Below are 143,503 nucleotides of genomic sequence, written 5' to 3'. Positions count from 1 at the left end.
ACACACACACACACACACACACACACACACACACACACACACACACAGTGTTAGCATTAGACCACCAGCAGCAAACGTTTTGGAACAGATGATTGTGATAGTAATCAGTCAACATCTGGGCTCAATTACCTCGAGGAGCTTTCCATCCTCTGGTCAGGATCCTGATTTTCTCCCTCATCATTTACTTGACCTCCTTTTTTCTCTCTCTCTCTCTCTCTCTCTCTCTCTCTCTCTCTCTCTCTCTCTCTCTCTTTCAGATGCACACACTCTTGCACTGATTTGTGGTCTTTTCATCTCCTCTTGCCTTAAAGGCTGCCCCTTTGGGCTCTCACTGCTATAGTTCTTTCCACATGTAAACAGCAGCTCAGGGGGGCCTGCAAACACATGCCCTGTTGTTAATGCCAGAAGCTAGTGGAGTGTGTGTGCGTGTGTGTGTGTGTGTGTGTTTGTGTTTGTTTGAATGACACAGACAAAAAGAAAAAAGGTGGCCGACGGTACCTGACAATGTATTCTGTGTTTGAATTTCTTCACACAGGTCGACTCCATCAACAGCCTGCTCAAAGGATCGGTGATGACCAAGGCCTGTGAGGAGACCAAGCACTTTTACTCTGATCACAGCCAACCAGGTTTGTTGTTTTGTGTGTGAGTGAACGTGAGTGGTGAGAGGGTGCGTTGACACTATTACGCGACAGATACGCACGCGCTCACACGATCTTTTTTTTTTTTTTTACGTGAGCAGAGTTCCGACAAACGGAAGATTGGACGGTTCGCTGTCGCTACATCATCCACAAGAACATCCAGGAGGACCCTTGGAATCTGCCCAACTCTATCAAAACCCTGGTGGAGAGCCTGCAGCGGTTTGTGGACGGTAAGCGGAAACCCGTCCGCACACCTGCATGCACCTGCACCTTGGTGCAATCCAAGTCATCTTGTTTTCCTTCTGTCCCCACAGATGGAAAGAACCAGCTCCTCCTGGCCCTGCTCAAGTGCACAGGTAGAGTAACATGTCAGCGTTACAGATAGAGACAACTTCAAAGTTGGAGCAAGGCGCCAGTTTCTAATCAAGCCAGATAAAAACCCAGCTCTAACGTTTCCTGTAAAATGACCGGAAGAGCTGTCAAGACGAAGCCGTGCAATCACTCGGCAGAATTCAGGCTCAAACCACGGGGAACGTCTCATAACTGGAGAGTTTCAAATGATTACAACAGTTTAGAGCACTTTGCAAGTGAGATTATCCGTCCTATGAAAATAGTTCTACATTAGGGCATCTGCAGGTCCTTGAGACGTCATCAAAAGGTTGTTCAATTAAAACTGTAATATAGAACATAATAATACCCATATTCATGTATGTTTTGATTTCATCAAAGAAGATAAGGCAGATGTTAAATCCATAAAGTTTCCAGTCTGTTTAGCGCTGTTTTTTTATTTCCATATCTGGCACCTTTCAAGGTTATATTGTGCGTTTGTACAAGGATGAGGGCTTGGTGTCAGAGCACATGATGCTCCAGTCACTTTGAGCAGTGCACAGCTCAACTATAGGCAGATGGTGCTAGTTAATGGGTGATACTCTCTCGGGGGATGCAGGCTAATGGAATAAAGTACTTCTCCCGGAGCAACTCCAGGACACGTGTAACGAGCAAGGTGGAAGGTTGGGATGCCTTAAGCCACTTCTGCCCACTGGTCATCCCCTATAATCTCATCCTTTGTTGTTGCCCCCCCCCCCTCCTCCGCCCAGACACGTCTCTACAGCTGCGACGTGATGTGATCTTCTGCCAGGCGGCAACGGGCGCCCTGTGCACGCTGGCCGAGCAGCTGTTGGCGGCGCTGCGGTCACGGTTCAACAACGCCGGCGAGTACCAGGAGGACGGCAAGGAGACCAGCCGCAAGTGGATGGAGCAAATATCCGCCATCGGCGTGCTGCTGCACTTCCAGTCCACGCTGTCGCTACACCTGGTGAGCACAGATGTTCGGTTTTCTCTTGACAAGAAGTTGCAAACTGATTTAGTGATGTCGTTGTAGGTTTTGTGATGTTCTCATAAGTCAAAGGCATTTTAGCTGTCCTCTACTGCATGGCTGCTCACCATCGCAACTCTTTTCCCGCTGCGACTGAGCTTTCATTCTCTCTCTCTTCCTCTGGCAGAAAGAGGAGCGGACCATGCTGGAGGACACCAAGGCGGCCCTGTTGGACTTGGACAAAGTCACTGTGTTCTTCAGGCAACTGGAGGATGAGTGTCTAGTTGCAAGTAAGCGACTCCATCAAGAAAGACTGACTCTGCCTATTCAAACCACACCGCTGCTAATGAGCAGCTGTATGGTTCGACCAACTCTGAATAAAGTTCCATTGTGTGGATGTATGGTAGGCATTGAGGGTTGAAATTGACATTTTATCGCTGCAGATTTCGTTTTCTTTCAGTGGAACGCCACTGAATGGGGAGCTAACACAACACTATAATGACTCCATGAATCATCTTCAACAAGGGCACAGCATGCGGCCTCCTAAAGTCCTCGTTGTCCTTGTATTAAAGATGAGACGGCCCCTTCTCGACAGGCTTTGAGGGGGAATTGTTCAAACTAGAGTGCTGCCCTGAGACACATGAAATACCGACACATATGGAAGCACCCACAGATGTGCACAAGTGGTACTTTAACTCATGTGTAATAGTCCGCTGCATGAAAATGGCAAAACGGATTTTGCGGTTTGCATTGCTTCCATCCCACCAAACCGCTCAAGGTCGGAGCATTTGTTTCAGAGCAAGCACGTGAATAGAAGAGTGAAATGCAGTCGTTTCAACTGAGAATGCACCGCAAGTTGTTCAAAGGGGTCTTTGTGAGCCGTGACGTGACCTGCGCGCTTCGTGCCTTTTTAATACCCTCCGTATCTGTATTCACCAAAAGTGCTCACCGGCCACCAGGAGCCTTAAAGCCAGCAGATACAAAAGGACGACCGCATCCTGAATCGGTTCTCCTTTCAGCTGCCTCAATGTGGCCGGCAGAGATTTGCCGCTCAAAGGAAAAGCCCAACGTGCACTTCCCATTTTGGGAGGCAGGGCGACGGATGAAGCAGGGGATTTGGTATTCTGGGATCACACTCTGCAGCAGAAAGTATTTAGTGTACACATGGCTATGTGTATATTTTGCACGAACCTGCAAACCAATGCGTGCGCATGCTGCCTAGGTCATTCATACTGCAAACTACATAAGTAGAGATATGCACAGTGCTCAGGACCAACCTCCTACACTTTAATGTAAAAAACAAACAAACAAACAGTTTTTTAACCCAACAGCTACGCTGAAGTTGCATTAAATGCTCACAAAGCTGCTGTGCAGGCAGATGGTTTGTGGCGGCAGCCTCCATTGGACAGTATTGATTTGCTAATAGCATCTTCAGCAAGCAGGGAGCTATCGGTGGGGCAGAATTGTGTGAGCACCACAGAGTCTGAGGCATCGCGGCCAATTCCACAGGATTACGGCTTGATGGGTTCTCCAGCAAAGAGCGCTCGCCCTAGAGGTCGCTCAGTAAAGGTCGTCTTTTCCATTTCCTCAGAACAGCTCATGTGCCACAGTCAGAAACCGCTGTAAATTATACATTAGTGCTACTCGTGTATTGTTTGTAGAATCAGGAAAGGTTACCACTTTGCTTATGAGGGATCCAGCAATGACAAATTAGTTTGAACTACAAAAGGAGGAGAAAGATTGAACAAATGCGCCAGACAAACATCGAAATTGTACATATGTCATTGTCTTACATGATAGGGAACAACCTCTGTCCTTTTGTCCTGCTGCTTTTAAGAATACAAAAAAAAACATCCCAGAAGCTGATGCATTAAAAACAGACGTAACAATACGTGTCGTGCAGATTTTTTCAAAATGTCTAACATACGGGGTAATAACCGATATTTAAATGGACTTGTGTCATATTTTTTTGGGTTTCCATTACCGTGCACTCTGTGGCAGTGTCAAAGCCAAATTAAGGCAATGCTGGAGACGCAGGGAGTTTAACATTTAACTGTGGCAGGGCGGAGTTTCTGATACTACTGCTTGGATTGGGGTTTGACAAAGTTTTACGGCTTTTTTTTTTTTTTTTTTACAGATTAACAAGTGAACAGCCCAAATGATAACAGTGCGGTCCTGTTGATGTTCTGTGTCTTTGCATTGCAGACACACCGGTGTGTTACCAGGTGGAGGGCAGCCGCCAGGCCCTGAGGGTCACTCTGTACTTGGACAGCTGTCACTTCAGCGAGCTGCCCACCCGGCTGCAAAATGGAGGCAGCCTCAAACTGCAGACCGTCCTCTTCACCAGGGGTAAGACTGTGACAGAGGAACTGGACTAAAGGGTGGAGACTAAGAAGTGCAACACTACACAACAGGGACAAGTGGGCCTGGCTGTCATTACAACAACATTTTTGTTTCAGCAAGAACCTAAACACAAATCCTGTATCAAAAGGTAGTTGAAATCCGGCATTATCAAATAGTAAAATAGAAAAACAAGGGTCTGCGTCATGCTCATCCCACTGTTTGGGTCAACGGGGCCAAATCCTGGGAGGGCAGTATTGACCACGGAGAAAAACACTTCTGCACCCTAGACATTGAATTGTACAATTTAAAAAACACTCTCGGAGCATTATGCAGCTTCTGCATAACCGGCACATTTCCTGAAAGCTCGACATGTGTTTATTGAGTTAGATTGGAGCCTTTTATTGGCCGTTGAAGACGCACCACCCTTTGAGTTCTGCTCTACTGCCGTGCGCCTTCCAGCAGCGTGCCTGTCTGCCAAATAGCCATTACATTTCCATAGACAAGCGCCAGTTGGAACATCAACCCAGTGACGGAGCTCATCTCGCTCTATCAGTTCAACAGGAACCAAGTGCAGCAGCAGGGCCTCAGTATAGATCTGTGGTTGAACATTGCCACCTACTGGAAAATGGTCTTTGCTGCAGGTTGGGAAGAGAGGGGAGGGGGGAGCGCTACGATAATGCAGGTGCTGAAGTTTCTGTGAGTGCGTGGCCACATCTCTGAGCCCCACATGTCCTCCTATGAATTGAAAATCCTCTTTCAGTCTAGAGATGTAAGGCATTCAAAAATGTTTCAAAATGTGGTTTCGCAGGCTGGTTGGATAGAAAGGATTATTAGAGTCAACATTAAAATGATGTCCGTGTCGGTGGAAGTTTGTGAGGTTCTTGAAGATGCCAGGGGGTTGAAGTCGGAGTGCATGGAAACGCGTAAACTCGTGCTCGTGTGTGTTGACCTAACTCCTTCTGCCTTTTTCCTGCAGCACTGGAGCGTCCAGAGGGAGTGTCCCAGCAGGACTCCTCAGCCATGGAGGAGTTCCAGCAGCGCACCAACGCTGTCTCACTGGAGAAGGTCAAGGCCTACTACCGCAGGCTCAGGTGAGCCATGCTACACTGCATCGCAGCCCTCACTAGCGCTCGGGATATATTTCACCTCAAAGGGAGAGTCGACCCTGTGGTGTTGCATAAGCAAGCAGAAAAGCAGCTACGACTGCTGTTTGAACTAGTTTGAAGGTCTAGAATTGTTCAAGGTGAGAGCTGAATCATTCGGCTGGACGCTCATGTTGTAACGTCAGCATGTGTGGTATTGCTGCAACATGCCTATTTGTTATGGTTTATTAATATGGCTGTGATGTTTTCTGTGTGCTTTAATTCCCTGGAAATTACTCACGCAACATGAATAACTAATATGTACTGTAATATTCGCAAGATGCTAGATGACTCAGCTCTCACACAGAGTGAGTCAGAGGAGAAAAATCTGTCGATCTCCGAACAAGACGCAACTAGATACGTTTCTTTTTTCCCCAACAGGGCTTTCTATTTGGAGAAGTCCAATCTCCCGACGGACTCAAACACCACAGCGATGAAGATAGACCAGGTAAATATACACTTATTCTGTTACATGTCCCATGTATTGCCTTTGTTGTCTTTGTCGCAGTTTCCGTGGTCTTTCGTCTCGTGACTTGTATCCTGTTCTTGTAACATGAGTCCATTTTTTTATATAACGTTGTGACTGAATATAAATGCAAGCACAGATACTGGGCCTTGAAGTTAGAGACCTGCAACCAAGCATTTCAAAAGTAAGATGTACTGGAGTCCTGTTTCCTCCACTGGAACGCCTCCACCACCCTCCCCTATTAACTCCAACTAACCTCAACACTTCAACATTATAGAGCCGCATCCCTTTGAACCTCAGAGATGATTAGATTAAAATGCAAATCCTAGTGTCCCACAACTGACTGTAGCTGAACTAGATTCCAGTGATTAAAACTGAATAGAGCATAGTTTCAATGTCTAGAGCCTCATTCTCAGGTTTTCATTGTCTTTCAAAAAAATGTCTCCAAAGAGTTGAATCTGTTTGGGTTGTTTTGAATGGTTTTCCTGATATTTCTGCCTCTGCACCGTCTTAGCAAGTCAGTTACTCTATTTAGTCTTGTATTGAATATTGAAATCTATCAATTGGTGGGAGATCATGTCACTTACTTGTAATGCAGATCAACCTTTTCTTAATTTTTAAATATTTTGAATCCAATTTGTTCTAATTTAAAGGGACAGTTAATCCCCAAACTCATATTAACAAAATCCGCAGATCTTGTTTGCAGCAGTGTCATGTTTCATATATGGTAGAAAGAAAGTAGTCCCTCCGTGGAACTGCTCACAACAAGGTCTTTGGATTATCTAAAGTACCATGTCAGGACTTCTGGAAAGAGACGTTGCTGTTTTTGCCGTCAATGAGTGTCCTGTTGTCCCGTAATCTGGGAGAGAAGGCTCTACAGTTGATATTTCACACCAAAACGATCTGATATATAGCACTACAGATAATATATCATATATATATATATATATATATATATATTGTGGTAAACTGTCCCTTTAATTGACATTTCTGTGTTATTCATCAGGATTAACATATTACAAACAAGTTGGTTTTATGGTTGTTGTTCTGATATACAGATTAAAAAAACCCAAGAGTGTGCTCAATGACTTGTTCAGATGGGTATCTTTGCCACTGTAACTCCTTGTTTGCGGTCCACTAAACCACTGACCCTCATTCTCCTTCTCACAGCTGCTGCGACCCCTCAACACACTGGACGACCTTTGTCGACTGATGCAGTCCTACGTCAACGTGCGCCAGAGCGCTCAGGGCCACCCGTCTGGTGTCAGCGTGCTGTGTGTGTCCTCCGAGCTGTGTAACCGCCTGGGCGCATGCCACATCACCATGTGCGGCACAGGCATGCAGAGGTTAGCCTGGCGCCACGCCGACATCATTGTACCGCTCGTGTGGTGCCACCAGGCTGTCGGATGCAGTAAAGATTAACACAGCTGACCCTCCTCACCTATTTTTGTTCTTCATAGATGTACCCTAAATGTGACACTGGAGCAGGCGATGATCTTAGCCAGGAACCACGGCCTCATGCCGCGCTGCATCATGCAGACCATGGATATAATGCGCAAACAGGTAACGATCAGGGGCGGTTGATGCTTCCTACTAAATTGTGGGCATTTTTCACCCATGTTTTGTTCATCAGAAATTACTTTAGTAAGAACTATGACAAGTAATACATTTGAAATCCGTTTTACAATAATAGAAAGTGAGTTTTGTTCTGATATTGAAAGTACCGCTGTAATGTGTGACAGTACAATTTACTTTGAAATATTAATTTGATCAACTTTACTCTCTTACTTTAGTGATAATTAGGTATAGCAATATTGTTAATACACAAATTTACTAAAAGTTGAGAATTCATAAGATTCATTTACCCAGCCCCACTCCATGTTGATCAAATTTAGATTTGTTAAAATCGTATTCAATAATAATCTGAGTTATTTCTACACATCGTAGGCTTTTGGAAGCTAAACCATTCAGTGTATTATGGTCATTGTAGAGCTCATAGCAAAATGTTTCCTTTTTTTCTATTTTACCAGGGAGCAAGAGTTGAGCTCTCTGCTAAAAATCTCAAGGTCATGGACCAGATGCCTCCATCATTCCCAAGGTACTGTATGAAACCACTTCCAGGCACCTCTTCCAATGCCATCAGTACGCGACGTGGTCCTGAGACAAGGCGGATTCTCCTCATTTCATGTTTTTTCTTTTACAACAGGCTCTTCAAGCTCTGTTTGCCACCTTCGGATGGAGATTTCTAAGGAAGCCCGTCACTTCAGAGAAGACATCAGAGAACGTCTGAACGTGAAAGAGGAACATATGATGAGGGATGACAATAACAGAAGTCTCGCCGCTTTCTTTTCCAAGAGACACTCCCAATGGATTAACCCTTGCCCCTCTCCCCAACTGCCCCAGTTACACAGGGATCATTCCACCATGGATACCACTAGTGCAAAGTACGGGCTAAAGAAGACTGTACAAATGATTAATGACAGCTACTAGGGAGCACCGACTGTAAGACTGATGCGGTCTGAATCTTCAGACTAGTCATGTACTGTTTTACTGGGAAGCCACCCAGATAGAAGTAGCATTGCTCTGTCTGTCTGTCTGTCTGTCCGTCTGTATGTCTTCACAAGGCCGACAACTGGTGCAAAAATGCTCACGCCCCAAGTGAAAGCGCGAGGCCAGTTTGCGGCCTCACACAGAAGACCCCAACCGTGATGGCGCTCCTCACCAAGCTGTTACTATTAACTGGATTAACCAACCAAACTACCTGTAGCTGGCTGTCATCCTAAACGCAGACGCTATCCGCTTTACCTCGGACTGCAACTCAAGAGAGCAACCTCTGTCTCTCCGTTTGGGCCGGCGTTCCCCAGGGCTCGATGTTTGGACCCTGTGTGAAGTAAAAAATACTCCAATAGCCTCGTATTCATGTACGTAGCTGGCTGAACAGATGCAGGAAGACTAGACAGAGGGATGAAAGTAGGGATTGAGGGACAGATGAAAAGAGGGATGATAGAGGGGGTTGGGAGGCTGCTCTTTCTTCAGCCCTTTGCATGTTGTTACTGTGCAATTACTGTAGGTTTAGTGTGAGTACTGTATTACTGCACTATATGAAGGATAGTTATTTATTGTGTCCGGAAGGAGCATTTTTATCCCTTACTTCTACTATATCAGGTATTAAAGAATCTAAAAGCATTCCAGCCTACGTATTGAACAGTATTTAAAGGACCAATGGCATGCCTTTTTTCTTTTGTTTTTAATAGACGTATCTGCTTGTGTATTTTATTTATATGGACTTTGATCACGTCAGGAAGTGTTATTTGGATCTTCAGGGAGAGCAAATGAGGGAAGATGAACAGAAGCTAGCTAATCAGAATCAGGACAAAGGAAGCCGAAGCGAAACCACACAAGGCTGCTCGTCGATAGGCGGCCAAGTCAACAGGTTGTTAAATTATTAATATATTAATTCAAATGTACGAGTTTGAAGGATTTGCCTTCTGTTCGCTAAGACATTTTAATATTTTTTTAATTGGTTTTTACGTTTGTCTTGGATCTGTTGTACTCACTGTGGCTGTGGAAACAAGCACAATAACTAGTCCATTCAAGTTGCAGTGTCAGCGAAACGTACTGTAAACAGTTCTTTAACGACGCAAACAAAGGGATCGTTTCAGGGCGGAAACACGGTAACATTGTTTTAATGAAGATTTTAATTTCTTGTACATACCAACTCTAACAACGTCAGAGGAAAAGAGACAAAAAGAGATAGGATACGTCCGAGTAACTTAAATTTGATTATTTTTATGAAGATAGTATATAAAACATTTTGTATTCATGCCCGTGCATTGGAAGAGAAGCGGCTTCTCTTTGCCGAGCGTAACCTCACTGACAACTTGTTTTGTTTTTGACTGTTATAAAGTGCTGACGAGCATTTCATGAATCTGTCTCGACATGCTGCACTCATTAGGCAGATCACTTTCGCCCCTTTTTAAAAAAAAATAATTTGTTTTATTTATTTGAAAGCAGTCTAGTTTCAAGTGAGCATGTTAAAAACTCCACATCCCTCAGCACTAGCACGGCTCATCCCTCTTTTGGCACATACGACTCAGCGGATGTTTGCATGATCATCTATCGCCCTTATTAAATTCACTCTTAATGTGAGCAGTTTGCATTAGTCAACATCATCAGGTTTTAATTCTGTCACCAGTAAAAAAAACAAAAAAAACAGAAGTATCTAATGACTGCAGCATGTTGGTAAGCCGGACAAACAAATATGTCACTGATTACACATTTATTTACATTATTCTAACGTTGTTTGTTTGTATATACCTTATTTGCAATTTGATGTTGCTTGAAAATAACTGTACAAAGGATCTTTGTTGAGTCTTTCTAAGATGATCATTGTAAATGCAATCTTAACAAGCTAGTAAATAAAATGTTCACAGTGTGATGGTGTGTTTATTTCCTTCTTCGGCAGCAAAGTGGCCGACCAAACAGAGAGGACGTGTGTCCATACGAAGGGCTTTCCTGCTCTTGCCAACCACAGAATGCAAACCTTATAACGAACATGGCTTGTCATAGTTTTAGGGGTCCATTACATTGAGGAACCAGTATGAATATTGCATATGCATGCATCATCATTTTAATTTTTTTTTTAAAGAAACAAGACACCTTCATTTTCCAAAAACGAATAATCAATGTGTGAGTGTCTTATAACAGACCAGATGTCACAGCATTAGAAGAAGGCTGTTTGCAAGTGTCAGTTTAACTTTGCATCTTCTGGATTGCTGATGACCAACGTGATTAGACTGTGGAGTGAAATAAAAAACAATAATCCTTTGCATTTCCCCTGCATGCCGTGTCTGTCATACGGCCGGAAAGGGAATAAGGTAAAAGCAGCTGCCGTGCAGTTTTCGCCTGGTTATCGCAATTGGTTTTCCACGGGCTGGGTAGGGTAGGAGTGGGGGGGGGATCATCCGACCATCAGACCGCATTCGCCACACCAGCGCACACACACACACCAGCACACACACACACGCACACGCACACACACACCAGCACACTCCCCTCTCAGCACCGGTGATGCATCCCCGCGGCGGCAAGGACACGGGCAACTCCTCGTAAGAGTCCTCTCGACTTTAGGATGGTGCAGAAGTCTCTGAACGGCGGGGTCTACCCAACCCAAGCCGAGGAGAAGAAGCACCGGGTCGGCTTTGTCGGACTGGACCCCGGCGCCCCGGAGTCCGGGAGGGATGCGGCGCTCCTCATTGCGGGCTCGGAGAGCACCAAGCGGAGCAGCATCCTCTGCAGACCGAGGTCCAGCATCTCCGCCGGGAGACCCAGACCGTCGAAGAAAAACGCCAGCTATCGGAAACTGCAGCATTTCCTGTACAACGCGCTCGAGAGACCGCGGGGATGGGCGTTCATCTACCACGCTTACGTGTAAGTGGACGGTCTGGCTAAGCATGTTGATTTTTGGCACCGTGGCCCTTTGGGTTTGGGATTTTCTTTTTTTTTTTTTTGGTTGGGGTGGGGGTCTGCTGTGGCGTTATGCGGGGGTATGTGCCTCGTTTTGCGCTGGTGATGCTCAGATGGCGCACTAAAGGGTTAAGCGTTGTCATGCTGCTTCATACAGATGAAAGAAGATAGGTGTGTGTGTGTGTGTGGGGGGGGGGGGGGGGGTCACTTCACCTGCAGAAGTCCCACTTCAACTCTGAGTGTCTTGCAACTCGTGTTCGTGTCATGTTGGCGACAGGAACCCGTCACGCGGCGGGACGGGGTTCCCGTGTGTTGCGGCAGCGAGTCAGGGTTTCAGCACCGCGGGCCTGTGGACAGCTCCGTGCCGAGTCAGTGCTTCCGCTCATTAACGTTGCAGCCCGGCTCTGGGAGGAGGAGGAGGAGGAGGAGGAGGAGGAGGAGGAGGATGAGAGGGGGGTTCAGGGTACTACAGCCCAGAAAGCTGCGTGTCTGTGAGCTGCTTGGAGTTTGAACATGATCGCTTTGACTCCAGCAATGCTGTCATGAATAATGTAGGTCGGTGACCTCTGGTGAGGTCACCTGGTGAGGTCAGCATGTGGAATGTTTTGAGAAAACTAGCCACATGTTACACATTAAAAAAAGGGGGTATTGTGGCACATTTTGTGATGAACTTCCATAAAGTTTAGGGAAAAAAGACGACCAAACCGAGATATCCACACTTGGACCTGATCTCTTTCAAACTCTATGTCTAAAAATACTGGTAGATAAACACATTTTTTAAGGTTAAAGATGCAGTTCGTTAGCCTCCAAATGTCCTGCTCTCTTCTCCAAAAGAAAAAAAATTGCAATTATTGGTTGGTATTTGCCTTTCAGCCATGCCTGAATCCTTCCTACGGTGATGGTGCGCGCTTGTTAGTGAGAGGCGGAAACGCCACAGCAGTAAGGTTTTCACTGTGCACAGCATATCGACCCCCTATGAGACACACGCACACACGCACACGCACACAGACACACACAGACACAGGCCCAGTACTTTTGAAACATTAACTGAATACTATAACAGCCTGCTAAAACTCCTCCTTTACCCTTCTTGTTTTGATCTTCACTTACCAAGGTGGCTCTGAGAGGTAGTGCTGACTTCATGGCTGACAGCAGTGATTTTCTTTTCTTGGTTATTACAGCATTTAGAGCCAAATTACACCAAGCAGCCCAGGGTAGAACAAGGTCGATAGCATGGTGTGCTGCTTGAATCAGAATCCTATGAAAAGCGTGTTGCGTGTTAGTGTACAACTCGGCCCTTTCCATGCAAAGTTCCCCCTCTGCCATCCAGCTCTCAGGAGAGCATCTGCCTCCATTACGTCTGTTCTGTACATTATTCATAGCCACCGCACTTCATTTAACTTCCAGCCAGCTGATTTATAAAACTATCATGTGCCGACTTCAACAGATATCTCTCCCCTTCCTCATTTGTTCTTCAGCTTTTCTCTGCTCCAGAAAACAACGCCACACCGCTGGCGGCAAGCCTTTCTGTTCGACCGCCGGGTTTCCTTCTGAAATGTTAGGCAGGTGTTTTGTCCCTCGGGCCTGTAGTGCAACATGTGAAAGATCAATGTGTGGAACATGAGCGCCTACATCAAGACTGCTCCCTGTTACGCCGCCTCTCGTCCGTCTCTTTCTCCCTCGACACATCTGGCTGTGTGAGACCAAGGCCTCCCTTACACCTCTTGGGTTCTGTCTCTGCTCCAACATCAGTTAAAGGGGAGAAACTTAGTGGTCCAGAGTCATGGATATTCCTCCAGGAATCACACATATTGTTAAATACAGCATGCTGTGACTGCGTTTGACCTTTCAGAAAGGGGACAGGTGAGGGGGAAAGAAAAGCTTTCTTACAGCAAAGGTTTCATCCAATAGCCTGCTGTCAAATAGTTGTGTGTCTCTGGTCTTTGTTCACACAAATTCTGCGAGGAGGGACAATTTGATAGCTTGCACAAAATAAAAAAAGCCTTTAATTTCCTAGGTTCCTGTCTCCAGCTACAGCTCAGCCCCCTGTACGGATCCATCCAAGAGTCGAACACAGAGAGTTATCTTCTCTAATGTGACTTCACCAGGAGCCTCATTACTGTGTGTCCTCTTGCAGGAAGAACCGGAGGAAATTGAAAGGCCTCCGCAGCTGTGGGATGACAAAAACGTGTCAGTTCTGCACCAAAAGACGAGGAACCACTGGAAAAGACGGCAAAGAGACTCGGGCAAACGATCGATCGGTTGAAAAACCACATGAATGTTCTGTCAAACTTTCCTAAAGTGATTCAGAGGGACCGAACGGGGACACGTTCCAGTTATTCACTATTCTGCTGAGCTGGCCGGCTGAAGATAAACTGGCAAGGGACAGCAGACCGATGCTGGCTGCCAAGCCGCCGAGATGTGATTGTGTGGTCTCTTTTTTTCGGAGAAGAGGTGCTGATGGGAGGTGGACGTTTGAATGCAGAGTCCTGTAGTTGGATTACGGCTAGAAACCGATTGTAATCCCACTGTTGTTTTGATGAAAAGCCCCAGAAAACTCTTTGGATATTTTGATATTTAATACGGTTGTCCCCTCGTGAGGTTGACACATGAATGCACCCTCGCTCACTCTGACACACTGAAGGCCTTTGCTGCTGCAGCCTCACTCGGCCTGCTGTTTGTTGTCGTGAAGGAAAATCCTAATTGAAGTCTGACTCTGACTTTGACTCTTTTCTACATGTGCGCTACTGGTACGCTATGTTTTATCATCACTCTGTTGATTGAGGCTGTGATAAACCCTCGGTGCCTGACCTAGCCAGACAAAGTTAGCGAGCACATACACACAAACCAAGCGCTAAAAGGAGTATGACCTGGACCAAGCGCTAATGTTGCTCCATATCTGCTAAACGTGCTGATAGGCCAGTTTAAGTTCACCTTTAAGGTGATATTATATTGGATGTCTTCGCTCTCGTATCCGCTCTCCCAAGTGACAAAAAAAAGATGACAATAAAAATGAAAATGGCCAATAACATTCCAAATCTACCATTTTAAAGTCTTGACTAGCATGAAATGAAAGGAGGGATCCCCCTCGCGCCCCCAAACCCCTCCATAGTTTTATTTAAAATATGTATGTACCGTATCTGAATCCTAACTCAACATGACAACACAAGGTACTCCTGTGGCACATAAAGGAACACGATGATGGCAGAAAGCTAGCTCACTGTCGTGTCAGTATCTAGACGAGTGCCCCAGAAAGTCATCGGCACCCTCAAACATCCCATGAGGCGCCCGCCGGGTGGACGCCGCAGTGCGAGCACATGGCACTATTGGCACCACATCCCGGCGAAAGAGCCCCCCGTTCCTCATTCGCGCTTCTCTAGTTCGTCGCAGTCTCACTTTAGCGTGACGAGTGTGTCTGGATAGGCAATGTAGAGCTGAGGGGGAGAATCAATGTTTCTCTATCTGCAGCCGAGGAAGAAATGCAGCTTTTCTGCACCCAACAACAGCACCGCTCCTCTTGATTGATCACGTTCTCAGTGATGTCGTCTGGACCTCTGGCAGCACGTGTGTGTGTGTGTGTGTGTGTGTGTGGTGTCTGAATGTTACCTTATTAGTAGTTGAGACATCTATATGTTGAATCAGAAACAACTGTTTATTCTATTATTGGGGCAATAGAACGAAAACCTCTGGTGTTAGTAAAGTGGAAAATAACAAGTCTGAAATGTAACGGTATTAGTTCATTTCAAGTCGGTCAGTTCTTGTAATCTTGTTGACCTTGGAGACAAACATCTCTTTTCCGCGTCAAGATGAAACCCTGCAATTGAAACCTTTTTCTCGATGGCATTCGGGCAACAGAATCCTACACATACAAGTACTGCAGCATTTTAACTACCATTTTAAATGATAAACAACACACTGATGCATTTGAATCAAACGCACTACTGTCTGTAACACTTTGAACACCTTGTAATGTTTGTATACAGACTGCTGTGAAGCACTAATCCAGCTCAGTACATTACTCGTATTAAATAGAAAGGCTTCAGGACAAATATGTACCGCCGTTTTTACAACGAATGATGAGTTTATTTCCCTCTTTCTGTCCTGACGAGACCTCATGCATACGTGTCCCATCTTAGTGTATGCAGAGAGAGAGAGAGAGAGAGAGAGAGGGAGAGAGAGAGAGAGAGGGAGAGAGAGAGAGATGTAGAAGCTAATTGTTCGACTGCTCCGGGTTCTGCCCCCCTCCTTCACCAGTAAGTGTCCTCATTACTGGTACTGATGAGCTTGGCAAGGGCGGGTCGGGAAAGTTGCATAAACCGATGTCCAATTAGACTTTCAGCAAGCCAGCTTCTTTGTCCATAACATTTTCTTCGTGTGGTGACATGTTTAAGGGATGAAAGAGATCTGCAGACGGACAACAAGAGATAACTATCACTGTCGAATCCATGAATTCAAACCAAGAAGTCCTGTTTTACGGATGTGTTTCCAGTGTCGCTGTACATAAGAACCATGTCGGTCTCCAGATGGTGAAATGACAAGTTGGATGTGACAGGTCAAAGGGCTTTCAGTGAGAAGATGTGCAGACTGGGCACACGTCACTTGCACCGTCAATTGATCACCAAAACGGGTGCTCCTGAGAACCAGAGAGGAATATTCGCCAGGAACATCCTTCCTGGCGAATATAGAGGATATATACAGTACATGCCAACTGGTACAAGAGCCCCCTGTCAGGAAAAGAATGCAACTCTGAGTGACCTTGACAGGAGAAAACTAAACCTTGCCTTGCATAATTTAATCTGACAAAATCTTTACTGACTGTAATTCCAATATACCAGAGAAGATTTTCAACAAGTTTACATATGAAACCAACGAGCTGCAGACTGTCCTAAAAGCTGAAGAGCTCACTTTTACCAAGCAAGCACTGACCACTGAGGTCACTGAGGATGTTAAAAAAAAAAAAAACACCCTATAGAAGTCAAAGATAATGACCTGGATGGAGTGTGCTTGGCTTTTTGTTGTCTTTCTGATGAAGAATGATACGAACATGATAAAGAATGAGCTCGTCCGTGCACCTGCTACACATACCATTGATCCCCATCGCTTCATCCTGGTTGGCTGACAGCCAGCGGGCCGCTGCCAAGAGTTTGATAACAGAAACTGCGGCAGCAGAAGAAAGGGAAATGAGATGAGCTGCAGTTCTGGTAAAATACATTTTTAAAAAAACAGGTATCGCAGCAAAGGAATTCAGAGGATTGATGAGGGTCCTTGATGAGGAGGATGGATGAGAGCTTGATGAAGCATGAAGGATCATAAAAGCTTATGATGAACTTGCCTGTCGGGGTAGATCATGTGAAAAATGGCCATATTTATTCTGAAGTTACACCCAAGACTTGAGGACTTTGTGTTGAAAGCGTCCTCGGCAGGGAGGGTCCAGAGGGGAGTCGCCCAGTAGACTAGACCAAGATTACATGCAGCAATGCATCTGGTGTCTTTGTTAGAGAAAAACACGTCTGCTGAACATATCACGCCCAATTCATTAAAGCTGAATCACAGTCTAGATTTCTGCCGTCTGGGAAGGCTTCAAGTCAGAAGTGCCAACCGTGAGGATCTTACTAGAACTTACATTAAGGTTTGCAATGATTTGATGAAAAAGGCCACGTGTGATCCTCGCTGTGAACGCTCGGACAATAGGAAGATGGCGCAGAGAATAATTGTTCTTTACCATAAAGCATGAGCTTGTCCGTCCCTCCTACGCTTCTGAAGCTGCACAGATCAAACAGTCTGATTATTAAAAATGGATGAAATGGGAGCGTAATGGGAAGGTGCCATTGGAATTGACAAACATCCAACTGTGCAGTTCCCCTCAACTCCACGGGGGCCTTCACCTCTTTTTTGTCTTAATGTTTTTTTTCTTTCAGGGAGGAAGACTCTCTGCATTCATCAGCTTTGCTTCAAAGCAGGCAGACAACGTTTATTTCTCAGGGAGTTGGGTGGAGACCAAAATGGAGCCAAGCTAGCGGCACGAGCTGCAAAAGTCGCTAAATCTAGCAAAGAAAGTCCCCAAATCTGTCACACTGACGGCTCATTCTGGATGTTTTTTTTGCTGGAGCACTTGATTTATTGATTTCTGTCGGGATGTAAAGAGAATTTCAGGAACTGTAACAACAAATGTTTTTGAAGAGGATTGCCGAGCCTGGTTTTAAATAAACCGGATTATCTCGCTCGTCTCATACTGTAAACTGGCAAAATGTCGTCACTCTGGTGTAGTGTGTGAGTTAATGTGCGACACCTCGTCCTGTGCTCGGGATGAGAATCTCGCTGACAGTATCTCTCCTGTGATCAATGTTAGTTGCCTCTTTTAACATCCGGCGTTGTCCCAGTATTGGGTTTCACCAGGCGCTCATGCCCTTGGATTCTCTCCAGAAAGACCCTCAGGTCTTCCTCTTCAAATCACGTGTTATGTTGCATCCAGTAGAGTCAGCCTGTCCTCTGGAGGCGTGGCTGCAGATTCAGTTTTTCTTCCAAATTGCAGTCTACTTTAAACCATCCGCCATCCCTTTTCTCTTTAATGAAAAACATCTCTAAAGAAAGGACTGTTTCATTGATCTATGAACATATTTCAACCTGAGATGTTTGGTCTACTGTTCCAGTCTTAACACTTTAATTCATTCGGACTGTAGGAGGTCAATACGTGTGCGTTGCTGCAGTGAGGAGCTGTACAGAGTGACACAGCTCGTGAATACTCTCATTCTGCCGGATAAGAACCGTCTCTCAGCCGATGGTACTTCTTTACTTCTTCCCTCACTCGGTGGTCGGACTTCCTGCACTCCATTAAAAAACAAATTAGATATTTTCAATTGGTTCAAGAAAATCAGAGTCGTGCTGAACACGCGCCTCATGCCGCCTGCTCCCCTGCCTCCATTTCTTCTTTCAGGACTTTTTTTTTCTTCTTCCTCTTCTCTTTTTACTCACCCCAACTGAGCCGCAGCTGTTTCTGCAGTTTGTCTTATTTCCACTAATGAAGGCGCCGCCCAGGTTCTGCGGCTCCCAATTATTCATTCAGTCCCCACCCGTACACCCTCTTAAGCTTGAGAAATGGATTAGCAGATTGGCAATCGCTCTTCATGGTATTTTACCGCATGCATCGCCACAGCTGGATATTAAATCTAATAGAAATACCGCACAGCGTTGGTCCAGCTCTAATGGCTTCTAGCAATGCGCATCTCGAATTTTGCTTGTTTTCCCACTGCTTGTTTTTTAAACCAATGAAGTATCCCTAAAAAATAGCTGTTGATGGAGGTCTGTGGTTCATCCAGATGGACTGGAATGACATAACGCCGATTTGGTTATTCATATATTTTGTATTGTTGCATTCGTAGAACAATAAAGTTGAAGTTGGTTGTGTTTGCGGAAATGCCCAACGAGCCGAAAGCACATGATGGCGTGGCCTAAACTGGCAAGAGCGTTGCAGTTATACCTATACGCTTCTCCAGTCTGCTTCCCTGATGAAGGGGAAACAGGATCAGACCAATGTAGTCAGTGACATATACCTTGGAATAAAATATATCTCCATATATATTTAACAAAAACTGTTTTGGTTCTCCTGTCTCTTCCAGCTTCCTCCTGGTCTTCTCCTGTCTTATACTTTCAGTGTTTGCCACCATCAGAGAGTTCAAAAATAGCTCTGAGAGTGCCTTGTACATCCTGGTAGGTACAATTTAATTTGCTGTAAATCGACACTGCGCATTCGACGTTCCCGTCACGGGGTTAACTCACCGATTCACCTTTGTCCCACAGGAAATTGTGACCATCGTGGTGTTTGGGGTGGAGTACATTGTGAGGATATGGGCTGCTGGCTGCTGCTGTCGGTACAGAGGATGGAGAGGGAGGCTAAAATTTGCCAGAAAGCCTTTCTGTGTCATAGGTAAGAAAAAGCGGGAGGGCGTGAGTCACTTTTCTCGCCTTGCTTCCCTCTCTCTAAAGAACATACCTGTTTTTCACATTCAAATGCTGCAGGGCTTGAAGACGTGAAAAGCACCTTTGTGATGCTTTCTTGTGATTTTCAGGGTTAAAAAATTGAGTGAGAAGTTCGCAGCCGTAGGAGACTCAATTGAAATCTGACACTTCAGAGTGCTTGAAACAACGTTCGCACTCAGCAAAGTGTAGTTAATTCCATCTGATTTGATCAACCATGTCTGACTTCGCCTGCTTCCCGGCGAGCGTGGAGCTCTACGATTGTGTTCTCGCTCTCTTGCTCTCCCCAGACATCATGGTGCTGATCGCCTCGGTGTCCGTGCTGGCCGCCGGATCCCAGGGCAACGTGTTTGCCACCTCGGCCATCAGGAGTCTGAGATTCCTGCAGATCCTGCGCATGCTGCGCATGGACCGCCGCGGAGGCACCTGGAAGCTGCTGGGATCCGTAGTGTACGCCCACAGCAAGGTGCATCTTGCAATGTTTTATTTTTGAGGGGTTTTAGGAAGGGATGAAACACCTTCCTCAATTGTTTAGATCAGAGGTTGAAAACCACTGCCAATGTGCACTGCCGTCAAAATAACTACACTGAATCTTTAGCAGGCGCAGGTTTAAAAAAAGGAAAATTCAGTATTGAATTATCACAAGGTTGGAACTACAATCCTACTTATCCTTTACTGTCTCCACATTGATTTATGTCCACTTCCAGCATCTTCTCAGCAGAATAATTAAAATGTTCTTTGCCCAGAAAAATAAAAGTCCTAATACTGTGTGGCAGCCTGTGTGTTGGCTGAGAGGCGCCCATTCCTCCGCCAACGGAAAGGATGTTTGGTGGCATAAAAAAGATGGGCTGCCATGTGAAGACACACTTTAAACCATGGGAGTTCAAAGTAAAAGTGCTTTATTGTGTACTGTGCTACTTCAGGGGCAAACAGCTTCCAGCGTCTCTTCGGAAAAAAAAAACTCTCATATTTCTTTGCAGTTTCATTTTAATGAGCTTGGAAATAGAATTATGTGTGTGCACTAATAAGCTTTGGATAATGTGGAGCTGTGTGTTTGTGTGTGCTGTGGTGGGAGGGAGAGGCAGAGAGGTCGGCTGAGCAGCATGTGTTGAGGGAAATAAAGACGTTCATGAAGTACTTGTTTTGCCACAGAGGGCACGCGACTCATATAATCATGTCCGATATTATTACAGAGAAGCCATTTCTCTTTGCAAACCAATTTACCGGGGTTATATCACCACTTTGCAAGGCATCATAGATGACACTTTATTACTTTGGATTCCCTGATGTTCATTGTATTGCTTTTCCCTGTAGGAGCTCATCACGGCGTGGTACATAGGCTTCCTGTGTCTCATCCTGGCTTCATTTCTGGTCTACTCTGTGGAAAAGGAGTCCAATGAGGAGTTTGAGACCTATGCTGATGCTCTTTGGTGGGGACTGGTAAGACTTACCCCGAAATTAAAACAAGAGTCCAAAGTATTCATATTGTAGTAAAAGAGAAACCATTGTGTGATGTTATGTTACTTGTTTTATTTCCAGTTTGCTTCCACAAAATCTGTGCATGTACCACACCACTTGAATAACGGGATTCCTTTATTTACTTCAGATCACTCTCACCACCATTGGTTATGGTGATAAGGTGCCCAAGACCTGGAATGGACGCTTGCTGGCAGCCACATTCAGCATGATCGGGGTGGCCTTCTTTGCTCTTCCCGCTGTGAGTATGCAGGGATCGTCAGGGGGGCTTGAGCCCAGTGTTGCCCGTATAAAAGTGGGTCTTCTTTTGTGTTAATTAAGTCTCAATCAATCGTGGTATAAAGCACACACTGATGTGGTCCTGCTGCTCTGCAGAAAGAGTCCAATCACATTAATAGCGTCACGTTTCTCCGTGAAAGATCAACCAGATTGTGTCCTGTAGTGTAGTGGGCATGTCGTGTATTGAAGTGGGTGTGTTGTGCAGTGAAGTGGATTTTTTCACAAATCCACTACATGCATTATAATGATTTGTCCCTGTTAGATTATTTTCTCATTGCACAGCTTCCTCTCTTGCTCGGCCTTCAGCGTGCTGCGTGGCGGCTGAGGATCTGGTCACATTTCACCTCTGTTCCTCTGGTAGACCAGCAGCTTAAACGACATGGAGAGGCCTCCTAGTGGCACGAGCTGCGCGCCGTGCTTGAACAGCTGATTAACTCAGACCGAAGCGCAAGTAGAAAATCCACGGCCCGTCACTGGTGGCCCAGTGTAGCGGGCATGTTGTGGGTGTATTGTGTATGGTGATGACTTTGTCATGTAGGGTGTGTGGTGAAGTCTAGTGGGTGTTTAGTGGGTGTGTGCTGTATTGCGATGAGTGTGTTGTGTGGTGTAGTGGGCGTGTCATATACTGTAGTGGAGTGGGTGTGTCAAGTAGTGTAGTATAGTGTAGAGAGTGTGTAGTGTAGTAGGTGTGTCATGTGGTGTAGTGTAGTGGGCTCATGGGGCGTGCAGTGTAGTGGGCGTGTGGTGTAATGCAGTGGATCTGCTGCTGAGTATCCACAGCTTACTGCACTGCCACCAAGTGGCAGCCCCTCAAAAAGAAAACAATGAATGATGCATTAAAGTGTATTTATTATTATATCAAACAATTGAAGCAGTGAAGAAGGAAGATTAAGTTATTACATGTATGTGTGGTCTTTGGTCCTCAAAAGCTGCCTCAGTGAACCAGGACAATAGAGCTCTGCACCTGGAGCACCTAAACACAATGCAGCCATTGTAATGCTATAAGTTACACCTTTGCTCTTCTTGCAATTAAATGTCTGCTGTGATATAATGGAAAAAGTTGTGCAGCACTTTATATGATAATGTGCATCCAAGCCACCTAATAACTTTTCAGTCTTTTATGATTCCACTCTATAGCCAACCGAAAGCACTCAGCCAGTCTGTTGCATTTCATTCCTCCTCTCTGGTACTTGGACTGTCGAAATAAGCTAAAAGCTTTTTCTGAATCCACAAAAAACTCACACTTTCCCCTTTTCATTTGAAGATTTGAAGATGTTAGACTCAGCAGTAGGCTTTGAGTGAGCAGCTCAGACCTGTTCAGTCGATCACACACCTGAAACAGAAAAGTCGATCGTTGTATCGGCGCTCTGTAAACGGGCAACGGGTTTTTGCCACTTTCGCCAGCATTTGCTGCCACATTTCCACTGCCCTGAAGGCTCTGCAGACCTGTGGAAATCTGTGATATTACATAGGTCTGTTTGTAGGATTTGCTCGCTGCTCTCTGCTCTGGAAGAGCTCCACAAGATGTTGAGGCAGTTGTTGCAATTCCAACTCCTGGCCAGCAGAGGTCAGCAAATGTTACTGATCTCTGAATCTGCACAGGGCATCCTGGGGTCCGGCTTTGCCCTCAAAGTCCAGGAGCAACACAGGCAGAAACACTTTGAGAAGAGGCGTAACCCTGCAGCAGGCCTCATCCAGGTATGTATGTGTGTGTGTGTGTGTGTGTGTGTGTGTGTGTGTGTGTGTGTGTGTGTGTGTGTGTGTGTGTGTGTGTGTGTGTGTGTGTGTGTGTGTGTGTGTGTATATATTCTGTCTTCGGATTTATGCTTTGTACTGTTTTGTACTGTTTTGTATTTCTCCATCCAGGCTATGTGGAGGTTTTATGCCACCAACCTTTCCCGCACAGATCTACTGTACACTTGGGATTTCTACGAGCAGACTGTAGCTGTCCCAATGTACAGGTGCGCCATCAAACTCTCCGCTTAGGGCCGTGCACGATTTACCCATTCGATAAATGCAACTGTTTTCCCATATCACATTCTGCCATCTCTCCTAGAAATGGGAAGCCGAGTAGAAACCCTGCAGGGCGTCCTCGTCTCATTGCATTGCAAACTCCCTCGTTGAATCAGATGCTACTGTCTGTCTGAAGAATCACACGCTGGTGTTGCTTTTCCCTTTCTGCTTTCATAAGGGTCATTTTACAGTGGATGAGGCGGGCGTATTGGCAGGGACACCGGCGGCTCTTTAAAATGCTCTTCAAAAGCTTCCAGCGGCTACTTTGTAAAATCAAGCAGACATTCATCAGTCCAACTGTTTGAATCAGCAAATAAGCTGCCCGCTCTTGACTTTCATTGGCGCAGATTTTTGCCTTTTCGATGCAACTGTCCTATCTATATCCTATGTCCTATCTATACAAAGCAACTGTCCTATGAATATAGGAAGGTTGCTTTGTGATTTATAGTTGTAACGCATCGCCTGGAAGTAGAACACTCGTCTTCCTCATCTTGGAACGGCTTCATGTCCGGTTTCATTCCAGTAGTAATTTGAGGGGAAAAGTGATGACCAGCAGAATAGATGACTGCCAAACTAAATGGAATTAGCTTTCAAGTGCCTGGCGGCACACTCTGACCTTCCAACACTGACTTGGTGAAAGTGACTTGACAGAAATGCTGTTTGTCTTTTTCCAGACTTATTCCACCCCTGAATCAGCTGGACCTGCTGAGGAATCTGAAGGGCAAGTCATTCAGGTATTAACATGACGCAGGCAAAACGGATGATGCTGATAATGATGATGATCTCATGAGGATGATGATGATGATGATGATCTCATGAGGATGCGTTTGGGATGCTCGTAGTTGGAGATAATAAATGTTACAAGTGAAGCAAAAATCTCAGAATAGAAAAGACAGATTTTAAAAAAAAGAAACATCGTTTGAAATCCATACCAAAGCTACACTAATCAATATGGTCCCAATTATTAGGACGTTATAATAACATTAAGACTTGAATTTGGAGGGGACAAAAATATTTCAAAGCTAATTAACAGTTGCTTTCTGCTGCCCCCAAGTGGCCAAAAAAGAAAAAAAAATATGATCCCAATTATTAACAGGCAATAATAATGGCACTAAGTCACAGTGAAACTGGTGAAAGACCGAAATATCTAAAAGATAATCAACAGCTTGTTTCTACTGCCCCCAAATGGCCAAAAAGGTTATTGCAGGTTCAAATAGGTTTTTGTTACATACACATCCATATCTATCGAGTTAAGTCCCCTTTTTGGATTACATCATTGCTTTGCCTCCTCCCGGATATTATTTGAATTTGCAGCACAGCACAGCTTTTACCATCCAGCTGCATGACTCAGCATCGAGCATCTTGGGAGCTCGACAACGCGTTGATTACGACAATACAGTGTAACAACATGGCCGACTGGCACGGTGTCACAGCTGGTGTCCTCTCTCCTCACAGGAAGGACTCTCAAATGGAGATCTCACCCAGGTCTGTGATCTGATCGGTTCTCATCTCTCTTCACCTCCCCGTTGGCTTCTCTTCAAATCTGCTCTTAGCTGCTGCTGAGGCACTCTTCTTGGAGGAGTGTGTGTGTGTGTCTGTGTGTGTGTGTGTGTGTGTGTGTGTGAGAAGCACCTCCTTCAAGAACGGTCATGCTGCATTTGCTCACATGGTGCTCACAGAGCAGCTGACGTTGGCCTCCCACCCGCTCCCTGAAGCCTCCGCCCAGTGATCTGCTCTGTGACGCTCTAGCTTCCAGCACCACCTCGGGGGGGGGCGAAGCGATTCGGAACACTTAACGAGCTTCGCTTGATTTGGATCACATTGTTTTTTCGAGCCAAAGAAACGGGTGTAATTCTCGACAATGTGGCTTTGTGACCCATTTGCATATTTTCGTTTCCATTTATTTTTCAACAAAACTTCATGAGAAAAATACTAGTGGGCACTTCAAATCATTTCACCTCATTTATGATATGCGCCTGGTTGCAAATTAATGAAAGTGTAACTTGCATCACAATATGGCACACACTGCTGTTTTGTGACTGTATCCACTGCTACTTTATCTGTTTGTGTCTCCTCTACTGCCCGCCACTCCAGTAGTGAACATGCACACAAAGACAGACTTTGCGGGTGCTGTCCGAGAACTATTAGGTATAGTGTGCACTGCAAGTCTGTGTGTGTCCTTTCCTTCCTACCTCTGTTCCTCTCCCTCATTAATTAAACACAAGGAAAGGTAGAGGAATCCCAGGGAAAGGAGGTGTTTTGAATCGTATCTCACTTAGTGAACAAAAGATTCTGACATGGCTTTATATGTAGTGCAGTTGTGTCGATGATGTCGACACGAAAGCGCTAATTTACTCACATCTTTGACGTTTCTCTCTGGAAAATAGATATACATCCTTGTTTATCGCCCTGTCACAGTCGATTTATGGTTTCAGTTTAGTAATGACTCCATGCTGTTGATTTGCTTGCTGCCTTTTTCCTTTGTTTCCTTCCTAATCAGCACTTCTGTTCAGCAGGCGAGGTGCATACCGCCGAATGCGCTTCCTTTGACCGATTCCCGCGTATCATTACGATGGTGAATTACATTGCACGATTTGTGTTCATTTTTTTTTTGCATACAGTCTCTTCCTTTTTGAGGCGCGCGCTGTCACTCTGCTTCCCGTGCATGCTTGCTCGTAGCTCCCTGCTGCTTGCCCGACCCACCGAATGCTCCACTAAGTTGGTATGTGGCCGTGGCTCCTTCTGCTGTAGGACATTGCCCTTTTTGAGTTTCCGCTGAGGTAAGACTCACTATCACACCAATGCTGAATTCGTCAAATTCCCAAGATTACTCTCGGCAACACAGCAGTAGGATGAAGGCATTTAGTTACAGATAGCTGTGTGCCTACATTTAAATGTAGAAAAAAACACAACTAAATTGATTACATTTCCCCCCCCCTTCAAGCCGGAAGGCCAGCCTGAAGGACAAGGTGTTCCCCAGTCCCTCCAAGGCTCCCATGGCCAAGGTGAAAGTCCATTCCCCGGGGCCGGAGGACGGGGCCGAGGCGAGTCCCAGCAAAGTCGCCAAGAGCTGGAGCTTCAGCGAGAAGAATCGACCGCCAAAGCACTCCTTCAGGTCCAGGGGCAGCGCCTCGCGGCAAAACTCTGAGGGTGAGGGAGCGCCACACAGTGCAGCAGAAAGAGTGCGAAAGACAGTACCGCGACGTCTTGTCTTCGGAATAGCGGTTTTCCAAACAGTCGCAGTCCAATGAGTGATCTACTTGATGAATAATTGCATTCACGTCAAGGTGGAAAGTCTCCCAGACAGCATTCGATCCTTCCCGAAACACTTTAAACACTTTGCAACTGTTTAAAGGAATAGCTCTGCATTTTCTCTGGGGGAAAGCGGATAGATAGAGCTCTCCAGCTGTGTGTTTTTAGAAGGCGGAGTGTATGGCACTTAATTGATTTGCAATTAAGCCTATCTTATCTCATTGTGCCAACTGTTGCTATATGCCGTGATTCCTCCAGTATGCATTCAAACATACGAGGAAGGCGCGCCAAAGCCCACGTTCCAACATTGTGCCGGGGAGACAGAGGTCCGTTGGTCACCGGACAGCAACACCCAGATGTTGGTGTCCAGCCATCACTCGTTGCTCGACAGCCCAACCGCATCCGCATGTCATCCAGGGCCACCGCGTCGCCGTCGATAAACAGACATCTCTACGTCGCCGTTTCTTGGCCTTTTTATCAAACTACTTGAACCGATTCTCATTGGTTGTTGTTTCTGTTCTTCCGCTTCATGGCATGTTAAAGTGCAGGAGGGAGACTTTAGCCTGAAGAGTTGTCAGACAAGTCTCCATGACCTGTCTTCACTTAGACTGCGACGCACTCTGTGAAGCCCACAGCTGTGCATTCTTGAACATGCGTTCCACACTTTACAATCTGTGCAGGTTGGTATGTGTACATGTCGGAGCAGAGAGAGACCGGCCTTTTCAAACATGAACCAGAAATCATTCCGTGTCCTTCACTTGTTCCATGTTTGGAATCGATTTGTCTGCCATGGTCATCCTGTTACACTCCATAACAAATCTTTCCCCATGTCTCTCCTCTCTCCTCTCTCTTCGCAGCAATTGAAGGTTTAATAAGTAAGACATTGGGATATTGTCTTGGTTGGCTTTTATGGGGGAAATACTCAAAATAAAAAGTCAGCTACACCGGTCTGAGAAGCCTGCATGTTGAAATCTGCTGGGATTTGTTCACTTGACATGAACCTTTTGTAACTTAGATGTTCCTACTCAACGATGACTGAAGACTGAAGCATGATACTAGCTGAGAACGAGCATGTATGAATATTAGGATTCCCAATAAAGATGATGATAGTATTTATCTACATTGATGTCAGGCTGAGTCGACTGTGGGTTCAAGTCAAGTGGTGCCGAGATAATCCCAAAATTGACCAAGAGACCAAAATGCCCCAAAGGCCCGCTTTATGTTGCATGAAGAGACCTCTCACTTTCCCTGCCAGAAACTCTTCCAATTTCTATTAGACGGCGATTAGGCCTTGACTCCTTTTGCCTGTATGCAATACGTTTCAAAATCCATAGATTACAACGCTAATCTAGACTGTAATTGGTGGTGGGAAGCGAGCACTTGTCATTAAAGGGTTCGGTAAAGCTTTTCCCATCAGCACTATCCTTCAATTCTGCACCAAGTTCTTTTATTTTTTCTTTCTCCGTTGTTCCGCAAAGCCTGCTCACCACACTCACAAACTAACTGGCTAACTGGCTTGAAACCAACTTGGTAATTGAATTTTGCACCTCTGTAAAGCTAAAAGCAACAGCTCCTGCTTTGCTTCTGCTGCGGACGCTGGGCGTGTGGAAGCAGATTTAATATGCTCTAAGAGTGCTCTTGTCTTTGCTCTATAGAGGCGAGCCTCCCAGGAGAGGAAATAGGCGATGATAAGAGCTGCCACTGTGAGTTCCTCACTCAAGAACTACCACCAGGCCTGAGGGTGTCAATAAGGGCAATCTGGTAAGAGTTCATTTTCTCACCCAGTTTGAATGGTTCTGCAATGTTTACTTTGGGACTTATGCTTTGCGGTCATGCCTATCATCAATGGTGCATACTTTATTAGCTGTTGTAGTGTACCAGGATAGCTTTGCATTTTTTCTTCTGTTTTGACCATCATTCGTCCGAAATAATAACATTGTTCTTAAGTTTACTGGTGAGATCTGGGAACGTGGTGACATCGCTCAAAAGAATGATGGGGCAAGAAGTCAAGACAATCAAACAGCTTTATAATTAAAGTCCAGGGCAGGTCAACTTATCCGGAAGAGACAATTCAAGTAATTGATCAAACACTCAGTTTGATGTTCTGGTTCAACTTCGACCTTGTAACTCTCACTTTTTGTTTCCACTCAAATGAAGTTGGACTTTGTTGTTGTGTTTGGTCCCATGTACCATTTTTATAACCGACAGAGAGAATGACCAGATTTATGACAACAAGTCGGAGCGTGACGGTTCATTCTTGACCTTTGACAAAGCAGTTTGACAAAATAATCTTAACTCCGGGTCCACTGACTTTTTCCTGAACACTCGATCGTATCAAACATGCTTAGGGGGTGGAGTTTTCTTAGTTGCTGTGGGGTGGCTTGTGAATGTATAGGAGATAATCTGCTGCTGAAGACCGTGAGATGTGGTGGAAAGCTCTGGAAAAAGCTCTGGGCCTGAGGTTGAGATCATTTAGTAAAACTGTCAAAGTCATAATAAATCATGCCATAAAAAAAGAACAGTTTTCCGCATTGACTGTTTCAAATTGTTATGAGAAGCCTTTTTGACATGTCGCAGTAGGAAAAGGTATAAATAAAAAGATAGGAATGAAAGCTGAATCCCATTTAGCCGCTTCAGTTTGAAGGTTGCGGTGCACGTGCATGCTGGTTTGTGTCTTACTGGGACACCTGGTCATTCGTTTTATTCGTAACGCCTGTGCTCCCTCATGCCTAAAACAACAATGTGTCCTCCCTCAGCATCATGAAGTTTCTGGTGTCAAAGCGGAGGTTCAAAGAGAGCCTGCGGCCTTATGACGTCATGGATGTGATCGAGCAGTACTCGGCAGGTCACCTGGACATGCTGTCTCGCATCAAGAACCTGCAGTCCAGGCAAGTGAGCGTTGGCTATCCGGTCCATTGCAGTTTAAATCTGACCCGCGCTCGTTTCCAGGTCGTCTCAGAGTGAACAGCAGCCCCGTTCCCCGTGAGTCTAAATGTCAGGCTGGACATGGAGGACGCTTCTTCAGCTCATTCGTTTCCGTTCCACAATCAGTTTGAACTCGGTGTAACAGCAAAGATGTGATTCAGTAATTCTGTGTTTTCGCTGGATACAAACATGTCGTGACACACAAGTCATTGATTCGCCTGTTCCATTTTGTCCAACGACATGTGTTGTATTCAGATCCCGGTGTTGTGTGTGTGTGTGTGTAACATTTCTTTATTCACTCCTTCAGCTTGGTCACAAAATCATTTTAGATCCAACATTGATGTATAATCGTATTGTTTGAGCCTCCCGCGGGTTAGCTCCTCACATTTTGATCCCTCTGAAGGTCTAACCTGTAGAATGAATATATTCCAACAGTGAAATACATGCACTCTTCACCCGACGAAGCAAGTCAGACTCACCGTTTGTCTTGTGTTTGTGGAATATATTGACACGTGTTCTCCATAGCCGATGTGATTCCCGACGTTGCTTCACTTTGCATTGCGCTCATATCGTCTCTGTGTGCCTTGCCAGGATAGATATGATTGTGGGGCCCCCTCCCCCTTCAACACCTCGCCATAAGAAGTCCACTGAAGGCCCTAGGTTAGGTTAATAGACTGCACCCCTAGAATGACCTTTTTAACAGCATTATTCTCTTTACACCACAGCCCAAATATTGGAGCAGTTACATGCTACCTTATTATTTTGATCGACAGAACCCCTTTTGAGTTCAAGCCACTGGACCTGTCTCATTTAGCCAGATGACACATGCTGAGATACAGTTTCACATTTTCATACGAAACAGCATCAAGACAGGAGTGCAAGATTCGGAGGATGTTGCGCAGCCGCTTTAGCTGTTATGTCACGTTAGCTCAAATGCTGTCAAAGGAAAGGCCGACAACAACAAAAAAAGGCGAGGCATCCCGCCGCTTTCCTGAGCCATGTCACGTGGCCCCACTCAACAGGGGTTTGACAGCACTAGATGCTTGCTCTCACATTGGAGAGACAGAAGGACAGCTCCCCCAGCAGGATGCAATGGAAATGAAGCATGAAGCGCAACAAAAGCATGCCAAGTGATGCATTTTGGCCCAGAGACCAAATATCCCCCCTCTGGTCACTTCTTTGTCTCATTAAAGACCGCCTGATCTCATGATGCATGCATCCACACCGTCAACCTGAAATCGTTACTTTCTCACGGAAACGTAGGCCGCCATTCATTCATTCATTCATTCCAAACATACTTGTGCCTTGATGAGTATCGTCGACATGCTTCCTTTCTCTAATTTTCATGAAGCGGTATTTCACCATCATTCGTGGCATCATGAACTTCTTCAGTTGAAACACATGTGGCAGAACGCAGTGTTTGTTTTTAATCTCAGATCTACATTTTCTCTAAATGCTAGAGTTGACCAGATAGTTGGTAAAGGTCCTAAAGCCGAGGGAGAAACTTCCGATGACCCGAGCATGATGGGACGTCTGGTCAAAGTGGAAAAGCAGGTATGAAAGTTTCCTCAATGGGTATCCAACCGCAGCACGGGTCGGGCCACATTTTGGGAACACTGTTTCTACAACGTGTGTGTTTTTCTTTCTCCCTGCAGGTGATCTGCATGGACAGGAAACTGGATTTCCTGGTCAACGTGTATGTGCAGCGCATGCGCATCCCTCGTTCCGAAACCGAGGCCTTTTTCAACTCCAAGGAGCCGTATCCGGCCCCGCCTTACCACAGCCCGGAGGAGTGCAAGCTGGAGACGGAGGGCGAGGAGGAGGTGAAGGAGGAGAAGGAGTTGCAGACGTGCTCGGCGGCAGCTGTTCCATTCTCGGACGGGTCTGTGGAGACGAAAGATCCTTTGCTGGGTCGGTACGTGTCCAGATCGGTGGGCACCCCCTCTGGCAGCCACAGCCGCCCCTCTACCTCCTGGCAGCACCAGCGGCAGCACCCGCTCAGCCAGCCCGCCTGGAACAGCAGCGTGGCCAACACCCCCTCGCCGGTCGGCTGCAGCGGCGATCACTCGCCCACCCTGTTCCGCCTCCCGCCGCCGCCTGCTCCGGTCCACGACCGGCCCTCCTCCGGCACTGGCGTCAGCGGCAGAGAGAGCGGCTCCCGGAGCAGGAGGCGCCACAGGAGACGTCAGCAGGACACTGCCGCCGTGGAGAGCGACACGTCCCTCTCCATCCCGTCTGTCGACCACGAGGAGCTGGAGCGCTCCTTCAGCGGCTTCAGCATCTCCCAGGCCAAGGAGGACTTCTTTGGGCCCTCTTTCTTCGCGGGCTCTGGACCCGGACCAGGGATTGAGGCCGCAGCCGGACCTTCACTCTGTGCCAGGGTCAGACCCTTCATAGCAGAGGGGGAATCAGACACAGACTCTGACCTCTACGCTCCCTCACCTCTGTCCTTCACCGGGGAGGTGCCATGTGCAGACCGGGCATGGCCAGGACTAAAGTAGGCCACCGGGAGACCAATCAGGAGCCCACTGACCAACTGTTGCTGCTGACGACGCTATTACAGGCTATTTTAGGTTAAGTGAAAGGGTTTATTACGGAGGATGGTAAAAATATGTACTTATACGAACAAAAGAGTCGTCCTTTATAACTTTTTTGTTTTGTTTGTGGTCCAACACTTCACATGCAATGCTTTATTACAGTTGCGTTGCCTTCCATCGAGAACTTGGTTAATCAAAAAAATAGCTGTTTAGGGACGTTTCTTTCTCACTTGGGGGACATCTACTGTATGTTGTGTGTACTTGTTGTAAAAGGTGCGTGAAAGTACAGATGTGTGATAGTGATTCACGACACTTTTTCATTTGGCGCTGAACTTAAACGGGGACACAGAGCTGAATGAAACATAAGGGAGAAAATCACTTTCTTTCATGAATAGCGAGAGCATTTCAGGACTAACTCTGTTTCACCGACCACTTCAACTTTAAAAATAAAGTAGGAGTTAGGGAGGCAAGAACGTTTCAGTCTCACGACACACAGTTAGGATAGTGTCTTGATATAACTTCTATATGAATGACTTAAGGTGTTTCTAAAACCTTAGCTATGATAATCAATTAGATTCTTGCAGAGAGAAAAAAGAAGTAATATGCTTGCTTTTCAGCATCGTTAATTCAGCCTGGTGTTCACAAAGTATTGCAGATACTTCCCCGTCAATGAACCAGTGAACCTGCTGCATGGCATGTTAAATGGTTGATTTAATGGACCGCGTTATAAGCTGGCCACAAAACCAAAAAGACGAAAAGTCAACCGACAAATTCCACGAGTGTTTCTCTTCTATACAAACAAACAAAGAGGTGAACGCAACATGAAAATGTGTGTGCATGCCCAGTTTCAAGCTTTTTTTAATGGGGCTTCAATTGAGTTCCAATTATGTATATGCTGCCCGAGCTTGCTAACTTAAACATTTTTTTCAGGGCAAATATGCCCACAAATTATGTCCACGCAAGGCAGATGTTTAATGCCACATATGGAAACAAAAATGGACATCAACTCCTATATTTTATATTGTTATTGCACAACATGCAGTTGTTGGCCTGAGTAAATCTAATGGGACACTTGGTACTCGGACCTGAAGGTATGGTCTGTTAGAGTCTCTGCTGCTGTGTCCGTCCTGCACTAAATGAGGGAAACGCAATAAAAAGCAAGCAGGGCAATCTAGAACCAACATCATCACGGCCTTATTTTTCACACCACCATCCATTTTTTTGTAAGTTAATAAACAAACGTTGTAAAACATTTCATAAAAATAGTGCAAATGCATTGCCAAGTGTTATAGCGGAGGCTCTGTGGCTTGAGGGCAGTTCAGTTTTAACCACTGATAATGCTAAAAGCATGGGATTGGGACATCTCAAGCATGATCAGTTCTTGTTACATTAAAACTAACCTGAGTCGTAGCAAATTGGACATTCTTCAACATTTTAACACTTGCACTGAAAACATCATTTCGTAGAGACTGTTTTCAAACAAGATACACAATCCATGTATTTGTTCTTTTCAGAAAAGAAGAAACCAAACTGCTGGCATGTTTTCTACAACCCAAAGAAAGGAACTGTAGGGTTTTACACGATACAGTAGCTCTTAGTTCAACACTATCATGCAACTGCACCGTTTTCTTCTTCAGTAATAAAACTTTGTACACCACTGAACATCATCTCGTTGGTCTCTGTCAATGCAGCAATACAGGGACATGTTGCTGAAGTGTGTCAGCCGTGTGGTGTAACAGTGGCAACGTATCAGTAGATGGCAATCAAGAGCTTCAGAGTGGGTTCTGATCCCAGTGAAACATATTGGAGAACAGCTGAGGAAAAAGATGGATGATAGACAGATCCGTTAGATGGATGGGCAGAGATAGACAGGTTAATGGATAGATAGATAGATAGATGGATGATGGATAAATGAATAGATGGATGGACCGAGAGACAGAGATAGATACAGAGATGGACGGATGGATGGATGGAGATGGATAGATAGATGATGAACAGAGATAGATAGATAAAAAGATAGAAATATGGATAAAGATGGATGGATAGATAGATGGATAAATGATAACCCAAATGCTGTGCTTATTAATGATTTATAACAAATCTACAGTGTAACTGAGCTACAATGCATTAATAAAGGATCCATTAATCATTAATAACACCATTACAACGTTTAATTCCTTTATAAAGGATATCTGTCAGAAAGTGGCACCTGGAATAGCTTACACACAAGACAACCTGACAGCAGGGCTGTGCTCCCCTTCAGACACAGCAGCGTTAGCGGTGCAACGGGCAATAAGGCCGCGCTCCCACTGCGTCCCGAAGGGGTTGCATGGGCTTGAGGTCAGGGCTCTGTGCAGGCCAGACATGTTCCTAAAAAAACATTTATATTCTTTTTGAAGGGGCCAGGCCCAAAATGTTAGGTGCACAAATGCATGTGGTTTGTCTGTCCAGATACATTTGGCCATTGAGGGTAGATAAAGCCACGGCAACGCTCTACTGCGTGAACGTCAGCGAAAAAAAAGGCTGATTTATTCATTGCTATCGCCTGACAGATTTTATTTAACAAGCTATTTAACAACAATTGGCTAATGCCAGTGAAACAGCGACGATGCGTTTCCACGCCACACGCTCAGTCTTGGGTCAGCCAATTTGTTAAGTGTTGTGAGGCCAAGATTTTAGTTTGAAAGGGTGATACAAATAGGAATTGATTGGCTCATTAATAAAAGTCAGATGATGGCGACACAGCACCTAAGGCGTATTTACTCTCTGCAGCACCTGCAGGGAATTTCAGATGGCTTGACCATCCGAAACACAGACCAGAGGACAAACAACCAGCAGGGGCAAGCATGCAAAATCTATATGGCAGGGAATACGTGAATATATATATGGATACATATATATACACACAGTGAGGATGCACACAGTTTTGACTTGAAAAGATTCACTACCAATTTAAATTCCTCAGGGTTGTCATTTTTATTTTATTTTTTATTTTTGCATCATATGACATTCATTCAAAGACGAGAGATTGAAGTTTTAACAGTGTATGATTCGATAGAGGTGGGTCATTGACCATTTGCTGATGAATGATAAGACCCAACAATCAATGAAACCATTAGCTACCCGGCTTTTACGGGGAACCTGTCGAGAGCGAGAGGCCAAAAACAGATGACTGTATGCGTTGGGACGACATGTTTCACCACAGAGTGCCCCAACATAAGGATGCAGCCTTTTTGGGCATCCCCGACTTCAATACTCCCTTTCCTTTCCAACTTCTCACGAGAACATAGGGACACTGAAACAGTTGTGCCACAAATGTAAAAAAAAAAAAAATCTAAAAATAAACTCACTTAATGTTTCTTTAGATGAGCTCAACTGCAAAGTCGCATGTTGCCACAGACGACTCTCCACATTTCCAGCAGAGAGGCACGAACCACTCTGTGTCCTTGACACCAGTTGTGTTTGTGTTCAGGTCTGCTGGTCTCTATGTAAACATTGTGTTTGTGTATAGTGTTACAAGTTAACATCCACGAAACGCCATCAATGTCCACCAAAGGCAGACACAGACACAGGTGACCTTCCTTTGTCCCTCCGGAACACACACAAACGAACACACAACCACACACACAGACACACACACACACACACAGAAAAGCAAGAGGACTGGAATTAAGGGTTGTATGAATGCTATTGGCGAACATATATATCACAATTTAGGGGCATTACTTTGGCCGCGGCATCACAGGCAAAAGGCATTGGAAGATGACAAGGACGATCTGTGTTGCTGTACTGCTGCTTAACCGCAAATGGTCGGCAGAGCGACCCAATGGAAAAGTGTGGCTCTGATATTACAGTATGTTGTATGATGATATTAATGTGTGACAGTATAAATTAATAATCGCATTTAGGACAGACGTGAAGAAAGAGGAATGTATTACTACTACTCTCATCATGTGTGGAGCTGTAACTAAAACGGGATGTGATTCTGTGTGGACGGTTATTAAAACAAATGACAATATTTTTGTTCTGGGTCAACAACATAACAAAAGGGGGAAAAAGTAAGGAATCCATATATTGGTTCCTGGACCTCGGACTAAACCTAATTGACTCCACCGAGCATATCATTAATCATCAGACAATTACAGAATGGGATTGATCTTCATTCCCTCAAGGCTGTTGCCAGAAGCAGGTCTAGTCATCGTCCATCAGATCGGAGGAATTGTATTAATATAGATATGACTTGACTAATTAGCATGATATTAGTTATTAGACGGATAAAATCTCAAATAGGTAACTTGCCTGTGAACACATTTTGAGATAATCGCAGGGTATGATGGATATTCTTATTATTATGTCAATGTGTTGGAGGGCACCGTGCACAGTACATCAGTTTAAAAAATGACTTAATCATCACTTAACGTCAAAGGTTACGCTTGTACGATCATGAGATAATACCTGCAATATATTACATGTCATTTAAAATCCCAAATCTGCTTAATATCTTTGCCAGACTTCACCATTGGTTTTAAACTCGTCTTCAAATACCTCACTGTTGACAATACAGGTGATAATGATGATGATGATGATGATGATGATGATGATGATGATGATGATGATCAACATAAACATATATTTACTAAACCTTTAAACTTGCAGTGATGCTTTTCTGGCCCAACTAGCAGTGCAGAATGAGCTGTAAGAGCAACACTAACTTGGGAATGAGCGCATATCTGTTGCATGAGAGTGAAAAACTCTGTTCTACTGACGGCATTTTAATAATATTTGGAAATGTTGAGAGAGGAGAGCTAAAGCACGTACCATATGCATCAGTTATGTCGAGAAATAAATACCAAAAACTGCAATAAGTAAGTATACGTTTGGTGTTTGCACATTGATGTCATTTTTGTGGCATACCAGCTTCAAGTGTCTGCAGCGGTATTCACAACAGCCGGGCTGCGTCTGGAAGCGATCAATGTTACTGGAGGGACACAAAGAAAAGGAAGGTGATGGAAATTGAAGTAGACTTAGTGAATAAATAGTCCCTGACCTGCGTACAGCACATTTCTTTTGAAGACAGGAAATTAAAAGGACCCCTTTAACTTTCAGCAGAGAAGTTTACAGGAAAAGAAAACCTCACCTGTGATCAATGGGGAAGCAACATCTTTCATGCAGTTAGTTTGTGGTAATAGCTTCTAACTTTTATAATGGGAACAAATTAAAAGGCAGTTAAAGCAGACTCGCTGAACTCTCTTCTTAAAATATAAAAAAGAATATATGAATATATATTGTATTTAGTTGTAATTGGCCACAGTGGATCTACTTACCTTCCCTTTTAAACTGGTCCAAAGTGAATTGTCACATGTTGCGGTCCACATTCAAAAAGGGCAGATGCATGCTGGGTCTCGATGACACATGGTCTTGACTTGGTCAAGGTTTAGCTGGTCACTACAACACTGGCTTACAGTTAATGTCTTTACTTTTAAGGTTATGTTGTACAAGGTACATTTGACTAAACTAGTCATTACCTTTTTTTTTTTAAAGATTGAAAACCTCAAATTGAAGTTGACAGATCTTCATTTCATAGTTTTAGCGTGATCATGTTTGATGCCAATCATGATTACCTTGTAATTTCATGAACGCTCCACATGAATTAAAGATTGGTCAGGGATATTGAATTGGATAATGGATAACACACCGGTACTGTATCTCATCAGCAAGTCTTCTTACTGCTCTGTGGTGTTGACGTTGTTTTGGAGCAAGCTGAATGCTGGGAAATACTTGGGTCATTTGTTTCTAGGGCCCATAATTCTTTGAGAATCCAGGATTTACTTCACCACAACTTAAAATAATACGTCGGTGGTTATGTGTTAGGTTTGAGCATTGCATATATTACCACAATTTAACTCAAAATACAACAGGACTCATACTTCCAATTTTACTGCAATATAAGAATCCCACTCGCTTGTTTTATGTAATGAATGGAGATATAACAGAAGTTAGAGAAACAATGGGAAGAGTTCTGTTGCTGAGTCTATTAAGGTCGCACAATGTAGCTCAATAAATCCTTTCCAGAAAAATGAAGGAAACATAATTGAACTCCAGGCAAACAAACATAATTAAACTCCTCGCAGACAAAGAAACAATGCCGCTCAAGCACAATAACAGAGAAAAGTTCTCAGCTTATCCCATGTTTATACGAGGAACTTAAATTATAATTGTTCATGGCAAACTTCAGCTCACATCGTCATGCTGCAGATGGAGGAAATAAGCCACAAGACGACTGGAGCTAAAACGACTACCCCACTGAAAAACAGAGTCGGGAGAAGGATGACCTCGACAGGTAGATATAGCTCTTTCTGGCCGATACAGCAAATTCCCAGTATGTGAATATTTACAGAATCTAGAAAATAGTACTTCTGCTAATACATAGCACTTTTGGTGTTGCTGATTACGTTGCTGTCAGTGTAGCTGCTCTTCCATTCATTAGGATGCAGTGGGAGTAGCAGGGCTGGTCTCACAGAGCCTTGAGGAGAAAATCTTACTGGTGATCTTTCCCATGAGTGACTGGTACTACCTGATGGCAACTGCCAAAGGAAGCTAATCGGGGTGTTGGGTATCTCTGATCTTAAACGCTTAATTATACTCAAGTTATAACCCATGAAAGGCATTAGGAAATGCTTCAATAATAACAATGATGGATTCTTGAACTAAGAAAGGGGTCATCGAATGCATAGAGCTTTGGTGACAGGGGATGCCCGGACCCCCAAAGAGACGACACTTGTCATATGGCCTTGGTCTCACCTTAGGAGTTTTAATGATCTCACCTTGTGGAAATGGACAGAAAGAAATGGAGAGAGGAGAATATAAGAGGGAAAAACAGTCTGTTGGCTTTACGGCGAATGACTTGAAGGCGAACGCTCGGTCTCGTACTTCCCATGTTTGACTGGAAATAATTCAATAATTTATTGACACCTTGGTTATTACCGTGACAATATGCCAGCTCTAATTAACAATTTGGCAGAAGAGTCTGAATGTGTGGTGACCTGGCCCCGTGATTAGAAAGGGATGCTGGAGAGAGGCATGATTGTCGCATTTTGAGTTGTAGTTTCACAGAAGTTAAAACAAGCGGCAAAGCTCATGAAGCGCTCTCTCCTCCCTCCCCCCAAAAAAGATGGGCTGTATAGAATTTGTGATTGTTGTCAGCAGAAAGTCTCTTTAGCTTCCGTCGCAAACTAAAAATCTTTTTCGTCTGTACCTTGAATAAGGAAAGTAGCAACATCGTAGCACTTTAGTAGCACTTAAATGTCACTTACTGATAGCACTTTGTAGTTTAACTTTATTGAAGAATTTTTACTTTGTTGATTCTTGCTGTTCTGAGTTTGTACTTATGGTTGAATTCACTTATTGTAAGTCACTTTGGATAAAAGCCTTAGCTAAATGCAATGTAATGTAATGTCTGAATGGAACCAGTGAGGTCTGAAGTAAAAAATAGAAGTTCTAGGAAGGAAGTGGAGGTTCTTTATCGCTTTTCTATGGAGGTGGGGGAAGTTGAAGGTCGGAGAGAACTAGTCAGCTGAAGACAATTGGGCCACTGAGATAAAGGTAAGTGAATGAAGCTCCAAGTGGGATTACGCTTGGGCATGTGAGCGGAAGCTCACGACAGAATAATGTGGACAAAAAGTCCAATTGAAGGTCTTTGAACAATTTTGTCCTTTTCCAGTGGAAATAAAGTGTGAGTAACACCGCTGTGGAGGTGCCATGAAGGTTTCTGGTGATAAGGTGTGTTCACACAGAAATAAATGGTCTGGAAATGCCAGCTAGCTAGCTAGCAAACCTCGCAGCAGGCACTAGCTAGTGTAACCGAGGGTTTAGCTTGCGCCTATACTGTGTGATAATAAGAAAATAACAATGCGATGCTTTGTTCGTTCAGCCAAGCTGGCAACTTCTTTATTCTCGTCTTTTTCTCCCCCCCGAAAACGTTTCTCCGCACCTCTCCTATGTTTTTTCTTTTCAGAATAAAAGCCATACAACATACACTCGAACACTGCTTTCTAGAAGGCGGCTCAAATACACAATACAAAAGCTTACAGTAGCTGTAGCTGTTTGTGGAGCATCTCAAGTCCCAGAAATGTTGAAGCCAATGTTTACAAATGACGTGGTTGATCTCACGCCTCAAAAACTTTCAAGAAGGGAATAGACTATGGAAATAGCATACTGAAATTGTATTTATTTACTTAGCTTGGGTTTATTAGAGCAAATAAATAAATATAATTATAAATTGACCAGGTATATACATAGTTAGATAAATGTGTGAATAAATTAATACACAAATGAATTAAAAGTCTGAATATCTTAAATACACTCGATTAAAAAAACAAAAAAAGTGGCGATATGCAATCGGCTCAAAGTGGTCGTTTAAGACACGTCCGACAATCTTGCCAAAAACTAAATTAAATTCACCAAGCTGTCTGCCCGCTGAATGACAACAATGTCAGTGAGTGAGGAGTCGGCAGACAGTCAATGTCTGTGTACAACAGGCAAAAAAGGTGTTTTGAGACAGTGTAAGTCAGCAAAGCCACAAGACGTCTTTGAGCATGCAGCCATAACCGGACACCCAACTTATTATGCAGTTTGCTGCTGCAAAAGAGAGAGATAAGCCGTGGACAGACAAAGAGGTGCACACTCACTCACAGGCGCATGAGCACAAACACACGCAAGTGATTTTTGGATTCTCCGAGTGGAGAAAGTCATTTTTTGTAGTCATGCTGTCTAAGTGGATAGAGTCAGCACCCTTTTAGTATGTGTGTAAAGGAAGGCACTGATGATAGAGGTGAAGAAGATGAGTGTTGTGTGTTTTTAAGGGAAGCAAATTAATACGGCCGTGTTGAGGAGACCCATCTGTCCTGCTTGTTCTTCAAATCTGACAGACGGTGCTGTTCTGAGTGAGCAACTTGTCATAAATGAATGCAGATGGCATTGCGGCTTTTAGTCAAGGAGACTTGTTGTCATCGAGGGGAACGAATGGAAGCCACTGTCATGACAAATTGGCATGTCAGTGATTTGAGCTGAGAGTTCATGGGTTAAAGTGGTCATTTCAGCTGAATGAATGGGACGTAAAGGTGTGAGCTCATTGCTTAACCTGTGTTAAAGCCTGCAAGATCTCGATCTTAAAGGACACAGGGCCGAGATGCTCAATACCGAGGATGCAAGCGTTGTCTCATTCGGATGCAAACATTAAATGGCGGTCTTGATGTGTATCTGCTGTAGACCGACGTGACCAACCATGCACTCTACACAGATATAACTCTACAAACTGGCTGTGTCATTTGTGCAGATCATGATTCTAATTTATTTGATTGCACAGTTACTTTAAAAATAATTAATAGTTCATACTCAATGCTCCACTAACAAGCATTTTTTTAAAGGCATTCATCTGCACCTCGCTGCCTTCGTCAGCAAATGTAATTTTCCCATGTTGCATAGGTCTGGATCCCTTGATCCTCTAATAACAGTATTTGTCCTGTAAGCGTGGTTCAGAGTTGTAAAGGGCTACTCCAGCAATTGTTTCATTGCATTTTTTTGAGTCACTCCCACTTCAACCTGATGACATCACCAGGGCTTTCAGGACTTTGGAAAGTTTGCTGTGTAGATGGTATTTTAAGGGGAATCAAGTGTAGCTGACCTTTTTTTTCTGACTGTGCTCAACCTCTGTGGAAGTGGACAGACCTCTGGTCTAATGAGGCCCAGGCTGGCGCGAGCTCCTGTGCACGTCATCATCATCAAAATATTGATCCTGCCCTTCTACGTTTTTAATGATTGACTTAGAGCTACCATTTAGTCTTTTACCATTTGTCATGCCGGCCTTTTACCATCAACTATTTTCCCATAAGTTCTAAGTAATGAGTGACTTCTGCAACTTCTTGACTTCTGTCTAGGTGTCATTTCTGACAGGTGACCAGTAATTCAAACAGTAATAGCTTCAAAGGGAACCTTCCTGTCACAAACTCAGCCAGCAGTGTTGAAAAAAAGTGGACACTGAATCCCGACAGTCCACTGTGTTGTCAACCCCTCTGTGTTTAGAGCAGGCTTGTCATGTTGAGGCTATAGGCTATATTCTGCCACATGTCACGATCATTTCAGTATAGTGGTGGAGAGGTGTCTTTTGGAAATCCTACGGTACAGGATGTACATATCATATCATTTATATATATATATATATATATACACTGTGTCTAGGATAAACTAGTTTGTTGGCATCATTTTTCAATACCCAATTAAATAGAATTACACAATAGTGTTTGTTTGCATGATCTGAAAGGTAATAGCTGGCGTAGCGTCCGTCACCTTTTCAAGGTCTGGACTCCGTCCAGTGGAGCTGTTTCAAACTTTTGGCTCACATTCAAAACTGAGAGGAATACTTTGCCACGTTTAGTAGGTGTAGGTAGCATAAAAGGTTATGCTATACACACGGATGAAGATGGATATCTGTGAAGTATGATTCCAAATGTCATGATGGCATGTGGGATGCTCGGAAATATTTAAATTGGCAAATTAATGTTTTTAAGCCTCTTTACGATTTCCTCTAGACGTTACAGTCATCACTTTTGAGTTGAAAATGATTTATGACCGTCTGACAAAACAAGTGAGATGTACTCTGACCTCTGATGCATTAGAGTTATTTGGGAGAGCTGAGTTACTGTAATTTTTAATCTTGAGGTTTAAAATGGGGTGAGATGCACGACTGTATATTCATGGCAATTTGTCTTCCCGGAAAGTCTATGTACTTGAAAAGCCCTAATGCGTTCGATGGACTCCTAAGAAATTGCTGTGTTGCTGAAACGTCTTCTCACTAGCCTGTCTGGACACTCACAGGTGGACTTTCAGTGAAAGCAGAAAATGAGCTAAAATACACAACTTCACAGCCATTTAAAATTGATCAACGTCAAAATAGCTGAATTGCATATTGTACAAAACACATTTCCACATATCAGTTCTTAAATATAATCTAAAACAAATAAGGCATTCTTTGACTTTGTGAACAACAGCACATTGTACCAGACAAATGGTGGCAGTGCTGTGAAGTGAGCCTCGAACCACAGTGGGTGGTGCACAACGACACGATGGGGATCCCCAGGAAGTCTTGTCAGGCTCTGCAACACAATTATCGCTCATCCATCTTTAATATCTCATCCATCTTCTCCATCTCCACTGACGGAGCCGTACTCACCTCGTAATTATTATCACAGCTGGCGTTCAAAAGGTGGAATTGGATCTTCGGCCCTCCCCTAAAAAAATACTCATATGTACCAAAAAAACAAAAAAAAAGGAAAGAGCGAACATGTTTAAGAATTGTTTGAAGTCCATAGGCATTAAAAGTTGTTTAAAAATCTGGCACACCTCATTTCAGTCTGTAATGATCAAAATGTTGTAGCTTATTTCATTTTTAGAGAACACTCTTTACCTCGCCTGCCTTTTGAGGTCTCCTGCATCATCCAAAATGTTTTATTTTACTAAAACATTGTCACATAGTTATACATTTAGCTAGTAAGCCAAACAATTCATCAACGCTGAGCTGTGTCAGACATGCATTGATATGAATCCCACTGCTTCTCTTGGCCAGCCAGTCAATGCCCAACCTTGTCAATGCCTAAAATTGCCTATGCCATAATCAGATATGTAGGACATAAGTGTGAAAAGGGCTGAAATATTTAAGCACAGTAAAAGTGAGATAATACCTGAAATATATTACATGTCATTCAAAATCCCAAATCTGCGAAATATCTTTGCGAGACCTCACCATTGGTTTTCAGTGCGAGCATACAGTTTGAGCAGAAATCAAAGCGCTAGCTTGTGTCTGAGTGTGAGGAGGTTTTAAGGGATAACCTTCCAAAATCTGAATTGAATTTCTCTCAATTCTCTCGAGTCACACTCTCAAACTGACAGACCAAACTCTTGAATAAAGATGGACTAAAAAGCTCAATAACAGCTGTGAGGAGAGCAGTTCACAACCACTGGTGATCACATCTCACCTCCCCACTCCATATGCAAATAAACACATACTTTAGGAGGACAAAATCATGACTGCTGTGTTGACTGCATGGCAGATTGCCTCCTGAGTTACCACAAAACTGGTTACTGACAAGAAAAGGCTATTTATAAAAATAAATAAAAAGGGAGTTTGGCGCAGTACTCACAACACATTTACTGAGTATTACGTGTCTTTCTGTCTTTCAATGGAGTCCTATTGTTATTAAATCATGTCGAGATATCATGATACACAATTACATCATCAGAATTGATAAGAATAAGCACTACAAACTAAAAGTTTTCTGAAAATCGGAATTGATAAGAATTCTGCTTACGGCAATGCCCTGAAGTTAAATCAAACTATTGTCTTAAGCTCGTAACTCTTTAATTGTGGGCACGCAAACTATTATGTTCATTCCCAACTATAGTTCTTATCCAAATGAGTACATTCTTTGTATTTTTTGTTTGTCATGTATCTAATTCACATTGGGGTTTATTAAATAAGGCTGTACCATGTGGCTATATTGACTATTTCAATATTGAATGACCAGAAAACATGTTATATTTTAATGTACCGGTATATGTTATTAATATATGAAATAACCCATATCGGAAAAGAAGATTTCGGCGACAGCGCTCAGCCCTAGTGTTTTTTTTAACCTCACAGGGAAAGAAATGAAGGTTTGGAATAAATACTCTCAGCCAGAAATGCTATATGCAACACTTCATGTGTATTTCCATAATCCATTAAAAAAAAATTACAATCATGAATGCTCAAAGCTACATGCACATTTAACAATATAAACAGGATAATGTGGCCCAGGTCACATTCCTGTGCACACTGCGAAAAAAAAAGAGTATTTGTAGAGATTCCTCACGAGACTCTGTTTACCTGCAGGTTTCTAAATCAATTGGTTTCTTCGTCGGCACACCAACGATTAAGCTTTAGTCATAAGCCTTTGAACCAGAATGTAAGATTGGTTAGTCGCCGCCCTATCGGAGTAAGACAAGCGTAAAACACTTGTTCTGTCTATTTGCAGGCGTTGAAACAACTTCCATTCATTTGAAAGTGCCACTGGATAAGAGCCTGAAGGCATGAGTGCCCAAGACTCATCAAATGAATCAACAAGTGCATTTAAAGAACTAACTGCATCTCAAAGTGACTTTGCATGAAAACAGACTGGTTGGCCAAAGCTAATTGTCAGTAGCATAACACATTTATCTTTCACAGATAAAGAAGCCAGGATGGGTCAAAATTGTTGAAAGCACTTGCTTGTCCTGCATTTGTCTCTCTCTCTCTCTCTCACACACACACACACACACACACACACACACACACACACACACACACACACACACACACGCACACGCATACACGCTGGATGTAAATGGACTGGACATCAGGGGAACAGCATTAGCCACTCAAGCTGCTCTTAAGTATTCTTCATTTAATGAAAGCTATCACAATGGGTCTCTTTAAACCAACCATTCTGTAAGTGAAAGACTACAGATTATTAAAAGGTAAGCTACCAATAGCACTTTGGTTCACGTTGTTATAATAAGTTTGTTTTGTGCGGAAACGGATATGACACTATATTAAACCTAATATTTAATATTGAAACAAATCATGTTTCTTTTTCATTATCATTATCAAAAGAAATGCATTAAAAATAAAAATCTGCAATATAACAACCGTGATGCCAATTACAAGAAAAACAATTTTCTTTTCTATTTTTGTCTGTTAATCTGCCAATCCAAAGGCCTACAGGAAAACATCACCAAAGCAAAAGAATCATTCATGCTGTGGTGCCAAATGTAATTTATTTAGTTAGATGTTGACTTCAAAATGATGTGTCGAGATGGTATTTAATGTGTCCTTTCTAAGTGGTTCGATAATGCAGCCAATCTTAATGCCGATGCGCTGGGACTATTCCTCATAACGTTCTGATGATATACGTGCTTCAGAAGATTCTTTAGAAAAGCATCGCTCTCCTGCAAATTGAACTGCATGTGTCGAGTAAAACATAGTTTCTTTGCAATAATAAACAAATCAAATAAAAGCTTTAAAAAAACATTTTCCCAGATGTGCATAAAATATGAGAGAAATAATGAAAACAAAGTGTGGGATTTTTTTCCTTCTTTTTTCCTTCAAATTATTCATTGAGCAGCAAGTCCACTAACATCTAACATATAACACCAGCAGCAGCATCCTCTGAACTAACCTTGGCTTGTTTGAATCAATGGGCGGGAGCAATGTGTTTTTCCAGAGGAATTTATTCTGATAAATAAAATATAACCATGATACAAACACCCCCCCCCCCAAAAAAAAAATAGAGAGTGTCTCCAATGTTTCCTATAGAGACCGTGGGAAGGAATATCCAAGACGCCAGACAATGGACCGTCACCCTGCACTTAGTGTAGTGCAGCGGTTGTCCGTCACTGCGACATTGGAAATGGGGTCAGGTTCCGCTGAATTTGCACCTTGCAACATTTCAACATGTTTTACCAATCAAAACCCCATACCTGCGGGCATATCTGCAATGTTCAATTGGCCGGCAGTGGCAAAGTGTGATCATACCACCATTTGCTCATGACTTAAAGCAGTTGGCTGGGAGATGTTTTAAAACTCAACTAAATGAATAGTAAGTGGATTGAAGTTGTAAAGTCAAAGACATTTCCTCTGCTTGATAAGTACAGCACGTGTTTGGGGAAGAACAGCTGAAGCTTTAGTTGATCTGGCTCAGAGTTCTTGGAAAGACCTGATGAAGGCAGTGGAGTGAAGCCAGGATGAGGCTATAACACTGCAGAGGGGCCATTACGAACGGATATAAATACTTCTGCTTTAGGACAAGGTCGGACAGCACATTGTAGTGCTGAACCTGTAACTGCAAGCTTGTCATGGTGCGTGTCTGGCCAGAGACCATTGTCAATGGGACAGTGTGTAGGACTTGGTGACATCTAGCGTGGTTGCAGATTGAAACCAACTGATTACCTCAACCAGAAGTGACACCAGAGGGTGGAGCTTAGCACAAATGAACGTACCAAAATGTAAGAATTTACTTTCATTAACTGAAAAACACTGAAATAGTTCGAAATTGTAAAACGGAAAACACGGACAACTCCCAGAGACTGGACAACGCGGTGGTAGCGACCTGTCACTCACAAGGCAACCACGCCCCAAAAGCATACCCTTTGTGGTCTATTTTACTCTAAATGGGACCATATATATGATCCATAATGAACATCATGCTGCATTGAATAAGACTTCAAATTAGCGAATGAGCCCATAATTCAATGCCATTATCCAAACTGATTATTCTATTTAGGATCTCGGGGCTCTGGAGCTGACATTGGGATGAAATGAGGTTCACAATGGACAGTGCGCCAGTTTATCGCAGATCACACATAGAGACAGACAACCATTCACGCTCACAGGTCACCAATTAACCCTAAATTGCATGTATTTGGACTGTGGGAGGAAGCCGAAGAGAACCCATGGTGCCACAGGGGGACTTTGCAAGCTCCACACAGAAGGACCAGTCGGGATCGGGGACCCCCGCCCCCCTTGCTATGAGGCCATAGAGTAGCCACTGCACTCCGGTGCAGCCCTGAATCCATAATCTCATCTTTAAAACGCTTACTGAGGTAATCAAGTGAGAAGTAGGTTCATCTTTTCATAGACTTGTATATAATTGGACGTCTTGGAGTTGGCCTCTGCTCTTTCTCTCTCCTAGAGCCTGATTATGAAGAATCTGAGTTTAAGGCACTTCTGCATTGACTTCACTTTTCAGAACCGGAGTTTGCTGTCTGTGAAGGACAAACAGCCTTCATGAATGTGCAGCATAGCTGCAATGAAAACAGTCTTTTTATGACTCAGCCTTACTCCCAAATGCAGGTATGCGTCACCAGTCCACCTCATGAAAATAATTGCTAGAGTTTTCCCAAATACCAACCATACGCTTTACACTACATTGTCATATATTGAGATATTCACCCCGGTGAAGTATGCAAATAACAATTCAAAGCATGCTTTAAATGTGACTGTTTTTGATTGTGGTTGTTTGTTTTTGATGTAAAAAGTTAGAACTTTTGCTTTCCAACACAATATACAAGAAGTGGGTGTTGGCAGCTGTCAGAAACATCAATAGAGGACACACACACACACACACACACACTCACACACACACACACACACACACACACACACACACACACACACACACACAAACACACTCACACATGCACACAAACTCCCTTGACCCTCCTTGTACTGAAGAGAAGACAGCAGGTGGATTTGGGGAGACAGATTGAGATGGATAGTGCCCCAAAGTGAGGCATGTGGTGGAAGAAAAGGAGAGCGAGAGATTGGGGAGCAAGAAGTTGTGGAAAACCTTTGAGATAAAAGTGGAAAGCCAAAAGGTATAGACAGAAAAGAGCAACAGCAGGTCACCCTCCCACCGATACCTTTAAACACATCACGCAACACATACACTTTCTATAGATTTTGAGTCTCTTTAGCTTTATTCATTGTTTCAGAAGGTGTCTGTATTAGAGCTAGCGAGTCGAGAGATATTAAAGCATTTTTAAATGTCTTACCAGTACAGTCAGTAATCAGTGTTCAAGGCCTCTCTGAAGAGCTTTTGTCTGAATTAAATACTTCCAACAGACTATTGACTGAGGGTTGGTGACTAACGGCTCACATGCACAATGCAGGGGGAAACAAACCCTAATGCTAATACACCTTCAGCAGCTTCTCAAGAGCGCAGAGAAGCCTCAAATGATGACGAGGCTGTGTGCGCACTTTGCCTGAACTTCCAATGCCGTCCTCAACCGTTGAATAAAGTGGATGTGGAAACTGCTGACAACAAGCCCCGCGGCTGTTGACACTCCAAAAAGCTCAGCAGCGCAAATGACTTCCTTGTCAATCTTGGAGGAGCCTTGGTGCCTGGAGTCAAACAGCCCCCCTCGCCCCCCTCCATTATTACAGAAGACGGGAAAATGAGATGGGCTCCATTATGCTCATTGTTGCTGCAGCTGATGGGCACCAACTTGAGCTACATGTCTTGTAATAGGAGCACTGCTGAATATTCTGATGTTTCAGTGGGGCGGGAGGAGAGGTTGTGATGGGGCGACAATCTAATATTACCATTGCACTAAGGAGGCCCCGGGCCGTCATAATATTAGAGTTTTACCACGCTATTCAAAAATTGGAAAACAAATAATAGTAATGCAATCAGTGATATACATCTTTAACTTAGTTTATAGCTCATTTTCACTCTTTTTGTGGGAAATCCATTGCAAAATACGAGTGTAGAAAGTCTGTAACCATAACTAAAATGTTCTAAGAGGTGCTGGATTATTGACATGATATAATATTAGGAATATTATAATAAAGCGTCATATAAAAATGTCCTTTTGAAATGTCACGGTTATCGATAAAACCAGTGCACTCAAACCCCAACACTATACTGTTCTGGCCCCAGGGCTCCTGGCCCTTTTGGTTGTGTTGTTAATGTGCTTTTATTTTGACACGCACTATGAACAGGAAAAGAAAGTTAGCAACATGTGGTAGTTTTAAGGAGATGGGCCGTGTCTACTACCGAACACCTTACGAAGTAGACTGCAACACTGTGTACTACAATACAGTGCACAAAATATCTGTAGTGCACTCTGTCGCTGATAAGCGCTGTATCAAATGGAACACTTACGTTAACCAATTGGCGGAAGTGACGGACGCAAATCCGTTCGCCGCACCTGCGAAACTAAAACAAAATGGACGCACTTCTTGCCCTATTTTTGTCCCTTGTGTTCCCCTTTCTCCAACCCATGTGGAAACTGCGACACCTCCACAATCGCGGCAGGAGGATATCAATAAGTTAATGAAAAGCTTGCGGAAAGGGCTCCTCCTCTTCCGTTAGGTAGCCAAGATGGCGCCCATTCAGTGCGAGTAGTGTCCATCGCTTTACACTGAATTTTTGGACCGTTTGCAGTGCGCCATCCGGGTACTTTCAGTGCACTGAATTCTGCTGGTTTTGTCAGTGTGGCGGCTTAAGCGCTGAAAGTCAGTGCTCGAAGTGCGCAAGTGTTCGGTAGTAGACACGACCAAGGTCTCAGAAAATCATCTGCTGAAAGCATAGTCTGTAAGTTTTTGTTTAAGCACAGACTACAGAATAGTATTTTAGTAATATCGTCTTCTTAAGTATATTTGTAAGGTTCATTTTGTATCTGTAGCCTCGGAGCGCTTTACAATATGTACACATAACATCCCTGTCCCAGGGCCTCACGTAGGATTAGAACAAACGGCACTAAAAAAATAGAAAAAAACATTTCTATGAAGAAAAAGTAAGAAACCTTCAGGAGAGCTACAGAGGAGGATTTCTCTGCCCGGATGGACAGAAGCAATAGCTTAACAAAGTTACAGCGCATTCAATGAATATGACAGAAATTGTTCATATAATGAGTAGTATGCATTGACCATGATCCAGATAAGCATCATCCATGAAGCAGATGGAGGTAGAGAGGAGGTGCATCAGCAGGGCCCTGGAAGGAAGCAGGAGGCAGAAGGTAGGAGGTAGGAGACCGGATCTACTTCAGACTGTCACGATCCATGGAAAGCACAGAGGCTCCCGGGAACCAGTAGAGTTAGTGATGTGCATTGAAGAGACCTTAATTCATCCAGGAGGAGAGAGAGAAGAGGAGAGAGGAGCTCAGTGTATCCTAAGATCCCCCAGCAGACTCGGCCTATAGCAGCATTGGAGCTGGACCAGAGCAAACCTGAGCCAGCCCTAACTATAATGCTATCGAAGAGGAAAGTTTTAAGTCTACCCTCTGGGTCCACAGAAGATGAGCATGATAACTGAAGACTCTGGCTCCCATCCGACTTTTTAAGAGTAGCCCGGCATTCAGTAAGCACAGCTCTCTAGTGGGGGAATATGGTACTGAAGGATCTTAAATGTGATTCGTGATCTTACAGGAGTGATGTGATCTCTCCTACTCTCTTGTTCTTTCCCGACAGCAGCCCTCTCGTACAAAATGGGCTCAGGGGGGCCGGAAGATCGGCAGTTCAATCCCCGGCTACTCCAGTCCGTGTGTCGAAGTGGGCAAGACACTGACGAATGTGTTTGTGAGCGTGTGTGAACGTAAGCTAGAGTTGAGCAGGTTGGCACGTCTGTGAATGTTGACATGCAATGTACGACCCTGTGAGTGGGGAGGAGGCGACACAAGACGGTATATATTAATGCATGCGCATTTGCCATCGGGATGTGCACGGTGAAATGTTACCTTTTACTAATGATGTCATTGATGGATCACCATGTGGAGCAAAAATCACGCGTGGCTCGATGGGAAGCCCAGCGGGCTGGGTAATGGGGGATCAGAGGCTAACAGTCACGCAAGTCAGACGGGCACGTTGTGTGCCTTCAAGTTGACTCGTGATGGATGATGGAGCCATATTGCAACATGCTTGAGATGTTCAGGATCCCGCCGTCGCCACGCGGACCGCTCACTTCGGCCCGAGATAAATTACTCTTAATATGCATTGGAGATTTCCCTCTAATTCACTTGACATTTTAGAGACGTCTCGTTAATTCCGGTCTGTCTCCTATGAATCACATTTACATGCGACGGGTCGCGCGGTACCAATTTACACTCGGGAGAAATGTTCAGTGCAAGGTGTGAGTTTCATATGGTGAAGCTTAAAGGAAGGACGTCTCGGTGTGCACAATGATGTGAAAATAAATCCTCACGATCATCATTTAGAGTGCGTTCACCACACTACGATCAATTTATCTGCAGTCACTTCTTATTTACTATGCTGCTTGATAATCTATGACATTGTCCTTTAATATTCCCAGAAGGCATTAGGCCTATTGTTGTTGAGATCCGACTCTCTTGGACCATGAAGAGGTAAAAAGTTGAATATGTTGCCTTGCTTATTATTATAATTACAACAAGAACAACATATTTGCAACAGGCTCAACTTGTTCCATAGACATTATAAAATCAGAAATGTCTGGCATTTACCAGTGCTATATGTATATAGAAGGTGTGATAATATGCAAGATTCATGTTAATATCGGCGGATGAAGATGATTCAATTCTCACCGGGTTGTTTCCATGGGAGCGTTCAACACATCTCACGGTCGTTGTCGATGTTGGCAGTTGACCTCATTAGTTCGAGATATCTTTGTTCAATTAGTGTACATCAGCGTGAAGAAGACGTTCTCAAAAAGGCAATCACAGAACAGACTAAGGGAACGTGACTGTGCCGTCTGCCTGACATTAGTCGACAAGGCATTTCCACTGTAGTTTGTATGTGCCAAATACATACAAAAATACATATTAATAATTTAATTTCCTACCACATCTTTGTGCCCTTACACTCTCCCAGAGGAGCCTCCTCAGCTGTTTCACTGATATGCTGCTGACACGCCGGGGACTTCACACCGTACTCCCCCGCACACAACACTATCCTCTAAAACACATCCTCCAGATACGGAGCGTTCTGCCACCGCGCCATTGAGACGGTGCGTGGATGTCCATCATTGCTATTTACTGCGTGGACGTCATTGGAAGTTGTTTTATGGCCATATGGAAGACTAATGTTAGTTGTTATTGCATTATAAGGCAATAGAGACACATGGGAGAAATGTGTGTGCCTGCTTCACACACAGTCTTCTCCTGCGCTGGTAAATGACCGATTACATACAGCCTTTTGTTACAGCAATTTTTTTTCTCGCCTTTCTATTGAAGAAACACGCTGTTTCACCTGTGTAAACTTCTTCTCACCATTATTACTATTGTAGCTTTCAAGTGTCACTTGTACGTCTCCATGGGGTTAAGACGTTAAGTAAGAGTTGCAGATGAAGGCACTGGGTTCAGAGTTAAAGGCTCATCAGCTCTGCAGTAGGCGGATGAGAATGCACTGCAGCCCACCTTTGCAACACCAAACAATGGTGGCACACTTACAGTTGCCTCTTATTTCCCAATTGTAATTATGTCGTGCCCCAAGCACTCACATGCTCATTATGATGCAAACGTGTGTCATATAAAGCAATATTGCATCGTTGAAAGATTATCCTCCCTCCAGTGCCGCACTGATACCTCAGAGAGCAACACTGTCGCCTACAAAATGAAGTTCCCCATACAACTAATCTGCATTCTCAATTGCATTTTGGAAGGAAATGTAGTTTCCTCCCGTATTACTCTCGCAGTTTTAAACACATAATTATCATACACTATTATGTTAACAAAAAACATTGGTGTGTTATTTCAAACACAAATATGTCAGTGTTGACATTTGGTTGCACACGGGACACAAACAGCGGTCCCCTGGGTGAAAGTTCCGTGTTTCTTTCTCCCACCCAATCACCTGCCTGACTATGATGAGAAACATATTCGTGATCCATAAAAAAGGAGGGTCATTTCCAGAAGGCCAGGCTGCACAGTCAGGAAGAGTGAATAGAGATATTAAAATTGTTTTACAATAGACGAGAAAACCAACAATGTTGCTGAATTATTCTCCGAAGTCCGAAGCTTTCTCTTTCCCCGCCTGTGTGCAGTCCATCAGACGTTATTAGCACATATGTGCACTTGCATGGAGAATACTGATTCAGCAGTGGCAACAGAGGATTAGGGATCGTATCTTTTGTGTATAGTAATTAAACTGTAATTGAATTTCGCTGCGCCCGCTGTGTACGAAGAGATTTTACTGTATTAGCTTAAACCTCAGGTGGCCTTTGTGTTAATTAAGTCCAACGTGGATATTGCATAATCTCCAGGAACCCACCAAAAGCCTTAGTTCCAATTACAAGTCAATGAGGCAACACGTCAACTTTGTCAATAATGGTGGTTGATATGACCCCGCCCCCCATGTTTTTGAAGCCTATGGCATCAGCCATCTGTAGCGATGCGCTCTGCTATGTTTTGAATAGAATGGAGTTGTTTGTTAGCGTTGAGGCTGTAGAGTAGTTGAATCAAGGCCGATTGTATTCACTATTCAACGGAGTCACAGGAGGGACATGTTCATAGACCCTGGGTGTTCTTGTAACATCTAAAACAAATAGACTTTTCAAACTGGATTCAAAGCAACAACAACAAAAGGCTGCTCCCTCAGCCAGTGCCGCTGTGTTTGAGATGGTTTCATTCTGAAGGTGTAACAAGGAAGATTTGATTTGAAGATCTGCAGCGAAGCGGTTTCAGGGGTAAATAACAGGGTAACATACATTTAATTTATTAAGCAATTTGAATGTCATACAGATTAGTCTAACCCATATCTCTTAAATATGCCCACAGCAAAGAAAGATGGAGAGGGAGAAGAGAGACAAGACACCATGTGCAGTATTAACTTGAGGGTGGAGGCTTAAGGAGATTCTTTGGCCACAGCTGTTTTCTCTCCAGTCTGGAGAACAACAAGGAAATCGTCCTTCTGTTCGGCATGTTTGAATATGCTTTTAGAGAATAAATGATTCTGTGTTGAATAGAAAGAAATGTGCAGTAATTCCAAAGCATGAAACGGCCTTGGCTAAGAGTTTGTAATAATCTGTGTCTGTAGAATAAGAAGTGGTATTCCAGCATTCATGATACGGGACAAGCCAGGGGAGAGTTGGGTCACAATTCAGGACATTAATACTTTGTCTCCTGGTGCTGAAACAATGTCAGGAAATTATAAAAGACTCAGATGAAAAGACAACATGTTGATTCAAACATTTCAGGAGAGCTGCTGTATATATGATAAATAATTCCCACTGCATCTAAAAAATAAATTATTTTGTTTTATTGGCGTGAATCATGTTTGAGAGAAAAAACATTTGGGATTGGAAAAGTAGTGTGCAAGGCAAGTATGAATAAGATACTGAAATGTCAAGATCTCCCTTTAGCCTCGGCCAACACAAATGCTTCTTTTCAAGGGGCAGTCATGACGTGTGGTGAAGGGAGCGTTAGGGCAATAAGGTTCTGGGTTTTATTCTATTTTGCAGATGAAAAACTACTGTTTTATTTATGAAATAAAGAAATGTCTTTCCTTTCCCTGTGAAAATGTCTTCATCCCCCAGTAGTACAGTCAATGTGTGGTTCCCAACAGTGACATTACAATATTCTTTAGTAGTATCATTACTTTTACTAACTTGTGACAGCCATTGTAAGGTAGCTCTAATGGATCTGTAATATCATGTCGAGGATCAATCTATTAATGACCGACCGTCAATGGACACGTAAAGCCAGGTACTACTATTGTCCCATAGTGTCATTTGGTTAAATAATGTTTCTTTGCCGATTGATTTTCCCTGAAATCTAAATGATATTGATCTCAAACGGCACGGATATCGACCACTGGCATCAAACAGTGTAAAAAGATGGCATTGAGTTGTCCTTGACGTCTGCATTAATGTCACCCTTTAGGATGAAATCAACAGTGATGGTGACATTTGGTTGTGGTCGTGTGTCTGTGTGTGTGTGTGTGTGTGTGTGGCTCACAGATGGCATTCGCCTCACAGATGCCGCAGGTGCCCCATCTTTGCTGGTGCCCGGTCACCGGCCATCTCGGCTTACCCCGTGGGCGGTTGCAGGTGGGTTCAAGGTTGGCACCCAAATTTTGCGTTGAGTTTTTCCCATTGCCCACAGCATTCAGGATGGTTTTGACATCCATCCACCGCTTCAGGGGGCTGGTTACGTCCAATGGGACTCCATCCCACGAGCAAAGTTGACCAAAAAAGAGGACAGCAAAGGCCACAACCCTTTTATCATCCAAGGCTGAAAGACATCCATATCCCCACAACGCATTCACAGTGGAGCAGACGTGAAGCAACTGCATTCAACAGTAATAACCCAGGCAAAGCTTTGCCTCTCTGTGTGAAGGAGCGGAAGCTGTGATCGACAGGTGACCTTGGCAACCTTAGTAGGCTGTTGATGCATGCATGGGATGAATACCTGCATCTGTGTGTGGGTTTTTTTTTTGTGTGGATGCATGTTAGTGTGAGTGTAACAAAGAGAGCTGTGTGAATCACTCGGGCAAATCCTGTGCTGGTGAGCCCGAGCTGACCCGGCGGTCTGAAATCCTGGGGCTGTTCCAGGGAGGGAGCTCTCCTCGCAGAGGCTTCAGAGGGAACACTGATCCGCGATCTGTCAATACTACAGATGATTCACAGGATTTTTGGGAGTCCATCAATAATGCTACTGTTCTCATGTATGATTCAACCCCCTCGTGGCTACCTACAACTGCCTGATTACCATTAAATCCATAGCGCACCCTCCTACTATCCTTGTTGTCACTCTTATCTTTGCTATCGGCCTTGTCAACACAAAGTGATCAATCTTGTTATTGTTAATGACCACTTAGTAGAGCAGTGTACGGATGCCTTAAGTGGTACCCGAGGGTTTTTTGGGCAATATGCTGAAGTAAGTCTTTTTTTCTCGAGGATAATACCGATAAAGAGGAAAACTCCTTGCTAATTTGTTGATATGATTAATGAGAAACTGCATTCATCCTGGTTCTTGGTTAACTTATTTTTCACTTGTGTAAATAGCCTTGTTGGAGGTCTGCGCTTTCTGAGTGCCCTTATGGTTATCATTGTTTTGTTTTGATTTGTCTTAACATAACAGCATGACTCTTCATATGTTCATCAGCAAACAATTTGAGCCAGGGCATAAAGTTACAATATATAATGTTTCAGTGAAGGCAGGAAGTGTAGGCTACTGTGATTCTCCCCCCTCATTCTCACTTGGGCAAGTTGCCACTTCAAGATTGTGATTCATCTTGACTGCACTGTTTAACTTGGAGAAATTATTACCCGGAGCTGCATCAATAAAGCTCAGGAGGGACGATGTCATTGTCAGGTCTCAAGTCATTGAAGCATTGGAGTCCCAAGCGAGATTCAAGGGCCTAAAAACTTAATTGTTGAGTCTTCAATTATTCAAATGTCATTATGTGCTCGTCACCAAACCACTTGAATGATGAAAATGTGCTGAGTGATTCATTTTCCCTCTGTTTACTTCAGACAGCCTGCACCGAATCCAAACAGAGAGGAAGACACAGCTTGAATCATACCAGGCTACCTCACTCCTTTATCAGTTTTCCCATTTACAAGAGATCATGCACAGAGCAGAGTATTCCTTATGTGGTTCCAATGTGTCCCACCCCTCTCATCTATCACAACTCACCGTCCCTCTCCTGTACTTTCTCCCCATCACTGGAACAGGCTTATCTGAGGATGACAGGCAGGACATTATCGCGATTATTAATCTAGGTTTGGCAGGGTGTCAACTCATTTCAAGCCCAAGTGAAGTCTTAAGTCGTTAGCGTTTGAGTTTAAGAAGAGTTCTGAGACTTTGTATAATTGATTTAGCAAGTCAAATGTGACTCGCTCTAAGTAACGTTTGAGACCCAAAACTGAACCCTGTGCAAGGTTGCTATGTTGACACACTTAAAGTAACAGTGTGCAGCGTTTAGGGAAAAGTATTGGAAAATGGAATCCAGAAATGCAATAATAATCTATTATATAATCACCTGAAAATAACAATCTTGTTTACGTTCCCGTAGGATGAGCAGTCTACACAGACTGAATACAAGAAGTTGACGTCGTCATCGAGACGTCCCACTGCACAAACAGTCAAACCAGTTGCATTTAAAGGGCTATCTAATGCCAAGACACTGCTCATCTCACGGTTCATTTTGGTCCAGATTGCTCAATCCTGAAAACTCCAAAGTTTGTACGTAGCAGCCAACATGGCCGCAGAAGGCCAGCGAGTGTGTTCGCGCTGTGCACATCGGAAGCAAAGGTCAAAGTGTCTGTTTGGGGATCACCAAATCCTCTCTCCGATAGCAGGACGAGTTGAATTATTAAGGAGGCTGCTGCCAGAGGTGAATATTGCCACTCTTTACACTCCCTTCCGGGGGCGGCTGTGGCTCTGGAGATACAGCTATCGCCCACTAATCAGAAGGTGGGTGGTTTGATCCCTGGGGTCAACATGTCGGAGTGTCCTTCGGAGGGAAGATACTGAGGCCCAACTTGCTCCTGGTGGATTGTGCGTGTTTGAGTGTGTGTGAATGTTTATCCCTCCTCACGATGTGCTTGTGTTGAAGCCTCTGCTACGAGTGCATGAGTGTGTGTTGGAATAGGTGAAAGCGAATAGTTTGAACTTTTGGGGTGTTTTCATGAGCAGAACTCTTATCAATTCCAATTTTCACAGTTAGTATGTGCTTGTTCGTATCAATTCAGAGGACATAATTGTGTATCGTGCCATCACAATGTGATTCCATTGGAAGACAACACATACGGCCAGCTCTATGTCTAAATGCAGTCATTTACCACACCATTGGTAAGGGGCAGATGGTCTCAAAAGCTGAGGTAGCCGCAGAGGGAGTTTATATGTCTATATGTGGGTGTGGGATAAACTGATGTATGTCTCAGCCACCAGGCTGTAATTGGCCCATTTGTACACCCTGCACCTTTACTGCCTGTGAAATGTTCCTCTTCCGGTGGCCCCTTCTCTGCTGCTGCTGCGTTGGCCCACTTACAAATTCCTGCCGGACTCCTGACAGCAATCCAACTAAATAATCGGCCATCAAATCTCTGATGGTAAGAGTGTGCATGTGCGCTGTGGCAGCGAACCGCTGAGAGGATTCTCTTCATCTGTCAAGTCACCGTTAGTCATCGCCGGATCAAGAGAGCTGCGTCTTTGATTAGAAAAAAATCAATGTGTACACTGCGGGGGCTTGTTCTCTGTGGGCTCACAGTGTGTTGAAAAGAAGCATATCTGACAAAGACATCTACCACGGCAAAACATATCTCCCACCCGGACCTCTTTTGTTGCACTCCATCACGTAATGCAGTCAAAAGCCGGGTTTCTTCATCTCAAGCAAACATGACTCTTAAGTCAAGGTTTTATTTGAGTGTCTCTAGTTTTTCACTCTTGCGTTTGTGTCATCAAAGCACAACATGTTGGCCTTGTGGATGTGTGTGTGTGTGTGTGTGTGTGTGTGTGTGGGGAGCGGAAGTGAGAGGGGGGGGGGGGTTGTTAAAAGGAAGTGCGGCAACGGTAAGCACACCTAAAGCAAGTGCAACTGTCTCAGTAGATAGCCAGTCGTGCCACTGAGCTCTGACGGAGAAAAGCCGTGAAGCAGAGTGGCAGAGAAGCACAGTGGGAACGATAAAATCTCTGTCTGACAGCACATGAGGGTCAGGGGTGTTAAGATAAAAGGAGGGGGGAGGGGGGGCGAGGGGGTATATGCTCCTGGGGGGCGGAGCCGAGAGGACACCGAAGAGTATCCAGAGTTCCTATGACTCACAGGCACTTTTACTCGACCGGTCTTTGACAGGCATCCACACACGCACACACAAACACGCTGCACACACACACACACACACACACACACACACTGCACACACACACACACCCACATGCACTCACGCACACAAACACACACATGCACGCACACACACAAGCTGCATTCACACACACACACACACACATCACTGCTTATGTAGAGAGTGGTAAGAAGAAGAAAAAAATCGCAACAGATTTATATTCTCTTTTTCCCGAGCACACACACGCGCACACACACACACACACACGCAGGCACGCACACACACACAAACAGACGAAGAGACAGTCAAAAAAGTTCACTGTTTTTCATGGGAAAAAAACAACTGAAGGAGAGACAGAAAAGTGTAACTGGGAGAAAAGCAAATAAGTGGGAGGGAAAGAGAATGCAAAGAGAGAAATGAGGTGAGTGTGTGTATGTGTGTGTGTGTGTGTGTGTGTGAGAGAGAGAGAGAGAGAGAGAGAGAGAGAGAGAGAGAGAGAGAGAGAGAGAGAGAGAGAGAGAGAGAGAGATGAGATGAGGAGGCGGAGAGATGAGAGGCGAGGGAGGGAGGGAGTAATGGAGACAGGGAGGCTGGAGAGGAGAGGGAGAAGGCACACTTGTATGAAGGATTCCAGCGGAGTGAGGAGGGACGATCAAGTGTTGGATCAAGGAGACTGAACTGCAGGTCTGGGGTCCTTGAGACTGGACACTCGGGACCGGACAGAAGACCCACTGAAGAGATGGACAGATGGAGGAACGCCGGGCCCGGGGCTGACACAGACCGACATGACTTCTCCATCTGGCTGTTTCCCCTCATCTGAACCCTCTCGACGACCGTCACGGGACACACGACTGACCCCCGGGACTGAGGTCCAGCACAAGTCGGGAGGGAGTTCGCAATGGATGTATACAAGTGTCTGAGTGTACTTTTCTTCACTCTTCCTCCACAAGGTAAGTCATTTCCCTTACTGCTAGTTGGAGTTGCTTCACCTCTCATTTTTTGTAATTGTCTTGAGGGACTGTGTGAATATGATTCAGGGCGGGGATGATGAGGCGTCAGGAAAGAGGGAGGGTTGTGGATTTATAAATATATGCTCAAGGGAGGCTGGTCTATATGTATTTGGAGAGCAGGGGTGTGTCAACTTTTACTCATTCCAATGTTTTTTTCTTCTGTATTCTTAAACGTTCATCAGTTCTTTATTTAAAATATTAAGTATACCAATAATATATACAATACTCTCGCCCCTGTATCACATGAGAAAAGCAAGGATTTTATTTTTTCGGAAAACTCAATCACTGACAACTGAAACAAACAACCTTCAAGACACAGCAACTTTGTTGCTTGCTGTAGTTTGTATTGGACCAGGAGGTAGAAACTGCCTCCGTTGCGTAGGGCAGTGATTTTCAACCACTATGCCGCGGCACACCAGTGTGCCGTGAGAGATTGTCATGTTTAGTTGTTGCAAATCATTTCCATTGTTGAGCGTTTGAGCCTGCAATATAGTGGCTGGCCTAGTAATAAAATAGTTGTCAATGCCAGTAGATAGTGAAATCATTACCGTATATGCTGTATTATGCTACAGTGTGACATTTTGTAACTTTTTCGGGTTGTTGGTGTGTGTGCAGCGGGATTTTTTTATTGTAGAAAATGTGCCACGGCTCTAAAAAGATTTAAAAACACTGGCTTTGTGACCTAAACCAAAGCTTTGGCGGAGCACGACTCACTTGTTTAGAAGGTGATATTTGCAGATCGTGCATTATTGGCCTCCAAGAGTTCATTGAGCAAATGAGGACAGAACTGACACATCTAGATAACTAAGCAAATCGAAACAGATTTTATTAACTTTTCTGGATGATTTATATCATTAATTTAGTTTAATTGTGAATGCGTGCATAAGTAAATATGGGAACAGATGCCATCAATGAGGAGCAGTCAGGGGAATGGCATGATTTAAAAGATGAAGGAACTGGATACTCTCACAAAAATAGGAAAAGAGACATTTGAGTAAGTATGTGTCAGCCAACTGATGAAAAGGTTCAGGTTTCTCTAGATCCTGAGTGACTGGTAACATCCCAGTCTGTGCCGGGGCTATTCACAGTTCCCCGTAAAGCCCATTGTGCAATAGCCACCTATTTTCTCCTGCACACATTACTGCTCCGACCCACACATTGTCAAAGTCATGGCACCCTGCGAGCTCCCCCATCTAAACCCATTAGTGGTGAAACTGCTTTGGAGTCCACTGGACCGTTTTTTATTTATTTAATATCATCTGCATTCAACAGATATCGCTCCGAGGTGACGTGATGCAACAAAGGCACCTGTGTCGCTTTCTTTCATCTGCATGAAACGTGGAGACATTTCAAGGTTGTTGAGCATCTGGACGTGTCGACTATATTATAGCAGAAAGGGAAGTAAAAGACGTGGTGGGGAAAAATAAACTGTATCCATTTAATAAGATATTGATCCCGAGCCTTTTACAAACTGAGGATGCCAGTTTTTCCGGCAACTGAAGGACAGCCCTTCAGCTTTGATTGAGTGGGTGGGAGAACCCGAGAGGAGGGCCGGCAGCATGACAACAACATCTGTGTCCTTGTTTCAAGAATGCAAGTTGGGACAGCATCTTTCTTCAAGATAGATAGATCTGTACAATGTAATGTTTTGTACAATATGCAGTAAAAACTATAAACAATACGCACCCAGACAAGAAGGACATTGATATATGCGGAAGTGCCAGGAATAATGATATCTCAGTGAGGCTGGAGAAACAAAAGCCCAGCCGATGATGAATTGCTGTGCCATTGAATTACCTGCACGGAGTCGCTATGTCCATAATAGAAAAAATGCCTAATTCAATCTGAGAAATAAAAAATGAAGAAGGTTTGGAATACAAAAGGACATTGTGCTGCGGCGAGATGTCCGTCCATTGTTTAATTGTTCAGAGACCTTGTTGGGTCATCCTCAGTGCGGGGTGGGTGGAGGCGGCGGGGTTGAGTTGCTTCCAGCAGAGAGACAGCGAGGCAGAGAAGGCGAGAGGGGGCGAGGGAGGGGTGAGACGTCTCGACAAATCGCTCCATCAGCACGTCTGTGCTGTTCAGAGACACAGCGGATGTCCTCAGACTCGGATTCGTGCTTCCGCTTTTTCCTCCTCTGATCTCCATCCCTCCGCTCATCACTCGGATACAGTCCCATGTAACCAAACGCCACATGTATAATAGAGGTCACGCTCCTTTCAGATTACACTCTGTACAGTGACTCCTTCTCGGCGGCACGGATCAGTTAAAGCCATTAAAGATGAATGTATTGGAGAAAATATAATCAGTATTAATATTATGCATTTGAAATGCCTGGCTTCTATTTCGAGCAGAAAGAGAAACAAATCAAGGCCGCGCTCATAAATGAGCACAAAGGAGCAGCATACATATGCAGTTTGGAGCAAATGTATTGTTTTGAAGTTCTAGAAAAGCCAATTAATGACACATAAGGGCGAGAAAAAAAAGAAAGGTTATTGTAATTGATCCGAGCTTTCCTCCTGTGTCTGATCTCTTCTCTCTCCTCAGTTTGTTTCCAAGTTCGACCTCGTGCCCACGCTGAAGAGAGGCTGCTCCAGGATCTGTTCGCACATTACAATAAGCTCTCCCGGCCTGTGGAAAACACTTCAGACACAGTGCTGGTCCACTTTGGACTGTCTATTGCCCAGCTCATTGATGTGGTGAGTAAAACCTCACAGCATTGCAACGTTTCACCAATAGGCAACTCAAGATATGTAATAAATTCCTTTTGCTTTAGTTTTTCTGCTGCTACAGCATACATATATATGCTATGTGAACCACATGCCCTGTGGTCTCCTCTGAGGAAAAAAAAAATCAAGAACCAAAAGGAAAAAATAAATTTCTTAAAGGCATCAGTAACACCTTGAATCTTAACATTTCTGTTTCTATACGTTTTTATCTCCGTGTAATGTAACTAGCGTGAATAAGCAGCAACCCCGAATAACACGGGTGCATAAGTCAATGTTTAGTTTGGGTTTCACATGGGACACGAGCAGTGGTCTCCTGGGTGAAAGTCCTGTGTTTGTTGTGTGTTGGCTTCACCCGTAGGACTTCCTTTCTAGTTGTACTTGTTGTTATTATCAATAACAGTTGCTCGATAAACTACGTTTTCTTATCTCTGCTGCTGGACGTCACTTGTTCTGACCGAACGCACAAAATACGTTGCTTTGGTTTGCAGAAATGTCCAATGCTGACGTTTTTATTTCTGCAGACTGGGCTCATGGTGCACATACAACAGACATACACAACAACCAGGCAGCAGCCACACCACAGCTCTCCTGCTTTCTCCTTTTTATCTAACTTCACATCAAACGCTCACTGTGGAAAAGTGCACTGTTATTGTCCCTCTGCAGGCTGAATAGCTGATACACTGGTCAGCTGCAGCCCCTCGCTCAGATTAAATGCAATGTGGCCCTTGAAAGGTCGATTCATTATTATGAATGGTAGTCCAATGCAGTTGTGTACAGTTTCAATGCTCTCTATGTATCATATTCATCATGATCACACGAGCAATCAGCTCAAAGCTATAAACCAGGACAGGGAGATAAATCTACATATACTGATCACTTATCAGCGGAAATTAAACCACAACAGAAGAGAATGAATTATTTTCACAAATTAAATTCAGTTGTCGAGTATGCTATTGCTGGCAGTAAATATCCAAAGACAGAGCTTGCTGGGCTCACCCAAAAACATCTCCATTCTCTCGAGTGTCTTGTCTTATCTTTGCATTACAGACACAAATGATGTTGCAGGGTCTCTGTTGACGAAGGTAAATCCGCTTTTATAAGGCCTTTAACTGCCATTTTTAGCCATGCAAAGTTCCCCGGTGCAGCTTCAATATCGGATACGTGCAGGCTGTATTGTTACGTGGGATGGTTTCTCCGGGTTTTTGACACACAATTAGGAGGCAGGGCCTGCTTCACATGCCCGGTTGTCTTCTCCTGCAGAGTGTGTTCACTGACTGCTGTGTCCCAGATGTTGCTCGGAGGGAGCTGGAGATAGCGGCTTGCCAGCACTTGCAGCAAAGCCTGTAGCGTTACTTCATGTTTTTTTTTTTCCCCCTATTTTCTTGAGGTATTACACAACTAATCTGTCTTATTTAAACAGAGGGCATGTTGACTTATTTTTAAAGCAGCTTTAAAAAAAGAAAAGGAAAGTAAAATGCTGAATAATAAATGATTAATTAAACCAATGCGATCATGTAGTCCAGGCTGACGTACAATTCATTTGAAAGAAGATGAAAGTCTCAAGTTTTTTTTCTCTCTCTCCCGTTATTTCCACGAAATAAGGATGAGAAGAACCAGATGATGACCACAAACGTCTGGGTCAAGCAAGTATGTAATAACATAGATGGAGGTAACACCCAAACTAAAGACACAGTCCAATATAAAGCCGCAAGACATAACATTTGATCGATGTTCTCCGACAGGAATGGAACGATTACAAACTCCGCTGGAAACCGGAGGAATACGAAAACGTCACCTCCATTCGTATTCCCTCAGAGATCATCTGGAGGCCCGACATTGTCCTCTACAACAAGTGAGGATCTGTGTCAATAGCTTGTTTTCATGTGAGGAAACTGTAAGAGACTCGGGGGTTCTCAAATGTTTCCACATTCAAGGCAGAACTAATCGCATAGCAGCCAATGTTCACATTGTGATGATTTAATTCCAACAGACTGGAGGGGACACTTGAAGATGCAGCTGTCGTGCCTGACCTGTGCCAATGTCATAAAGTAATTTAGCTAAAATAAATGTGAACAAGGTCAGCCTTAATGGATGTGGTTACAAACACAGCTTGGTACATGTTAGAAAGCAATACATTAGCCTGGGAATTAGAAGATGGAAGGTAATTGGATGTGTTTTAAAGGGGCCACCAGTAAAATGCATCCCCAAGTAGACCTATGTTTATGTCACTTCAAATAAGAGAAAGCAAAAACGTTACAAAAAATTGGTCACGACAGAGTTATGTAAATAAAACTGTCAAATTTGCATCATGATAGAAACACATTTTGTTTTCTCAGAATGAAATATCTAAGGCTCAGACATTTATTCGTAGGAATTAACAGGGCAAGGCAGGACAACTTTAGTACGCAGTACATTTTGTGCTCAGGGTACTTCTAACTGGAATTGTTGGTTTAACAACTTCTCTTGCTAAAATTGTGCTTAGTGCTAGTACAAGTTCCTATTAGTCAGCAGTTAAAAATGGTCAACTCACAAGCTTTTTCCAACCGAGAGCAAATGACCAACCGTAATTCTCAGTTAGATGTGGTTTAATGAGGTATTGCTTAAAGAACTGAAATCCAACCCTTGAGGAAAGTAAAAGTGTTAAGTCTCTTCTTTTGTCCCACTTTTCTCGCACACCGTTCTTGTATGTGCAGCGCTGATGGCGACTTTGCGGTGACCCACCTCACGAAGGCACATCTGTTCTACGACGGTCGGATAAAGTGGATGCCGCCGGCCATCTACAAGTCCTCGTGCAGCATAGATGTCACCTTCTTCCCCTTTGACCAGCAGAGCTGCAAGATGAAGTTTGGCTCGTGGACCTACGACCGCGCCAAGATCGACCTCATCAGCATGGCCAGCGACGTGGACCAGATGGACTACTGGGAGAGCGGCGAGTGGGTCATCGTCAATGCAGTGGGCAAGTACAACACCAAAAAGTACGAGTGCTGCACGGAGATCTACTCCGACATCACCTACTACTTCATTATCCGGAGGCTTCCGCTGTTCTACACCATCAACCTCATCATCCCTTGCCTTCTTATCTCCTGCTTGACCGTGCTGGTGTTTTATTTGCCATCGCAATGTGGAGAGAAGATCACCTTGTGCATCTCCGTGCTGCTGTCCCTGACAGTGTTCCTCCTGCTGATCACAGAGATCATACCGTCGACGTCGCTGGTGATTCCGCTGATCGGTGAATATCTGCTGTTCACCATGGTCTTCGTCACACTCTCCATCGTAATCACCGTCTTCGTGCTGAACGTACATCACCGGTCGCCACAAACCCATAGCATGCCTCAGTGGGTGCGGAGGGTATTCTTGGACATGGTGCCGCGGGTCCTCTTCATGAAGCGTCCGCCGGGCACGGCCAAGCAGCACTGCAAGAAGCTCATCGAGATGTTGCACCGTCCAACCACCATATCGGCAACGGGCAACTCGCTGGCCTATTGGACGGGGTTGGAGACGGGGCTGAGACAGATGTGCGAGGTGGAGACGGCTCTCCCAAAGACTCCAACCGACAGTCCGAGCGTCCTTGTCTGCTCGCCCTCTCCACCCTCTTCCCCTCTCGAGGACCGCAACGGGAATGATCTCCCGCTGAAGGCCAACAACTTCTGCCGGACCACATCTGGTCAGTATTCAGTTCTCTCCGAGAAGCAGCTCTCACGGGGACACAGTTCGGGGGCCTCGTCCTCATCGCAACTGTCCTTGCCCCCGTCTTTGCCGATGGGTCCACTCCCCAATTTTTCCAAGGACAAAACAAATGTGCTGGCCCCAAATGGCCGCTCCCTCAGCGCCGAGCAAATGTGCGACCGGCAGAGGGAGCTCCCTCTGAGAGCCGGGCACCGGTGTCGCTCCCACAGCTTCCAGTACTGCTGTCTGCATGACGAAGGGCCAGGGCTCATGGCGATTGCCGGGTGGGTGAAGAAACAAGCCCCTGCAGATCACCCGGCGGAAACCATCACAGGGGAGTCAACTAAAGACGCAAGTACCCAACAGGACACCATTATTCCAACCATTTCCCCAGCTGTGCAACGGGCCATAGAGGGAGTTCAGTACGTCGCAGATCATCTCAGGGCGGAGGATAAAGACTTCTCGGTGAGTTGAAACATTACCTCCATTTAAATAATCAGTAAAGTCTTGGATAAATGACATAGTAGTATCTAAATATCCATGTAGTGCTTATATTTTGGAGAACAAAAGAAAGTAGAGCAGATCTCCTCGTGGCGCGAGATGGCTTTAATTAGTTTGGTTTGTTGTACAGTACCCTCAGCACATGCAATAGGGCTGTCAACGGACATTTGAGTTGCTATTTTAGTAAGCACAAATATCAATGTCCAATCTGTAATCATCTTTACATATTCTGAGTGCATAAGCATAATTACTTGCATTACATAATGTTTCCGAGAGCAAAGGGGCAAGTGACAGTTGAATGAGACTTTACCTGACGTCGCACCATGTGTCGTGACTACTGCTGGTATAGCTTAGAAGTTACAAAGCTCAGAAAGCAAAAATGTTTTTTTAAGTACACGTTACAGCACTGATTCAGGGGTAATTGCAGAGTCGCTCGCAAAAGAATGAAAGCTGTCTTTGTGGAATGGGAGCAGAAGTTAGAAAATGTGTACAATTATTCTGCAATAAAAGAACTTAAAAAAGGTTGTTGCATCCACTGACACCAGTCATTGTCAGGACTACAATGTGCTTTCTATCTCTACCCCGACAAACCCCGTCTTTGGGACAATAGGACCTTGGTAATTTGACCTTGAATATGTCATAAGAGACACAAGCAAGAATTGACTGACATGTAGGCGATAACCGCCTCATAACGGAAAAAAAAACAGCCATTCGAGAGAAATCAATGAAGGGTGAAAACTGACAGCTGGTAAAAAGAAAGGTGGGGTGAGTTTGTGAACTGTCCCCTTCTGCTGTGTCTCTTCTCTGCTAGGTGAAAGAAGACTGGAAGTATGTGGCCATGGTCATTGACAGGATATTCCTCTGGATGTTTGTGCTGGTGTGTATACTGGGATCTGTGGGACTCTTTCTTCCTCCTTGGCTGGCTGGAATGATCTAGAATCTCACCGATTAAAGGACAGGGAGTCCACAAACACTTACTGAACACTGTCTTATCTCTTTAAAGAAAGATTTATCATTTCTTTATTTTTTTAAAGGTACTGCGAGTCACACGTCTTGGTCTTGCCGCAGGTTATAAACAGGCCACTAGTGGAGAAACAGGATAAAATATCTCTCATTGATTCTATTGAGCATATAAATTCTTTATGAGGGCAAAAGGCCAACAGCGAAAAAGTCCTTCCGTACCACTCTATTTTGACATTGAGCGTTATAGCCCACACTATGACCTTTATAAAAAATCTAACAAAAAAACAAAACAAAGAAGAATAGAGTTTGGCGAGTGCAGCTAACACCACAGGAAAAGCAAGACTCAGGAAAAGATTTGGTCTGTGGTTGGGTGTGAATCTCAATTTGAACATTTCTGCTACAACATCAGTGTAAAATATTCAAGTTTCAGTGCGACCTGATTGGGAGTTGTGCGTGTTTGTTCAGGTGTGGCGTTGTGTTGCAGTGGCCACTGCTTCGGTGAGCGCACGTACAGCTTTGTGATTTTCTAATCCTGTACCGGTTAAATCAACACGTCATTCACTATTTGTTTTGTTGCTGTCACAGCATTTTGGCATTAACAGGGAGGAATTTAAAGTCACTCTCTCCGGTCATGCATAGCCCTCCCCCCCTTAACTCCAGCCATTTTTTTTATTGCTTGATAAATGGAGTCGAATGAGTGGCCTGATTTCTTTTTCTTTTTTTTTTTGTCTAGCATGACTCTCAAGATCATAATAATTCATTCTAGGAATTTATATTTAAAGTTTAAGGTGAATATCAATAAATAACTGCCACATAATTGTTTTGGAGACACTTGTATTATTCTCTGGAATAAAGAAAACCAGCCTCCACACTGCATTTTACACCGTGTACCATTCAGTACAGTCACGAAGGGAAAGGAAATGGAATTGCATTCAAAGTACTGAAAAAAAGCTGTTCTTGACGAGTTGAAGGTTTCCGGCAGCGGCGGACAGAGGAAGGAGTGAACGTCTTGATGGTGAAATTACTTCTGAATATTTATGACAAAAGAGGAACGCACCTAGAGCGATGCCAACGAGCAGAGAGGTGTTGGTGTGAAATGTTTAATGTTACACCATTAGGCAAAGACACCATTCTCCAAGGTGTTACATGTTTTGACAATAAAAATGTGGTCCCATGAGGCTCCAAACTTTCCGTAATAACATCACATTTTGTTCATTTAGATGTAGAGCGTGACTTTTGCTGCTTTGCTTAATTCATCTTTTTAAAATATGCAACAGCTAAACATGAACCGATGAGGAGACCACTGGTTCTGTACAAACTGTTAAAACTATTAAGGAATGGTTAATTGTGTGCTGCTGTATATTGACAAACATTTTCAGATAAAATATTATCATGGAAATATAAAATGGAAATTGCCATGCTGTTTTATGTTGCATAAGTTGTTGCAGCAATGTTTGGATTTATATTAATTATAATATATACATATTTGGAGCTAAATGTTCAATGTTTTTTTTTAACTACTAAGGAATTGATCAATATGATGAAATATGTCTTTAAAAAACACATTTAGACAACAAGACCTTGAGGAACACCACAGAAAAAAATCCATGCTGTGATTTGGTTTTAAATTTTTGCCAATTGAATGTCAAGTGCTTCTGTCTGGAAAACCCCTGTGAAGCCGCGCGTCCTCTGAATGCCACGGCGCTCTAGTTAGTGTCTGTACAAATACCACATTTATAGTGAATTCTAACAACTGCAGGGTTTTTACCCGAAACTGCATGTGATTATCATAAAGTGTCTGTCAAGGGGAGACTCAAAAAATAGCACATGCCAGTTTTCCATTGCCAGAATTTAGCCTAAAATGAAAGTCCCTTTACCAGGGCTAGCGTGCCATGGTACCAACGAGGTCGTCTGCAACCTGCATCTTCGCTCCTGCTTCCAAACGGAGGCAGCGACTGCCGGCGGATTGTTTGTGTATTTCTGAATTATTAATGTGTCCACCAAAAACAAACAAAAAGCATTCATTTCCCGTTCACGGCCAGTCATCACCTCTCGTCCACTTTGATCCTGTTCCCGCACACACATACATATACATCTGCATCCTGCTGCTCCACCTGAGGAAAATCCCCGATTAGATTAGATTTAAAAAGCCTGCAACGTTAGACCTGAATGCCCACAGCGATGACCTTCATCTCGACCTCAGCCAATAAACTATTATATTTCCACTGGATCAGCAGAAGACCGACCATTGATCATTATGTAAAAACACACAGGGGAAAATTGCAATGAAGCACAATTTGGAAAGACAGCACTTTAAACAAGGTGATGCGTACCTGCACTGCCGTGTATTTATTCATTGAATCCAACACGCAATTTGCAGAAGAAAAGGCTGGATGATGGTCTGAAATACAAAGAAGCTTTGTTGCAACTTTAAATGAGTTAAAAGCTTTATAAAACAAATAAGAAAAAAAGATTAGCTTAAGTTATTCTTTAGTCTGGATGTAAAGATTCATATATGAACAGATATTCATTTCCTTTTGACCTTCCGTTTTCTGTGGAAGCGCAACAAGCGAGGACACTTTATTAAATGACAAGCTAATTTCCATTATATGATAAGACATGCCTTTTCAGCAGGGGATTTCATATGCAAAATTCTGCTATTATTAATATTAAACTTGTGCACAGCCAAATTACAATTGTGCAATGCCACATAGTGGAGCGGCATAGTTTCCTCTCTATCCAGCCTCAAAAGAGACACGCAAAAATGCCACGCAAAGCTATTATTCACGACTAAATGTAATTTTGTTACATTAACCTTGATTAAGAAATGTAGGCCTTCAATGCTAATTTCAATTATAGAGATTGTCGTTGCAGATACTTAGATAATTCCTTTCGACAAGGAGACACGCTTTAAATTATTAGATGAACGTGATGGTGATGCCCTCTCTGCTCACTGATACTCTGTTAGTTATGGATTTATGTACTGCATGCATGTTAGTACATGTTAATGTGTACTGGTCCCAGTCCCCCCAGCTGGCTTCTTGATGTTTCCAGCTCATTCAATTCAATAACCATGTAAAGAGAATATATCGGCTATTTTCTACACAAGAGACAGTGTTAAAAGTCTGAGGCTAAACCCAACAGGTACCAGGCAAAAAGTCATCATTCTCCCTGAGTTGATGACCCAGGTAGAAACTGAAATAAAGGAGCAGCATTGTTTTGTGTGTTGCAGGTTAGAGGCAGTTAGCCCGGGTGTTACAGCAATTACGAATACAAATCATCTCTCAGAATTAAATAATAATTAAAAAGTAATTTGCTTGCAATGTCTGCCATCATTTAACTGGAACAGATCTGCTCTCAGTCCTGGCTCTTTGGTTACATACGGACTAAACCACATCGCAGTAGTGCCATCAACGCGAGGCGTTACGATGAATTCCTGGGCAGATGACACAATACGTACAAATTTCTGTCCGTTACGGCTGACAGGCCGAGAAAAGGTCTAATAAACGGACCTAGCTACGGTTGTTTTATCAAACTACTTTTAAGGTCTGTACTTGAAATGCATGCCAGCACACTGATAGTAAGCAGGCAGACTATTCCCATACAGTGTCAGCGGCTCCTAGACCCCTCACCCCTTCAGCAGACACACATATTTTCAAATTGAGGAGGAACCTGTTAAAAGCTTTGCACATTGCAAGCCACATGGTCAAATTTTGAACTGCTGGTTACACCAAAGGGAAAGTCATGGGATCGCGAAAGTCACGAGGCTTCATCCTCTGGGGCTTCATCCTCTGGGGAACATGAAGACAAAATGGCCATGGCAGTTCATTTCGTAGCTGTTGAAGTATTCCAGTGTGGACCGAAGAGGTGTCAGACTGACCGCCACGCTGCTCGCCTGGCTAAAAATGGACGAAGTAGAAAATGCGATCGAAGAGAAGCGGCTGGAAAGAAACACTCGAAAGCCCGACCCGCTCTGCTCATCCACAGGTCAACCCCCTGTAGCCTGGCAACCCTCGAAGCCGGACAGGCTAAAGTGAATTCCTGAGTAAAACATCTGTCAAGGTGGCTTTCCAATCAATTTTCCCATCACATCTCCTTAATCACATAATCCTGGCCCTGATAAGTGCCGATTAGCAGAGAAAACTCCCCTAATAGGCCCGTCTGAATCCACGCGCCAGGCAGACGTCTGCGGGAGTGTGTGTGGCATACAGACGACCAGGTTTGACAACACACACACACACACACACACACAGTAAACCTGCCGTTGGATGTGCGGTGATACCACCAGGGACCCATAAATGGGGTAAAATGTGAAGCACAGACCCTCGAGGGATCCCATTAAATCAACGAACGTGCTGCATTTTTGCCATCCCCCCCCATCCCCAACGCCCCCTCCTCCCTCCCCCACCAACGATCAGCAATTTCAGCATGATCCCTCCAGTCACCCGCAATTTAAAAGTGCTGCCACTCATCAGACGAGAGTGCGAGCGGGACTTCCCTCAGGATACCGAGGGTGTGTGTGTGTGTGTGTGCTGCCCTCTGGTCCGCCAGAGTCCATCCAGAGACGTGAAGGAGGGCTTACAGAGTGCACTGTATCTCCCAGCTGATTGCTTTAACATGAGGTGTGTGCTATCTCTCTCCCCTGAGGGGACAACGCGAACGCCGGGACTTGCTGATGGTCGCCAGTTTCCTAAGCCGTCTTCCATGGACTGAGGGTCACACTAAACTTTCAATTCCAGCCCGACTGATTCTTTTCGAACGCCCTTATTAAAAAATAACACGTACGGAAAATACAGTGCTTTTGCATTATGCTGCATTCACATGAGGAAGAAGCTCATCTCCAGCGATCTCACATCTTAACTTAAACCTTTCCTTGAGAGTGTGGAAGCCAGCGAGGCGGACGCAGCCACTGCTCAACCCACCCACCGCCTACAGACATTGTGTGTCGGATCAACGAGCAGACAAGGTGCTCTCCAAATTCATTATTTAATAGAGGGGTTATGGTTGTAGCTTCAAAGACCGGTAAGAGGCGTTGGCGTATGGAGGGGCTTTACTTCAAAACTGTGGAAAGGTCTCCCAACTCCCGGGGTTGTAATTTAAAAGTAAGACAGAGAACCCAGCAAAGGTATACTGCAGTTACCGTTGAAACCGCCGCTGGCTAGAATTGTTAAAACCTCCCCCAGTAAAAGTACAACAGAAGAACACATTAAAGATGCGGTAGTAAAAAAACACACAACTTCGGTGTATGGATAAAAAGAAGAAGGAAAACTTGCACAGCAGGTTCTTCACACACAGCGTTTTTAGTGTGGATGAAGAAAAGTACACTCATCACTTGCTCATCACAAATACAATTTAGTTTGGAACGATATTGTGAAGCGTTCAATTAGAAACCCAACAACTGATCTCAACAAAATAAACTGCTCAGTCCTCGGGAAATTTTAACGAGAAGCAGAAATGATGATCAGCAAATGCTGCGTTCTGCATAAAACGGCCATCACGGCTCGAAGTCGAATCCATGATGCCGGTGAGGAATAATGCAAAAAGAAATAAAAATATAGCAAAATAAAACTTAACAGGCAAGGGACAAAAGTTCATTCAAGGCAGGCTGTGCTTCCCTTTGTCCTCCGAGTCTTTGGAAAGAACTGATCTTAAAACTCGGTCATCTTCTTGTGCGTGTCGGCCTTCCTGTTCTCTCGCTGGACGGACAGCTCCGTGGCTTTCTGCTGGGCCAGCAGCCGGCGTGCTGCTGACAGCTTCTCTTCCAGCTGCTTCACTCTGGAGGAGTCCCTTTGCACACACAAATAACCAATTGATTAGAACGTAGAGGGAGACGAGAGGGGGCTTGGGGTTTATATGCACTTTGCGAAATAGGCTGGGAAAAACAAGTGCTTAATCTCCAATTTTTGCACCTTATTTATAGTTTAACTCCCACTAGCCACCTCGACATAGCAACTAAAGTGCTCATATTTTACAATAAAATACAGTTATTCAATTTGTGTATGTGTGTATGGGACTTCTAATGGCAAATGGACTAAACTTGTAAAGCACTTTTATAGTCTGATGGCAGGGACGACCATACAAAGTGCCAACCTGCCCATCAGGACTATGTAATCATTTATACCCATTCACACACTGCAGGAACAGTCTGCGGGAACCTTTTAAGGTTAAGTGTCTTGCCCAAGGACACATCGACATGGGCCAGCGGAGCCGGGGATCAAACCGCTGATCCTCTAATTGAGGGACGACCCTGCTCTACCACTGAACCTGTCATGACACGCTATAGCTGCTTCTTATTGGACTCTTGTGTCCTTATATTCTCCATGGAGACAGTTTCATTAAGTGATCATTAATAACGTCGGTACTGACCTGCCCGTCTGTCTGCCGAGCGTCTCAGTCATTTTCTGGATCTCCCTCTCGGTCTGGGACACCCTCTCCGAAGCCTGAAACAGCTTCACATTCAGAGTCCTCTTGGTGCTTTTCCCCCCCCTGTAAGCCTCCACCCCCGTCGCCGCCGCTACCCCTGCCGCCGGCGCATCACCAACAGCGGCGGCAGTGCCCTGCTCGGTGGGACCGATGCTCTTGCCTTCCAGCTTCTGGTTGAGAAAGTCAAAGACGGTACGGCGCCCTGCGGCATTGACGCGAGGCTTCCTGCGTCTTTTTCGGCGGCCCGGCGGCGCCCCGTCCTGGGCGGCCTTGCTCTGGGTGCACCGCTGGGTGAGCTCGGCACACTGGTCCAGAGACTTGCGTTTGGGCAGGACCACTGCCATGACTGGCTCTACTCGACCCTCCTGCATCTTTCCTAAGCCTGAGGAAAACAAAAGCGATCGAGTGAGGGAGAGGAACACGTGTACTCAACACGGGGGAGTGCATGCCAAACAGACACCTGGCAACACAATGCACAATATATTGAAACGACAGTTATACTTGTATGAACACTTCACATGTTGCATCTGCTTTTTATTGACTCTTGTTGACTCAGCGTATTACTTTTAACCATTTGATATTTTTATTGCATCTTAAGTGACCCATGACCAGGACTTGTATGTCATCAATAGGAGTGTTCTTTTGATCCTCTGCCTCGTCATGAAGAAGTATGAACGCAAAGAGGCGGTTATAATGACACTCAACAAAAGGGAGCTGGAATTCCAGTTTGTGGGTACTCCTTGTATTGCAATATTATTGATTTTTTCCCTTCTATTTAGGTGCAGCTGGCAGCCACATTGCACAGCACAGGGACCAACTCAAGTTCTGAGGCTGAATGCTTTGGTCAAGGGCAGAGGCGGGAGGGCTTTGTAAATTGAGCATGCATGTGTCTGGGTTGGGAGGAAACCTGAACCACTTTTAGGCAATTTTTTTAAAAACTTTTTACAAGTACTGTAAATATATTCTCAAACTGATTCAAGACTTCAAATTTGTATTTATATATGTATATGTATGTTTGTATGAATACTCATATACTCTGTGTATCAAAAGCTCTCATCTTGGTTTTTTTTTCAGGCAAATTGTGTGACTTCAGAACCTAAAATGTGGTAAACGTTGTGTACTTGTGCTTACCTTTCCCATATTCATAGCCCATTTTCAGCATGAGCTTGGATCCGATGCCTCTGGTATGTGCCTCCCAGCCACCAAAATTTGCACTGTTTGTCATGTCTGTGGATTCATCACCAGTGTCCATAACTGTTGGGTAACAAGTGAAAATCAAAGTAGAAACGGTCAGATAATCCATCAAAAAACTTTCAAACAAATTAATATGTTAAAATCTCTCCTGCGAAGCAAAATGAAATACTCGGCCAGTAACTGGAGGAGGCTTATAATTCGCCTCCACAATTCCCTGAAAATACTCCCAAGTCAGATTTTTAGCTTTTGCAAGATTTCTAAGACAACCCTGATGTTTTGATTGACAGGGTTATGTCTCCATGTCATCATTGTCTCCAGGTCATCATTGTAAATGAGAATTGGTTCTTAACTGATTTTATCTGGTTAAATAAAGGTCAAATAAAAAAACCACACACAATCCATAGAAACCTTTTGCAAAAGCCAGGTCCTGTCCATCTCCAATGTCGTCAGAGTCAGAGTCAGAGGAGAGCGGGTCGTCTTCTCTCAAAGGTGGAATAATGCAGTCGGCCTCGACCGCAACATCTTTCAGCAGCACAGAGTCAAACTTCACAGTATAGAAACCACTGTCAATATCTGCAATGAGAGAAAACATTCTAGTTAGCAAAAAATTAAAACTAACAGGAATCCTTTCGTCTTGGTTGTTTCATCACAATTGTACAATGGTATTCTGATTGCTTTGACAACATTTTTGTTCCGCCAAAACTGCCGGTGTTTACTCTTAAGTAATACATTGTCAAAAAACTGTCCCTCTGAGCGGACTACCTTTGATTTTGGCGGGGTACCAGATGCCGTCCTCATGTCTAGCCAAGCAGGAGGAGCCTTCTTCGAGATTACTGAGGTCAAACTCGAGGAACTCTCTGAGTTCTGACACATACACCACCTGGCCGTGGGAAAACCTTCAACAGCAAAAAATGTCAAATGAAAATGGAAACATAACTAAGATCAAGTGTATTATACAGTAAGTAATGAAGGGATTCAACCAACATGGCCTACTGAAGCTCACAAACGACTAGAAAAGGCTGTTTAATTCTTGTCCGAGTTATGGGGTTACCAAAAAATTTGCAAAACAATAAAGGAGACACAATCAAATTATTAGATTAAAAAGTGCAAAGAAAACTACATTTCACGGCACTGTGTTTTCTAGTTGTCTATTGCTATGGTCAGCCTGCACCATGTGGACAACGGGTGACACTTGCTGGATAATATCTGCTATTACAAAGAAGCTAATTTAACATGGAGCAATCTTTTACATGTGCAACTGTAAACAATACATAGATTTACAGTGGTACTTTACCTGCAATTCTCCAGGAAGCGGCATTTGTCCTCCAGGTAGTATGGACAGGGCTTCATAGATTTCTGGGTTGGGTAGACGTAGAGCACTCTTACTTGTGCCTCGTCTCCATCCGGCGGTTCTGCCCCCACCACCATGGCATTGTGATACTCCAGTGTCCCCCATGTTGTCCGGTAGGGTGCTTTTACTTTGGTACCACTGAGTACATCTTCTTCCGCCTCCTCTTCCTCCTCTTCATCGTTATCATACTCCACCCCACCTTGCTCCCCATTGTCCCGACATCCAGGATCAGAGCTACTCCCTGATGACTCGCCAAGTTTGGAGTAGAAGGCAGCCATCTCACCGTCCAATCCCCTGCTTTCGCCATTCGTGTCGGCCGTTGCCTCGGGGACTCCCGCCCACAGTCCATCGCCGCCCTCGAGGCTGGCCAGAAGCTGGCTTTTTTTGACAGACACCAGGCTGGACTCTGTGAGCTCTATCAGCTGACAGAGATCGTCTTTCAGTTGGAGCAAGTCGGACTGCTGAGAAGGGTCCAGGCCAGCTGAAAGGGCCGACTCCACCTGCTGCAACTGGGCACTATAGGCACCGATGGCGGCCTCAAGGGTTTCTTCATCCATGCTGACACTTGGAACAGGGCGGGGCAGGAATGGACAGCATCAAGCCCCTCCTACCCCCCCACAAGACACCTGAGGAAACAGGAAGATTAAATGTCAATTTCAGCAGAATGAGGAGATAAACTGATTGAGCTGAACTCCTGCAAAAATGACATTATCCTTTTCTCATCACACAGATGCCGGATCATATTTCAACGACTTATCTCTTTATAACAGAGACTCAGTAGAGTGGCAGACTGAATTTGGAAGGACATAGTAAAAAAGAAGATGTCTGTGATCAATTATTTAGAAAATAACGTCACGTTTACACTGAATCAACGCGAACCCATGTTGTGCTTTAACGTTACTCTAATAGAAACTCACGTTAACGTGATTTACACTGACGGTATGTTATGGACGCGTTTCCCGAAGAGTCATAAAGCCCCCTATCTACCGTATTTAGGCAACATATTTAACACAGCTTCGCGTTAATAACACAGCTTTATACCAGAGCTAGTTCCAGCTAACCGTTAGCCGTCTTTAAGCTAACTTTAACAGCTGGTTATGATAACACAAGCGTTACCTTCGGAATTAGCCGAGGGGGCTGACCTCCACTGCAGCCACGGAGAAAGTGACAGCCATGAAAATGTGTGCTATGTTGAGAAATTAGGTAATTCAAAATAAATGCTAAATGCTCCAGGTCGAACAGCACAGTAACCGGTACAGTATCAAGCTAGCAGAAAATAATGAACGGTAGATCCACGTGAGTTTTCCTTCAAAATAAAACAAATGTCTTCTCTGGCCGTAATCGTATACGTATAAGTTTATTATATATGTCTATGGTTCTGACAACTACTTAAGGTATTCTTAGTGTTGAACTAGTTTCTGAACAAAGAAATCAGTATTAAAAAACGATTGAACTGTTCTGTTTTACGAAGTATGAAACCGCTAACTCAATTCATTTTAATGTCACAGTTCTCCGTTAACGTAGCACGATTCATACATTTCTACGGGGAAAGCACTGTTCATCACCCGCTTGAAAGCTTTTTCGTTTTTTCACTAAAAAACGTGATGTTCTTTTATTTTGAAGATACATCTCCTAAACCCGGACGTCTTAGTTTGCCCTACGTTGAACGTGCGCGCCATCGACGCAGAATAATGACGTCCCCTCCAGCTAATATTCGTCAACTTCACCAGAGTTTAATATTATATTTTTTACATTTAAAATGAAACCTCTTCCACTGACTTATTGCTCCACGTAGCAGAACTTATGTGAAGGTAGGCCACCGGTTTGTTGGCGCCAAAAACCTCTGCTTTAGCTTCAGCAGCATGCTCGTTGGTTTTCATTGAGCTAACTAACTAGCTTAGCTCGTAACTTTGACTAACTGGACTTTAAATCGATGCTATAACCTAAACGTAAGCTGTTCTGCTTGCTACTGCATCGACACCATGTCACCGTGTGTCTGCTTCTCATCTTAACTCAACTTCCAACATTGTCACAATTAAAAAGCCCCTCAAAACACCGTTGCATATACAGCAGCTAGCTTCATACTGGTTGGTACAACACACTTAACGTCAGCTCCAGAATCGAGTCTCGGGCAATACAACAACATAAAACACCATCATGACCACAGCCATCATCAAAAAACAATAATGCTGACATGCTGTTCAGTACGTTACAATGAACTCCCTTGTTCAACTCTGACATTTAAGAAGCAGCTTCAGTGTTTACCTCACTAGTAAGTGATGCCAGAGGTAGTGTCAATAATCAGACATTGGCTGTCTGATCCTGCGGTTTTTGTCCATATAATGACGTTTTTTTTGTTTACTAGGTCAATATATAAGCTCTAAACGAATACATTGATGTCATTGTCTCCTTCAGTACTTTTTTATTCACCTAATTCTCACATCTCACATTTCTTTTTCAGCACCACCCCCTCACTGAAGTGGCCACTTGCTGTCATGCCGCCAATCATGGCTCAGATCAGTGATCCCAAGATCGCATTTGCCTACCTGCGCCCGGCTTGTGTCCTCCTCACCCGAGCGCCCACAGTGACCAACGTGGAGGCGCTGAGCGGCCAGGTGAAAGACGTCGACGATGCCACACTGCAGCAGCTCCAGGAATACGTCCTCTTCCCTCTTCGCTTTGTCCTCAAGGTCCCTGGGCCCAAGAATGAAAAACTGGTGCAGGCCGTGGTTGAGGCTGTAAGCCATGTCCTCGAGAACACCTGTGTCCAGAGCTGGGAGACCCTCCGGGACCTCCTCTCCGAGATTTGCCTCTGCCTGTCCTCGCCAACTGATCCTGGAAAAGCTGCGGATACGTCAGAGGAGCTGAAATCGGCTGTGCTGAGGTGCCTGGACGCGCTGCTTCATGCTGCTTACGGCGATATAGTCTTCAAACTCTTCGAACCGATTATGCTGCCCGGACTAGGAGCTGCAATATCGTTGCTGCTGGCCTTAGCAGAGAAGGAGAAATCCCGAGAATTACAGGCAGCAGCGCTGAAGTGCCTCCGGGCATTGACTCTGCAGTGTGACTGCACTCAGGAACATGTGGTCCCGTCCTCCTCTGAGAGATGTGCGATAGGCAGCACCATGGCTTCATTTCTACCTGGGATCACTGTGTCCGTAGCCAGGATCATTACAGGAGATCTAAGGCAAGGCCATGGAGTCACAATCGGGGCCATCAAGGTAACATATCTCTGTATACATTCATAATTTCTGGTGTGATCTAATACAGTAAATACATCTTTAAATCATTTTACTGCTGCATAACTTGTTACAAGCTGTTCATTGTGTAACTGGTGACGTCTCTCAGGTTTGTGTCCAGTACTGTGTTGCACTGTGTTAATTTTTAATGCATTCCATATGTCGACTGGATATTTGAATACAGAATAGACTATAGACTTATAGCCTGTCGTACAGAATAGTACAGAATAGCGGCTGGTAGTCGGAGATGCACCCAGCTGTGTCATCTACCCAAATTATCATTGATGATATGTTGATTATTTCCCTTGTTAATTGATCAGATAATAAAATAAAATAACCATCACAAGTTGCAATGATAATATTCCACAGTAAAGCAGCAAATTTGATAAACTGTAGATTAAAAAATATTTATATATATATATATATATATATATATATATATATATATATATATATATATATATATATATATACATATATATATATATATATATATATTTTTTTTTTTTTAGATGACATTTAGTCAGTAATGTTTCATTGATCATACGACTCTATACATATGAAATGTACTGTATAATATAGCAGTGGAAAGTGATTTTTAGGGGCTTTTCTACAACGACAGATACAATATAACATTTAAGGTGAAATGCAGTATTCTTGTTGAGTGTACTTTTTTCACATTTACAGAAAGCCTCCTTGTTTCGACTGAAAACTTTGTGTGTTTCTTGTTTCTTTATAAAGTTTAATTTGTTTGAGCAAATGAAAAACATGTCCTGTCGTCAAATTACTGACAGGACATAGAGAAATGCAAAAAAAAACAGCTTACCAGGCCGAGCCAAATTTATAGCGAGTATACTGACCTGTGTTTAGATTTGCATTGAACTCTTAATGCTGTTTAAAAATCTAATATGGGATAACATGTTACCCAGCAGATGCATGTTGATGGCAAGCTAATCACATATAAAAGAACACAAAATGAACTATTAAAAAAAAAAGTGATCATATCCTTGTACAAATGTAATGCAATGATTTCTTCATGCAGCACAATCATGACTTTTTTTACTCTTTTTGGTCCTTCAGGTTTGGTCCAGGACCGTGGGGCTTGTCATGGAAGACACCCAGATTCAGACCGGCGAGCCCGGGAAGACTCCCTCGTTGGACCTGGGGAGAATCGCACAGCTGATGGTCCACCGGACACCTGCGTGGGCGGAGAGCACGGCGGGGAAACTGTCCGTCCTCCTGAGGAAGATCATCTCCTGCACCTCGTCGCACCAGCACTGGAGGGTTCGACTGGAGATGGTGGAGCTGGACAACCACCTGCTGGCCAGGTGTAGCCAGTCACTGGGAGAGTGTGTGGGCCCACTGCTGGAAGCACTGGTGGGAGCGGTCAATGACGAGGATCCCAGAGTCAGAAAGAGGTTTGATTTGCACTTCAGTGAGAAGACACTAGTAGATTGAGGACAAACTCGATGGCAAGACGTTAAATGAAACTTCTCTCCTGTCCCCCGTCCTCTCCTCTAGGTGTGAAGTTGTTCTCAGCGAGGTATCGCAGAGGAGTCAGAGGCGTAGCAGCAGCGGCAGTGACATTACTAGTAAAAGCAGCAGCAATGCTCAGACCTTCACTGATGTGCTTTCGGAGAATCTCCACTCTTTGGCCACCTCCCTGCCCAGACTAATGAGGACCTCCGATGACCAGAAGAAGCTGTTTGTCCTTAACGTGTTCCTGGGTTATCTAAAAGTCCTGGGACCTCTGGTCTCCGCGGTGCTGAACTCAGCCGCGCACCTCGAGCGGATTTCCAAAGCCTTGATGCAGGTGATCTGTCAGCCGTCAGGTTATACTTCATATTCTGTTCGAATGGGAATCAGGAAGAAACATGGCTCCAGTAATGTTGTTTCGGGGGATTTTTTCCCGGTCCATACTTGTGTTCTGAGCTTCTACATATTTACATGCGTAGGTAGAAAACAAACCTGCATTGGATCCGCAGCAGGGAGCAGCAGTGTGTGTTCTCCCGTTGGTGCTGGCACGCACTGCTGCTTCACTGATGCCAGAATACTGTTGAGAAAGAGGCCTTCATTTCTATTATATACCAGTTTTGTGTATATTTTCTAGATGACGTGTATTGCTTACACTCACAATGTAGTTTTTTTGTATCAAACATGCACGAAAACTCAAAAATGCAGTTTCAATATAATGTTGTGACAATATGACATTTCATGTTAATAAGTTAATTATATAGTTATTATAGAATATAACTGTGTACAACATACAGCGTTCATGTTGTAGTGATTGACAAGTGGAGTTACAAGTATATTAAGTAACCTTTCCACATTAAATTACCTATGTCATATAGTCTGTTTTCAAACCGAGAGAAATCATTCATTTTAAGGCAACGGTCAGTTTCATTTGGTCAGAGGTGTCACATCCTGACTTGACATATGATCTAGTTTCAGGACACATTTTTACGATACACTTTAAGGATCTTAGTTTGTGATTTTTGTCGTCAGAAACATTCTGAAGCTCAGAGCAACGATGGTGAGGATCTCAACAACTCCCATGATCATAAACTACATTAAGGCGTCGACAAACTTTGTCTTTTGTTATTGTTTACTGACTTGTGTGCCTTTGCAGGTGCTGGAGCTGGATGTGATGGACGTTCGCATTGTGGAGGAAAGGAGTCCCGCGGTTACCATAGAGACGAGCCCGGGCTCCAAGGACTCCTACGCTGCTCACACGCAGAGGAAGCATTTCCTCTACTTCACGGACGGGAAGATCTTCGCCGCGCTCATGGAGATCTGTCGGACATTAGGTACGAGGGCTGTTTCACGGGACCTCGAGGCCAATTATGAGCAGTGCATTTCTTATCTCTCTGCATACCAATAACGTCTATTATTCACCTCAGCTCAGCGGGTTCCAGGCAAACATTGTCTTGCTTTACTACTCAAATTGTTGCCATTGGCAGTGGTAGAAAAAGTACTTTAAACAATAGAATTATTAGTATTAATGGTACTGCTAATACCGCTCAGTAAACGTTGTGCGTTCCAATGTTTACTTCAAGTAAAAGAGGCATTATCAGCACAATGTGCTTTAAATGTTTCTACTTTCTGTTCAAGGTGGAGCTTTCATTTCTAATAAGACACTGAAAAGTTTAATGAATCATAATGCATCATATGTTCGTTGTTTTATTTTGCGATGTTACCACTCGGTTAACATTTGTCATTTTGTGTGACAGCTCTCTTCCACGAAGTAACTTCTCCTCTGACCATCTCCAGGTTACTATGGCAACATTTACCTGCTGACGGATCACTTCCTGGATCTGTACCGGCGGTCCTCCGCATACAGGAAGCAGGCTGCCATGGTGCTCAATGAGATTGTCAGGGGCGCGGCAGGCATCGGCGTGGCAGCAGAGGGCCACGGTCCGGAGACTGAAGTTCGGGGACGCTCTGCCAGCCGGGAGGATCTCGAGGAGGCGGCGGCTTCCGTCATGGAGGAATACACCAGTCTGCACAACTGGCACCTGATTACTGTCAGTGAGGAGACGGAGGGAGACCGACAGGACCAGCAGGTGAGCCTGCGCAGTGTTGCCCAAGGGCTCTGTGACTTATTTGTCCTTAAATAGCACCTGGAACTGGCTAACTGCAGCAATGAGTATGATTGGTTGACTCTTTACTGTCTCATTGAGGCACGGAAAAAACAGTCAAGCCCAGCTCAACTCTGATTTGTAACGCGCCATGTTACTGTCAGTTTATAGCTTACGTCACCGGCTTCTATTGATTATGACTGTGGAGCCTGTTTCTTTATGACTTGTAGTATACATGTAACATAAGTATTAAACTAAAGCCATTAGGAAATTAGCTTAAAGAGCAAGCTGGGGTTTTGTCCAAAATCTAAATGTAAAAACCCAGTCAATAAGAGAAGGCCAGGAAGTCACTCCAGGTGGGCAATTTTACTTTAGACTTTTAGCCGGGTTAGCTGCCTCCCCCTGTTTCCCGTCTTCATGCTAAGTGAAGAAATCTGCAGCTTCATATTTAGTGCAGAGACACAAGGGCGGTATTAATCTTCTCATCATACTCTCGTCAAGAAAATGCATTTCCCAAAATGTGAAACTACCCCCAAAGTCCAAATGAAAAAGAACTTAGAATATTTGTAGCTTTTGTGACGGCTTACAAAAAAAAAACATCCGATAAAATGAGACCTCGGGCGACAACCGAGCCACAGCGGTCGTATGAAACCGCAGCGATCACAGCAGCTAGAAATCCCGCTCTTTGAATGGAGACAAATTTTTACATCTCATGTTGTATTCACTGAATGATTTTCAAGCCTTCTCTGCCCGCATTGCACAGTTTTTTCCACACTTGAGGTTCGATCAAATCCTTCCACTCCGAACAAAAAAAGATATCCACAAATGTGCCCAAACAGACCGAAGCGGAGAGGTTCCAGGATTCAAGTGACTGCCCTAAACTTTCCGGGCCAACAGAGTGCTCCTTGTCGATAAACTTTCAGTTTCTCTTCGTCAGCAAAAAAAGTGACCCGGAGGCACAGCACCCAAATGAAAAGGATTGTAAGCGCAGTAATAGACACCAGTTAGAGAATGTTTAGCCACTGCAGAGACTGCTGTGGGGCTCTCCCTCAAGTCAAACGTTTAAAAAAAGAAGCATTATAGACTCGATATATGAACCCGGTAGAAACTACCGGCAGTTAGCTGTAAATGCTGACATCAGTGTTCTGCACATCTCCTGTGTTTACGTGGTCTGCCCTCATACAGCGGGTAACAGCCAGTTACTGGTGATGATGTGAGCTACATTCACCGTGGACAGGGACGTCAAACAATAGTCTACTATGAGTTGCGGGTCTCTTGGAATATTTCAATAAGGTTTTTGATGTTGGAATATGGTGATATTGCTGTGTTTTGGATGAATTAAAGGTTTCCTAGATTGTATTTTATTTGTAAAATGGACGGTTCTTGTTTTGTATACTTGAGACCTAATAACATGTGTAGGTAAGAATTTTAAGCCTAAATAGCGTGCACTTTACGACAACCTCAAAAATCATCTTTGTCTGGACTGAAACAAAAAACACTGTTCCACAGCGCCAACTAGTGGTCAACATGGTACCTTCAAGATTCTCGGACCAAATATTTCCCCTTAATTTTGCCTTAATCCCTCACTTTACAATCAGTGCTTCACACAATACATTGTTAACATTATCTTCTAAATGAACCTTTAACAGCATTGACTTGAATCTGTGTTTCATGATCTTTATATTGAAATTTGTATGTCTACAAACTAAAACACTATTGGATAGTTCAAGAAGGCATAATAAGGACATTTCTCTTTTGTCTTTCTGTAGCTGCTCAGCCCGCCAGGACTCCTCTCCATATCCAACAATAACGTGAACGACACCAAAGCAAACTCTCTCCACGTGATTCCGTCTTCATTTGGCTCGCCGGCCTCCTCGCCGTCGACCTCTGCAATCCACCAGCTCAACGGCAACATCTGGCAGCTGTGCATCCAACTCGAGGGCATCGGCTGCTTTGCTCAGGCGCTGGGGCGGGACTTTCGGCCCCTTTTGATGACGTCACTGTACCCCGTGCTGGAGAAAGCCGGGGAGGAGTCGCTGCTGGTCAGCCAAGCGGCGCTGGGCTCCATGTGGGACGTCAGTGAGGCTTGTGGCTACCGCTCCCTGAAGGAGCTGATCAATGAGAACTCCGACTACCTGCTCAATGACATCTCTCTTAATCTGCAGAGGCTCAGCCAGCACCCACAGGTAACACGGCCACGCTTTGGTGCGTTGTTAGAAAGGCACGGCGGCACCGGGGTAGGAGGGAAAATACAAATCTAAGGACAGAGAGACAATTTAGGAAAGGAAGTGTCCACAGGACGTTTAGTAAGATGATGATATTCTCTAAAGGTACAAATATAAACAAGAAAAGGTTACAAAAAGTTAGTGCATTTTATAGTTTTATCAAAATACACTGTAACATTTCACGAGCGGATACGGTTGTGCAAATTAGTATTGTGGCAACTAAGAATTATTGAATATAAATTTAGAGGTTTTTTTTTTTTTTTAAACTTTTTGTAATTGAGTTTTTGTTTAGTCTATGGAATGTAACAAAATAGTTAAAATCAAAGGCTATAAGTTGAAGAAGATGAAATCCTGTTTTGTGCAACCTAAAGTCCAAAACACGAATGTTCAATGTACGAAACGGTAACAACAATATTTGGAATTTGTCCTTGATTGATTACTTAAACAATGAATCCACTATCAGAATACTTGGCGATTCATTTCATTTTTATTTCATTTTCTCATGAATATAGTTTCATTGGTTTGTACAATAAATTCATCCACACTTTCCCGGGGTGTTCAGACTTGGGACTTTTGTTTAAATTCACAAGTAAGTCTCAAGATTCAAAATGAAGTCCTATACTTTGTGTTACAGACTCTAATTCATCACTAAATGTAAGGCCATTTTGTCCAAATAGTGTAACACAAAATTAAATTAACAATAATAATAAATGCTTCTATTGATTTATTGGTTTCAGACAAACAGCAAAATGATCAGGTTTGGTATCTTACGTTATTCCTATGACACAACTCAAACATACATTTCTGGCTTGCAGGGGCTTTCTAAGTCAAAACGCTAAAGTCCCATGAGGTCACAGGTCATTGGGGTTAAAGTTAAAGTCTGTGCTGAACATGCGCTTCATCGTGTTCCTGTCTCCTTGGCCAGGCTCCACGGGTGTTGACGGTGATGTTGACTCACTCCGACTGCAGCCTGCTGCCTCTGGTTGGGGACATCGTTCAGGATGTGCTGGCGGCTCTGGATCTCAGCTACGACCACAAGGCCGCTCTGTTCTGCTCTGTGCTGCACGCGCTAATGAAGGCACTGGGTGAGATTTCACAAGGGACTGCAACTCACAATCTCACGTGGTGAGGGTGGAAAAAGGAGGGATTTAGCACATTGCGTACATGATGCTACCATGATACCCGCACACACCATATACCACACTTTACTGAAGCATTCAATTCAGTAATAGTCCAAACATTTTATTGACAGGTGATCTCTTTCGGATGACCAAAATAAAAGGATAAGGATCTTGCATATTAACGCTTATGCGTCACTAACCCACCCTGGTCTTGTTACTGTTCTTCCTTTAGCGAGGTGGTTCCCCTCCACTAGGACCCATGAGTCTGCCAGACCCAAACACACAGCCCCTCCTGAGGAAGTCCTCGACATCCGCCAGTTCCTGCTTGATCTCCGCAAACAGAAAGAGCTGGCAGAGGGCATCGGAATAGAGGAGGACGACCCAGAAGACCTTGGTAATGCATTGCATCGTCTGTATGAGGACACAGCTGGAAATGATATTTCGTTGTAGTGTATGTTTCTTATTGTTGTCGAGGTCATATTACATGGAATCAGCCACGTGAATAACGACACAATGTGAACTATAAAAGCCCACAACAACATCAGGTGCTCTGTCTGACCGTCACTGTCTCTCCAGAAGTCCCGCCTCCCACACAGTGTGAGGATGGGGAAGATGTTGACGGTCCGGATGTGAAAGCAGAGCTTCCCGCCCACCTCTGCATCACTAAAGATGTCATGGAGCGCTGCATTCACCTGCTGTCCGACCCGAGTCTCCGGCTCCGGCTTAAGGTAGCGTCCTTGGTGGGGAGGGGAGCGTTGGTTTAGAGCAGGGGTGTCAAACATACTGATCCGGACCGTCAAGGGGGGTCCGTGCACCATCAATGATTAAAATAAGAACAAAAAATTCAGAGAGAACGTACCAACTCCAAATGGAGAATAATGTTTTTGGACGTTTTGTTGTTGTATTTTTAACCGCGATGTATTGTGTTGCAAGGCGTTAAAAATGGATCACGTCATGAAAGTGGCGTCACAAACGTGTCACAAAGCGAGGGAATCTGCAGAGGAGAGCCCAGGCAGATAAACAGTGGGCTGAATTTTTGGTCCTTATGTTTCTAGTTTATTGTAGAAAGACCTTAAAATAAGGTTCATCATCCAAAAACCTTCACCAACGCTTTAAACATAGAGAAATATTGTCGTTTTGTATGCGTTATTATGCTATGATTTTACTGGTCGCACCCACTTGAGATCAAAATGGGCAGCATGTGGCAGCGTCAACTAAAATTAGTTTGACACCTCTGCTTTAGATGAAGCTTGCATTATAAACATCCCGGCCACACATCATACCACCATGAAGGTCCGATACAGAACTGTGATATTGTTTGAAGTTTGGAGAAACAGACGGGAGTACGGAGACGGCAGCAGCAGCAAAAAGTATTGTACCACCTGAAAGAAAAAGTATTAAAAAGAAATCAATATCCGTTTAAGTGAGCGCTATATTTAGAATATTTTCACGGCTTTGTCTTGCCGTCAGACAACCCTTTCCAACAACTAAAAGTGAAACTTATTTATGCTCTCTTTAATGCCACCAGACTACATTGCCAAAACAGTATTGATATAAAATTCACTTTCATCTCAGTTCCTTGTTGGAAAGTATTCTAAATATAGTGTTGCACTTAAACTGGTATTGATTCATTTAGGTGGCTAACATGCGCGTTGCTGCCGTGAACGCATGGACGCTGGCCAGCATGACCCTACAATGCTGAAACACGTGATGAATCAATCTCTTAGGTGTGAGAACAGAAATGAAAGCAACCCCACTGCAGCGTTCAGCTGAAACAGGCAAGTCACACAGTAGAGAAATAAGTATGTTTGAATGATTGTTACTGAGGAGCCGACAGAGGCTGTGTTGCGTCACCGGTGCAGATGTACGTGTCGTTGTTGCAGTCTGTGTCCAACCACATCTACAACGGGTGTTTGCCCTCAGGTTCTGGACGTGCTGGAGCTCTGCGTGTGTGTTCTGAGCGAGAGGGAAGACGAACTGCTGCCGATGGCCCATCGCTGCTGGCCCGCCCTCCTCCAGAGGCTCACAGCCGACGACCCGTTAGCGGTCCTCCGAGCCTTCAGGGTGCGTGAAACAAGTCCGTCTTTCCATTCACCTAGTTGCAGATAAAATCACCTTTTCCTGAAAGTTATTTTTCATCTAAACACCTATGATGTTTATTGTTGTTTTGCATAATGTTATGTTTATGTGCAGCAACTAAACAGGTCTGGCTGCATTGTTGACTTAATTTAAATATCTTGTATATTAACATGTGCGTGCATTGAATCAATACAAAGTTGTGCTTTTAGGCACCAGAGTTGTCTAAATTCACTGTGAAGCGGCTGTAACAGTTACGTTTGACAGGCTATTTCATAATTATTAATTCCGTGAAACATTTTTTGTTTTTGAACGGTTACTTTGTAATTCTGTGAAGAAGAAAAAGTCTAATCACTGTGAGATAACCAGACAGGGAAGTCATTAAATTATCATCCCAGAACTGGCTTTTTCAAACAATTTCAGAGAACGATCGGATGAAAATATCTCTCTACCTTCCTCCCCGATGAATGAAGATCACAGTCGTGTGTGATCATTTCTCTAAAGTACAGGTGTCAATTGATTCTCCTGTCATTCTGGATTAGTCTTCTTGTCACACCGCGTCTTTAGTTGGGCTAGTTTCGCATCTTTCTTTCCCTGATGACTTGACAGAATCTGACATAAATGCTCCGTAAATTGTCGTGTACTCGTCGCTGGCCGCTGTCAAACCGCGTTATGGTCATCAGCAATGTGGCATATAATACAGTGTGTATGTGTAGCAACTTGCTTCGGACGTACGTACTTTACATGCTGCCTCTCTCTCTCTCTCTCTCTCTCTCTCTCTCTCTCTGCCAGGTGCTGTGCACGCTGGGTGAGACATGCGGAGACTTCCTGAGGAGGCGGGTGTCCAAAGAGGTTCTGCCTAAGCTGAGCGCCTCGCTGGTGCGGCAGGCTCCGGTCAGCGCCAAGGCCGGACCCGTCTACGCGCACACGCTGGCCTACAAGCTGCAGCTGGCCGTGCTGAGGGGGCTGGGCTCCCTGTGCCAGAGGCTGGATCTGGGTGAGAGACCTAAACGCATGCCGCACAGACAACACAGCATATTTACATGACCCATAGCATAGCAAGTGTTCCCTCTGTACAGGCATGACGCTAACAAATCTGTCATGGAAAGACTTTGACGTTGCACGTGTCTGTGTTTTGCAAAGACATCGTTCCTGCTCATAACTCCCCCCAAATAGCTATTGATTCATTTCTGTTTTATCTAATAAAAAAATGTAGCCTTCATTTTATATTGGAATGGGTGCATCCTCCTATTATGGCCACATCATTTCCAAAACTCTGACAAAGACTCTGTCACAAACACACTCAGGGCACAGTGGCTATTTGTGTCTTCACCACCAGGTGGCAGTCTTGTACAACAGTAAGAAAAACAGGCAGGAGTTTGTTTATCTACATTTCCCTGCTCTGTCCTATTAAAAAGAGATAAAGACACATTCCAGTGTTGCATTGTAAGAATTTGATGAGGACAATTTGAAATTGTAATCCATTTATTATTTATTGATACCGTTCAAGGAATCTTGGTTTTGGTGGTCGTCTCTCTCTCTCTCTCTCTCTCTCTCTCTCTCTCTCTCTCTCTCTCTCTCTCTCTCTCTCTCTTTCGCATTTGTGACGAGGCAGCGGCCTTGACGACGCTCTGTGCGCTGTTCCGATCATTTGTCATTGGCTTGTCAGATCAGTATCGCTTTTGTCAGCCTTCATTTGTCGAGCAATTATATGTTTATTATATTCTTATTATGTGGCACAATTATACGTGCCACTTCCACAAAACTCTCAACGGAACGCGGCAACTTAAAAAGGGCCTTCAGCCTTGAATTGAACATATTTTAATGACTTTAAACACACGGACCATGGCCGGCGGGGGATGTGCCAAATCCTCAGTTGCTCTCTCGATAACCGCCGCGAGCAAACGCTTCTCTCCCTCGAGCTGCAGCTCGCCGCAACACAGCAATAAACGCAGGGAAATCTGCACCGCCACTGACAAACCACGACGCTGCAGGAAAGGAGAACATTTCATTAATTTATTCCAACAAGTAATGTTTTTGTTTTTTTTAACAGTGTTGTATTTTGTGCGTTGCACATCTTCAGTGTCATGTCAGTAGGTGGCCCAGTGTGTCACAGTGATATCATAACGAGCTGCTTGTCTAATTGTTCATCGATCCTCACATTCATTAGACAGAGTCGTCCCCGGCACTGGCTTCAGGTTGCTCCGACACTGCTGAATACTCGAGAGGAAACGCAGTGCTCGTAGTGAAACCAAAAGCATCCTAATGCGCCCTGGGACTTCTCTTCATCTCTGTATCGGTGCGTCTGCAGTTTTAAGTGGATACGTGGGTTTTTGAGTTTTGTTTTTTTTCCCAAACAAGGTAGTTGCAATCAGTGATGAGGAGGAGATAGAAAATACTGTTCTCATTCATGAAGTGGTGATCATAATCACTTGTGCTTCCCAAGGACAGTGAGCTTGCATGAAGTAGCTGATGGGGCTCCGGCAGACAAAGCACACAGACGTTTAATACAACTGAATCACAGGGATCATTATTTTTTTAAGAGATAGCTGTAATTCTGATCAAATAAATAATGCAAGAGAAGCACGTAAGCATAAGCAGATGTATTTTGAGCGCAGGGCACGGACGTGCCGTTTGTGGAGTGGTGGTATCTCCAGTCCGGTCCACAACCTGCACACAGAGGCGCGTGAAGCCCGGCGACGCCGCGCTCCCACATGTTGCACCTTTCCTGCCGACGAATGGGAAACAAGGAAGCCCCCTCCGTGACTCCCAAGGCCGACAAGCGGAGCTCGCGGTGACCGCACTGCAGTGCATGAGGAAAATATATATATATCTCTTCTTTTTTATGTAATGTGATTTAAAAAAAATATTATTTCCAGTGCAAACAGCAGCTGTAAGATCCGTCGACTATTTGTTTTCTGTGAAGCTTATTCTGAACGAGACCCTGCAAACTGCAGTGATCACTCTCTTCCCGCAGGAGGAAATATGTGTAGCAATACAAAAGCTCAGGGAAAATTTTAATATGCAGATGTGGCTGTTTAATTTAATTTTTCCACTTTAAAAAAAACCCAATAAAGGCAACATTGAATCTTACTCCTACAAAAGCCAAGAAACATTACATTACAGTGTAATGTGCTAAACAGACCCGTGTATATATAAACACAGGCAGAAATAAAAATATATTCAAACACGATCTCTGAGATGAATGCTCACTTGAGCGGGACGAGTAGGCGGCAGTGGACGCTTTTTGCTCTCCGAGCACTCGCCACGGAGCGCCCTGCAGACGGCGCCTCGAGCGCCCCGAGGTGCAGAGAAAAGATGCAGAGCCTGCACATCTCCAACAGCAGAGAAACATGCGTCACGCGCGAGTCGGCTCCGGAGGAAGTCAGATCCCTCAAGGAACGCCGGTAGGAATATGAAATGAAGAAAAGCATCTTAGTTTGGGTTGAATCGCTCTTCTGAGTATTCACACGCACACCTCAAACGGTGTAACCGTGGCAACATGCCAGGCTTACAACAGTTGTTTCAATTCAAGACTTTCCTACAAGTTCAAAATATTCAACAAAGAAAGATGCATAAAGATGCACTGATATGTAGATATATATATGTAGATATAGATATCATGTTATCCTTAAATAAGGATCAAAACACTATGTATCCTTCCAATCCATCGTTTTTACTTTCCCGACTCCTAAATGAAGCTCTCAACAACTTTTGACTGTGAGTAAAAGAAATACCCGCTGCATGCTGCTCGCCCATCATGTTGTTGTTGTTGTTTTCAGCTCGTTCCACTGCCCTCAAGTGAGCCCAAAAATAAAAGCAAAGCACTGGACTTGGCTGAAAATATGAATTCATCTCTCTTTGTCGTGGGACTCTCAGTTGTTCTTACGTAACGATAACACCAAAAAGTACTTCCACTTCCGTCTAGAACGAAAATATTATGAACATTATCATCACTACACTAATAAAGCCGCCTGCATTTGAGGTTATAGCGCTCACCTTTCCGTCATTAAAAACAAATACATGCCTTCGTAAAGTGTTCAGGGAGGCTTTAGGCCTTGTAACAATATTCCGCATCCCTTCAGGCAGCCGCTCTCCGCTCCTCCCCGGTTCCCACATGAGAGGAAATAATAAATGAACCACAGCAGCAGCCAGAACCAGTGCAACGAGACGTTCAGTCCACCGTTTGGTTTGGTACGGCTCACCGGGTTCTCGCTTTGATGCTGACGCAGCATTGCAAACAAAATCAGGGTGAAAACAATCACGACAGAATTATTCTTTTTCTTTATTTCTGGGAGACAAACGTCTTTTACTTTACGAACTTTTTAGCCATTGTGATTCACGTACAATGAGACACGGAAGTGTAAATCCAACAAAGAGGAAATAAAAGCCGCCGAGTGTGGACTGAAACAGGAGAAACAGAGCGACGTGGGTTTGCTCGTCAGTAACTTCCAAAGCCAAATCTTATAGGCGATGACCTCACACTGTCTGCTTTAGGTTCTGCCACCAAATCTGTGTGCAAGTCAAACGCCAATGAAAAACTTTCTTAAATGTTGTTTTATTAGCTGTGTGATGAAGTCACATTAAGACAATCTACCACAGTCTATGAACTCAATATTTTGGTCCATGTTTCTATTTTTTTAACTAGCCTTTGGTGCCCAAACAGGAATATCAGGATGCCCGTCCTCTGTCCTTCACCAGAGTTCCTCAGACGCTCATAAACTTTATGGCCATTGCGCGGGACGTGAGCAGTCTGACGGTGACACAGGTTGCTTTTTTTCAGGATCGATTGAGGTACCGCGTTTTAAAATCTCAAAAACATAGGACCAACAGAAAACCACGCTGCAGGCGGGTTACTACCGGGCGCTGGTAGTAAACGACCTTGTGTCCCGACCGACACATCGAAAAGGAGAGGACAGACCCAGCCTCCTCTGCGTGGACAGGCCGCTGCCTCGCTGCTGAGTGGGAGACAGTTTACAGCGTAACAATTTCAAATCAGTGCCCTCTCTGTCCATCTCTGGACAGCCTTTCCTCGCCAGCGTCTATACATGACACCGGGATTTAATTAGCGTCAAAATGGAAAGTCTCCGAGGGTCATCGAGGGGTTTTTTTTTCTTCTTCTTTCCTTCCGCTCTTGGCGCCGGCGTGCGGTTGATTTTGACAGATAGACGTGGCGTAATCGTGCATGAAGAGGTCGCCCAGTACGGCGGCCTCGATCCATCGCGCGACCACCACATTATTATATCGCTTCAAATGGTTCGGGTTCAACGTGAAAATGCCCGAAATGTAATCAAGTAAAGAGAAAAAGAAAGAGAGCGTCAGAGTCTGAGAGGGAGGGAATGAAAGAGCAGGAGAGGGAAGAGTCGGCGGCTGCAGCCTTTTTCTCGTGTGAATACCGATTCTGGCTCCAGCTTACCTCTGGGACGCCTGCAGCAAGCCAATTACCGAGCCTCAGTCACAGGAAGAGAAAGACAGAAACACAGATTGACTGAAGCAAATAATGCTTTCCGGCCCCGGCAGTTCCAGCTTCAGCTCCAATTCCACCCCGCGGTTCATTCGGCGCGGAAAATCTCGACAGCACCTGGCCCCCACTTCCTCCCTTTTGAGTCTTTCTCACTCCTCTGCTTTCCCTCCGAAGCACCCTCGATTCTACAAAAGGCGACAGGCCACGAGTGCAGCACCGGGAAAACAAGAGGAAGAAAAGAGGGGGATGAAAGCGGCCGCTGAATAATCGCATTTAACTCTGAAATGTGCACCGCTACTTTTATTCTCGACGCACAGCGAGCAGGCCCGGCTCAAGCCGAGTGTGGGTTGAATCGGCAAGCAGGGGGAAAGCAGGGAGAGGGAGGGAGGGAGGGAAGGAGAGACCTGTTTTGAAATGAGGCTTGAAAGGCAGCCCAGTTCACGGCTTAGGGAATCACTAAATGTCTGCTGGGAAGAGAGAGAGAGGAGATGAAAGAGTGGAGAGAAGTCATGTGGATGCAGGGAGCAGGAGCTGGCGAGGCTATGAAAGGTAGAGATAACGAATGGGGGGGGGGGGGGGGGGGGAGGTAGCCATTTTCACACACACTCCTCAAAAAGGGGGGGATGTGTGAAATCCAGAGATGTGGAAATGGCTTGCTGTGAAATTTCTTTTCCTCGGCCATCTCAGCAGTTTCTCTCAGCTCGTTAGGAGTCAGAAAAGGTAAAGTCCATGCGAGATCTATTTTTTTTTTTTTTAGTTTTCTTCTCTCCTCCCTTCTCTCTTTCATCCTCTTTCCTTCCTCTTCCTCCTCCATTCGCTATCTGCCACCTCACCAAGCGACGCCGTGTGCCGCGAGCTGTGATAAAATCTCGAGTTTTTGCCCGTGTGGATTTCAGGAAAGCGGTCTAGGAAGATGATATCGACAGCGGCCGATTTGTGTCCCGCTGTGATCATGTGTTTTCCTTCTGACGACTCTATGTATTTTACGATCGGGTTCTCCCTCAAAGACGATGCCGAGGAGGAAACGCTGTAACGCTGCCGTGTTTGTGTTTCTCAGGTGAGGCCGACCTGGACACTGTTTGCGAGGCCTGCCTGCCCTACCTGAGCTGCCGGCAACCAATCAGACTGCAAGAGGCCGGCAGAAGGTGAGTCCTTCCTTCTTAATGCTGTGTATTACAGTTTACATATAGTACTGTTATGGATTAAATGATATCAGTGGATACAGTCAGTAGGACTGGACGAGCTTCAATGCGCGAACGCTACACGTTAAAGGTGCCACACTAAAGTCATGTGCACTATTTCCAACAAACAAACTGTGTGGATCTTTGAGGCCTCATGATTGAGTCCACTTCCTCCCTCATGAGATCGAGGAAATAAAGCTGGTGTGTTTTTCCGCATTACTGCCACCAACTGTTGATCAGCAGCGAATTAGGGGGGAAAACTTGTGGCAAAGATATGTATCGCGTGTGCACGTGCGTCCTGTTGCACAACAAAAATCCTGTGCGGCCCAATCCAAAAGTCGAGGTCCCTCGTGGGCCCTCGATCACAGCTCATGTCTACAGCGCACCACCGATACGGCGTCAGGTCTTTGAGGCTGCTGCTGCAACTAATTGTTCATTTCATTATCTACTACTGTGCCAATTTTTTTAATTGTTTTATATCGTTTGGTCTGTAAATTGTAAAGATATTGTGAAAGATGCCAATTTCCTGAATTGCTAGGTGATTTCTTCAAACTTCGAGTCGTATCTGTTGGAACAGGGAAAGAGTGGGACTTATTAATTATTATTCCATTTTTTATCAATATTGCCGTCAGTACATTTTCTGATGATTGATTATTCATCTTATGCTTTAAGCTTTACTTAAGATACAGATGAGTTTCTTTGATATGAGTGTGCGCCTGCGATCAGGCGCTGTCCATGGTGCTGAATCTAGCTTTTGCACATTTAAGTGTCTGAGCCGTGCGATACAATTAAAACGCATCCGCATGAAAACAAGTCTTTCATCCGGCTGCTGTACACAGTTCATGTTCCTGGGTGGAACACGATTCAAGACCATACTCTGATGGATTTACTCGCAGCTCGTAGTAAACCTGAAACCAAGCGGTGGCTGTTCTTGTAAATGTCATGAATATGCGGGCCATTTATTGGGAACGCCATTCTGTCATTACTTTTATATTAGACCCACTGTGTATGGAAGCCCTGTGGGAAGCAACGCACGCACGGCATACATATATTAATATTTGTATATATCAGTGGCTGGCTGTGAAAATGCTCAATACGCCAGCTGTAGAGTTTAACAGCTGATAGCAACAAACAATGACATTATGGAATAGATCAAACTTTTTATGATAGAAAAAAAAAAACATTAATATTTGTATTTTTTAAATTATAATTTAATATGGCTATGACTTTGTGATTCTGTTTAGGCCAGCAGAGAAGGCCTAGCTGGCCCTGACGGCCCGCCACTGGTATATATTTATTTATTTATATACTACCGTTCAAAAGTTTAGGGTCACTTAGAAATGTCCTTATTTTTCAAAGAAAAGCACTGTTTTTTTCAATGAATATAACATTAAATGAATCAGAAATACACTCTACACATTGTTAATGTGGTAAATGACTATTCTATGTGGAAACGTCTGGTTGTTAATGAAATATCTACATAGGTATAATGGCCCATTTCCAGCAACTCCACATCCCTCCAGAGGTCTAATGGTGCACTGTGTTTGCTCTCACCAGCAGAAAACACTTCTGCTGGTGAGAGAAGGTATAAAACTGGCCTTCCTTTGAGCAAGTCGAGTACCTGCAGCATCGCTTCTGTGGGTTTGATCGTACTCTCCAAATGGCCAGAAAAAAGAGAACTTTCATGTGAAACTCGTGTTCGTAGAAGTGAAGGCTATTCCATGCGCAAACTTGAGAAGAAACAAAACATTTGTATGGGTGTCTCCAAACGTTTGACCGGTAGTGTGTGTTAGCCCAGAGGTAATCCTCTTCCCTTTGCATCTTCCGATCCTCCCCACAGCGTTTTCCAACACTTGATCCAGGTGGATCCGGATGCCTTCTGGTTTACTCTGAACGAGCTGCACTGCCCGTCCCTCTACGCCCCGCCCCACCCGGACCTCCACCCGGTGCACCTGAGCGGAATGGGTCGACCGAGGGACGAGTACTCCGACAACGTGCTGAAACTGCTGAGGGAGGAGTTTGGCGAGAGCTGAAACGAGCCGGCGATCGACGCGATCGATTCGCGCCTCACACGGACGGCCTGTTGAACCAGCAACGCGAACAAGCCGTTTCCCTGAAAGAACAAATCTGACAGTTGTGCCATGACAGTCGGCCATCAGATAGGGCCGCGATAACCTTCCCCGCTCTACAGAACTCTGATAAGCAGCGAGGTGCAAAAGGAAAAATATCAATGAAGCATATTATCTGCTGCTGTTGCCTCTTCTGCTGCAGATGTAGGGACCAGGAATTATCCATCAGCTCTCCTACATGAGGAGAAATGCAGGCACAGCGCAGATGTTTTTCATTCCATGCGAAGGCATAGACATACACTGTATGCAAATGTTGTATTCCTCTGTTTCCTCAAGAAGTATTTTATTCCTACTTGGAACTGCCCTGATGGTCTGAATTATTCAAACTGATGTTTCCGAGTAATTCAGGGACTTTTTTTAAAATTGTTTTTACAGATTGTTGATGACCTAGATAGAACGCTTTTTTTTTTGTCACCCTGAAACAATCTTAATCAAAATCATCATCACATGCTCCAGTTATTTAAAACACTTTGTCATGTTGCAGTCAAACGTTGAAAGCAGGCCGGGTATCGAGCCTCAGATGTTACCGGTGTCAATTAAAACGTAAAACTTTCGCACCCAAGTACGGAAAAGCTCAAACGTCTGGCCAGATTGATGATCTTTGTGCTTTAAAGTCCTTAACGGGGAACTTCACCGCTTTCACACTTCAAAGACTGCTGACAGGTCTTGGAGAGTACGACTGAATATGTGAAGAAAGGTGTATAAAGCCTTTTGTGGCTCCAGAGGGAGCGCTGTGAAGTCTGATGCCTTCAAGCAATGACACCTGAGTCAGCATCGGTTTGGTTGAAGACTACAAATGAAGAATAAGAAGAAAAAAAAACCTCTTTTGCAGGTTTAGGTGATACATCTAAAGCTGTCTCTCACCTGACGTGACTTTAAACCTGCATTCTCTCGGATGGCCATCAGGGGGCGACTCCTCTGGTTTAAAACTTAATTCTGCTTGTATAGAAGTCTATAGAAATGACTCTACTTCTCTCTTGATTGAGAACATGAACTCATGTTTACAACGTTGTAAACATGAGTCCATGTTATCAATCTGTAGTTTTAAGTCTCCAACACTTCACGATGTTCATTTAGTAAATAACGGTCCATTTAGAGTCAAACAGACCATAAAGCGGGGTATACTTTAGGGCGGGGCTACAGGCCGCTTCTATGACATCGTCTGGAACAGGAGTCGTCTGTGTTTTTGTCTTTTATCTTTTCACAGTGTGTTTTTGGTTTCCCGTTTAGTGTTTATGGATGGATGCTGCAGGCCTAAGTACCTAGTTCACTTCCTCTAGATGGAGTCTTTAGCGTAAAGGATGAGGCTGGTATCATTCTATACTTAGAGCTACGATATTGTCAAAAAACCTATTCAAACCAAAACCAAATGACAAGTTTTTAAAGTTACACATTCAGTAGGAGCCAGTGGGCGAGGGGTTAAGTGTGGGAAAGTCAGGACGCTTTGAGAGATGTGCTGACGCATTGATGGTCGTGATCTCTTCGTGGAATTAGCTTGTCATAAGAAGAGTGTATAACCTGACTCATCCTTTAGGAATACTATGGTGCTGTATCATAAAAAAAAAAGATGGAGTAACTCTGCCCCATTAGGAGATGCCCTCACTAACCCTCGAGCTATCCTGTCTCCCACATCCCATATGCCTTCGGCAGAGGATGCGTCATCTGGAAGGCGGGCTGGGTGCACCAGGTTGTGTAACTACGGGGGGAATTGAACGCCTCATGACAGGGATAGTGGCCCATCTATCATTGTACCGGTTATCATTTGGAGCCCTACAGGGATTCTAGGGAGCTTTGAATGAAGGGAACAGGAAGCCCCCTCCGTTATCGCATCACCCCGCTGACGGGAGAAGGCCGCCATAATGAATGTGCGAGCCTTCCCGCGTGGAACAAGAGTGCCACGTGTTTTGTATTTAGCTGGTCGGGCTTAATGCTAGCGAGCGCGGCGCGGCGCCTTCTTTATCTCATGCTGCGCTGTTGCTATTTATCCTGCTGCCACTGCTGACAATAGCACCATTAGTCATCAGCAGCAAAGGGAGGGGGGCTTTGGTAGCACCTATTACACACAGGCAACGGCCTAATACTGCTTCTCCTTGATGCACACACACACACACACACACACACACACACACAGCAGGGGGCCTGAAGGTAAACCATAGCTGACGTAGCACTGTACAAACACCCCGAGTAACCCTTTAGATATGAATATACTGAGATTAGCCAGGAGGGTCTAAATGAAATACAAGCGTGTTCTTCTTCGCAATCACGTCGCTAAATTAATGCAAACGCGTACGCCGATGTTTCATATAGAATTTATTTCATTTGATAAAGCCATACACTTAGTGTGAGACCGAACATTCGAGAAGAAATGTACATTAGACCTCTTTCTTTTTTTTTTCTTTACAGTGATCTCTTCTTTACAAAACATCAAATCAAAGTTACTCTTTGCAAAAGAAAAGAAAAAAACAATCCCACTGGTCACTCCTCTGTCCAGTAAAGCATCCTCGCAGTCCAGCGATACCAGTTGGCTGCAGTTGGTCTGATGGATAACACCCCCCCCTCTCACCCGCATGGCCATGAGACACAGGCTGTGTTTTTTGAGGCAGTGTGGACGACCCAGTTCAGTGTTTCACTAACAACTAACATCTTCCTCTCACTTCACACGGCACAGAAGTTTTGGGAGACACCGCTTGAGTACTAAGATACATAAGAGGGAACCCCCTGTCTGAGCAGCTAATGAAGAGAGCGTCATTCGTCCGCCTGTACAGCACTTCTGGAGAGCGGTAAAGCGACAGAGAACTGCTGAGCTAATCACAGATCTCACAAAGTAATCAACCAAACAAAGAAATGAACAGACTGTCTTTGTGTATGTTAGATTGAAAAAGGTTTTAAGAAAATTACTGAACATGCACTTTATTCCATATTATACAGTCATATATACAGAGTGGTTTAGAGGCTTGTAGTGGGGAGGATTGAGGCTTTTTTTTTTTTTTAATGATCGAGCATTGGGCATCCGATCAGAGGAACTGAAGCTGGGACAGGAATACAGCACGATACTCTTCCAAAAGGTTATCACAATGCACCAATGTCTTCCATGGATTTCTTGTCGCAGACTGGATGCCGCTTCAGATACTTTTAGATTTTAATTCTTTCGGGGCTTTCCAAAAACAGGTGGGGTCCGCAGGGGATTTATTTATAAGCTCGAAGGTCCTGTGGTGTGTGTGTGTGTATGTGTCCTGTTTAAATTGCGTACAAATGTTGAAGGGAGGGCGCGGGGGGGATTCCCACGCTGGGATTTAGTTTACTCCAACACAAATGAATTGAGGCCATATCTGTCCTTGATGAGCGCTGCTGCTGCACCGGGACCTTGATGAGTTTCTGCTGAAGAAAGCATGTTTTCTTCCCCCCTCTCTCTCTCTCTCTCTCTCTCTCTCTCTCTCTCTCTCTCTCTCCTACCCCGGGAGTAAACACAGAATAAATTGCTGAATTTGAGGTTTTCGTGAACCGTATTCGTGTCCATTATTAGAACACACTGAAAGACGCAGTGAAAGCTCGGCGTTAAAATCGGGAGGAATTAAACGTGGACAAGATCTCCAGGAAAGAATTACGGACTGGTTTAATTTCCTTCAACGCCCACTCAGAGCAAAAATGAAATCTCCCGCAACTGGACACAGACCCACTGATGGACAAAAAAGTCTAACATACTTTTTTTTTTTTTCTTTCTGAATGTGTATCGAATGGGAGCGTAAGGCAGTGGAAGAAGCATGAGCCTGAAAGCAGAGTTGTGTCATTTACAGTATCGAAAGTACAAGAGTGGAGCGTGGAGGGTTTATAGCAAGACGAGTCTTCTATTTATTTGTTAATTTTTTTTTTGTGGCTGCTCAGGCCAGAAACAGTGGAGCCCCCTCAGTGATGGATGTCAGGCTTTATTGACAGTGAGCAGTCCAACTCAGACACACGCACAGCAGGAAAAAGCTACAACCCCCACACAGTCTACACTCTGTGCTCTCGACTGTACATATATTTCTAGGGAGTGTGGGACGAATAGCTTTTTTTTTCTCTTTTTTTTTCCTCTCTCTCTCTCCAATGCTGTGACGCGCATCGCTCGGGGCGCGAGGATCCGGCGTCTACGGCGCGCAGCTGGGCTCGTTGGTGCAGTCATTGTGGCCGTGGCTGCTGTCCGCGTCCCTCTTCCTCAGCTCGCGGCCCGCCTTGTGCTGCTGGCCGCTGCCGCCGTGGCTGTGGCCGTGGTCGTGGTGCGCCGGCGTCGAGGGCCTCTTGCCGTGCTCCTGGTGGTGCCCGTGGCTCTGGCGGTGGCCGTGCTCCTTGGCGCCCGCGGCGGCGTCCTCGCCTGCGTCGACGAACGTTGCTCCTCCCTTGGTGTCGTCCAGGGCCTCGAAGTTGCCGTTGTCGTGGCGGTTGCTGTTGACGCCGCCGTCTTCGCCCTCCGGCAGCACCTGCAAGGAGGCCCGCACGCGGTGGTGGCGGGCGCCCGCGTCGTCGCTGAAGTCGATGACGCGGCACTCGTAGGTGCCCGCGTCCGACGGCTTGACCCGGGACAGGCGGAGCTTGTGGGAGATGTTGCTTCCTACCACCTTCACCACCTGACAAAATTAAAAAGAGAGAAGCGAGAAATTAGGAGACTACAAAATGAAACACATTCAATACAAGCCTGAGCAACGTTTGCTGCGTCAAGTGTCAATAACAGGTTATCTTAAGTAATTAAATGGACAATATCGGTTGCAGAGCAATCGAAGGTTTGCTAACATTAGCCACCATACGCCGCTGCCGGCAAAACCACAGCGTGTATTGAACTGAGCAAAGATTTATTTTATTGTTTTCCTTTCATTTGGAAGCGGAGGAACCTAATTCTTCTTTCAAGATTTAATGTACTCTCGCTCTAAGCAAAACCTTGAAATGTTCCATCTGAATGATGTAAATGGGCCCAGGAGACGGCAGGGACGGATTCTCAATGTTGCTGCGAAATAGCAACGGAACAAAATAATGAATTGGAGGTAGACGTCTTCCTGAAACACACTTCAGAATTTGTGATGATGGCTATTTCCTACACGATGAACGTCCCGTAATGTAACACCGCACGCAATAAACAAACATGGCAGACGAAGAGTGTGCGACACAAATGTGCAAGAAGCGCCACGAGAACATCAGTCTCACTCATACTAACCAGCAACATCAGTTAAATGTGCAGCAGTGATTCTGTCACTCCCCCAGTGACATCATCTGGTTACGTGTTTGTGTCTGATAAAGTATTATGACCATGAGTAAAATGACCGAACAAGTTCATAATGTAATATCCTATACTACAGAGTACTACATAGTATACTAACTCTGCTGCGCGTTGGGCCTAACAACACTATTGAACAATACATTATTGACAATGCAGTACTGTCTCTCGTACCTTATTGCTTAAGTAAAGGTCATAGAGTAGTATCCTATAGTAAAGATCATAGTGTAGTATCCTACAGTAAAGATCATAGTGTAGTATCCTATAGTAAAGGACATAGTGTAGTATCCTATAGTAAAGGACATAGTGTAGTATCCTACAGTAAAGGGCATAGTGTAGTATCCTATAGTAAAGGGCATACTGTAGTATCCTATAGTAAAGGGCAGAGTGTAGTATCCTATAGTAAAGGTCATAGAGTAGTATCCTACAGTAAAGGGCATAGTGTAGTATCCTATAGTAAAGGGCATAGTGTAGTATCCTATAGTAAAGGACATAGTGTAGTATCCTACAGTAAAGATCATAGTGTAGTATCCTATAGTAAAGGACATCGTGTAGTATCCTATAGTAAAGATCATAGTGTAGTATCCTATAGTAAAGGACATAGTGTAGTATCCTATAGTAAAGGGCATAGTGTAGTATCCTATAGTAAAGGACATAGTGTAGTATCCTACAGTAAAGATCATAGTGTAGTATCCTATAGTAAAGGGCATAGTGTAGTATCCTATAGTAAAGATCATAGTGTAGTATCCTACAGTAAAGATCATAGTGTAGTATCCTATAGTAAAGGACATCGTGTAGTATCCTATAGTAAAGGGCATAGTGTAGTATCCTACAGTAAAGGACATAGTGTAGTATCCTACAGTAAAGGACATAGTGTAGTATCCTACAGTAAAGGACATAGTGTAGTATCCTACAGTAAAGGACATAGTGTAGTATCCTACAGTAAAGATCATAGTGTAGTATCCTATAGTAAAGGGCATAGTGTAGTATCCTATAGTAAAGGGCATAGTGTAGTATCTTATAGTAAAGGACATAGTGTAGTATCCTACAGTAAAGATCATAGTGTAGTATCCTACAGTAAAGATCATAGTGTAGTATCCTATAGTAAAGGGCATAGTGTAGTATCCTATAGTAAAGGGCATAGTGTAGTATCCTATAGTAAAGGGCATAGTGTAGTATCTTATAGTAAAGGACATAGTGTAGTATCCTATAGTAAAGGGCATAGTGTAGTATCCTATAGTAAAGGGCATAGTGTAGTATCCTATAGTAAAGGGCATAGTGTAGTATCCTATAGTAAAGGGCATAGAGTAGTATCCTATAGTAAAGGGCATAGTGTAGTATCCTATAGTAAAGGGCATAGTGTAGTATCCTATAGTAAAGGGCATAGAGTAGTATCCTATAGTAAAGATCATAGTGTAGTATCCTATAGTAAAGGGCATAGTGTAGTATCCTATAGTAAAGGGCATAGTGTAGTATCTTATAGTAAAGGGCATAGTGTAGTATCCTATAGTAAAGGGCATAGTGTAGTATCTTATAGTAAAGGACATAGTGTAGTATCCTATAGTAAAGGGCATAGTGTAGTATCCTATAGTAAAGGGCATAGTGTAGTATCCTATAGTAAAGGGCATAGTGTAGTATCCTACAGTAAAGGACATAGTGTAGTATCCTACAGTAAAGGACATAGTGTAGTATCCTACAGTAAAGGACATAGTGTAGTATCCTACAGTAAAGATCATAGTGTAGTATCCTACAGTAAAGGGCATACTGTAGTATAATATAGTAAAGGGCATAGTGTAGTATCCTATAGTAAAGGGCATAGTGTAGTATCCTACAGTAAAGGGCATACTGTAGTATAATATAGTAAAGGGCATAGTGTAGTATCCTATAGCAAAGGGCATAGTGTAGTATCCTATAGTAAAGGGCTTAGTGTGGAAAGCATTTTTTTAAAAGTAAATATACTACGCAAGAAGATACATTATCAAAGTATTGCATAACGATTTTCAGTCAAGTCAAAAGTATGCCATTAAAATGTCATAGTATATGTTAATTATATATTTATTTATGTTTTTACATATTTTTTCTAAAGAGTAAGCCTTTAAAAAGTCATAAACAAGTCATAGTCTTTGCCATACGTATGTTATAGTATGATGTGCCATTAAATAGTCAAAGTATTTCATGCCGTAATAAGATCATTTCAACTCTCTTGTTCTCGTATGTGACGGTCTCCTGTCGTGTTTACTTCTATGTTGTGTCTTTTTAATGCAACTGTTACCACATCAAAAGTCATAGTAAAGTAGGAGAAAATAGTTAAGAAACGTGAGAAAAGAAATAAAATATAGTATGTTAAAAACATCTATAAAAAGTCATCGTATGATGCTGTATTTTAGATTTTTATTAGGAGAAACAAAACATAGATAATTCCATGCTCATTGACCTTCGCGAGATGAACCGTGAAGCTCCAGCCAGGAGATGGTTAGCCTAGCTTAGCATAAAGACTGGAGGCGGGATGAAACGGTACGAACGTTTGTTTGTTCTAAAGTGCTTTTGAGTTTCTTTTTTGTTTCCTCTGTAAAAAATAAGTTGTATCAACAAAAGTGTTTTTTCAGTCGGCAAAAAAAGCAAACAAGTGCGTTGCTGGAAACATAGTTTTAATTTAATGGTTAAATTAGTGTCGGCGGTCGGAAGGTTTACAGCTGGCCATCGTTAATTTGCCACCTCTGGATCCTGGATTCACTCTGCGGCCGTTTTTCAAAGGTGTTAAAAAGGAACTCTATTTGAGGCATGAAAATACGAAGAGACGACATCTTGTTCACATCACAAAGACAATGTTGAGAGTCTGGGGACGTGTGACGCACAAAGATGTAAACACCACCTTGTTCACCCCCCCATGTGACGGCGGTGGATGCGACCGCCGTCACACCTGTGCATGTGTATGTGAAAAAGCTTGATGATGTTTTTTAGCGCCAGTCAGCAGTTTCCTAGACAATATGAATGTGGGCTGACATTCATTATATAGAGAAAGCTCATCATCATTTCCCAGCTGTACAGCCTGCAGTACACGCACACACAGACACACACAGACACACACAACCATGAAGCCTCTGTTCTTCCTCCCAAGAGGCCAACTGCTGCTGATTCGCTATTATGAAAGCACCAGCTGTGGTTTTGGTGACTGACTAAGAGTGTGTGTGTGTGTGTGTGTGTGTGTGTGTGTTTGTTACACATCTTTTCATCTCATACATGTTTATTTAACTTCTCCTTTGCTGCTCGTGTGAGATGGTAGGATCAGCCCGTAGCATCTGTTGCTCATTTTAGTAATTACAACTTCGGCAGTCAGATTTGGTGAGAGGAATATGTGGTGTGGAGGTAATGTGCAGAAGTTCACACGTCTGCAGTCCCTGCTTGTTGTGGGGAAAGTGCTCACATGGGTGAGTTAAAGCTCGAATACAGGAGGAGACAATTGAAAGGCTGATCCTTTTCTATGTACAAGATCTGGAACAAGACATTTTAAATGGAATCACGAGGGTTTTTGGTCCTCATGTCATCATATAATGACACCATGGCAAACATTTTACAATAATGCAGGAGATAGCGGTGAACTCACACTTATCTTTGTAGCATCCTTTGGCATCTCCTCTTCTGTAGCCACCTGGAAGAATGTACAAACAACGCATTATTAGTTAGATTACAGTTGTATGGGAGTTATAGACATAATATATAATATGTACACGAGTGTTAAGCAATGGATACATTCACATGAATCCATGCAGGTAACGCCAGAACCAACGCACTATATGAATTGACCCCAAAACAGTTGTTTAGGATTGTTCACGCGTTGTCAGCTGAAGCCCGACATGGAGGCTGCTGATTGATGCAGCGTTCATTTACAGGGGCCTGCAAACAGATCAGAAGGCATGAACCGACCTCATTGGTTGTCCAGGGTTGTCTGTCCGTCCAGTCCTGATGGTTCCTGATGTACCACCACTGGATCTCCAGCGAGTACGAGGGCGTTCCCGCCCCTCTGAAGGAGCACGCCATCTCCACGTCCTGGCCTCTCTGAGCGGTCATGTCGTGAGGCACCTCTGTGAACATGGCTGGACGGACACAGAAGGAGGGACACGGTTAACACATGATGATTGAGACCAACAAAAAAAATGGAACATTTGGAATAAACGGTTAAACTGAAAGGTAACTTTTTTATGAACGCGTCAGATACACCAAAGATGTGACGTTTGCTCTTGAGGGAGAGAAGTGTTTTTTTTTATATCCTAAATCACAAGTGATTCGGGCATCGAGCAGGAAGACTCCTAGACGCAGGACAAGCAGGAGAGATTATACATCTCATCGGGTTTGGGAACATCACTAGATTCCGCTAATCTGGTTTTACTGGAAAAAGGTCCTGGTCACAGACATTCACAAACCATGACATGATGAGGTCATTCTGCACATTGGTGACGTTACGTGGCAAACATCAGAGCTTCATATTCTTTAATCCATTAACAAGACTTTACTCAGCAGCAGCACTGTAGCAATAGAGCTCACAAAATCCTTGATTTTTGATTTGCTGCCGATACCAAACCCCAACAGAGTGAAGCGTTACCTTCAGCTGGAGCTCAACCTAAAACCACGCGTGAACCATTTTGGCTCCCACCAAGCTGCACAAGACCATCAATACAAAACCCAACATATGGTTATTTAGCTCAAAAAGGAGCCGCGCATCTCCTTTCCTCACGAGTACTCAGTAGCATTTATGTAGAGGGAACGTTGCATTTGAAGTTTCATGTTTCACAACAGCTCCATGTTTCTGTCTTCATCAGGGGCTTCTCTGGCATACGTGAACTGATAATAGCGTTTGCTACAAGCTTCAGCAAGCAACACATTTGACTTGTTAGGGTTATTAAAGTCTACTTGGAACGACATCTCAACTCCAAATTTAAAGAGACAAAAATGGAACAAAGTTGTGAACACGCGAAAGTCTTCTTCGCCTGCTCTGAGAAACAGTACGGGGATGGGAAGAGAGATAGCGCGAGGCCCAACTCAACCTCTCTTGCATAAAGTGGATAAAGTCAACTCATATTTTGGTCATGAAAGCCTTTCAACACCGTGACTGTCACAATGTTTTCCACTCGACACGTGGGTGGAATTCCTTTTGATACCAACAGATGAGAAGTGTTTTCCCTCCGGGGGTCCCGGTGTCACGGATGGGGAGTTGTATTCCCAACGTCGATCAGCGTCCACTTGATTTGAGTCAAATTGGATATCAATGAAGTGTATCTGGCATTCTGAGCTTTTTCCTGACAGAAGAGTGACACTTCAGAAGCACTGCGTGTTTTTAAATCTGTTCAAAAGAACAAAGGTTTATCTGGCTTTTGCAGTCAATGAGGAGGAGTCAAAACCCGCACCGACTAAGTGCCGGTCTTAGATTAACATCGGCTGTTCGACCACCGAGGCCATGGATCCGTCTCGTATTACCTCCAGTCATACATCCCTCTCGTACATTGATCAAATCTGCTTATATTTTTCATTTGTGAAACCTGAGCACCGGGTATCGATTTGACGTTACACAGCCGGAGCCAGCAACAATGCCCACAGCCCCTCTCTTGTTGATAATATTCAACGCTTGGACATAAAGAAAAATGCTGTTTAAGAGATAGAGCCTCTTTTGCAACGATGATTTGTCTCTTCCCCAATTAGCTGTGAAGCCCAAAACGACCAAATGCTTCACACAATTAGAAACCAGGAAACCAGGATAGTCATCGCTGGTCCATTATGATGGGAGGGTGATAAAGCTCACTGAGCAGTTTCCAACATCCACCCGTCAAAAGCGAATCAGATCACTTGACCTGCTGTTTCTTGGGCCTGGCTCCTTTTTATTGCCGCACATTTGATACTTAAAAACAGCTTTTAACTGTAAAAAGAAATTGGGACAAAATGAAAAGAAAATCTCACATATGACCACTCTCAATGTAATCACTATCTCCGGCTCTGCAAATCTCTATATTCCATTGACTCAAACGCTTGGCTATCTGGTGCTGCATCTCTTAGTTAATCGTCATCTCGGAGCCCCACGCTCTCATTGTTGAGGTAATAAAAGGCTGCGATGAGTCGGGCCTGCTCGCCCCGAAGCATTATCATTATCTCCAAAGATAAACAGCGGAAGGCTCTCTGGGGCCGTTGCTGCGAATCGTCGCACGAAAGCTGCAGAACGCCGGCCACCCGGTAGGGATGGACGGAGACGGGAGAAATAGAGAGCTCACGAGAAGGAGGAAGATCCGGTTGTGTTTGTGCGACGAGCGGGAGAATAAATCATCGCCAAAGATTGAATTAATGAGCGGGGTTGGTGTTTATGAGAGCGAGCCTCTGTGTGTTTGTGAAGGGCTAATATATCGTCAGGATAAAGGGAGGAATTAATATGAGAATGCATGTAACAGAGAGAAGAAGAAGAAGAAGGAGAAGGAGAAGAAGAAGAAGAAGAAGAAGAAGAAGAAGAAGAAGAAGAAGAAGAAGAAGAACGACAATGTGCGAGGTAGCAGATAGCTCCAGGCGGGCGACTGTTATTGTTTATTTCTTCGACAAATGGAATCCGGTAATTACAGCCGTGATGAAAAAGGGGAGCGTGAGATGTTTTTTTTGCTCCTCCCTCAACCTCCACCGCACGCCGTCTTAAAGCCTGTTCAACACGCGCTGCAGAGGGCCTTTGGATGACCTAAACTACAAGACATGGTCAGAAATTAAAGAAAGAAAGGAGTCTGTTCTTATACATTAAACCCAGTTTTGCAGCTAGTCAGTCAGCTTGAATATTGGTTGAATCCCATTCAGGTTAAATAATGATGGCTATGAGATCATAGCCATCATTAATGCTACTGGTTTTCCTGCATTGAGGAAAAAGATTCATACTTCCATGTTTCTTTGCACAGAAATTCGATAATGTACTGAAACTTTAAAACAAGTGCTGAGCACTGCGACTTGAAAACTGCAATCAATAACTCACAGAAATGATTAATTGAGAAGTGGTTACATCACATTGCTGATCAGTCCGCAACAAAATAAATGCATTACATTACTTTCCTTGCTCAGCGCAGCTGTGTCCACGGTGCCTTCGATGGGTTCCCGATATCAACGTTTTCCAACCTGTTTTCAGTTTCTCCAATAAAAAATCCTGCGGCACACCAACAACAAAAACAGCTACAAAATGTCACATTGTAGCATAATACTGGTAATTATTGCGCTCCCTACTGGCATGGAAGAGTAGTTAATTACCAAAAAGGAAACATTTTTGGACTGATTTAGTGAAATTGGACATTTTCCCACGGCACGCCTCACGATCTCTCACGGCACACTGGTGCGGCGTGGTAGATTATCACCGCTCTATATACTGGCTAGCTAACGGACACTTTTGCACTACCGGCTAACCCTCAACCGTGGATTAGCCCGGAAATCCGCATCGGGGATACTTCAACAACTCCAAATCTCCACACCTGCACATCACATCTCTGCGACTGCCTCACACTGCTGACGACCACAGCTAAAGCTCATTGGGCAGGGGACTAGAACGTTCCCTTGCATGATTAATCAGCAGTGCACTTCTCTGAGGAATAAAGCACGCGCTAATTGAGGCCGGCAGTGTGTAATTATGAAGGTCAGTCCGGCATTAGTTTTCTGCCCCATGTGTACGGTTGAAATGTAAACTCCTACGTCCCAAAAATGCTGAATGAATTGAAGATACCATGTGAGGAAATTCAAAATGAAAACAGCTGAGATGAAATAATGGTTGAGCACACAAACTAAAAAAGGTACGGCACTAATTGAACGTTTTGCAAACCTCCCAAACTGTAACAATCTAAATGAAGCCAACCACTCAACTATTGCTCGTCTGCCTGAACATGACCACTGACATGAAGCCATGGCATGAATTCGCCTTCTCTTAACTGCCACCGAGTGAGCCAGAGGATGCGAGACAAGCTGGAAAACGTCTCACTTCTACTTGTTATTTTGTTGCAAAATAGATGCCTCCTGCTGCATGATCGGGCTGCCAGCGGCATCAGCCTCTGAATGTCAATGCTGCTCGCTGTGTGAGAGGGCTGGTGGCGCATCGGGCCGCATACGGTCCTCTCCAGAGCTTTTCACCGCCGCCGTGTGACTCACTCACCATAACAGCAATTAGGCTGATTTATGTGCATCCTCCGCTCCACTCCGAGAATGGCATATATTGCTGTTTTATTCAATTACACCTCTGCTAAGTAGAATTGTATTTTCATTACAATGCTAATTTAGCTAATATTCCCAAATGGCGAGCCGCTGTATATTTACATGTAAATGTTACGGCTTCAGTCGAGCTGCACAGGGTACAATCTATTGGGGTTGCGTCGTCTCCATCTCGGCTGAAGGACCAAAATGAAAATGGAACCTGAATACTGTTCATCATGTGACGCACTGGCGTTAATGTCAGGTGTAGCTCTCGTGTTCTGCTCCGAACGGGAGGTCAGAGGTCAGACTCGGCAAGAACAGCAGCCATGGAGCTGGTACGATGTATGCGATCAAATCCGCAGACACAAACCAACAACATGCCGTCGCTAGGAGCTCATGTTGCATGAGATGTTTTCCTTTAGATGTAAAATGACGTTTTGAAATCCCCGTTGGATCTAAATAAGAAGCCATGCCTCTTGTATCATGAGTGTATGGTCTTATCCGAGATTAGCAGATGGGAAACTTGTGTGCACTGGAGTTCTTTAGCAATGCAGGCTTTGCGTTCGCCATATGTTGTCATCATTTTAAGGGAGTTTTCCCTTCGATACAAAACAGAACCTCGCTGTGTTTGCAGCTGGTGCACCGGCAATTTACGCAGCGTCTACAGTAAATAACTAATTACCAACAGGATATTTTGTTTATTTATTTACCTGAGTGAGAGAGAGAGAGCCAGGCCCACATTCGTAACTATGTTAATAAGTAACCATTTCACCATTTTAACAGTTAAAAGAAATGTTGATAAGGAAGCTCAGAGGAGCGGCTCGCCACTTGAAGGAGAATAGCACCGGTCCACGCTGCAGGTCAGCCCATCTTTAGTGCTGTCACTGACTTCAAGGTGAATCCGTTTCACTTTGATCAGCAAGCACACGAAACCCTGACTTGGTATCGAGGAGATGATTTTTTTTATTTTTTATAATCCGGTTTTAAAGAGAGGGTTATGAGCCCCACCTCAAACCAGGAAGACCAGAGGGCCTGGACCTGTGTGTCATGGATGGCCCTACCAGGAGGACAAGACTCCAGCCAACATACAGTAGCGCCACCTGCTGTCCTGATAAATACATTTCCACAGTATTAACTCCATAAATGCAGCTAGAGTCATCACTAGCTACCAGTGTTGTGGTCAAGACCACTTAAACCAAGTGTAGAGGCCAGATTAAGACAGGGTGAGTCCATCACTGCACAAAACATTTACAATAAAATGTGGAACATGCAAAACATAGAGAGTCCTCAAATTGCTCTGAAAGATCCACATTCCCATAAAAACACGCACAGAAAACGTATTATTTCTCTATGTACTGCATATCGTGTGTGTCTTGATCAAATAATCAACGAGCATTGCAGAAATGGGAATTATTTTTTTTAGGAAGATTACCGCAATGATGTTAAAATCAGACAATGCATCAGGAAATTCAGGGATACTCCTGCATTCATGGTCTTGAACGGTCTTGAAGTAAAATCCTGAGATGAGACAAAGTGAAACCGGGTCAAGACCGAGACCGTCAGGTAGCGGGTACTACAACATGGCTCGCAACCAGCCTTGATGTGTTTGTGTATTTCATGTGTTTTAGCTCTGGTTCTACACATACACTGTATATAAGAAGTGGACGTAGTCATTTTGACTTCACCAATTATGTAGCATGAGATTTTAGCATTTTGACGTGTTGGAATACAACTGTCGGCATCTTGGCTTTTTTACAACCGAAGAATGGATGTTATCATATTTTAAATGCAGAGGAGACGCCTCTGGTAGTGGCAGCGACCTGTCAATCACAGTAAGCCCTCCCTATAGCATACACTGCTTTATGGTCAATTTGACTCTAGAGAGACCAAAACGTGCGACATAAAGTTTATGCTGAATTAAAGAAGACTTGAAACTAGAGATTGAGACCATAAATTCAGGTTTACTGATGCAATAAAGTGAGAATTAGACTTCTATGCGATCAGACTTCTTTTTTAAACCAGAGGTGTTGCCCCCTGATGGCCATTAGCAAGAATGCAGGTTTTAAGAAACTTATGCATCGGCTTCTGGTTCTACATCATCAATTTTAGAGTAAATTGTGAATGTTTTTTTGTGCATCTAAACACACACAAACAAGGAAATGAGTGTGTGTGTGTATATGTGTGTGTGTGTGTGTGGACCTTCAGCACCCTTGGCCCTGCTAGCTCCCCCCACTTGAGCTCAGCTTCCCGCTGTTTTGGCCCAAATCCCAGCTGTCGGCCTGCCGGCCTCCCCACAGCGCAGGTCAAACACTGTTTTCCCTCTTAATCAAATGGAAAAGGTTAAAAGGAGAACATGGCTTCCTGAGCCAGAGGGTTCAGCCAGAACACCAAGGACGGGTCAGGTTTGAGTTTTTTCTTTCTTTCTGTGATTCAACACAACAAAAGGTGCCACCCCTGTGCAATAAATTATTACCACATCAACCCCCAACCCCTCAATGGGTGGCGAGTTCAGAAAAAACAACGACGCCTTTGTAGTAGAAAGCTGTTTGAGATGAGTGCGCTCTAAGCATTTTGTGTTCGGCACACACGTATCTGAAAGAGGCATCAGGCGGATGAAGAGGGCCGCTTGATTGTTCAAGAGAAGGCGAACAAAACCGTGACATCAAAGAATCTTTTCATCAGCAGTAACATGTTGTTGCATTTGTAATCACGGGACGGACGGTAGATCTCTAGATGTGGCCGTTCTCTGTGCGGTGTCTATCAGGAATAACACGTAGCACATGAATCTGGCTTCTCATCCTGCATGGGCCTTACTCTACTCTGAAGGGCCACATCAGTCGCCTGGCTCAGAGCTCCTGGTTGGAAACAAAAAGAAATGCCCGTCTGCAGCCGGGGATATTTCTGTCCTGTGTGCTATGCATAGGAAATACATGCGGCCTGTGAGATACTCTCTCTCTCCTCACTGTGAGACTGAGGCAGACCGCCCACTGTCAGGTACAAAGGATCAACCATTTGAACCAGTAGAGATGAGTAAAAAAAAACTAATTCCATCATCAATAGCTTTCTCGGTGGCTTTGACACTGCAGACATCAACCGACACAGCAAACACACTCACGTCTTTATGAGCTGTCTAACTCCCTAACACCCGAGTCCTATCTCCACTCTGCATTTGTTGTGTTTCTATCGTGTTTTCTCAAATCTCCATGTGGTTTATTCAAGTGGCATCTTGCGTGAAAGTCTCAGTCTGTTCCACATACAGCCTGGGCGTTTTGAAAAGGGGAAAATAGACACCCATAAACTTTTGTATGGACTGACTGCAGACAGACTTTGCACTCAGTCTCATTAAAGAGGCCGGACTGGACCGAAGGAAATGTGGAGGTTGGAAAATCAATCCAAGTAAGAAAAACAAATCAGACTGTGCGGCAAGAAAAGAAGGGAAAACACTTGCCGTGTTTGAAATCAAGTGAGAGTGAGTAAGAGAAGATTGACATGGAGTCGGTGGAGGAGCTGACATCCAGAGAGCTAACGTGTTAATTACAGCCAGACGGCAGGCTAAACATGCGCAGTCTGGAAATAGAGAGAAACTCTTGGGACATTAACACACAGGCACTGAATAACTCAAAAAGCTATGATGAGTCTTGCTTTTTCTTTCTCTCTCTTAGTCAATTTAATGGTTTAAGGCTCCAAAAAACAAAGACAGACAATATTTACAGAAATTTAAAGCACAATACCAAAAAACTGCACGGGCACAACAAACTACAAAAAAGTGTAAAGAACCCAGAACTAAGATAGATAAGCTGTCCAACCCCAACAACTGATGATACACCAACTAACCTCAATGCAGTGCAAAGCTATTCAACTGTCAAGTATGCCTATACGTTGGATTTATTTTTTTTAATGCCCTTGTATTGTCTAGAAGAAATGTAAAGCCACGGATCAGCAGATATGAAAAGAATTGATCGGTACATTGTGTGTTTTAAATATACTTTTTGTTTCCCCCTCATTTATCCATCCAATTAAATGTTCATCTATTGAATCATTTATCTTGCAAATAAAACATACCACAAAACACCCACACGGCCCACAAGCCCAACTTTAGGATACAGGAAGTGTTTCCCGCCACGCGTCCTCCTGCTGCACACCGAGCCGTCTCCCTGCGTCTCAACGTACTCATTTCCATCCAGACTTGCCAGGCAGCTCTTTTGGAAATAATTAGCAACTAACGAGTCCCTCGCAAGGCCTCATAACAAGCTTCACGCTCCAATAATGAGCCTCTGCACAGTTCTGTGGTAAACAGCTGCCGTCGGTTACACAGAGAACCTGCCGGAAGCCCCGAGCCCGAGAGGACCCGAGGACTGTCTTTGTAGCTTTTTAAAGATGCTGTAATGAGAAACCACATGAATGTGCGGCGCCTTTTTTGCCTTTTCATAAAGAATGTCTACAGTACGTCACAACTTTGATCAGCGGTCTAAACAACGGAATTAAATCATGTGTCTCGAGGGAAGGGAATCGAGAGACGCCGCTCCAAAACCAGAGGAGAATAAAGAGATCTTTCTGGAAAGAAGTCACTTTTCTCTCCAGCTTCCTGCACTTGTGGAAAGTCACTTAATCCTACCCGTCCCGCTGTTTGTCATGGAGTCATAGCACAGGTTCCCAAGTGGAGAAGATGATCGAAAGAGTTTGAGTGAGAAATTTCAGGGGATTAAGACAACTTTCTATGCAAACACAGATAATCCATTCCCCTTGTTTTCAGTCGAACTTGTTTCTGTGTTGAAACCACAGCGGTGACGTGACGTCTACCTGCCCCTCTCGCATCATGAATCTCTTTCTGTTCGTGCTTCACCTTGAAAGCAACCCCCAACCACCACCCTGCCGCCGAAATATGTCCTCAAAGAAAATGTAACGTGTCAGAATTTACACCAAGTAGCAGCAGTAATTCATGAAAAATCATCTCTTAGACGTTATTGAAAAAGGACACGCACGCATCGCGGCGAGGTGTGTAATGGTTCTTTATGAGCCTCGGGAACAGAAACGCCCCGTGGGGTGTGTGTGGGGTGTGTGTGGGGTGTGTGTGGGCAGTGCAGCAGGAGCTGAGCTAACTAGCCATAAAATAGTGATGGATGACGCGAAGGTCTGAACAGCCATGTGTAAATGCCGCCGTGTTTATGAGCCGTGCCTCGGTGTTCATGAGGGTTTGTGAAAGCCACACCGCCTCCGTACGGAGTCTCGGATTTAATAAAAGACGACCAAGGTTATCGAGAAATGGACGTTTTCCACCATAAATTCCTGTTATGTTACGCTTTTATGTGACCTTTAGCTTTTCTGTTTTTAATCACAGTGATGCTCATCTGGAACATAATGCAACTTCATGCTTGTGTCAAAGATAATCTCTACTCACTGGCTGGTGAGGGAAAGCTCAAGTTGAAATTATTATGCAGCATATATTGTTCCCAAGGTCAATAATGAATATAAACTATGGTTAATGTATCCACTGTTTGAATTAAAGAGTCCTGGTCCGGTAGGACTGACTAAAATCACAAGCAGGGGTCAGCAACCAAATTCAAACCAATAAATAACAACCAAGCTAACGATTGAAACCTTACAATTTATGTTTATCAATTTTTACTAAACACCCAATTAAAGTGTTTTGTTATAAATAACATTGCAGGATTGTTTTAGTTTTTTAAAATGTCAAAACTTTTCACTGGTATCCCCCAGAAGGAGCACACAAAATCAATAAAAATCCAAAATGTGGAAATCAACTGTGGAACCACAGGCACAAAAGAAACGTCGGAAATATTTCAGATATCATTTTAAGAAGACTTGAATCATTCACCAAACTTCAGAAAAAAAATTACACACGGAAACAAAAAAAAATAAAAAATTGTATTGCAATATGATTACTGGAGGCTCTGATTTACAACACGACTCGCTGCCAGGAAATAAACTATTAATAGGTAGAAATGATCATATAAATGAACTGTATCAACTTTTCTTTTAAGTTACAAAATGTTAATTGGAATAACGATCAAACATTTTTGATAACCACAAAATGGAAAGCATGCTTATGACTTGTCAAACAACAATTAAACTGTAACCAGAGCAGTGTATTAAAAAAGTAAAATATGTAGGAAAAAAAAGTTCATTTTAAAACACCTGTGTGGACTAAATGCACCAAATTTCATGGCAATCCATCCAACAAACCCAAACTGTCAGCCTCATGGCCCGATAGTTGTGTTAAGGCTGTTACCCTGCAGTGTATCTCCACACACACACACACACACACACACACACACATGTCCGTTTCTCCCAAATGGCTCAGCTACTCGCGTACTAGCAAGCAGCAAAAAAAGAAAGAAAAGAAAATCACCTCGAGTTTAAAAAGGTGTGTAGCTCACTCTGAGAGACAGAGCGATCAATAACGTCATCTCCAAGGTGAATCCAGAGCAGCTCCCAATATAGACAGACTCACACACACACACACACACACACACACACACACGAGGGGTCGGGATACAGCCGTGTTCAACAAGGCTAAGCCACGAGCTTCTGATAAAAAAAAAAGAAGTGCTTTTTAGTCACGACTATTTCTTTTCCTTTGGTGTTATTGCAGCGTTTTCCATTTGTGCCACATCCGTGCAGGGCAGTGGGAGGAGGACTCGAGACCGCCAGAAGAAAGCAGAAGAGAAGACGAAGAAGCCAGACTGGCGTCTTCAAAAAGCCTAATTCTCCTGGAGCCAGGCGGCGGTGAGGAGGCATAGCGGGAGAGGGACGAGAGGTATCGGCGCTCACTATCTAATCTCTCTCTCCTCTTAAAGCACCCTGGAGTATCCTCTCTAGCGCCGACACGGGCGGATAGATAGGAGGCGACAGCTGCACAACCCAGCACCCGAGCTTTACAGCTGAAGGTAAGCTTTCCCTGTTGGGCCTGACTCGGAACAGAAGGGGGGAGGGCGTACATTTGGGGGAGGAAGGATAGATTAGAGAGGCTGTATCAGCTGGGCTTGTTTAATGTCTTATTTATTTATCAGTTCTTTCTCCGGGGGCTTTTAAGTCCACCTGACTGAAAAACGCAGACCGCAGCAGGAACCTTATACGAAGCTTTTAAGCCTCATATCTTTGTTTAAAGAAGCGCCAAAAAGGCAGCAGGGTAATCGGGTGAGGCGACGCCATTTTCTGTCCAAAGTGTTGGATTTTACTTTAACTTTATAAAGATTTGGTCCCATCTCTGCTGGATGCCGACAGCAACATGCATTTGTAGCGAAGGGCAAAGGGATGGGGGGGGGGTTAGATCCAGAAAATAAATGATGAAACTTTAAGTCACCTTGAAAACAGCAACATGCGAACGACAGTGTGTTCATGCCCTCTGCCCCTCGAGAGCTTCCCCCTTGTGTTCAGATTGTGATAATAAGGACCGGGAGGCGGCTGAGCGTGGAGCTCGGAGGCTGTTTCATTGACTGCGCTGTTCGAATTTATTTATTTAGTATCCCGGGAGCCAGCTCCAGGACAATGGATGTTTAAGAGTTGAAAAAAATAAAAAGTATGTAAACAGAGTTTACAGCTTGAGTCTTCAGATTTAGCGGCGGCTGCAAACATGCAAACGGGACATTTATGGATGCCGCAGTGGGACGAGGCGGACGCCGGATGGGCTTTGAAGTCTTCCTGCGACACGGAGGGCAACAATTGATGCTCCGTTTGGCTGGACTGAGAGTACAGCAGCGGTAGTGATGGAGCTGTTTGCAGAGAGCCAAAAAAGAGCCTCCCATTATCCCCCCACTGCTAAAAGCCACAGCTGAGAAAAGGCCTTTGTGGCGGCGTGCAGGCGGCGACAGGGGGGAGGGTGGAGGAGGAGGAGGGGGAGGCTTGTTGGGAGACAGCTGGAATCGAGCCTCCCTGTCTGGCAGGGCGCGGTGAAATTCCCCTCCACACAAATCACACCTCTTTGGCTCTCCTCCTCTTCCTCCTCTTATCCGGATTTCCTCTCGCTCTTCCTCCTCGACCTACTCTGTGCGGACCACTTGCATCGCAGGCTTTTTAAGATGGAGCACTTACACAGGGGCAGACGTACAGACATAGGAGGCTGACCAGCAGCACCTCCCCTTCCCCCATCCCGTCCCCCTTCTCCGCCTCCATCAAGGCCGACGGTGACGAATGACGGAGATTACGGGACAGACTGCCGTTTAGTTTCCACCACAGAACGAAGGCAATCAAACGGCAACGCAGGGCATGGAGAGGCTGAACTACGAAGAGGAACTTCCTCTGAAAATCAAATGTGGATTACTGACGCTTATTAGTGCAAGATCTGTATCAACTTTCAACACACATTTAGAAACGAATCCAAACAATCAAGGAGTTAAATTCAATCAAATTACTCACATCAACGTCAAGGAAAGGCATAGCGACAAAGATTCGACTAACTTAAATGTTCTCATTAGTTCTGATGACATCTTTAAAACCGCTGCTGGTAGAACGTAAAGGGTTAAGGGCGATACACACTCCTGCAACTACAACTGCGGCTGGCCACGCAGTTGCATCAACGGACTCCTTTTGGTTTATGGTTCCCGTGCCTTTTCCATACGCAGGACAGCAGGTGGCGTAACGACCCCTTAGAGTCGACCTGCACACCGACGTTCACCGATATCTCCCTCCAGGAATTTACCGCCGTCTGCGTGTCCTTATACTCCGTCAGACGGGTTAAATAAACGCTCATATTTGCAGTGCAACTTGCAGCGGTGACCTCTTCAGCCAAACGTTCTCCAACAGGATCCATTGTTCGTGTTTCGGCTATTTCATAGCGCTATTATGCTACGAAACCGGAAATGTGAGACTCAGAAAGGATGCGGTTAGCAGACCAATCACAGTCTTGCGGGCTGCGAACGGCTCGTGTAGCTTTGTCGGATAGTCCGAAATTTTGGGCGACGCATGCAAGATGGCTGACGGGACGAAGCAAGGGGGTCCTTGCGTGTCTTGCGTGTCTTGCGTGCTTGCGTCTCTGCGTAAAACCCGAGTATAAAGGACACTTTAACCGTCTCCAGTACATGGAGCAAACCATTTATGGAAGCATAAGTGCCAAATTTAAAAAAAACATACCCCAAATATACAGCAGATTTTAAAATGTAAGTCAAGATTCGAGTGGTTTTGTTTCCTAAATTAAAAAAATAAATCAAGTCCCTTGAACAGCACTTTGCCCCCAGCAAGCGCACAAACTACATAGTGGTGTGTTATGTTCATGTTTTAAGTATGAGGTACATTAATATCATGAGGCATGATGCCCAGATAGGAAACCTTTGTGTGCACAGGGCTCATTTGAACGCAGGAACCGAACAGACAGATCCGCCGACGGCAGAAGGATCACAGATCACTGACCCGCAGTGTATTAAAAAAGGTTCCTTTAAATGAACAGCGAGTAAGCTTTTCTTGTTCGGACTTGCTGGAATAATACAAAACAGGGCCGTGGTCTGAAGCTGTCCAGTGCAAGATAACGGGATGGAGATACCGCAGCTCAGACTTATCTTGGAAAAAAACAAATTACAAAAGTGCCGAGATTAATTCCCCGGCAATGCAGCGCAGAGTATTTTAATGTTCATTTTATTTAGTTTCCGTGAAACGAGCCATTTCACACATGAAACGGCTTGTTTCACCCCGTTTGATGATTTCTGTTCTCAGTGTAGACATAGCCACGGGACTATATTTAGATTTAGTTTTGGGCTGATAACATGAAGTCTTTGGCATAATGACGCTGGAGCTGGAGCGAGTTAAGAGATCTTAAATGTATGCTCATTACAGTTGTCCAAAAAAAGGAAGTCAACACTAATTTGGACTAATGCAGTTATGTGCTCTCATCGCCTATTCTGTAGAGCGGCTCTGCTCTCCTTCTCAACGTTTTAGCATCCTGCAAAACAACAAATGCCAACGCACCGTTTGGAGCAAGGCGGTGGCTCTTGAGAAGTGCCATTTGAAAAGGAAAAACAAATTACAGCTGCCAGCAGCCGAGCTCAAACGTTGTCATAAGTGGGGGGCTGGGGGGGATTTAATGGTTTAAGTATAGTAGAATAATTTCTCAAAGACTTAAACGTGAATCAAATTCAGATGCAGATGGTTGTCACAAACTCGCCATCGCGACGGTTTTCCTCTCAACGAAGTCATTTAGCGTCACTGTGGGAGGGTGAGGAGAGAGTTCAGCTTCCTGACAATAAAAAACAACAAATGGACAAAATTATCTCCGCCGTGATGACGTTCCAATTTTAACACCCTGAAGGAAATTCGGTTGGCGAGCGGCCGCTAAACACAAAGGTCACGCATGCAGTGTTCTTGCTTTGGTGGGGAAATCCCGATAGGAAACACTTTGAAACCGCACTGTTTGACTTGCTCCCCTAGTGGCCAGTGAAGGGTAGTGGCGGAGTCAGCAGTCAGTGACAGTCTAAAAACTGTCAATGAAATATGGTTTGCAAAACGTCTGGTTCACTTGCATCTACGACAGGTCCTTGAGCATATAGTCATAAATGGGGACATAAAAAAATATTGGGCGGGTGCGTCCAGCTGTGTGCAAGATTAACCGCGGACAGACAGATGCACTCACACACACACACACACACGACCAAACTCATAATCTCCTCAGGCTACGACTGGCGGAGATAAAAATCAAGGTGATATACGGTCGTCGGCGGACAGAGGACAGGGACTTGTCGTGCTGTGACTGAGAATGCGACGGTGGAGCTTGTTAGCAGTGTGGCAGGACTGTACGGTCGCTCACCGAGTAAAAGCTGCACTTATTTAACACCCTGAAAGTAAAGCTGCGCACAGATTCACAACATGAATTTTCATTAGAAATACAAAAAAGAAAGAAAAAAAAACCACATTCATCTTAACACACTCTTTTTCTTCTTCTTCATACCACAGCTGCGTGATGAACTACTAACAAACTGGGAAGACGAGAGCATTAGTTTTCAAATAACTGCAGTCTCAGTTGAGTGCGGCTCATTACATTAAGAAACTTGTAAAAATGAAACAAAACAAATCGAACTAACTAAAAAGCGCCCCAGGACGTCAGGCAGCAGCACAAAGTGCTGACGGGGAAAAGAGGCACCTGGCCTACTTTCCAAACTTACATCGACATTTTAAGGAAATCGCATCGGCTTCATCCGAGGGGGAGGGGAAAAAAAGTCCCCGTTTGAATCAAAGCTGGGTCTCTTCATCTCCTCAGCGGCTGCCACACAGGTGACGCCTCGACTACATTAACATGTGTAGAAAGAAAAGAGAAAGAAAGAGAACGAAAAAAAGGGAGAAAAAAGAGTAGAGTGAGAGGCCAGCAAGAGGCCGTCAACAAAGATTGAGGGAAAAAAGACGAGAAACAAAGTCAGGTGGGCGACTTTGACACGGCAGATAAAAAAAAAAGAAGAAGAACTGGCGCGAGAAAGCGTCACATCTAATAAGGACGCGACGTGGCGAGACCTCCTCCGAGACAGCGAGCTGTCACACAGGAACAACTGTCAAGAAGAAAGAAGAGAAAAACCAGAACGAGTAGTAAATCTCCCCGACGTTGAGAATACAACTCCTGGGTTGTAATCTATTTGCAGCAGCGACGCTAAGCTTCGCTCGTGAGAGATCTCATTTGGGTTTGTCTTCCTCCAGCTGCCGTGCGGTTGAGCTAATGAGCTTGTGTCGAGCTCAGGACGAGACACCCGAGCTTATCTTGAAGGAATGAAGTGACAAATGATCAGCTTACATCCGTGTTAAAGATCAGATAATACGCGCACCGAAGCATGTGATCAGAGTTAAAGTATTATGAGACGGGAAAGTGGGAAAGTTCCCAATTGTAGGAACTAGAAACACATGGAGGACACGGCAGGGATCTGAATCATCTTGGCTTTGCAAACCGTAGTCTCAACTCAAGGTCCACTTACTCAGTTTAAAGCTTTTGACATCATCAAACGGTGTTCTCTGACGGAGAGCAAAAGTTCACTCTCAAGGCAGCGTACAGGCGTTCAGAAATATCGGCAAAAGGAAGCCGACGAAACACCATCTGCTGATGAAGATTGTGTGATATGGCCGAAAGCTCCAGAACACGGCAGCGTGTCGTTACACCGTAGATCAGATGTCTTTTAAAAACACAGGAACTACGTCATTCTGGTGGTTTTGGTTATGGTTTCCATCACTTCTGGGTGTTTGCTGACATTTTGAAAGGCGATAAGATCGCGACGCCAACAACTAGCACTTGTGCCGGAGGACCACTTCATTTGGAAAGTAAAACTCAATGTGAGCGCATCTCAAACGTCGGTACAAACCCTCTCTGCTGAAGAAGTGTGCTCGGTACAGATCTACGGCGGGTGCAGTAGGTCAGCGCCCTGTAAACTGTGATGAATGTTTCGAGTCAAGCAATTATTTGGGGCAAAAGAATGACCTTTGTAACTAATCCATAGGCCGTTAAGAAATCAATACGCTGTATATATTAACATGCAACGGCTCTACAGGACCTACGGGCGGCTGATGGAGGATGTTGTCGACGCAGCGGCATAAGGGGAAAGTTCTGGACGTCCTGACGCCGTCCTTTGTTGTCGTCCCTTTGCCCCTACACCATTTTAAGATTCTGAAGAGATATTACTTGAAAAACGTAGAGGAAAAGGAAGGCTAAAATGGCCACTGCAGTGGAGCTGCAGCGAAAGCGAGCGAAGCCAAGAATCCTGGGAGAGGCAAACGAGGATATGAGTGTAAATGCACTGCTGGGTAAATCATCCCTTCAGTCAAAAGGTGATTCGATATGCAACACATCCTCATCACTAATCCCTTGTCTGGAGTTATGGCTCCAGCACTGAGCGGTTTCATGGTTAAAGCATCCCTCTAGTAGCAATTCGGCCGGATACGCATCGTGCTCTCATCTCTGATACCGTGTCATGTTTAGGGCAATGTCGCTCCAATATTGAGCCGCATGCTATCTGGACAAACCTCTCAGCAGCGCAGCCGGCTGCAGACAGAAATCCACCCGGGGGACAGTTAAGCACAGCTCTGAGCGGCCTCATCCAGCCTCTCTGTCCAACGTCCTCGGCATGTCTCAGCTATGAAATGTCTGGGACTCCCTTCTGCGTTAAGGTGCTTTGCTGCTCAGCTCTCACTGTCGGAGTCCAGCAGAGGTCTGCGACGGAACATCCCCGCTATGTCACGTTTCATTTAACGCACGCTAAATTATTCGTTAAAATAATTGCATCGGGACATTTCAGGAACCCCGCTTCTTTTAGCTCTCTTGCTACAGGGCCTTGGATGACAAGATCACATATCACTCGCAGGCGGATGGAAGTTGGCGTAGCTTAGCACCAAGACTAGATGCAGCGCTTTCTCCAAAAGGTTGACAAATGCACCGAGCAGCTCCTCCGTAGCTCACGAATGAGAGAAGAAAAAAAACACCAGTCATCTAGATTTCGGTGGTTTGGTGAGGGCTGGCTCTTTCTTTCAGTCTCCATGCTAAGCTAGGCTAACGACAATCTGAATCCAGCTGCTCACTTTAAAGCAAAGACTGGAAAGTGGTTTGGATCTTCTCCTCTCTCTCTCTGCAGAAGTGCAATTCTCAAATGAGTCCTTCAATTCTTGTACAAACTCAATGAACTCGTCTCTATCAGAGTTGAATAGAGGGGGAAGAATGATACAAAATGAATTAGGGTTGATATATTCCCAGTGCAGAGATCAAGCCAACGCTGTTGTGCTACAACTGGAACGATTAGAGAAAGGCCTTCAATGAGTACCGTATAGTCCACATCACGACTGGGTTTCAGGAAGGCCCTTCTATGTATTTTAATCAGGCTAATCTTCCATAAAGGAAGACAGGTGAAATGTGATTGGATAAAAAAATGCTGTTAAACATTTCCCAAGAAGCCGTACGAGAGGCCTGAAGGAGCAGAGGGACAGATGAAGACCGCTGTGCAATGAGAGAATGAGCTAACAGGGAAAAATACTATAATACATGTAGTGTATTTGTGAAAAACAATTACAATATAACATAAACAAACGATAACTTTTAATTATAAAAAAATTAAAAATTAAAAAATATATTTTTATATATTATAAAATAGATATAACTTTGGGATTCTTTTAAAGCCTTAAGAGAAGGCTTAGAAGTCCGACGGCCCGTCACTTTTACACACACACACACACACACACACACACACACACACACACACACACACACGTGTAATAACAAGGAATACGAACAAAAATGAATTCTGAAGGACGCTCATTAAATACAATTAAGTCCAACCAGCAGGAGTGCGTTTCATCTGCAGTGCAGCCAAGCGTTCCAAACCACACTGAGAAAAAACATTTACTTTTCTGCTGTTCTACCAAGCTGGGTGCAAGGTTATTAGCGACTGTGTGTGTGTGTGTGTGTCTGTGTGTCTGTGGGTATTTGTGGATGTTAACATGTCTCATTTTACACTGCCCACAGGTATCAAGCTGTCCAACTCAGCAGACCTTTGTAAATACCATGGAGGACCTCAAAGACGGCCAAGAGCCTATTAGTCGGACATGTAATATAGAATATGGGAATCACTGGAAGCCAGCTAAAGGAGGGAAAGAGCATGATTGGATCAAGGCAAAATGAGCCTGTCAGTGTGAGTGTGTTTGTATGTGTGTAACCCAAACAATACTTTGAACGACTACACTAGTGCATGCCAGTTGGTTTGGCTGGAGTTTGTGTAATTGCAGAACCAACCAAGAGATGTAGAGTCATTCACACGCATGCGCGCACACACATACACACACACACACATGCACACACAGTGTCCATGTACATACACACCCACTGTGTAGCAAAGAGGCTCTCCTCAGCGGTGTAATTAGGCCTGGTCACTGCAGAGACGTTGTAATGGATAACCATGTCGGAAAATGGCCGAGGGCGGCACACATAATTGAGCATGCCTAGTCTGCGTGTGCGCGTGCTTATGCGTGTGTGTGTGTGTGTGTGTGTGTGCGCTTCACAAGGGAGGGCTACAAATATGGCAAACCTTGCCGCTTGCTTTGTTTTTGCCTCTGCTCGCTTGGATCGTGGAGTGTGAAGCCCCGCAGTGTCTGTGATTTCACAATGAAAGAGCCAACTTTAACATATTTAGCTTTCACATAATTCAAGGAAGAAGGGGAAAAAAACTCTCTGCTTATGCAGTGCAAACACATCCCAGGGAGCTTTTCAGAGCCGTGTTTACGGAAATGGCTACGCAAGAGGAAGTAAAGCCACAAGTTTAGAAAACCAAGATAGGGCACATGGCCCGTAAAAATAATCACCGTCTAATGTCGTCGCTTATGTGGACTGTGTTACAGCCAGGGTCCAGTCTGAAGCCCCTTTTTTTCAGACCTGGAAAGCGTTTCCACGTGTTAAAGTTGTTGTTTGAATAAGTCATTCATAGGCCAGCGTTACCAGAGGCGGCGGTGGATAACGGCATGATGTCATTGACGTGTTGGAGGTGTGTGACCATGGCTTAGCACGTTGGTCGATTGGCTGCTCGAAGTCCAGTTTCACTACGGTCCTTCGTGTCTGCCATTGTTTTTTGATCAACCGTTCTAACATTTAGGGCTTCTTCTAGAACAAAGGTATTCAACGAATGTTCAACAAGGCCCGTTTGACAGAATGTTCTCCTGCAAAGGTCCGGTACATCACAATAATGTCCAACTTGCGCTATGATTTAGTCCCATGTGTATTGAAGTAACTAGCAGTTCTTTCAACGTCTGTATGAAGTCAACAACTGACTTCAAATCAAATAAAGGAATAATAACAATAATATATATATATATATATATATATATATATATATATATATATATATATATATATATATATATATATATATCTACAATATGTATTATCAATTTTCGAATTTAACTGGATGAATTATAAATACTCTAATCATAAATAAAGATTCCTCTCATTTAAATTACAAAAAAGGCTGATTTCAAAATTATAATTAAATTAATATAATATAAATTATAATTATATTATTAACTTATATAATGTGTGTGAGGGACTATATCTGTTATTAAACCACTTGTTTCAGCTCTGTTCACTAGATGAATGCATTAGGATTATGATCATCTTGGCTCTTGGATTCTGTTCCTTTATTTCAGACGTAAGTCGATACTTTTGCTCAAAAGAGTTGTGCTTTGTCTCGTAGCAAAGCTTCACATTGAGCTTTTAATAATCGTCTGAACACATGAGACGTACAAGTTTTGAACTGCCTTTAAGAAAAATGAACATAGAAGAGTCAGGTAAAGACTCTGGTTAAATAATCTGGTTAAAGATTCTGGTTAAAGACTCTGATTCAAGACTCTGATTCAAGACTCTGGTTTCGCTGTCCACGTTTCTCTGTGAAGTAACTTCTCTCAATCAAAGACTTTACCGACTGTTTCGCCTCTCGTCTGTCTCTGCCATCTCTTACTCAAGCCACGATGATCCAGATACATATATTTGATTGCCGAGTAGCATCACGTGATGTGATTTACATGCATGTGATTGGTCGGTGTGTTTCCTGGTCCGCTGAACAAGTGCTGTAGAGGCTGGAAAAGGTTAAAATATTACTGCTCTGTCAACTTTTAATAATTCTCAATTATTGATCGGTCATAAGTCCCGGGTCCGGACACAACGTTGCCTGGGTCCAGATCCGGACCGCGGCCCGCCTGTTAGTGACCCGTGTTCTATAAGGTATTCCTCCGCCGGGTGGCCGGGCTCAGCCTTAGAGAGAAAGGAGCTTGGACATCAGGAGGGAGCTTGGAGTTGAGCCTCGAAAGGAGTCAGCTGAGGTGGTTCAGGCACTTAATTCAGACGCCTCCTGGACGCCTCCCATTAGAGGTTTTCCAGGCACGTCCAACTGATAGGAGGCCCCGGGAAAGACCCAGGACGCGCTGGAGGGATTATATCTCCCAGCTGGCCTTGGAGTCCCCCAGAATGAGCTGGAAAAGGTTGCAGGTGAGAGGGAAGCCTGGGTCAGCCTGCTGCCACCGGGACCCCACCCCGGATAAGCGGCTGAAAATGGAGTGATGGATAGATGGATGGTAGGGTTTAGATATTTATTTCTCTGCACAGTCAATCTTTAACGACACTTGCATTCCAAATATTCCCTGTGAAAAAAAACGTATGAAGGAGACGTCAATTTGCCATTGCACTCTTGAAATTAGCCGATGACCTTTTGATCTTGTGTATGAAAAGCTACTAGTAGTGCACTGACTTTGAAGTTTCTCAGAAAACAAGTTGCCATAGAAATTTGTGCCAGTCTATTTAATCTATAGTTCAATCATGTTGCATTGGAGTACATTTAAATGTCATGTAAATGTCATGCAATGAAGATTTTATGAATAAAAGAGTTCTTTATATTTGATCATAGCTGTTACATTGGCAGATATCTAAAAGAAGGTATTTTGCCCTCAGAGTTCTTTTTGAACTACTTTAGTAATGTACCGTAGTCCCGGTGTGTGTTGATGTGGTGTGAGCACTGCACCGGTCTCCATTTAACCAAAATAGCCAAATGCTACAATGTCAGCAACCGGCATATGGTAACTCATGAGGCAATTTGGCCTCGTGTGCTCCGACTCATTTGGCATGCAGTTAGTACGCCAGTCATAATTCTGTTTTAATGAAAACTCAACTGGTGTTCTTCACCACCGCTTAGGAAAAAGGAAATAGTGGGAGCAAACCCTGACATTTGTGATTGGTGTGTGTAGATTTGCGGAAAAGTCACCGGAAGAGTGAAAAAATTGAAAGAGTTCAATTTGAGACGGCCCATCCACCACCCTAAAGAAGTATACCATTGTTTTTATCTGCGCTTGTTTTTTTCGTCCTTTTTATTCGAAAGCTTGTCAGATGGATGTATGGCGCTGCGCTCCCTGCTGGGCCTGACTTACATTCATATCAGCCACATGAAAGCCAGTGTGGCTTAAAGAAGCCAACATTTTAAGGCAATCTTCAAAGTCAGTTTCCCCCTCCCGCGCGCTTGAAGTCATGAGATGCCGCCTGCTGATTATGGGATGAGTTGGTTTCAAAGGACTGACACAGCGCCGCAGCATTACAGCAAACATGCTAGCAGGAGAGGAGATACTTTCCTCAGAGCATGAGCTCTATGAGAGGTAGCCGGCAGGCTAAGAGAGAGGAAGGTGTGTGTTCAAACTAGTCAAAGTGATGATGACCAATCATTTGAAAAAATATTTTTTAAAAAAGGTGGTGAATTCAGAAATTTAGAGCAAACCTATGATTGAGAGATTGCCTCCCAACGGCTCTCAACACGGTGACGGCTGAGCCAGCCAGCAGCTTGCAGCTAACGGTGCTAAGAGCAAGAAAAAGGGCAAACAGAGCCGAGCGGTTTAGCTAGCAGGCGATTAGCTAGCCAGCGGGACACGCTGGGTAGCTAACGCGTGCGTTAAAATGCTACAAGCGGCTAGACAAGCTACGTAAACAACAGACAAGCTCGGACAGAGTGCTGCAGGAACGTGTCCTAAAACCAGGAAATAAGAAAAAAAAGAAAAGAAAAAGGGTTTTTGATTAAAGTCTGTGGTCATTACGAACTTAACAGATTTTAAAGCTAATTTGCCATATGAGTTCGTTAAAAACACTGTCTCTCCCTGACTTAGTATACAGTGTGTAGAAAAGGTCTAACATGCATTACCTTAACATGCAGTTGCATACAAAGTAACACAATTTGAAGAGACTCCTCGGGGAACAATGATACTTCACTAAATTATGTGGAGGCTGAGGAGCTCTTTCAGGCTGCAAATGACTGATCCTGGACCATGGATACATCACGTTCCCCTCTTCGCCTGCCTTCCTCTTCCTCCCTCAGTGAGACTGCCAACAGACGAACACTGCCAAGTGCCTCCCCAGGAGAAGTGTGTGTGTCTCTCTAAATCTGAGAGTCTGTGTCTTCATGTGCGTGTGCGTTTGTGTGTGCGTATGTGTGTGCGCACGCGTCTTTCCACTTTGATGGCAACGTTGGCAGTAATGTGTCTAATGGAAGATAAGCAACACTCTCTCAGACAAGTCTTCACAGCCAAGCACTCACCCCCCCAACATCATCACGCTGAGTGCAAGAGAGGGAATACTCTCTCTCCCCCTCCATCTCTTCGAGCATACACACACATACACACAGTGTACACCCATGCAAAGACACAAACACACACGGCATACGAGAGAGTGGCGGTTTGGATCATCCGTCTCAAAGCTGCCTTTATCGTCTCTCACACAAAGTTTGCAGAGCTTCATGCACATGCCCACACACACACACACACACACACACACACACACACACACACACACACACACACACACACACACACACACACACACAGCGGGTTATGAGTTCCAGAGATGAGTTTTAGTCACGGAGGGACACCTCAGAGAAAGTGTGGCTTCGGATTGCCGTGCTCAAAGCTGCCCGCAATCATTCCTCCTCCAAAGTACGTCACACACACACACACACACACACACACACACACAGACACACACACTAAAGTGCTTTGCAAAAGGGTGAAGTACGAGCGCAGCAGCAGAAGGCACTTATAGAGAAAGACTGAGGGAGAGTCCTTGACTGTCGGCTGACCCCGCAGCTTGTTTGTGCCGATTCTAAAGAGACCGTCCTGATCGAGGGGGGTTAAGAGGGGTAGGGGGGCATTCAGAGTTTATTTTACACACTGCGCGGCTGGCAGTGACAGACGAGGGGCGGCAGGAATAATAGAGGACACCGAAGGTCTGAGTCCACATTGGCAAGCAATGAGTACCTGAAGTCATTTTTTTTAAGGATCAGACGGATGAGTCGGCTGCTTCCATCAGATACAGCGAGGCGGCGTCATCGCTTCCCTCACTCACCACGGCGCGTCTGTAAGCTGGAGTGAAGTTTATGCTGCGGGCATATTCTATTAATTCTTTTACATTTTGCTCTATTTCAGAGTTGAGTTCATTATTCATTTACAGACCTATCACACTTCAGCTACACTATTGAATGGAAAGTCTTCTCTGAGCTGCAAACCTCTTTCCGCCTTAATATTAAAATTTAAATGGTGAAAAGAAATCTGGAGCGCAACTGAATCCCTGTACTACTGCATGGAAACATAAAAATGTCCTGGCATTAGCATGATGAGAATCTCAGGAGCCACGCGGCTGTTGATCTGATGACGATTCTGCCTCCGGCGGGGGAGCCGGGCCAATATTTCAGAGCAGCCAATAACAATCCGGCTAAGACTTCCTCTTCACTGCAGTGGTCGTTGGTTACCGTCTGATTGGCAGCTGGAGGATCCAGAAGGCAGTCGGACTCGAGAGATGACGTCGCGACGACTGTGGTGCGGTGGTGAGAAGGGCTCGTCCTTCAATCAGAGGATCGGCAGTTCGATCCCCGGCTCCCCTCGCCCGTGTCGATGTGTCCTTGAGCAAAACACTTAACCCTAAGTTGCTCCTGTAGCTGCGCCTACGGTGCATGAATGTTAGATAATCCTGATGTGGCATCTTGCATGGTAGCTCTTCTCATCAGTGGGTTAATGATTTCTATGTAAAGTGTCTTTGAGTATTTAGAAAAGCTTTATATAAAAGCAAAGTATTATATCAATTTAAAAAGCTAAATAGGTCTCCATATCGCATGCTGCCTCTTTTGCTCTCCACACAAAACTCTTGACCTGCATTCAACCAAAAGCCCTCCCAAGCGGGATTGGTCAATCCTCCTCAAACGTTAGGCGTAAATCAGAGGCGAGGTGTTTTTCATCTCCATTGAAGAAGGAAAGTGAAAGAAGTGTAACATTGAAAACAGCTTCACCTTTGGCGCCCAGTGGGGAGTCAAAAAGACACTTTGGCAGCGTCTCCACAAATGTTTCTCCGAATAAAAACGAATCAACGATAATTTGAAAAGTTCTATAACCATTCTCCTCTTCAGCGTCTAGCGCTCGCCGTCTGTCGACTGTTTCCCGCACCCTTCTCCTAAAAATAGTTCCAGCCGGGCAGGATGTAGCGACTGTGCCTCGGCCATCTATTCCCCAAGCAACATTAGTTTTCCCTTTTATAGTCTCAAAGTACAGTCTCAGTCCGTGGTGCATCGTTCTGCTTCGCCTCCATGCTTGTTGCAGCACTTTGTTCTTCTACTCGACAGTCAAAGAAGCGGAAAGCAATCGCTCTCTGAGGTGCTGCGCTATCTCTGAGTTTTAGCATCCGCCGAGCCGCGCACTTTCCTCAAGGCTGATGTAAGGTTAGTCGCAAATCCTCCCGACCAATCGCGACCAAAAATCCGTCGGTCTTTGCACTTTTGTGCACCAGAAAAGGTGATTGATCTTCCCAGCGTGGCCCTTCTGTCCTGCATGTTGCTCAGCCTTTGCCATATTTGTTGAAAGAAAAAGAATGAAAGAAATGATCCTTTATTCATGCCCTTGGGGAAATTCTTCTCTGCATTCTCCTTAGTGAAGAAGCAGTGTGTTGCCCTGTGAGGCGCCCGGGGAGCAGCGAGGGGTTAAGTGTCTTGCTCAGGGACACTTTGAAATGTGAACTATGGGGGGGACTGGGGATTGAGCCCGCTACCTTGTGGCCTCCTGTTCATACGCAGAATTTGTGGTTTCTTTATCTTCAAAAACTCTTCCTTTCTCCCCCTTGGTTTCTCTTTTATTTATCGTTTTGGAGATTATGGTGTAGCTATCCAGGTACTTCTTTCCTTCCTGTGTTCTGTATTATGAAACTAGTTTGATTAGGTTTTAAGCATGCTGGTTTTTCAAGGTCTTCTTACTGTGCCACAGGAAGTATGCGTGCGGCCAAGGCCTTTTTATAGATACTGTCTGCTGGAGCGAGCTGATCTTCAATACAACAAAGAATTTACAGTAATAAAAACAGTTTTCAAAAATTGAAAACTAAGGCCTGGGCAATGTAGAGGAACTGAAATATTACCATATTTCCCAACATATACCTCGTCGATATTGTGACGGTATTGTAGGATTGGTGCAAAATAATGACACGATAAGATTTCTGATGAATACTCATCAGTGATGTGGATGTACTGACTGAGCTGGTAAAGAATATTCAGAAAATGACATGGCTTTACTGTCTTTGACAACAGGAAAAGACAACACTTTCTTCATATTATGAGATCCAAAATCTAAGATGAGGTAGTTTCATATTGCGATTTCAATATATTGTCCAGCCCGAGCAAAAAAACAATCTTAAGTGTGTCAATGTACAGTAATGTTTCCCCGTGCCCTAAAGTGAGATACATGTTTGTTTATGTTTCATATTTGTCTTATAGGTGGTACTACACAGGTGTACAAACTCCCGTATTGAAGCACATGTCCTTACGATACAAGAAGCCAGGTCAAATCTTTTTCCACGTCCATATCCGTTCCCATGTGGCAATCCTTGAAATGTGACCACTATCATCCAGTAGATATAATCTGAATCACTGGTGAATTGCGTCAGCGAACGGCGGAGAGCTGCAAAGTCAACACCCATTAATGTGAAAATGTCACGGATTATTACTCTGGGCGCACTTTGCTCATGAGAGGATATGCAGACAAAGCCCGGAGACGCGCAACAAGATTGATTCTTAAGTCCGGAGACAGCTGCGCGGAGGTGAGGTGCACCGTGTGGAGATACGGCACAGCTACAGTAATCGTTTATCTCCTTGTCTGTAGTTAATCCGAGGCTGCCCTGCAGCTCTTGTCTTCCCAGTGAGGAGGATATGCTGAGGTCAGGACCTAAATACATTGGCTCTACCTACCGCTGAGCGCCAACAAGCTATGAAACCGCCAGCCTGTCACTCTCTCCTCGGCTGTCCTCGCCCTGTTTGCTCCGACACGTTCCTCCTTCCATTACCGTTTGTCTCTTTCTGTTTACAGACGGCGGCAGACAGGCAGAGAGAGAGAGGGGGAGAGAGAGAGAGAGAGGGAGAGAGAGAGAGAGAGAGAGAGAGAGAGAGAGAGAGAGAGAGAGAAAGAGAGAGAGCAGCAAGTCTCTTAAGTCAAGGCAATCTGGACATCTCTTGACTTTGCATAGAAAACAGTAATAAAAGGTAGAGGCACCGAGTGTGTGTGTTTGGTTTCTAAATTGTCAGAAAATAGAGGAAATGGTTGTGACGCTTTCCAAGGCTGGTAAATGGACTTGTATAGTCCGACCACTCAAAGTGCTTAAAGTCACCAATCACACACTGATGACAGGAGCCATCATGCCTAGGGGCCACCTGCCCATCAGGACTCTAACTAAGCACAGCAATGTGGGGTTAAGTGTCTTGCCCAAGGACACATCGGCACATCCTAGAGGAGACGGGGATCAAACTGCCGATCCCCTGGTTGAAGGAAGACCCTGCTCTACTACTAAGTCAGAGCCTGGGACTTCCCAAGATAATATCTTTAAAGTGAGGGGTCGACCAAATATCGGCCTGGCCAATAACTGAGGATCAACAAAAAACAGGTGGTTACTGGATGTAACTTCAGTTCTATGACCGAGGGCCTGGACCAGAGCACCCATGAACAGAAGCTGTATAAAACATGGACGCAGTCTCCGTGAAGTCACCCATATGCTTCTGAAGAGCCGCTGCAAAGCTAAAATTGGACAAAGAGCAGCAGCGCAGACAGCTCGCAGCTAGTGAACGGGGCCCATCTGTCACTCCAAACAGCCACAGCCTTAATTATGGTGTACTTTAAGGCTTAATACACATTTTCACAGGTGAGCTATTTAAAATTTCAACCATGTGTCGTTGTCATTACCGGGGATATTAATTATAGAGGCCGAAATCGTTTTCTGTACAAGGCTGTAAACAAGTATTTCTGCTGTAAAATTCCCAATTTTAACATGCAGGTCTATGGGGAAGGACTATCTTTTGGGGCCCACCTCAAGTGGCCAGTCGTAGAACTGCAGTTTCCTGCACCTGTTGGCTTAATTTCTGAGCAAGGAAGGTTGCCACTTGCTAAATATTGGTAATCGTCTCCCTTGGTAAAAAAAAAGGTATTTTTTACCAAAGAACTAAAACCTAATGATACTCAATTTAAAATGGCACAAACTACAGAAAAAAGCAAGTGCTTGACATTTTTTCTTGATAAATTACTTAAAGGGCTTAATGATTGTCAACAATGCCCATCAATTAATTGCCTTATTGTCAACCAACTTCCAGAAAAACATTTTAAAGATAATAAACTGCCAGCAGTGACTGATAAATATTTGTAAATATTTGGCTCGTTTTTCTTATCATTATAATTCTGACAAATAACGGGGAAAAAATATATATTGCTCTTTCTGTAATCATTATTCAGATATTCTTTCATTTTGCTCACATTTTTCATGTAACTGCTATCCAGTGGTACTCTGATCTGTGCCTATATTAGCTGATGTCGATAGCCGTGTATACACTTGGCGCGGTAATGAAAAACTGAAAAACACTCACATTATCAGCGCATCTCGCTTTGGGTTTTGTTGTAACAGTTGTTCTTTTATACTCGCCGCTGTGAGGACGTCTGGAGCGCCCGCTGTCATGCCAACTCGCCGCCGTCAGAACTGAAGTGGGAGCGAGTGGGAGGCGAGGAGCAGACGGGGGACATTTGGCGTCTAATTCTGCAGAAGACTCGAGTAAACCCTGCAAGCTGCTGCTGAATGTTTGCCAGTGATACTGCATCGGCCACTGTTAAATCTTTAATAGGCCAACAGTGAGTGGTGTGATGTCATCGCCTCCTCAGTGCTGCCGTTTGCTTTCGGTGGATTTTGCCCTCACTGCATTGTGATGAACTACTGAGAATTTACCGTGGATTTACAGTATCTTACTGTATTTTATAATAACCGTAACATACAGTGAAATATTCATCTTTTGCATGTAAATGAGCAGTTAATGCCATCAGTTCACCATAGCATAGTAAAATAACAGTAAATTACGGTTTGACATCCTTTACTGCTGCCAGTCTTTTACCGTTATTTTACAAGTACATTCATCACACAACATACACATCATTAGAAAAGGGCATCACTGTGAAAGGAGGCTTAACCATCGTGGGCTGCAATTGCATCAACCCGGGTTATCCTCACACAGCCCTGCAGTATATTCCTCTCAAATACTTAAGCGGCAGCCGTTGCCTGAGGGCTTTTCAAGGTGTAAAGGCTTTTTGTCTTCACTGAATGGTAAACAATTTACTTGTTGAATTGGATCAAATACAATCGAGTAATGGGTGTCAGAATAGGGCGGCTTTCATGGTGATGGAGGTCAAAATAGGGTGAAGGTATAAAACTGGATACCTGGATTATAGTCCAGTCAGTGGAGCCAAAAATACTTCTTTTTTTTTTTTAAGTCCTTAAAAAAAAAAACACAATCATGAAGAAAGAAAACATGTGTGTGTAGCATTTCTCCTGTTGTCTCCCTGCACTCGCTTTCCCTTTGTGAAGTTTAAGCAACGCATCGGCCCGGCGGCCCGTTTACCCATCACTGATTAATTACGGCGATTGATTGGTTGCAATAATCGCCTCGCTGGATAACCATGCCCTAATTAGGAGTTAATTGAAAAGTATCAACGACTGGAACGTCATGAACATTTCTAAACCGCTCCCCTTTCATTTCTCTCACTTCCTTTTTTTTCCTTCCTTCATTCTCTGCTCCAGCTGGTGGAGTGCCAGTGGAGGAAAAAACGGAGGATAAATTATGCCCCCCCCCACCCTCCCTACCCCATACACACACACACACACACACACACACACACACACACACACACACACACACACACACACACACACACACACACACCGGGACTTACCAGCCACCGACACGAGCCAAACACACAGTACATTGTAAGAAAAGCAAATGGAAGGTGTTTGCTCAGTCGACCCCGGTCCTCTTGCTGTTATTTGATATGACTCACTTTGGCCGACGCTGTAAATTCACCTCTTGTAGCCGGCTTTCAAATGTATTTCCGCAAATTTAAAAAGCTGTTGATGGGAGTTTAGTGAGTTCCTGAACATCTCACCACTCCCACCCTGCGGATCGCTACCAAGACTCCTTTCACCTCAGTATTATCTGCGTTGTGAATGTTTTACTAATTGCCACGTTGCGGAAACACTTCATATTTCAATTAGCTATTGCAGCACATGGATCTGCCTCCTCCTTTACATACATCCACCCTCGGGACAAAATAATACTGAAATAAACAAGTGTATCTGCACACGCTCATTTCCATAAAAATAAAAAAAAAACACTGTGAGAAAATATCTCTCTTCCCGCGAGCGCATTATTCAGTTTGAAAAGATTCGAAAGCTTTGTGTTATGGATGCGCCATGCTGCCATGAGACATTACTGATGTGGCTCTAATGGCAAGGACGGGAGGACCGCTAAACATCTAAGGGTCCTTTAACGGGACATGGGTCGAGCTCTGTGCAAACCTGGCAGATGATGATGTGGTATGATGGATGATGGGACAGACTTTCAAGACTCCTTCAATGCAGCATGATGTTCTTTTAGAGTCAAATGGACCATAAAGCAGGGTATGCTTTTGGGCGTGGCTACCTTGTGATTGACAGGTCGCAACGGAAGTTGTCCATGTTTTCATCTCAGAACTTCAACCCTTTCTGAGTGTGTTTTCACTTCATTGTAACATTTTGGTTGCCTAAAATGTATTATTTAGAGGGTTGTACTCAGCTCCGCCCTCTTTTGTCACTTCTGGTGGCAAAAAAAACAAACCAAAATGGCGACGGCCTAAGCGCCAAACTCAAGGCTTCAAAAGCGTGGTTCACAAACCAAAGCAGAGGGGGGGGGGGGGGTCGCGAAGACCCCGCCCCCTTCCTCCTCCTTCTACACGCTCCATGGTTCCATAGTGTCAGCCTCGAGCGACGACGGCTGCTTCACGTGTGCCACATGTTCATGAAACACTTCAGCACTTGATTGAGTATCCTGTAAATGAAGTATGCCAGATTATTATTTCAACGCGTCCGATTCATATTCATTGGACTCTGAATCAACAGATACCCATCACGAAAGGACAAAGCTTCATCCGAACATCTCTCTGCTTTTTTTTTTGTCAAAAAGCCATCATCGCGGTCGTACCCGATGAGCCGATTCCATTTGTGCACATTGAGTGTCTCAATTGAAAGGATCTCCTCCTCGTTATGACACGCCCTCGTGAATTTTGAGATGCAGGCATTTCGCATGTAGGGTCACGGGTGAAGCTGCACGGGAGAAGAGCGCATGTGGAGGCCCAAGAGAGGAAGGAAGGGATCCACCAGGAGACTTCGGAGCATCGATGTGGCATTCCAGACTTCCTGGCCGTGACATCGACTCAATTTTCTCCCTTTTCTTTTGCCTGACATTTTCACTTTTCAACCCACGCATACATCTCACGTACACACACACATGCGTGTGTGCGTGTTGAAACAAAGTGTGAGGCCATTTAGATAAATATATATATATATATATATATATATATATATATATATATATATATATATATATATATATATATATATAATTTTTTTGGGTGGGGGTCTAGTATATTAACTTTACATCCATCAGCTGACCACCTCTGCTCCATCTAGATGAAACACACACTGATAGAGGGGGGGGCTGCAGCTTGCAGAAAGCCCCCCCTCCTCCTCCATACATCACTGACTATTACACCACCAATTACGTCAAAGAGCTGACACTCATTAGAGGGCTGCCTTACAAGCACACACACACACACACACACACACACACACACACACACACACACACACCTCTTTAGTGCTAATGAGATGGACGCACATGCACTGACTGAATGACACCACCATCTATACATCATACACTCCTTTGTAATGCCCGTCAGCATGAAGCTCTTCACAATCACACACACACGCGCGCGCGCGCACACACACACGAACACTCAGGACCACTTGGCAGACACGCGCAGCCTCAAGCCCGCGCGCCGCTCTTTGTTTTAATTCCTCCCTCCGCGTGCAAGCAGATGGCATCACCTGTGTCCTCTTCCTCTCTCCCCTCCTCCTCCTCCTCACAGCACCTTCTGAAGTCCCCTCGTGAGAGGCGGTGGAGGGTGTAAATAATAAAAAAGGGAATCAGAGGGATCCGAGAGCGGACGTCACACCTACCGTTCCCGGAGATGTGGTTCTCCACCTCGGCGTGTCCAGGCTGCCGCGTGGCGCCACTAAGTTGCATGTAGAGTCCCATGTAATGTAAAGTCCCCAGCAGCACCCTGAACGCTGCCATGTCTCTTCTGTTGCGTCTGCTCTCCTTCCCCTCTCATGCACGTCGGGGGGGCGGGGGGGGGAAAGGACTGTTTTTTTTTGTTTCTCTTTTCTATTTTTTCCCTTTCTTTTTGTTGTTGTTATTTTTTGTTGTTTGTTTTTAAATCCAGGTGTCTTGTTCTGGCGAGGAAGGAGGTTCGAGGTACCTGCGAAGAGGAAAGGACCGGGAGAAGCCGCTGCAGCCTCTCGGTGTGCCAGCAGAACGACTGAAGCTCTGCTTCCGCTCAGTCAGCTCTACATGCGGCGGAGGGACTTTCTCCCCAAGTGGGCGGTGCCGCGGCATGAAGCGGGAAATGTCAGCGCTGAGAGGAGGGATATCAGAAACACGTTCAGCGGCCGTTAACTTCACGACGATTTTTTTTAAATAATGAAAATGTGCTTTATGACTTTGAAAAGATTCCAAGCCCGCTACAACAATAATAATAATAATAATACATTTTTAAATGTGTTTGTATCTACATGTGTTTTAAATGTATTTACATGTTTAAGCTCAACAAATTAGCTCAACAAAGTGTTTGCTAACAGGGTTAAGCAAAAAGTCTGCTTCCAATAGTGTATTTACTACAAACCACATTTAGCATTACAAAGATTAGTGTGAGCGATAATGTATAGATATGTATTATTGTGAAAAATGGGTCCAACATTTACTTTTTGGTGAGTATGGAGCAATAATTGGTAATAATCACTGTTTATTCAATAAACCCTGTTGTATCGTAATTGACTGGCCCGACTGTACAATGTGAAGTACGGACTGATTTTCTTACTCCGAAGTAGAAATAAAAGGAATGAAAGGAACTGGAATAAAATAAACTTCCTGTTGGACCTGCAAACATCCTCATGGAGCTCTGTCGCTGTCCGTGGTGCTGAAATGTTGCCTCAGTGTTGGTCACATGGAACAATAGAGGATACACTTTCCAGTCTCAAGCCCCACTATGGTATGGGCCATTGGGCTTTATGGATAGTATGTAAGTGCTTGTATAATCTTCAATGATCTTAAGCACTTTTTCAGTGCAGCATATAGTGAGACTAGACCTTGTGAGGCACAACTATACACGGTGTGTCTCATTTGTGTGCAAGCACACAACGGAGATCAAACCTGCTTAACTTTTGGGAACCAGATTTCTGCATTTAAAGTTTCAAAAATGTCGGCGTGAATTTCCACCCATATAGGACATTACATCAAAGGTGTTGTTTTTTTTGTCTCAATGGATTGGGGGTTTACACAATGTGTGGGTGGTAATACCATTTGAATCTTAACACACCTGATAGTACGTTCGTTACGGAGCGAAATGAAGATGTGTTTTACAATATGTATGTGTGAGTGTGTGTGTGTGTGTGTGGGTGTGTGTGTGTGTGTGTGTGTGTGTGTGTAATGACATCAGTTACATCAATATTACAATCGAGGTCATAAATCGGATACAACAATTTCCTTTTTGTTAATTTAAATTGTCTCGTTAACTGCAAGCTATCTAACATCAAACCGTTTTCAATTTTCTTGAGGGCTTTCTCTCCGTTGACAATATTCTTGTTAGTATTTTCAGATATTTTCGGCAATGATCTCTTACCGTGTTTTACATAACTTGCCCGATCCCCTGAAATCCTTTGATGGAGGCGCGCGTCACCCCGCCAAGTCTCGGCAAACTCGACTCGTAACCAAACTTTGTGGATTTCGAACAGAGACGCGGCCATTGCTGTAACCCATATCTGAATGTCAACACACTGATTGGATAACCTGACTCCAATTAGCCTCTTTAATAAAAGCCATTAACCCGGACGTTCATGTGCTTGCTTAAGGAGACGAGGAAGAAAATTGCACGCCGACACAACTTTACATAATAGTGAGCAGGGCACAGAAAAATAACAAAGGGTGCAAAGAAAGGGGATGTTGTGTGCTTGAAACTTGTTTTCTGCTGTGCGCCGTGAGGCCTTCACGGCCTCTGGGGTGCCATTAGGTCCCGTTTACCGGGGAGTGCTTCTTTGTAGTATTTTGCTATGCCCCAATAAAACCCTCAGGGGAAACGAATGTGTTTTTGCAGTGACGAGTCAGTTGGACTGCGGCAACAATTAACGGCTCTGTTTGGTGCTCAGGAGTTTGAGCGATGGCAGCTGTACGTGCGTGAACTTGTTTAACTGTACGGCTGCGAAGCGAGGTTCTTAATCAGCTTCAGCCCCAAACACTCCTGCCATCTACTACCTGAGCATGTCCGGCGCAGAATACCTCAGCGAGTGACTCCCTGCGGTTCTTCTCACTCCTTTGTCGTTTTTCTTCAGGCTGGCTCGTCATAGCGGCACCATTTCAGACCCCAATCACTTAATTGCAATCAGCAATCCACTTTGCCTAATTGGCGAGTGACTAAACAGTGTTGACCTTTCTCGGGGACGCAGAATTTGGGAGGGGAGAAGGAATTGGACGCGCGGTGACTTTGGAGTCTCACCCTTTATCAACCCCTGCGCTGACTCTCAGTAACAGCACACCTTCTCCTCTCGGCTCCCACTGCCAGAGAGGAGCCCCAAAAGCACAGCGGTGCACAGTGTTTGCACTCAGTCATTCGGAAAATACAATTATTCTCCTTCCCCTCGGCTGTGAAATTGCTGTACAACCGCTGTTAAACACGCCGCAGTCATAATCACTGATAAGAGATGCATGGGGCCGGGTCTGCTCCGCCAATACAATATGCAAACGATGCCCCGCCGCTCTGCCCATCTTGTTACTGAGCGATATTAGAGTTCCTGAAGACACTCAGGAAAGGCAATAGATGTGGCAGCTGTCAGTGAAGGGGCCCCCACGTTCCCTCCCAACACTGCGGCTTCCTGCCAGCATCATGGTCCAGAGAGGGCGTGATTAATAATACAGAAATGTACTGTTGACAAGACGCTATAATGCATAGATGCCGGCGTCTGGTTTCACGTGGGAGGCAGTTAAGAGCCGTCTGCTGTGAAAAGGTTTGAGCTTTTAAGGTGTAAATACTGGAAAATAAATTCCCCTCAGCGAGACATACTGGATAAACTAAATTATGATGCGTGGTTTGTTGTAAAACGTCAACTCAAATGGCTTCAATACGAGCGTCAAAAAGCACCATCGTGGTTGAGTAATTCCTTCTGATGGCCGGGGCATTTTGACACTCATTCAGATGTGGCTAATGGTAAACAGTCCGACTCAAGAGACCAGGAAGGGGAAGTCTCCATTATTCATCACGTATTTCGTGTCGTAAAAAAGCCAGTTTGCCAATTTGTTCAACCCCCTGCGGGACTAGTCGTCAAAAAAGTTCGCAGGACAGTTGGTAAAGTACAACGGCAGGCCTTGTTTGGAGAGCGCAGGGCTCAGAACGTGGCTGATCGCTTGAGTGACGGCTCTCCGCAGGTATCGGTATCACAGGGGGGCTTGGCAGAGGCTCATCAGAGGAGTGGCAACAACCTGAGCTCATCAGCAACACATGGGCCCCGCGTGCCAGTGCACTCTTAAAAAAAAACTCTCTCTCTCTGTCTGGAAATGACTGACTCCACACACCGATGTTAGAATGAAGATTGTCTTGGCGTTGCTGCTTGTAGCTCGTATGCATGTCACGATGTATAAGTACCTGAGTACAGTATTGGAGGCCACGCCCTCTTAGTTTCTAGAAGTACACTACTTTAATGAATGGGAGTTCATTAAATAACAATGATACATATAAATATGACAGTGATGACTACTGCTACAAATAACAGACCATTACCGAAAGCAAACATCAAAAATAAGCCTTCAGCTTCTCCGAGACAATATGCTGGAATTTATTGCGTTCTATGAATTATAGATCCTGTTGTCCGATACCAGAAGGAGTTGTGCACCAGTGGCTGCTCGCTTACGATAGCAGGATTATCTGATGAAACCAAATAGGCCAAAACT

General features: G+C 44.3%; 6 protein-coding genes across 12 annotated transcripts in view; 4 read left to right on the top strand and 2 right to left on the bottom strand.

The window, feature by feature from the left end:
- Nucleotides 1-10,333, top strand: part of prex1 (phosphatidylinositol-3,4,5-trisphosphate-dependent Rac exchange factor 1) — a 70,453-nt gene extending 60,120 nt beyond the window's left edge. The window contains exons 29-41 of one of the 3 annotated variants that reach the window (XM_068597251.1): nt 536-626; nt 740-868; nt 953-994; nt 1,736-1,953; nt 2,141-2,243; nt 4,159-4,302; nt 5,273-5,387; nt 5,820-5,886; nt 6,044-6,088; nt 7,075-7,250; nt 7,365-7,467; nt 7,935-8,002; nt 8,111-10,333. In XM_068597251.1, the coding sequence (XP_068453352.1) occupies nt 536-626; nt 740-868; nt 953-994; nt 1,736-1,953; nt 2,141-2,243; nt 4,159-4,302; nt 5,273-5,387; nt 5,820-5,886; nt 6,044-6,088; nt 7,075-7,250; nt 7,365-7,467; nt 7,935-8,002; nt 8,111-8,153 (1,344 nt within the window). In that variant the 3' untranslated portion in view covers nt 8,154-10,333. Of the gene's footprint in view, nt 1-535; nt 627-739; nt 869-952; nt 995-1,735; nt 1,954-2,140; nt 2,244-4,158; nt 4,303-5,272; nt 5,388-5,819; nt 5,887-6,038; nt 6,089-7,074; nt 7,251-7,364; nt 7,468-7,934; nt 8,003-8,110 lie in introns of those variants that run through there. The other 2 variants (XM_068597252.1, XM_068597253.1) reach the window with 2 other exon arrangements.
- A 546-nt stretch (nt 10,334-10,879) lies between these two features.
- On the top strand, nt 10,880-33,474 carry LOC137800333 (potassium voltage-gated channel subfamily KQT member 2-like). Of its 3 annotated transcripts, XM_068597491.1 has the most exons (17): nt 10,880-11,334; nt 18,987-19,077; nt 19,168-19,294; nt 19,635-19,810; nt 20,659-20,784; nt 20,951-21,061; nt 22,702-22,797; nt 22,966-23,060; nt 23,787-23,846; nt 24,568-24,597; nt 25,207-25,260; nt 26,057-26,262; nt 27,222-27,239; nt 28,020-28,125; nt 29,121-29,252; nt 30,750-30,843; nt 30,945-33,474. In XM_068597491.1, the coding sequence occupies exons 1-17, from the start codon at nt 11,036-11,038 to the stop codon at nt 31,788-31,790; spliced, it is 2,667 nt and encodes an 888-aa protein (XP_068453592.1). In that variant the 5' UTR covers nt 10,880-11,035; the 3' UTR covers nt 31,791-33,474. The 3 variants fall into 3 exon arrangements, with proteins under 3 accessions (XP_068453592.1, XP_068453593.1, XP_068453594.1); XM_068597492.1 differs by lacking the exon at nt 25,207-25,260; XM_068597493.1 differs by lacking the exons at nt 25,207-25,260; nt 27,222-27,239.
- Nucleotides 33,475-59,776: 26,302 nt separating this feature from the next.
- chrna4b (cholinergic receptor, nicotinic, alpha 4b) lies at nt 59,777-68,829 on the top strand. The gene is made up of 6 exons (XM_068597208.1): nt 59,777-60,105; nt 62,713-62,864; nt 64,497-64,541; nt 64,637-64,746; nt 65,588-67,025; nt 67,873-68,829. The coding sequence occupies exons 1-6, from the start codon at nt 60,054-60,056 to the stop codon at nt 67,996-67,998; spliced, it is 1,923 nt and encodes a 640-aa protein (XP_068453309.1). The 5' UTR covers nt 59,777-60,053; the 3' UTR covers nt 67,999-68,829.
- Nucleotides 68,830-73,337: 4,508 nt separating this feature from the next.
- zgpat (zinc finger, CCCH-type with G patch domain) lies at nt 73,338-78,266 on the bottom strand. The gene is made up of 7 exons (XM_068597209.1): nt 78,109-78,266; nt 76,936-77,618; nt 76,404-76,537; nt 76,050-76,214; nt 75,579-75,701; nt 74,391-74,829; nt 73,338-73,811 (listed from the first exon to the last, which is right to left on the bottom strand). Exons 2-7 carry the CDS (start codon nt 77,547-77,549, stop codon nt 73,673-73,675), a joined length of 1,614 nt encoding a protein of 537 aa, XP_068453310.1. The 5' UTR covers nt 77,550-77,618; nt 78,109-78,266; the 3' UTR covers nt 73,338-73,672.
- A 417-nt stretch (nt 78,267-78,683) lies between these two features.
- On the top strand, nt 78,684-98,962 carry tti1 (TELO2 interacting protein 1). 3 transcript variants are annotated; one of them, XM_068597388.1, is made up of 14 exons: nt 78,684-78,803; nt 79,454-80,213; nt 81,312-81,649; nt 81,753-82,044; nt 82,861-83,038; nt 83,502-83,794; nt 85,579-85,995; nt 86,960-87,119; nt 87,388-87,549; nt 87,735-87,883; nt 89,079-89,219; nt 90,024-90,228; nt 95,753-95,840; nt 97,717-98,962. In XM_068597388.1, the coding sequence occupies exons 2-14, from the start codon at nt 79,488-79,490 to the stop codon at nt 97,907-97,909; spliced, it is 3,342 nt and encodes a 1,113-aa protein (XP_068453489.1). In that variant the 5' UTR covers nt 78,684-78,803; nt 79,454-79,487; the 3' UTR covers nt 97,910-98,962. The 3 variants fall into 3 exon arrangements, with proteins under 3 accessions (XP_068453489.1, XP_068453488.1, XP_068453490.1); XM_068597387.1 differs by having other exon boundaries at nt 87,732-87,883; XM_068597389.1 differs by lacking the exons at nt 95,753-95,840; nt 97,717-98,962 and having other exon boundaries at nt 87,732-87,883; nt 89,079-89,232; nt 90,024-90,122.
- Nucleotides 98,963-101,434: 2,472 nt separating this feature from the next.
- Nucleotides 101,435-139,840, bottom strand: vstm2l (V-set and transmembrane domain containing 2 like). The gene is made up of 4 exons (XM_068597390.1): nt 139,465-139,840; nt 107,172-107,341; nt 106,852-106,896; nt 101,435-102,606 (listed from the first exon to the last, which is right to left on the bottom strand). The coding sequence occupies exons 1-4, from the start codon at nt 139,580-139,582 to the stop codon at nt 102,130-102,132; spliced, it is 810 nt and encodes a 269-aa protein (XP_068453491.1). The 5' UTR covers nt 139,583-139,840; the 3' UTR covers nt 101,435-102,129.
- Between the last annotated feature and the right edge of the window lie 3,663 nt (nt 139,841-143,503).

The sequence above is a fragment of the Clinocottus analis genome, unplaced genomic scaffold (genome assembly GCF_023055335.1).
Source record: "Clinocottus analis isolate CAN_PGR_092001 unplaced genomic scaffold, fCliAna1.0.p SCAF_4, whole genome shotgun sequence".
NCBI lineage: Eukaryota > Metazoa > Chordata > Actinopteri > Perciformes > Cottidae > Clinocottus > Clinocottus analis.
This window is presented reverse-complemented; position numbering and strand designations above follow the sequence as displayed.

Coding starts and splice junctions, on each gene's coding strand:
- LOC137800333 (XM_068597491.1), top strand. CDS start 11,036: ATGGTGCAGAAGTCTCTGAACGGCGGGGTCTACCCAACCCAAGCCGAG. Junction 20,785..20,950: donor ATGCTCTTTGGTGGGGACTG/GTAAGACTTACC, acceptor TATTTACTTCAG/ATCACTCTCACCACCATTGG. Junction 23,061..23,786: donor GTAGCTGTCCCAATGTACAG/GTGCGCCATCAA, acceptor GTCTTTTTCCAG/ACTTATTCCACCCCTGAATC.
- chrna4b (XM_068597208.1), top strand. CDS start 60,054: ATGGATGTATACAAGTGTCTGAGTGTACTTTTCTTCACTCTTCCTCCA. Junction 64,542..64,636: donor CAAACGTCTGGGTCAAGCAA/GTATGTAATAAC, acceptor GTTCTCCGACAG/GAATGGAACGATTACAAACT. Junction 64,747..65,587: donor GACATTGTCCTCTACAACAA/GTGAGGATCTGT, acceptor TTGTATGTGCAG/CGCTGATGGCGACTTTGCGG.
- zgpat (XM_068597209.1), bottom strand. CDS start 77,549: ATGGATGAAGAAACCCTTGAGGCCGCCATCGGTGCCTATAGTGCCCAG. Junction 76,538..76,935: donor CGCTTCCTGGAGAATTGCAG/GTAAAGTACCAC, acceptor TTGCTGTTGAAG/GTTTTCCCACGGCCAGGTGG. Junction 76,215..76,403: donor GTACCCCGCCAAAATCAAAG/GTAGTCCGCTCA, acceptor CTCTCATTGCAG/ATATTGACAGTGGTTTCTAT.
- tti1 (XM_068597387.1), top strand. CDS start 79,488: ATGCCGCCAATCATGGCTCAGATCAGTGATCCCAAGATCGCATTTGCC. Junction 83,795..85,578: donor GAGACCGACAGGACCAGCAG/GTGAGCCTGCGC, acceptor GTCTTTCTGTAG/CTGCTCAGCCCGCCAGGACT. Junction 87,884..89,078: donor GTCTCCGGCTCCGGCTTAAG/GTAGCGTCCTTG, acceptor GTTTGCCCTCAG/GTTCTGGACGTGCTGGAGCT.
- vstm2l (XM_068597390.1), bottom strand. CDS start 139,582: ATGGCAGCGTTCAGGGTGCTGCTGGGGACTTTACATTACATGGGACTC. Junction 106,897..107,171: donor AACCCTGGACAACCAATGAG/GTCGGTTCATGC, acceptor ACATTCTTCCAG/GTGGCTACAGAAGAGGAGAT. Junction 102,607..106,851: donor AGGATGCTACAAAGATAAGT/GTGAGTTCACCG, acceptor TAATTTTGTCAG/GTGGTGAAGGTGGTAGGAAG.